The 124,319-nt window shown below is 48.1% G+C and overlaps 29 protein-coding genes across 29 annotated transcripts; 14 read left to right on the top strand and 15 right to left on the bottom strand.

Moving 5' to 3' along the window:
- Window positions 1-3,253: 3,253 nt before the first annotated feature.
- On the top strand, window positions 3,254-4,720 carry N7446_005012 (DUF2841 domain-containing protein; the record flags this gene model as incomplete). Its single annotated transcript, XM_058513760.1, has 4 exons — window positions 3,254-3,458; window positions 3,524-4,033; window positions 4,086-4,271; window positions 4,317-4,720. Coding segments are annotated over 4 exons (1,305 nt in total), but the record flags the coding sequence as incomplete, so codon positions are not given.
- Window positions 4,721-8,240: 3,520 nt separating this feature from the next.
- N7446_005011 (uncharacterized protein) lies at window positions 8,241-9,209 on the bottom strand (the record flags this gene model as incomplete). Its single annotated transcript, XM_058513759.1, has 1 exon — window positions 8,241-9,209. The coding sequence occupies one exon, from the start codon at window positions 9,207-9,209 to the stop codon at window positions 8,241-8,243; it is 969 nt and encodes a 322-aa protein (XP_058375088.1).
- Window positions 9,210-24,852: 15,643 nt separating this feature from the next.
- N7446_005010 (TPR-like protein) lies at window positions 24,853-25,938 on the bottom strand (the record flags this gene model as incomplete). The annotated part of the gene is made up of 1 exon (XM_058513758.1): window positions 24,853-25,938. One exon carries the CDS (start codon window positions 25,936-25,938, stop codon window positions 24,853-24,855), a length of 1,086 nt encoding a protein of 361 aa, XP_058375087.1.
- A 4,090-nt stretch (window positions 25,939-30,028) lies between these two features.
- On the bottom strand, window positions 30,029-30,716 carry N7446_005009 (uncharacterized protein). Its single transcript, XM_058513757.1, has 2 exons — window positions 30,207-30,716; window positions 30,029-30,147 (listed from the first exon to the last, which is right to left on the bottom strand). The coding sequence occupies exon 1, from the start codon at window positions 30,555-30,557 to the stop codon at window positions 30,207-30,209; it is 351 nt and encodes a 116-aa protein (XP_058375086.1). The 5' UTR covers window positions 30,558-30,716; the 3' UTR covers window positions 30,029-30,147.
- A 1,033-nt stretch (window positions 30,717-31,749) lies between these two features.
- Window positions 31,750-32,265, bottom strand: N7446_005008 (glycoside hydrolase family 3 protein; the record flags this gene model as incomplete). Its single annotated transcript, XM_058513756.1, has 1 exon — window positions 31,750-32,265. The coding sequence occupies one exon, from the start codon at window positions 32,263-32,265 to the stop codon at window positions 31,750-31,752; it is 516 nt and encodes a 171-aa protein (XP_058375085.1).
- A 1,214-nt stretch (window positions 32,266-33,479) lies between these two features.
- On the top strand, window positions 33,480-33,998 carry N7446_005007 (DUF1993 domain-containing protein; the record flags this gene model as incomplete). The annotated part of the gene is made up of 1 exon (XM_058513755.1): window positions 33,480-33,998. The coding sequence occupies one exon, from the start codon at window positions 33,480-33,482 to the stop codon at window positions 33,996-33,998; it is 519 nt and encodes a 172-aa protein (XP_058375084.1).
- Window positions 33,999-36,298: 2,300 nt separating this feature from the next.
- On the bottom strand, window positions 36,299-37,118 carry N7446_005006 (bZIP transcription factor; the record flags this gene model as incomplete). Its single annotated transcript, XM_058513754.1, has 2 exons — window positions 36,299-36,894; window positions 36,956-37,118. The coding sequence occupies 2 exons, from the start codon at window positions 37,116-37,118 to the stop codon at window positions 36,299-36,301; spliced, it is 759 nt and encodes a 252-aa protein (XP_058375083.1).
- Window positions 37,119-39,057: 1,939 nt separating this feature from the next.
- N7446_005005 (chaperonin 10-like protein) lies at window positions 39,058-40,107 on the top strand (the record flags this gene model as incomplete). The annotated part of the gene is made up of 5 exons (XM_058513753.1): window positions 39,058-39,256; window positions 39,287-39,354; window positions 39,399-39,745; window positions 39,770-39,824; window positions 39,962-40,107. The coding sequence occupies exons 1-5, from the start codon at window positions 39,138-39,140 to the stop codon at window positions 40,105-40,107; spliced, it is 735 nt and encodes a 244-aa protein (XP_058375082.1). The 5' UTR covers window positions 39,058-39,137.
- A 679-nt stretch (window positions 40,108-40,786) lies between these two features.
- Window positions 40,787-42,064, bottom strand: N7446_005004 (serine hydrolase domain-containing protein; the record flags this gene model as incomplete). Its single annotated transcript, XM_058513752.1, has 4 exons — window positions 40,787-41,332; window positions 41,391-41,471; window positions 41,523-41,692; window positions 41,758-42,064. 4 exons carry the CDS (start codon window positions 42,062-42,064, stop codon window positions 40,787-40,789), a joined length of 1,104 nt encoding a protein of 367 aa, XP_058375081.1.
- Window positions 42,065-45,342: 3,278 nt separating this feature from the next.
- On the top strand, window positions 45,343-45,752 carry N7446_005003 (beta-lactamase-like protein; the record flags this gene model as incomplete). The annotated part of the gene is made up of 2 exons (XM_058513751.1): window positions 45,343-45,513; window positions 45,564-45,752. The coding sequence occupies 2 exons, from the start codon at window positions 45,343-45,345 to the stop codon at window positions 45,750-45,752; spliced, it is 360 nt and encodes a 119-aa protein (XP_058375080.1).
- Window positions 45,753-46,838: 1,086 nt separating this feature from the next.
- On the bottom strand, window positions 46,839-47,734 carry N7446_005002 (uncharacterized protein; the record flags this gene model as incomplete). The annotated part of the gene is made up of 2 exons (XM_058513750.1): window positions 46,839-47,134; window positions 47,419-47,734. 2 exons carry the CDS (start codon window positions 47,732-47,734, stop codon window positions 46,839-46,841), a joined length of 612 nt encoding a protein of 203 aa, XP_058375079.1.
- Window positions 47,735-48,304: 570 nt separating this feature from the next.
- On the bottom strand, window positions 48,305-48,930 carry N7446_005001 (TMEM14 family protein; the record flags this gene model as incomplete). Its single annotated transcript, XM_058513749.1, has 3 exons — window positions 48,305-48,550; window positions 48,600-48,661; window positions 48,729-48,930. 3 exons carry the CDS (start codon window positions 48,928-48,930, stop codon window positions 48,305-48,307), a joined length of 510 nt encoding a protein of 169 aa, XP_058375078.1.
- Window positions 48,931-49,014: 84 nt separating this feature from the next.
- Window positions 49,015-51,036, top strand: N7446_005000 (fungal specific transcription factor domain-containing protein; the record flags this gene model as incomplete). Its single annotated transcript, XM_058513748.1, has 4 exons — window positions 49,015-49,210; window positions 49,300-49,394; window positions 49,594-50,181; window positions 50,239-51,036. Exons 3-4 carry the CDS (start codon window positions 49,954-49,956, stop codon window positions 51,034-51,036), a joined length of 1,026 nt encoding a protein of 341 aa, XP_058375077.1. The 5' UTR covers window positions 49,015-49,210; window positions 49,300-49,394; window positions 49,594-49,953.
- A 1,294-nt stretch (window positions 51,037-52,330) lies between these two features.
- On the bottom strand, window positions 52,331-54,585 carry N7446_004999 (tryptophan synthase; the record flags this gene model as incomplete). The annotated part of the gene is made up of 3 exons (XM_058513747.1): window positions 52,331-54,026; window positions 54,077-54,380; window positions 54,450-54,585. The coding sequence occupies 3 exons, from the start codon at window positions 54,583-54,585 to the stop codon at window positions 52,331-52,333; spliced, it is 2,136 nt and encodes a 711-aa protein (XP_058375076.1).
- Window positions 54,586-55,006: 421 nt separating this feature from the next.
- On the top strand, window positions 55,007-55,505 carry N7446_004998 (Endoribonuclease L-PSP/chorismate mutase-like protein; the record flags this gene model as incomplete). Its single annotated transcript, XM_058513746.1, has 2 exons — window positions 55,007-55,118; window positions 55,174-55,505. 2 exons carry the CDS (start codon window positions 55,007-55,009, stop codon window positions 55,503-55,505), a joined length of 444 nt encoding a protein of 147 aa, XP_058375075.1.
- A 399-nt stretch (window positions 55,506-55,904) lies between these two features.
- N7446_004997 (SDR family oxidoreductase) lies at window positions 55,905-56,835 on the bottom strand (the record flags this gene model as incomplete). Its single annotated transcript, XM_058513745.1, has 4 exons — window positions 55,905-55,976; window positions 56,031-56,130; window positions 56,208-56,742; window positions 56,799-56,835. The coding sequence occupies 4 exons, from the start codon at window positions 56,833-56,835 to the stop codon at window positions 55,905-55,907; spliced, it is 744 nt and encodes a 247-aa protein (XP_058375074.1).
- Window positions 56,836-57,493: 658 nt separating this feature from the next.
- Window positions 57,494-58,676, top strand: N7446_004996 (NmrA/HSCARG family protein; the record flags this gene model as incomplete). The annotated part of the gene is made up of 5 exons (XM_058513744.1): window positions 57,494-57,544; window positions 57,607-58,092; window positions 58,149-58,338; window positions 58,389-58,561; window positions 58,617-58,676. 5 exons carry the CDS (start codon window positions 57,494-57,496, stop codon window positions 58,674-58,676), a joined length of 960 nt encoding a protein of 319 aa, XP_058375073.1.
- Window positions 58,677-63,292: 4,616 nt separating this feature from the next.
- Window positions 63,293-64,989, bottom strand: N7446_004995 (oleate hydratase; the record flags this gene model as incomplete). The annotated part of the gene is made up of 2 exons (XM_058513743.1): window positions 64,415-64,989; window positions 63,293-64,358 (listed from the first exon to the last, which is right to left on the bottom strand). The coding sequence occupies exons 1-2, from the start codon at window positions 64,966-64,968 to the stop codon at window positions 63,293-63,295; spliced, it is 1,620 nt and encodes a 539-aa protein (XP_058375072.1). The 5' UTR covers window positions 64,969-64,989.
- Window positions 64,990-65,718: 729 nt separating this feature from the next.
- N7446_004994 (ankyrin repeat domain-containing protein) lies at window positions 65,719-66,129 on the top strand (the record flags this gene model as incomplete). The annotated part of the gene is made up of 1 exon (XM_058513742.1): window positions 65,719-66,129. One exon carries the CDS (start codon window positions 65,719-65,721, stop codon window positions 66,127-66,129), a length of 411 nt encoding a protein of 136 aa, XP_058375071.1.
- Window positions 66,130-67,632: 1,503 nt separating this feature from the next.
- Window positions 67,633-69,270, top strand: N7446_004993 (putative amino acid permease; the record flags this gene model as incomplete). The annotated part of the gene is made up of 1 exon (XM_058513741.1): window positions 67,633-69,270. The coding sequence occupies one exon, from the start codon at window positions 67,633-67,635 to the stop codon at window positions 69,268-69,270; it is 1,638 nt and encodes a 545-aa protein (XP_058375070.1).
- A 1,083-nt stretch (window positions 69,271-70,353) lies between these two features.
- On the top strand, window positions 70,354-73,360 carry N7446_004992 (uncharacterized protein; the record flags this gene model as incomplete). The annotated part of the gene is made up of 2 exons (XM_058513740.1): window positions 70,354-70,911; window positions 72,431-73,360. 2 exons carry the CDS (start codon window positions 70,354-70,356, stop codon window positions 73,358-73,360), a joined length of 1,488 nt encoding a protein of 495 aa, XP_058375069.1.
- Window positions 73,361-89,537: 16,177 nt separating this feature from the next.
- Window positions 89,538-90,774, top strand: N7446_004991 (uncharacterized protein; the record flags this gene model as incomplete). The annotated part of the gene is made up of 2 exons (XM_058513739.1): window positions 89,538-90,086; window positions 90,193-90,774. The coding sequence occupies exons 1-2, from the start codon at window positions 89,685-89,687 to the stop codon at window positions 90,772-90,774; spliced, it is 984 nt and encodes a 327-aa protein (XP_058375068.1). The 5' UTR covers window positions 89,538-89,684.
- Window positions 90,775-95,302: 4,528 nt separating this feature from the next.
- Window positions 95,303-95,717, bottom strand: N7446_004990 (uncharacterized protein; the record flags this gene model as incomplete). The annotated part of the gene is made up of 2 exons (XM_058513738.1): window positions 95,303-95,410; window positions 95,493-95,717. The coding sequence occupies 2 exons, from the start codon at window positions 95,715-95,717 to the stop codon at window positions 95,303-95,305; spliced, it is 333 nt and encodes a 110-aa protein (XP_058375067.1).
- A 1,353-nt stretch (window positions 95,718-97,070) lies between these two features.
- On the bottom strand, window positions 97,071-97,596 carry N7446_004989 (uncharacterized protein; the record flags this gene model as incomplete). Its single annotated transcript, XM_058513737.1, has 2 exons — window positions 97,071-97,398; window positions 97,454-97,596. The coding sequence occupies 2 exons, from the start codon at window positions 97,594-97,596 to the stop codon at window positions 97,071-97,073; spliced, it is 471 nt and encodes a 156-aa protein (XP_058375066.1).
- A 7,823-nt stretch (window positions 97,597-105,419) lies between these two features.
- On the top strand, window positions 105,420-106,531 carry N7446_004988 (uncharacterized protein; the record flags this gene model as incomplete). Its single annotated transcript, XM_058513736.1, has 5 exons — window positions 105,420-105,580; window positions 105,644-105,734; window positions 105,783-106,162; window positions 106,221-106,285; window positions 106,344-106,531. The coding sequence occupies 5 exons, from the start codon at window positions 105,420-105,422 to the stop codon at window positions 106,529-106,531; spliced, it is 885 nt and encodes a 294-aa protein (XP_058375065.1).
- Window positions 106,532-108,546: 2,015 nt separating this feature from the next.
- N7446_004987 (sugar porter family MFS transporter) lies at window positions 108,547-110,269 on the bottom strand (the record flags this gene model as incomplete). Its single annotated transcript, XM_058513735.1, has 3 exons — window positions 108,547-108,843; window positions 108,898-110,037; window positions 110,087-110,269. 3 exons carry the CDS (start codon window positions 110,267-110,269, stop codon window positions 108,547-108,549), a joined length of 1,620 nt encoding a protein of 539 aa, XP_058375064.1.
- A 2,431-nt stretch (window positions 110,270-112,700) lies between these two features.
- On the top strand, window positions 112,701-116,077 carry N7446_004986 (uncharacterized protein; the record flags this gene model as incomplete). Its single annotated transcript, XM_058513734.1, has 4 exons — window positions 112,701-112,712; window positions 112,776-114,515; window positions 114,563-114,838; window positions 114,890-116,077. 4 exons carry the CDS (start codon window positions 112,701-112,703, stop codon window positions 116,075-116,077), a joined length of 3,216 nt encoding a protein of 1,071 aa, XP_058375063.1.
- Window positions 116,078-118,175: 2,098 nt separating this feature from the next.
- On the top strand, window positions 118,176-119,561 carry N7446_004985 (uncharacterized protein; the record flags this gene model as incomplete). Its single annotated transcript, XM_058513733.1, has 5 exons — window positions 118,176-118,432; window positions 118,488-118,689; window positions 118,744-118,808; window positions 118,862-119,180; window positions 119,253-119,561. The coding sequence occupies 5 exons, from the start codon at window positions 118,176-118,178 to the stop codon at window positions 119,559-119,561; spliced, it is 1,152 nt and encodes a 383-aa protein (XP_058375062.1).
- A 2,778-nt stretch (window positions 119,562-122,339) lies between these two features.
- On the bottom strand, window positions 122,340-123,956 carry N7446_004984 (uncharacterized protein; the record flags this gene model as incomplete). Its single annotated transcript, XM_058513732.1, has 3 exons — window positions 122,340-122,966; window positions 123,049-123,720; window positions 123,783-123,956. 3 exons carry the CDS (start codon window positions 123,954-123,956, stop codon window positions 122,340-122,342), a joined length of 1,473 nt encoding a protein of 490 aa, XP_058375061.1.
- Window positions 123,957-124,319: the final 363 nt, after the last annotated feature.

Genomic DNA, 124,319 nt, shown 5'->3' with positions numbered 1-124,319 from the left:
AGGCACTGAATGCAGAGCTTCACCTACCTCCTATCTCTGTTCACATGAATCGACTGGTGAAGGAAACGGCCCTTCGACTACGAACAGGACCGGAATTTGCGATCCCGCCCACGATGTTACGACGCCGACCGGCGGACGAGAGAGACTGGGCTGGATGGACACCAATGGAGGCGCAGGCCTGGAAGACGGACGGGTGCCTCACGACTCTCCCGGGAACTTTCGCGAGGAACTGGGAGAATCGAAAGGCATTCGTCCAGGCACCATGGCAAGCGCCGCCGGAGGTAATCATCGAGGAAAGAGAGGTTGCGGTCAACCACCACAACCAGATCCTGACCAAAGACCCAAGAGAAAGACCCTTGATACTGTACACCGACGGGAGCGGGATTGATGGAAGGATCGGAGCGGCAGCGGTCGTGGACCTTGAGGATCAACATGCTCATAGCCAGATGGGAGATGATAATACGTCCACCGTATATGCGGCAGAGCTTCGAGCCATTGAGATGGCACTTGAAATGGTTCTGGAAAGCACAGAGCCATGGGCTAAGCAGGCGAAGAACGGGGTAGTCATCTTTGTAGATAGCCAAGCAGCGCTGAAGGCGCTGAGGCGACCGCGGATGCCGTCAGGACAGGTCTATCTAGCAGGATGCCTCAACCTGATCCTACAACTTGCGGGCAGAAGTATTCGGACAGAACTCAGATGGATTCCTGCGCACCAAGGAGTCATTGGCAACGAGATCGTGGACCAACACGCAAAAGAAGCGGCGCAGGAACCGGACGGGCTGCATAACCCTCTCAACCGAGACATACGTCTCGCAGCCGCAGCGAGACGACGAATTCGCAGAGAAGCGAAGCTGGAGTGGGACAGAACGTGGGCCAAGGAAACGACCAGTCGTCCGACGAAACGCTTGATTGAAGCACCAACAAAGAAGACGCTAGAATACTGGACGGGCTTGCGCAAAGCGACGACATCGATTCTGATGCAGCTTAGAACTGGGCGAATAGGCCTAGGGGCTTACCTGAATCGTATCAACCGACGCGAAACAGCGCGGTGTGATTGCGATCTTGGTAGCCAAACAGTGACACACGTCCTGCTGGAATGCCCCTTGCACCAGGACGAGCGAGACTGGATGAGAAGCGCTCTCTCATACCAGGGAGTCGCTCTCCACCGGGACGAACTCCTCACACGACCGGAGGCCCGCACAGTTGTGGCCGAATTCATGGTCAAGACCGGCATTCTAGGCCAATTTCAGACAGTCGATCCCACGGCTCTGGGCGAGGAAGGGAACGACAAAGGAGCGGAGACAATGACCCCTTAGACAGTGTGACGGAAGAAGAAGGATGGCGCCCGTGAGGAATGCAGTGCCAGGTCCTCTGCATTCCCTTGATCTAAGCGAGCGCGCAAGCGGCAGCCGACAAGACTGGACGGTTGGGGAGAAGTGGACATCGGAATGGTGTGGTGAAGTGGGCAGGGCCTCCCACCCGCGATCAGGGGTAAATGACGTTCATTTTGGTTTTTTGTTTATCATGTTTGCATCCGTGCATTTCTTTTGTTCAATTTACATCTTTCCATTCGAGGGCGATTGACCAGAAATTCGTACGAGTTTCCAACGGTCGCCCAGTGGGCTGGCGACCACTTTTTCCAGCTGTCGGCAGGCCTGACAGCACCCCCGCATAGCAGCATATATATAGAGCGAGCTACATCGGGCAAATGAATACATCATCATCATCATCATCATCATCATCATGACAACCATTTTATGTGACCGAACGGGTGGCACCCTGCATGACTCGCGCCGCGGTGAAAATACTGTATGATAGATGCATTCCATTACGGTGGGTTAGTGTATGTTACTAGGAGAGATTCCGTATTAATTCTCGTCGGACCTTCCAGGTAGACTGGCACCTTCCTGTTGAGCTACACTGTCTTGAAAACCCGAGTCGGGATCGCCTCCCAATGATAGGCTTGCATACAGAATCGCTTATAATGCAGCTCACTATCGATCCTGCTTTTCGTTGGCACAACGAGGGCTACGTTGTTGGTGACTTATTATTTGGGCATGGGTGAGTGGCCTTGGGTTTCGCCGAAGGTTGGGTTAACGTGCCAGGGGTAGACCTTCTGTGGGGGCCCAAGCTTGGGGATTTACCTTGGCAGTTATGGGGCAAGCGGGAAGATTGTAGTGCAAGTGAGTAAAATAAAACCATAGGTGTCAGAGCAATATGACGGCCGGAAGCCGATGTCACGGACCTCTCAAATGGGTCGGATCCTTTCAAACGATTGATTTGGCTTAAGCCAGGTGGCCAAGAGCGAAGGTGGGTGGGCCATTGGAGGATAATCCCATGGATACGACGAAGGCTTACACACCACTCAGAAGACAGCAAATGTCAGTAGTGCGCTCCCGTAACGGTCTAACCAGGGGTCGTGCAGACCGCCCTAGAGAGTATGCTAGACTGGCCTTAACGCTTGGCGACTCCACAATCAATTTAAGGGGTCCTTGTCCTGAGAGCAAAGGCTTATTAGAGAGAACTTGGCTCAAGTAGTTTGCTTTCGTTGAAAGTCACCTATAATGCTCTCAAAATGAACGAAACAAGATCGCCAGGGGGTCAACACGACAATGAGACAGTGGTGTTCCGCAATAGGCCTGGTGCAGACACAAACAGCTCTAGATGTGCTCAGACTGGGCCTTGCTTTAGCCCACAGTACGCTAGCTCGAGGTGGCACGAACTACTGTCTAGAAAGCGCTGGGGCCTTTGTGGAGATACGCTGATTGGTTGGGTCCAACGTAGATTCCATAACAATTTTGCCGTTATTGACGTCCCCAGCCTCAGCCGACGATAACAGGAGATTCAAATGCGGCATGTGGCAGGGCGATCTTGTTTGCCTTGCCAAGACCCAAGTTAGGTGGTGTGCTAGAACCAGAGTTTAATTCAGCAGCAAGTTTGGGCTACTATATCAACCATAAGCGTTCGCACCCCAGGAGACTTCACCCGGTGGAAATTAGCCAGTGAAGCAGTCTTGTGCACAATCAACTCGCTTGAGAGCTTCTGAGTGCTCTTATGCCAACCACAGTCACTGATATCGAGTCTTTCTTCTCCTTCATTCCAATTACAGTCAGGCGACATTGGCCCATCATCAGAGCTTGGAGAAGTGACGTTTGGTGGGCCATAGCCAACAATTGTTCGCGCGATAGGATTCTCTATTATCGTCTTCCGCACCGCCGATGACAGACCTGATACCTGAAGACTGCTAGTAAATATGCAAAGACCAGTCTGGCAAGACCAGAGGGCTCATTCACATTATGCCCTCATCTACATTGACCAAGAGGGTACAGTTCGTCATGAGTGGTCCCATTCTATTTCCGACCATTACAAGAGTATCCTTTCTCCAAAAGTGACGTTTGAGTTTTTGAAAGCGGTGGCAGAATCAACTGGAGGTGGCCACTGCCCATCATACGTACCATGTAAGTTGAATGCCCATGGAGTTAGGATCCGTCCGGTATGTGGCTAAGTCCTGGCAGTGGAGCAGCCTTTGGCACAAAAAAGACATCTCGAGGGTCGCCTACGGACCAGCGATGTCTTTCATCGCACATTAACCAGATCACTCACGGCCTAGGCTGTCATGAGGCTGAGGAGAGCGTAAGGTTTCCTATGGCCTTAAGGTCTTCGCGCCAACCCGCATCATGGCCAGCACAGCTATTTTCTGGGCCGTCAAGGACAAGGAGGAGCTTACAACAACGTAGGCGTCCGGCGGAAAACGAGCTCAGCCTAAGCTTGCAAACCATTATCTCGCTTAGTGACACACACTTTCTTCGCTGTTACTACACGAAGGTCTTCGAGAATTTACAACAAACGAATTGCCGACTCATTGCAAAAGCCTACGTGAAACTTGTCGAGCCACGGAAGCAGGTCTTCTATCCCTACAATGGACGGAAGACCGTGGCAGGCAAAACCCACGAGTTGACTCCCGATGAGACCAAGCCGCCATGGTGGCCGTCTGGAGTGCGCCACCGAGAGCCCGACCATCTCCCCAAAGCTGGTAGAGCAATGAGTCTCCTTCTGTGGTCTTACTTAACTGACTTCTTAAACAGAGCGTATCAGGCTTCTCGTCCACATCCTTTGTGAATTGTACACCAGTCACGGAGTCACAGCGCAGAAACTCAAAGCTGCAGAGCAACCTGTACGGCGACAGATATTCCCGACTGGACGAGTACATCTTCTCGACGAGTTATATTATGTCAGGGAAATGGAAGAGAACTTTCTCGCAGCGAGAAATGGTAGGTTGTTTCGACCACCTATAAGACTTTGCTAATCAGGTGCAGAAGGAGAGCCAAGGGTTTGCATCTCGCCAACGAATTTTCCAGACTTCGAAGTTGCGACTAGTCGAGACCAAGCGAACAGAAGAAGCTCCTTAGTGATTGAAGAGCCGGAACCTGAAAGCACGTACATTCCCATGTGGCCTATTCAAGGAAGCAATACCTTAGCCCTATCTCCGGATGCGTATGCTATCGTGGACAGTCCAGCACAGTGTCCCAAGCAAGACGTCGTGATTAATACTTGCTTTGATACTGCATCCTCGTCTATGCCGCCTTCAGGCATTAAACGAAAGCGTACGTATCTGGAGACAGGCGGCCCTCCCACGATCAGTCCTATGCCCATCGTCTGCTATTCCCCTACATATTATGGCTTTTCCTTCCTCTCGCCCCAATCTTTCGTGGAACCATCAGGTATTTAGCAATAATCGGACTGAAAAGTAAGCCAGGTACGCGTGGTTTTGAATGTAGCACATATGCGCATTCGATCGTCTCCTTGTCATTGTGCATGATGACTTCTGCAGCTAGGACCTTTTGATCAAAAATGTGTGGAGCAGTGGAAGAGCACCGAAAGTATCAGTAATATGAAGATCATCAGATTCCAGCCACCTTGACTTAGTAGGAAATTCTTATTGAATGACCTAGCTCTATCAGCAGTACTCGTCCTGTGTGCACTGCCAAGGTACAAGAATGCTGCTGAGCGCAGAGCTTATCCAGCTATAGAGGTTGCGCGTGTCATTGTGTCATGCTGCGATAATATTGATCTGACATGCCTTACCTTCTACGCTTACTTCCTCACGACGAGGCTTCGGCAACTGCTACTGTACTGCTGGTATTTGTTTTAATCCGAGACTGCTCTAAATGAATTTAAAACTCTACAATTTTCTACCCTGCGTGTCGAAGATGGCCTTTCGCGCTCTCCACTTTTGTGCTCACAGTATTGACGCCCCACTCGAGAAACACATCAAACCCCTGGTCGGGATTTTCTTCGTAGAGACCCCAGCTACGTTTGATGAAGCCTTTTAGCTCCGCAAAGGATTCTTCGATGGTGTTGAGGTCGGGCGAGTAGAGCGGCAAAAAGACCAGCTTCACGCCTGCATTCTCACACTACTGTTCAACCTGCTGAGAGCGATGGAAAGATGCGTTGTCTATAACAAGCACGGATCGAGGTTCAGGGCCTCTTCCGCAGTGCTGAAGGAGTTGTGCGATGAAATCCTCGAACATGGAGGTATCGGTTGAACCGCAGAACATATGCGAGAGGATAACGCCATCTTGCGCATACGCTGGTAATATCTGATATCTTTGGTCATGGTGGAACTGCAATATTTGCATGGGGGCTGTGCCACGTAGTGATCAGCCTGTCCGTCTAAACCCAACTCTTTTATTACAGCCAGATTCGTCAACGTAAACCAGGTGGTAAGAGTGGAAGTCCGACGAATTATGCAAATAAATTTATCGCAGATCGGCATTTCGCTCCCTAGCTTGCTGTCGGGCAGTCTTCTTGGACCAACCTTGCGCAATAAGGGCACTTCTGACTTGCAATATCCTCATCAACATTTGCAAAATCTTCCTTCCGCTCAGCCACATCGTGTAGTAAATCGTGGAGCTCGTAGTATACTGGTACTGCAAGACTGATCTGTGGCCTTTTCTCAGAGACGAATAAGGTAAACTCATTAAACTTTGAGATGACGTTGCAGATTTGTGAAAGCCGTGTCCAGTCTTTCGTTGAAAAAGGATGAAAGTTAGTCTCATAGTGGATAAACTTTTCAAGCTGTTCCCCTTCGATAACATCTTCGTATCTGCTCTGTAGCAGTTGGGTGGCAAGGTGCATCGTGGCCGTCTCGCTGGAGGAAATTGTGCCGGAAGATGAGATGTGATCCGATACCGCTTGTAGATATTGAATCGTATCATTTCTCATCTTCGTACTGGTTTCTGCAGCTCTTGGAAACCTCTTTCGATGCATCTTTTGAGTCCCCAGTTTTCGCGGAAGAGTTGAGGATTCAGCTGTTCTCTTTTTCCGTTTCTGTGGGGATGGGTCTTGAGTTTCAGCCTTCATGATGCTTTCCGGCGATGTAGTCTCTTGAGCTAGTAGCAGAGGTAGCAACAGAGGTAGCTACAGAGTCAGGCAGGGACCAGTCAACAGACGGTTGCTAAATCTGGCTTGCGTTGCCGCGATTTCCATGGATGAGTCGGCCGACGACTTGACGAAAGTTTTCACCCGATTCATTGCCTCCATGAAACAGGTTAACCGATGGACTCCTCAAGAAAAGGGATATAGAAGGATGAGACCAGCTTGCCATGTATGTCCGTTTTGACCTTCTATGTCTGGGGTAATGGGCCTGTTTAATACCAGTGACAACTTCTAATTGCTTGGCTCCTCTAGTAAGTGTATTGTACTGAGAGTAGCTTGTAGAATGGCCTGAGAGAATCCACCCTAAGGACAATCATGACCTTTGGAATATTGTGGGTTGAAGCGGTCATGTCGAACTTGAGATTATATTAAACCATCTTTTCGCGCGTTAGCCTTATCAGCAACGGCTCCTGGGAGCACTGTAGATGTCAATATGTTGCCTCAATCGCGGTACCAACGCGACAATCGGATCAAGGATATCCGTATCCACATGGAACCCGAGCCACCAACACGCATCCAACCCAAACCGGGCTCACATGGATGCCGTGGATCGCATTTTTGCGTATCTGAAGAGCGATGCTAGGAAGGGAATTGTCTATTCAGATAAACACGGTCTTCAGCTGAGGGGTTTCGTCGACAGCGACTTTGCCGGATGTGAGGGCTCGCGCAAGTCGACAACTGGATGGGTGTTCACGCTTGCTGGAGGGCCCATATCGTGGTCATACCAGAGACAAAAAACAGTGGCTACATCAACCATGGACGCGGAGTATATTGCATGCGCCGAGGCTGCGAAGGAAGCTATGTGGATCCGCAACTTTATCAATGACCTCCGCATCCCCGGAGTACACATTGACAAAGTTCCCCTTTATATCGACAATAACGCAGACTTGAAGCTCACCAGGAATCCAGAGTTCCACAGCAGGGCCAAACACATTGACGTCAAGCATAACTTCATTCGGGAAAAGGTGGAGGAAGGTCTTATTGATACCCAGCGCGTCAATACAAAGGACAACTTGGCAGATGTTTTCACCAAAGCTTTACCGAGGTCTACACACGAAGACCTTGTAGAACGTCTGAATCTCCATTCAGGGGGAGGTGTTGAGTCTGCGATTTCGTCCAAAGAAACATCAGAAAATGCCAGAGCATATTCTGGGATCCTTGAGGTGCCTCGACCCTTTCGGATCCTCAGCACAGGGGGAGAGTTGGATCCCAGGTCACGTTATGTATATAGATCTATAGGAGTGGCTGCCTGTTAGGCAGACACTCCGCTAGGCAGCAGGAAGATGAGCTGCTGCAACTACAAATAGCTGGATCTCTCAATATAGATCAATTATCACACTTGTACCTTAATCCAGGGTTTCAACTTTGCGAGAGGTCGGGGTAAATGAAATCATCCATCCATCCATCCATCCTGTATCACCCCTCCGGGAAAGTCCTTTGCCCTTCTTACACCTTTCATCATCACCGTCCCTACTTTTGGTACAGTATTGTTCGAATTCAGTTTTACCACTGAAATGAGAGCATTGTAACGCATTTATCTATTAGGCTTATGAGACATCTACCCCAAACGTCAAGGAATTTTATAATAGGTGGCTTCAGTAATGCAATGTAGTTACTGTAACATGTTAGTTGATAACATATGGTGTATCTGTTCCAATTACTGAGAAACGAGATATCCAGCTATGCCTCTGAGAAACGGCATTCTGGACGCTTTTAATAGCACTACACAGACTTTACCAGCAGCTCGTAATCATAGATTGCAGCCTACGTGACGGAGGCTTTGCCAGCTACTTACCCGCCATTCATAGGTTGCGTAAAGACCTGTGCTGTCCGCCCCCCGCATATGAATCTGTTGGCTGATGAGCTAGAGCTTTCATGACGTCCCTGTTCATGGTCTCATTGGAGATTGATCCGTGACGAAACAAATTGTAATGAAACATATGCTTGGAAGAGACCCTCGGCGGATATGGTGTGCTCTTTCTCATCACAATTGAGTTTTCCCTGAACAAGATCCCATCCTTCAAAAGAGCGCTCTGCTCGATATGATTGAGACATGACGCACTTGAATTGGACTTTCTCTTAATCTCAACCAGCGGGTGGTCCAAGTCAGAGCTGATGTACTTTCTATCAACACCGTTCTCCTCGGAGACTAGCTGGCCCAAGAGCTCTCTGATTGGTTGAATAGGCGGCTGTGCGAATTTTTCCGACCATCCAAAGGGTGGCTCCCCCTTCTGTATCAGTTGCAAAAGACAAACTGCATCAGCTTGGCGGTTATTCAGGACATAGGACCATGCTATGGCCCTCCCGAATGGAATAAGTAGCTCCTCTTGATGTCTTTGTCTGAAAACTTCCCATCCGGTTTCAAAGACGTGTCGCACAACGTCTCTGTGAACGATATCTCGTCGAATAATCCGACCGAGCTGGATTAGCACTTGGTAGATCCCTCGATCGGTCTTCAGACGAATATATTTGGCGAAAGTTGACTCGATTAGTAGTCTTTGTGCTTCTTGGAAAATATCGAAAATCCGGCGGCAGGCAAGTATTGTCGAGAAAAGGTCTTGGAGGTCTTGTAAATTGCCGAGAATTTTCAAAAGCAGTTCAGAAGGCAGAGCAAGTAGTGGAGGTATGGTGTTGATTTCATGGACGTCAACTGTTGAGTAAGCAATTGAATCTGCGATTTTCTTGGTGTCCCTCTGAGGCGGTTGCGGAAAGTGGGTGGAGTGTACACGGGCGAAAGTTTGGCGCGAACGAGCACGGATGTTCGTAGGCATTTTGGTTTTAGAAAAATGGGGTGAGATGGATCGAGTCACTCTGGGGGTGGTCGTGGGGTTTAAATAGCAGGATGCGAATATTGCGCCTTGCTCAGCAAAGTGCTTAAGCCCCTCCTGCCTCTCGGTGCTACTGCGCCCCGATACATTGTTTGGTCGCTCTGACCGCTTAGTCAGTATCGAATATTTTGAAGCTCCTGGGAGTCTAAGGAACTTTGTTTTAGATACTAAGTCTAGGTGAATATTCTGTGGATCCAAGTTTAGCATTTGCCAGAATTGTACCCTTCATTAGAATTTGGGGCCGTAACAGTTGCTGTCAAGATTGATAAAAGAGATAATGGCCACCGAGCCAGAATGGATTGTTTTAATCTCGGTGGTTCGCCGTTCGCCCTCTAATTGGTGCCCAGATAGACGCCGTACCATTACAGTATTGCCCCCAGAATCAGGCGAAACCCTATTCTTTCCAGAGCTTCTTCGGTCTGAATTCATTTTTATATACAGCGGATTTCGAAAACAGTTTACCCGCCAGACACACACGCTTTCTTTCCCAGCGCCCCACTCAGAATGCGCTAATCTAACTTTGGCTAGCTGAGGTACCTTCCTTGAGGCGTAACACCGTATTATTGGCTGCGGGGGACTAGACTGTCCTTGTGGGTCTCTAGGAAAGAAAACGTGAGTGTCTGGGGGTAAACTGTTTTCGAAATCCTCCGTAGCCTCCAAGGCCAGAACTTAGGAGAAAGTGAACCTTTCCTTGCTTTATGCGCAATTCTATCTGTCCGTATAAACAGCAGATTGATATCCATAGCAGCATCCAGATACAAACATGCACAAAACGCAGAGTTTCCTCAAATCTCCCGGGTCTTCTAGAGGGGAAAAGTCAAGTGCATGCTTCCACGATACTCAGCGGCTTGAATACCACGGTTTCATCCGCCGAAGCTCACATGCATGTCGCCAAATGCCGTCGCACCACCTCGTTCACGACTTCAACAAGTTAAAAATCGCCTGAGAATGATATATAGCTGGGCTCATTCTGTTCGCATTTTCGACCCCTTTGTTCCCCACTTCTTCGATGGCGTCCGTGACTCTCTGCTGCTGCGAAGATACCGATCTCTTGTCGTTCTGATTTCTGGAAAGCGTCTGGTTAGAATTATGAAAGCAAAATATGGAGACATCAAGGCATACATCAAAGCTGCACCATGCACACATTGAATAGCCAAACTGCTGGCGACAAGACCATCCCATAGCGACGAGATTGCTAGCGGAGTAGGCTCGAGCTCATAGCCATGATACAGCAATATAAGAGTGAAAAGATATTTGGTATAACACCACTATGGAGAGAGCGCCATTGCTTAGCGTTAAGATCTTCTAGGTTTAGAAGTAGGTTACGAAGGCGTTCCGCGACTCCAACAATTTGGGTATTCCGAGATGCTATGTCCTAAATCATGTCTAGACATCTTTGTCTTAGGGGTGAATGACTGGTCTTGGTTCGGTACATAGATAAATGTTACCATGATTGACCCCCCTCTTGGAGATAACGGTTCTCTAAAGTGAAATGGATCGGCATTGTCGGAAGAGATCATAAGCACTTGAATTTTGGGTTAAGCGATAAGGGGCTACTTTGTGGGAGAATATATGGGAGGATATCACGGAGAAGATATGGAGTAGGACGGGAGCAAGTATTTAGGTATTTCTTCACCCACGATGTCACATCCAGGTCAAATGTTCTTCCACGAAGTGCACTAGTGTGGTGCGTGCAGCGACCAGACCTGGGAGTTCAGGGTGATTCCAGGAGCTGTTTCACTCCCAAGAATCGGACGCGTTTTGCGAGGCCGTCGACCAATGATCTCAGATGCTCTATGTTAAAGGCCATCAAAACTGGTGTTGTAAAACTTCAAATCGATGACTCTGGAAATACCATAGCACCAGCAAATCGTACTTAGCTTGTAAGACTATCCACCATCACTACCACGACACCTGCATTCCTATTGACGGCTCTATCAGTAGTAGGGACACCTGCTTTGGCCCTGGGAGTCTTTTTGCTCCCGGGGGCCGTTGACAGGTTTCTGGGAGCAAAGAAGCAGCTTCTAGGAGCCACGTAGCCACTAGGAAACCCGACGTAGCTTCTGGGGTCTAGTATCGTCACCTCAGGAATCAAAACCGCCTGTTGACGATTTCTTCGTTCCTGGGGGCGTAATTGCTGCTCCTGAGAGTGATCGAATGACGCAGAATTGTGCGCAGTTCCGGTAAAGCTTTTTTGTGAGGGCTTTCGGCGATCTCGGAAGGCAAGACAGTGACTCTAGGACCCCAAAGTAAGCTCCCAGGGGCTCCACAGCTCCCAGATCTGGACAATGTATTCCCAGAGCCAGTGTCGTATTCAGTCAGGAACGTAAAGTGAAGATCCCAGGGCTAGATCTCATTTTCCTAGAAATAGAAATAGCCCCAGGATCTCAAGAGTATTTCCTAGGGGATAAACAGCCCCTAGAAATGCTTTTGAGGTTCCCAGGGCCAACATATTGGTTCCCAGAGTAAGTTAACAAGCACGAGAGTTTGTCAGTCTCTTGCCTGTGGCTTTTCTGCCAACAATCCCCGCCTTCACGCGACACGACTCCACTGAGACGAATCCTTCTCTGTTTTTTTGGTCACCGCCGTTAGGTATCATGAAAACAGAACTTTTATCTACCACTACAGTTTCGAGCTCAGACATTTTCGGAATCAGCGAAGCAATCAATAGCTACTGGCTATGGTGTATTGGTGTCCAGCACTTACGAGATGAAACGGTCGCGTTGTACTTCGGAGTTTAACCATCCGTATTTCATTTCTTGCTAATTTGCTTCAAAATTCTATATCACGGCTATAACGGCTGTAACCTCTGTTGCTGATCACGATGCCGAGTGTCTGGTCACGTGTAGTCGCGTGTGATTCACTCGCTTTTCGCATTTTCCGTCAAACTCGGCTGTAACCTGTGATCACCTACGCTGAGTGGAATTGAGTCGTGCCGATCGGCGAAGCGGTGCAGCGGTGGAAGGTTGTCGCGGTAGATGAGTTCCTGCTAGTCTGGCTGAGCGACGGGCCCAACCAGTGGGAGATGGATCGCTTGCCGTGTGGACGGAATATGTCTCGGCATCCGACGAGGGGATTCGTAAGGGGCGAATGATGGCATCTAGGGCTCCTTCGTTTCGGCTGCGGTCATCAGTATCTTGGTCGTCTCAGAAATAAGGTCATCCACACTTACCACACACAACATGACGTGCCAAACCCTGTATCTCGCTTTTCCAACCATTCTTCGGCGCATGACAGATGACAGAGCGATGTGCACTGACCGCAGTGCAAGATCACGCTCTCGTCCGCATGGTCTTCATCCTCGGTCTGGCAGAACACACAGTAGATGCTGTCGACGTGGACGCTGTCGACCTCTTCACTCGAGGTGAGACTCTGGAGCGTCAATTCTTGGAAACCAGCCCGGATATTAGTTGCCAATGAGAGGATGGCTGGTCGGGTCGGCGAAACGCGCCATGGAACATTGTTCGTCCGCAGCGTTGCAGAAGTCACAAATGGATTGAATGGCTGCACTGGCTCGGGGTTGGTTGACAGGGGCACCGGTGGTGGTGATGACCGGGTGTTGTCTGATGCAGGGCGTCGCCTGGAGGCTGACGATGTCTGACGCTGGCCCCGATGTACAATGACTGACGGAGAAGCCATTCTGGAGCCATATGGTACTCGCGCCTGGTTGCGGACGGCGGCTTCATACCACTGCTGGCCAACTTGGTCGGCCTGCCGTTGCCGGTGCCATCTCGCGCAGAGGAAGTCTCTGGCGACGTCACAGAGCTTCGACTGCAACGATAACAAGTCAAACGGCTCTCTGGCGAGAGTGGTCAACTTTTGATGGCCGACCTTGGTGTCTTCAACTTTGATCGAGTTCTTGCATGGCTCGCCTTTTTTCGTCATCCCGCAACAGGAGCCAGGACCGCCATTGGGGCTGGCCTCTATCTCACAAACAAGAAACGGATTCCAAGGGAGCATGGTAGTTATTGAGGTGGTCGTCAAAGGCAGAAAATGCTTCGGATTGTGGTGGTGTTGGCAATCACCGCAGCGTTCCCTCGCCAGCTTTATATGCCATCGCGTGGGCTCCTTACCTACATGGCTGCGTGGCTGGCATGGGACACTTCCTTGAAACAGTCGGTACGTTGGAGAATGCATTCGCACGCAGTATGCGCCACTATACGGCCAATCAGTGGCCTGCAAGAAGGGATATCATTCCAGACCACTGCTGCAATCAGCTGCACGTTTGACTATCCATCGCGGGGACCATACATTGGCGAACAGATTGGCTACTGCGGTTGGCAGCGAAGTCGACAAATGCTGCGTTAGATTCTGGGTTGCCTATGAATTTCGAAGTGCGTGATAGGTTGTTATTTGTTCTTATGGCGCTAGGGGCAAGATGCGGGTACGTAGAGATAGATTCGGTTTCCCAGGCCATCGACACACTACCAGGAACAGTTTTGGCGTTCCCAGGAGCTAGACTCCAGAGATTCTCCAACTCCGCCTGAGCATTGTTGTTAACCCTTTGTGATTGCTACGCACCTCTCAACGGAGTGACAGACTACACTCCTAGCTGACCACGGAATTTGGCTGAGGTGAGTATGTAAAGGCCTCCCATATCCTACCTTCACAACTCTCACCTCACCCCCATCTACATTTCGTTAGCTCAATCCGCTGTCCCGTCATGGTCTGTTCAATTCGTTCTTACGGAGTTGATCGATGAGCTAATACATTACAGCCAAACATCAGAGACCTGCCCAACGAGCTTTTGCTGTGGATTGTGTCGTATTTGGACGGTATTACATTATTTGTCCTCGCAAAATCGTGCAAAGACTTTAATTTTAAACTGCAGCCCAGCATCTGGAAATACAACATCAACTTTCAGAACAGCAATCTGTTGCACTTGGCCGTCAAATACGACAACATTGGTCTTGCGGAGGCTTTGCTCCAGAACAACGCCAACATCAATGCATTTTACCGAGGTAAAACTCCTTTAATGAGGGCGCTGAAATTCTCTTCCGCTGCTGTGCGTGACCTCTTGCTCAATCGTCGAGATCTAGACATCAACATTCAAAATCAAGCGCGGGAGAGCGCCCTGTGGTATGCCATCCACTACGGAACTTTTTCCACCGTCAAGCGCGTTCTAGAACAACCCAACGTCCAGGTGGACATCAAGCACAAACACGGCCGAACGGCGCTCCACCTAGCAGTCTTCGCAGGCCGAATAGGGCTCCTGCATCTGCTACTTTCTAGAGGCAGCGACCCTGATCTACAGGATGATTCGGGACACTCGCCATGGGACTGGGCATGTCGCTTCAATAGACCCGTGATGGAAATGATTTTTTCAAACGATCCGATGGCCGAGGTGTTTCTTGGTACCCAATCATCACAGGAGGCTGAGCTACCTCTTCACCATGCAGTATCCTATGGGTCGGTAGATGTTGTCAAACGGCTTCTCGGACAAAAGGGCCTGAATTTGGACATCCAGAACCGGAATGGCTATACGCCGCTCCATCTCGCCATTCAAAGTGATCGCCTAGAAATGGTCAATTTGCTCCTAAGTCACCCCCGTGCCAACGTGAACTGCAAAGACAAAAATGGCAATACGCCACTTTGGCTGTCGACTTACTCGTCATGCGACGAGATAACCGAAAGGCTGTTGGCCGAGAAAGACATCAACGTCAATTTTGTTGGAGGCCGCGGGAGTTTCGAGACGCTGTCTACATCTCTCCACCACGCCGCGGCCAGGTTGGATACCGTGCTCCTACGACGGCTGCTTGCGGTGCCAGGGATCAGTCTGAATCTCTGTGTTGGAGGCCACTCTCCATTCTCCGTGGCCGCATATCACGGACGCATGAACACGGTTGCTTGTCTGTTAAGTGTGCAGGGCGTGGAGATCAATGGAATGGATGTAATAGATCCGCCCATTTGTCGAGCGGTTGCACATGGCCATCTCGATGTGGTAAGACTCTTGGTGCAGCAAGATGCACGTCTTAACATCAATGAAAGCACGATCGCAACTCACGACACTGCTCTCTGCATTGCCGCCGCTTGTGGTGAATTGGAGATGGTTCAGGCACTACTAAGCCATAATCGGATTGATGTGAACCTCAGGAATCAATGTTCTGAGGATCCATTGATGTTGGCGGTCAGGGGCGGGCATTCCTCGATTGTTAATGCACTTGTGGTCAATCCGAGACTGACATACTTCAGTTTGGCAAAATCCCTGCATCTAACAAGGAACGATTGCATCCAGAGGGCCATTCGAAGCAGAATGGAAGATGCCAACACTCCGCAAAGATTGCTGAAGCGGTCTCCGGGGAGAAGGTTTGGTGGTTCTGGAAGAGCTGGCGACATCTACTTCGGGTAGCTGTCGTGATGCAATACGGGACGGCCAAGTTAATCGACACTTCCCCGCTAGCCACACTGCCCACATTGTCACTGGATCCGTAGTTTTTTGTTTATAATATATTGGGTCAATAAAAGCGACACTAGAACATGCGGGATTATTCGCAGACACATTCCACAAAAGCTGTAATATGAGTTCTCGAAAAGATATAAGCTTCTTTCCCTGCGGTGACTCTTCATTGCAACATCGTTGGATACTGTACATCATTGGATACTCTCCGCATGGTAAAAGACATAGGACAATCAAGAATATAGAATCCTTCAACCTTCTCTTGCTATGCCTGGCAGCCCTGCCAGGTTGAGTCTGCAAGGGTGATCCCAGTCATCGAGGAACCTAGTCAATCGACCCCGAGATGATTCCAGTGCCTGCTCAAAGAAGCGCAGCCGAGACAGCTGCTTGTCGTGGCGCAGCTGAAGTCCGTCCCTTTCTTGAGTCAGGTGTGTGCTAGCTTCCTTCAAGATTTGATTGCTCTGCTCTAGGTTCTGGCCATCGATGTGTTTGGACACGCACGACTCCCATAGGTGTCGATACAGTCCGACAATTCGACCTGCTGGAAAGGCGAACTTGGGATCGTCGCGTTCGAGGTCTGCTAGCGCCTTCAAAATAGGTTGAAAGGGCTCAGTCGCCAAGGCATGTCTTGTTTCTGCTTCCTGTTCCGATGTAGAGGGCTGTAATGGTCAGCAAGAGCATTCGAAGCTGAGTCGTTCCACTTACCAGTGGAGGGACATGATCAGAAGCCTCCTGCGAATTCTCTTTTTCAGAAACGATTGGCAATGCACTGGGCTGTTGTTCTCCTTCTTTTTCCTTGTCTGGCGTGCTATTAGGGGCATCCATCTTAATCGCAGGGGAAAGTCGAGTATCTGGGCAATAGTATGTCTAATTCTTGGAGGTTTTTATAGACTAGAAGACATCGGTGGCTAGGTACTCAGTCTCATTTCACCATGAAAGTTAATCAGCGTAGTCAGCTTTTCAATCTCAGCACTCTGTTAGCAGTCCGTTTAATGATGGAGCTGGTAATCAGACTCGTGGTGTTGATGGTTGGTGAAAGTGCCTCATTTTAGTGGCTTACTGGTGATGAACGGTCCAAAAGATATATATTCAATCACAACGCATTTTCCACAATCGTTTGAGAGCTCAGAAACCCCAAACGTAAATAGAGTAAAATCTAGAGGACAGAAAAAGAAAATCGAAAAAAGGATATCTATCTCAACCATGATCACAGGTTCAAAAGTTGACTCCCGTCAGCAAGGACGGCCAAGCTTCAACGGGTTGACGGGTTGAGTACCCGTGCCCGCGCGACCGCAGCCTGACGCTTTCCGCAGCCTAGAGGGACAGAACCACACAGCGCAGACAATCAACACTCGAGCGAGGCCAGAAAATTTCCATGTTTTTTAGACGAGAATGATTGCCTCAGTATTAGGACCGTAGATTCAACAGTGAGCCAACGTTTCTTAACCGACTCACTTTGACTCATTCTCAACATGACCCTAGCATTTTTTCTCGGTGGGCATCTAACATGACACCAAAAATTTCGCTGCGAATAGTTGCGGTAGAACGAAGGCATGAATTGCAACAGACCTCACTTAGGATAGCGTCGTGTCCTTGAACGTTTGCTCTATAAGAGAGCACGTACGCGACGGGAGCCGAGAAACCTATAAATTCGCCCTCTCCCCCCAGCAATTTGTTCTACAACACTGTCACTTGCTGCGCAAAGTCGAGCAGGCCTTCGGTTCGAGGCACCTGATAAGTACTTCCCTTTCACCTACTGGATTTCCAATGTACTGACATCTATACTGTAATTACGTTGTGGACTGACAAGCTAGAAAGTGCTTGTGAGAATGAGATTCCCACCAGGTCCACTATGCCACCCATGCCAGCCAGTCGAGAAGCAGATCGGGGTTAGCTGGTCAAAGTATCTATGCGAACATCTGTCCACCATAGCAACCGACCACTGTCCCGTCCCTGAATATATCGATGCAAAATAAAGACTTCCATACAGGTATGTAAATTTCAGCGCGCCCCTGTCCGAAACTAGACTTACTTCAGACAGGATGCGAAACAAGGATCTATGCATTCCGTCCAATGCACGCGCAAAGCCACGGAGCCCTTTTCCGTGTCTTCTTTCAGAACATGTGAGTTCTACATGTCTCGCCGGTCGACAAGCTAATGATGGACAGGAGACCGTTGACAGCGCCCTAATGTGAGTCCGAACCAGCGGCGCCGTCAGTGCTCCGGGCAAGGTCATGGCTTACACACCATTTCTAGCCCTGCCACATCAAACCATGCAGCATGTCCTATGTGAAATACTGCAAATCAAAGGCGCGGGCCAACAACAGGACGCATAAGCTCGAGAACCTTGTTCTCTATGGTAAGGTGAGTGGATATCGCGGCTCTTGATGCGCCGGGTCCGATGATTTGTGCCAAGTCTGTGCCCCAGACACGAACACTACTGACATCTTCATGCCGTTGCAGGAGCAGTCCATCGCCAACCGTGCAAGGTCTCGTGGCGAGTTACCTATTCCCGCCGACTCAGACAAGGCCAAGGGGCCGACGCGCCATCGCGTCTTCCCCTCCTCACCGCCTTCACACCATGAAGAGCGGAGTGCCTCAACATCTCGCTGTCTGCACGAAGCTGTCTCCTAATACAACCGTACAATTTTTTGTCATACGTGAGTTCGTCATGCGCCTTTGCCGTGTTATGAACTTGTCGGTTCATCCAGCGCGGCTTCTCGAAGCGACAGCCGGAGAGTGCGACGAACCTGAATACAACATGGCATATTGGTGACTGCATCGCAGAACTGAATTGGCAGTGATCTAGTTGGTATGATGACGATCCCGATTGACCATCTGTCTCCACCGTACACTCGGGGTATTCTTCATGAAAAACGTAAAGCACGACACCTCGTCCAACTGGATCAACAATTGCTGACTCGGATCTCACAACAGGAGGCACCCTCATATTCTCACACTCAAATTCGAAGCGAGCAATTGTCTTGTCTGCTCAACCTCCCCTGCACCATCACCATCGCGTGATCTGTTTCTTCCTCATGACTACCGGTGGCATCGACGAGTCTCTACCTCGACCATCTCCTAGTGGGTTTAGTTCATCAGATCATGCGTTGGTATGCCTACCTGATGCATACCCAATGGAGCGCATAGCAGTGTCTGTCTCCCGGCATTTGGACCCTCTCATAGGATGGCCTACTTGCGGCTTGGATCTCTGGCGTCCAGTGGGTGACCATCGTTGTTCTCTGATGGCGCTTAGCGTCTTTAGAGCCTAAAAATCCGAAGACACCGGGAGGAGCCGATGCTTTGTCTTGCTAGAGCCGTATTTTCGTACACGGCGAGGTGGTTCGTCGAGTCTGCTTGCAAGGAGAATGTGAGGTGAAAGTCCCGTCATCTCTAGCCGAATCAGCTAACAACAGCCATGTCAGCCTCGAATCGAAGGACAAGACCGAGGATGGCCAAACGAAAGAGAGAACTCATGACCCAAGAACCCCGTCTGATAGAGTCCCCCTGATCCCTCTTACTCTCCGCGTTGCCGAGCTTGTCGACATGTACGAGCGAGCGGGAACCACTCGGACATACACGGAGCTGCATGCTATCAGGATTGTTTGCTTTTCCCTGTTAGACAGAAGCTTGGCGATTTCATTCCTAAGCCTGTGCTTTTCTATCCAAGCCCGAGCACTACGTGCAAAGCCCATACACCTTGAATGTCAGAGCAGCTGGAGGTCAGTCAAGTTATCCAGTTCCTTCGTCCATTGAGACCGTCGTCTAACATATCGCAATTGGCGGCGAAAGCGCTCTTGCCAGCATATCACCGACTTCTCTAGCTCCCGAGTTCACTGTCCTTTGAGCATTGATGATGTTTCCGCAAACGATCGCGTCCGGACGATATCTGGCATATCACTGTTCGAGCAACTTACCGTGAAGCTGGGTTCGATGTCTGTAACAGCACCACTAGAGCCATTTGGTTGTAGGACCTCTTGGGCTCTCCCGCAGCCTATACTTTATCTTCTACCCGTAATAAACCCCTTATGCCATATTGACGACGAATTTCAGCGGACGCCCTAGGGCCGGATGTGGATTAGAGCACCCCTGTGCGAATACCACCCGGTCCTGAGCGGCGATCGTGTGTCTTTACCAGTTCTGGTTCTAGATGGCTAGTTGGACTCCGATCGCACTTAAACTATATCAGCAGCAGAGCATGCTGTATCGCATGACTCAGGAATAAGTCCACAAATAGTAATGCCCGTCGCTTTAATCGCCGGACTGGACTTCTTCGAGAGATTGGTTGGACTATGAATCGTAGTTACTGAGGGGATATTCTTCACAAAGATGCGACGGCTCTTACATGTAGAAGGAGCGGATCACATTCCCGAGCGAAAGCAACTCTCACTCTAGAATGTAGGCGTTTTATCATAAGGTACGTTCGAGCGACACGCAATATTCATGCGGAGAAACAGCTCTGACTACACAAGGAATAGAGCCTATCGTACTATAATGTTTGCCCCCGATTCGTGTTTTCGAGCGAGACCTCATCACATGGCTCTACACTCCGTAGTTCTGTTGAGCGTACAGTATATTGCGTGATCATAGTAGAGCAACTTGTAGCTTAAATCATCTCAACTGAGTTGGAGGCTGTACGTCAAGCGTGATCAACAGGGATGGAAACTGCCTTGCGGAATCAAAAAAAGCAATTGAAGTTTCTATGATGTGGGTGACATGGCAAGAAACCGCGCTGCCTCCATGAGACGTTGACCACTCCCTTCACCGCCCGACCGTTCACTACAACAGTGATGTTTCGGCACACACGTTTCACCACATCGACATCAACACTGAGAAACAACACACCAAGACATCAACACATCAACACATCAACACTCTCACCACCAACTCTCACCAACTCTCACCAGCTCTCACCAGCTCTCACCAATTCTCACCGACATGTTTGATCTACGCCTGAATGAAGGGTGCCAATTTCAATACTGCGAAAGGACTATCGGACCGCAAACTATCAGCGCAGAACATTTGGGAGCCTCCCTTTGATAAAAATGACACTTTAGTTGTTATCTTATAATTTTGGCCATTGGATTTAACACGATCTATCTAGGACTCATTCTATCTGTCCAATGATGATCCTTCGGAAAAAGAAACAGACTATGAGGAGGTTGGGCAGGTCTTTGCTTCTTCGAATACTGTTGAAAACTCGAATACTGGTCTCTAACACCACGGAGAGGTGCCTACACATCGCTAGAGGCCTTGTTAACGCAGCAATCTCCTGCAAAGCACGTTTGTTGACGCAGAACTCGTCGTCCTGCGAAGCACAATTTTACGCTCGCGGGGCTCAGGGCAGCGAGGGAGCACATTCGTTGACGCAGAGGCCATCCTGCGAAGCACATTTTTACAATCACAGGGCTCATTGGCTGTGAGGGAGCGCAAGCCTTGCATCGCTGGGCTCAGAGCAGCGACCGTGGCCACGGAAGCTCTCAAGCCCGCAGACAAGTGAGGGACACTATGATGCATCAAAGTGTGAGGACCAAAGTCCTGGATTTTTTGGGCTGGGTAGCTGACTCCTTTTATATCTTTTCGGCTCCGTCTCCTCTCTTCCAAGGAACCAGTTGCGCACATGCTAGCGAGAATTATCGTCTCGTTGATAGGCGTTGAAGTGATTTATGCGACGCTGAAATGATGTTTTGGAGACTTTGTGGCCGACAGATTGAAGCCTCGGGTGTGCTCGCGGAGTCATTCTTCTCGCAATCGTGTGGTGAACCACTTTCACCAATTGTTGAGAATGAAGTAACGCCGCAATGATATGATTCCTACATATCATCGAATATGCAATTAAATCGCTCAACGCGGTGGCACTCTATCTGCCCGTTTTAGTCACGATCACCGTCTCATTTATGAGGGTTGAAGTGCTTCAACAGAAGCCGAAATATTGGTTTAGAGACTTTGTGGCCGACAGTCACACTCGATTGTAACTGCGATTGGCCTGTTGTTCCAAGTACCCTTGGTCTCGCTAGAATAACTCTTTCCATCCCCAGCCCCGCACTGCTGAATGCTATTTCTTTCCTGCGTACTGGCAGCCAACTAATATGTTGCCTTTACTAGAATCTCTACTACCTGGCGGCACAGACACTATTATGTACAGGATGGATCGAAATCAGTTTCACCATTTACCCGCAGAAATTCTTTCTCGAACCCTCCTTTGAAGCTTGCTAGGCTCACTTTGCTTTAGCGCGCTTCAGATTATCGAAATGTATTGTATGGAATATCACATGATAGCCTACAGCGTAATCTAGTCGAACTAGCCATACAGTCGAGTGCTCTCGTAAGCAATTTGCATTATCACCACCGCGATGCGTCCACTGAGTGTCTATCAACATGCTGCGAACACACTCTTTATCGAAGCGTGATCCGTGTTCTAACCCGTGATGCGAGACCTGCCGGATTACTATATATTGGATGGCGGTTTCCCAGTCCCCGTTCTTGCGCCAGATTTTTACCGCATTAGTTTTTCTCCTGACAACGTCCATCTAAAGATGGTGCATCAATTCTATTGGTCCTTGACCAACTATTCTGACAGTAGGTCGGAACTGGTCCGTCAGCAGGAACATAATTTCAATCCGAAAATGCCAGATTTAGATACTAATTACAAGGCAAGAAAGTGTAATTTCACAGCTACCGACTCTCTCACTGGGCCGAGAGGGAACGGCGAGGGTGGGGTATACAAACGACGCGAATAACAAAAGGCTCGATCGGAATGTCAGATAGCATTGGTAATCCGCGCCAAGACATTCAGCGTGACATGTACGGCGCTCCTCGTCGGCTTCATCAAATATGGATGGCAAGATTATCAAAACGGAAATATTCCGTCTCACCCAATGCAGTAGCGTTCGTTCATCGTCACGATCGTAAAGGCAACAATTCTCATTCCGGTCTCCTCACGCTCGAGTCAAACACGGGGAGCCAAGACATGCCCTGGGGACGTCTCACAAAGAGCATCTGTGAAGCGCGAGATTTGGCATGCATATGCAACGCATCTAGCGCAGCGCGAAGAATTCTCTGCTAGAAAGTTCTGTGAGCGGTGGTAACATTTCGACAAGGATAATGGTACCTACCCCGGAGTAGATAAGGTTAGACGGACATAACCGAACGTCGTAAGATAACAGCTGTCGCCCTAGTTCGGAGTAAATTGTGGTAGGGCCCGCTACATAATTGGATTCGATTTTCATGCGCAGATTATCGGCGGGTTCGCATCCGCTGCATTCTAGCTCGGAGGGCATTCAAGCTTCTTTGGTTGTCGCGCGCACTTTGAAAGTCACGCTCACTTCGAGCTAATTCTTGCTCAATTTGATCATGATCACGTTGACTTCGAGAGTCACGCTCACTTCGAGCAAGCACACGCTCAATTTGATCCAGGTCACGCTCACTTAGAGCAGGGACGAGCTTGATGATTATGATACCTTGGGCGGTTTTTCCCTTAAATAACAAATTGTAAGCGTCAGATTGTACTTGAGAAAGTATTCTAACGCATCCCGAGCGGTCCATATCAGGAAAACCAGTGATATGGAGGCATTGTTGCTCGAAATCAAATAATAAAGACATTGCCGGATTGCGATGGCACAATATTTCCGATAGTCGGTCAACTGTTGACTGGCCAGATTCTATTGGAACTGGTCTCTTCATTTTGAATTTATTGTGCTGTGCACTATGTCAATTTGGAACTGATGCGAGGATAGAAGAACAGTCTCTAGCCCCGACGGGAGAAATGCGGCCTTTTTATGCGTCCGAGAAGACGGAAAGAAAGGGCAGAATCCTGGGTGGCCTCGGTAGGATTAACTAATTAACCCGAGTTTAGTACCCAGATTGCGATGACCAGCCTAATCCACCCCCGCTCCCCTTTTTCAAGTGTACTAATGATGCGAGATCGTGTTCTGTTGCTACAGTACGTTCCGAAGCTGGTGCACCCACCTACACTTTGAATTGATCCCTACCCCACCTTCAGAACAACCTCAGAAGTGACGGCGTACCTCTACAATCAATCACGGGTGGTTGAACCGAGATGCCGCCAAACTAGCCCCTTCTAAACATGAGCTTATCTATGGCATGATCCACAGTGGGTAGCTATCTATTTTGCAGATGGCACAGGCTACTGGCTGCAATTGGAGTACCATCCTGAAAATCTCTTCCAATATATGGATGTTCGGCAGCGTCAAATCACTGCCTAACAAAGGCGGACGACGTCGTAGCATCACTCCAGTCATGCCCGAGGCTTTGTGTGATCATTTACTCGAAAACCCACCATGTACCTCGACGAGGTAGCGATGCTCTGTGGGACGAAATCGCTGTCAAAGCAACGAAATCGAGTAGAAGGCCGTAATGCTCCGCGAAAAAGGACAGCCGCGGGGCCATCACCGCTTCCAATGGTCTCCCGAGTGTATTCAGTAGCGAGATCGGGCGGTACGCTCCCGGTAGCGAGTAGTCTGGTTTCCCATGCTTCCACAGAACTACAATTCGCGCTTCTCCATCGCTGTGGGTGGTCCTAGTTCAATCGACGACGTGAAAATCCGAGTGATGATCGTTCCGAGATAATTCCAGAGACGTTTCCAGATCAGCGCGCGCAGACCGTCCTCGCCTGGTGCTGTTGTGCCTTTGGCAGCCTTGAGCGATCGATAGATTTCCGTAGACTCGGAGATTGGATGCCATCGGACCTCGTGGGGGTATGAGCGGTTGCTTCCCTTGCGCAAGCACCATAGATGGGAAAAAGGAGCTCATGAGCACTTGAGCTTTTTCCGCGTTGTCAACTAGCTCCTTGTCACCAACTAATTGCTTTTTTGTCGCCCACAGAAATATTTTCTTTGCGTTAACCTTTAAACTTCTTTCGCTAGAGTACACAAAGGCATTGGACAGACATTTTCATCACATGGTGGGCCCTCCGTTTTGAAGACATTCATTGCAAAATGTTAAGTTTTCATTATCCATTCACGAAGAACTATCTTTATACTCCGGAACTTTCACTGGTCTGCGGGAGCCAATTTGACAATCCTGCCGTTTCTTGTACGCTTGGAGATACTTTGCTATGGTGAATAATGGACTTGACCGAAGGTATAAGCCAGCAGTGACCAAATCTAGCGGAAGGCCTCCAAGTTGTCTCGCCAGAACCTCTGCGTCAGAGCCTTATGAAGAAAAATGTTAGAAAACGATGACCGTAACAATCAATGACATACCGAATTGAGATTTGTTCCTTCCCGATCGGGTTTGGAGGATCTTAAGCCTGTCTTCAACATTTTCCAAAGGGCTGACCTGGACTTTTTGTCCAGCAATGAGACCTGGTCTTCGCGTGGTGACAATAACGGTTCCATGAGAAGCTGGAGGGTAGAATGTCTCAATGTCGAAATGCTCTAAACTGTTGTATCCATCAAACACAAGAAGCCATCGTGTGTTTGTCGCGTCAGATAGCCACTCATGTACACGTACCATGATGTCCCTCTCGTGAAGATCTCGAATGTCTTGATACTGAAATATGAGAGAGGCCAAAGTTCGAAAGCTTTTGTTCATCGTACTCTCTGATGATGCATCGAGCCAAAAGCACGATTCATAATAATTGGAGAAGCGATGACCGTAGGCAATGGCAAGTTGCGTCTTGCCCACTCCACGAATGCCACCAAAGACCAGGCGATGTAGTTTCTGAGACATACGGCCCGATTCCAAGCGCATGATCTCATCAAGCTGTGATTCGCGCCCAACGAAGTGCCCTGATGCTAGATAGGGCGCCCGACCAAAACACAGCCCACGGCGAATCTGAAAGCTGAAAGCCATGAGTGATCTCATCTCATGGATGATCTCGTCAAGATCGGACTTTTGCTTCAAATGATCATCACTAACTGGGTTGTGCATGATAAGAGACTGGATATCTTCAGCAATCAATTTCAGGAGCGATTCAACCGTTGTTATGTCACCGAATGTCCTGATGGCCTCGGCATATCGCTTTTCCCATGTGTCGTCTCCATCAAAGACGAGTTCGAGAATTCTTTTCATCCTCGCAGCATGCCCGCTACAATTAGCAACAATTAGGCTCAAGCAGCAGAATGAATCTGCAGACTCGGAGTGCTCCAATAGTGTCTGAATAATATCAACAATGATAGGAAGTCGGCATCGCACGGTTCGCAGGTTCTTAGGCAACGTGCTAGTGGCAGAAGCATCATCCAAGGACCTAATAGACTCATGAAGGATGGTGGTAGTAGCGGAAATACCGCTGATCACGTCCGAGCACGTCATGTCTTCGTGGAGGAGAGGACGAGGAGTCGCTAGATTATCGAGCGGAATGGAGTAGGTGGTAAAGGCTCAAAAGACACAAAGTTTAAGATGATGAATTCTTTTCCTTGAGTGATGAAGAAGAAACAGCCCTTTATTTAAGCGTTGGTAGTGGCTTCCGATTCAATCACCCTTCAATCAACGAAAAGGTCAAGCGATTCTCCGTCGAAAGGCGCGAGGGGGATTGGAATGCACGTGACCAAAGCCAGTGTCTAGCTCCTAGGAGTAATTGACCCTCTCGATGTTAGAGGTCCCCTCTAAATTGAGTTCACGGGTGTCTTTGACTAGCCAAATTAGGTCTGGCGTCACCAAAAAAAAAAAAAAAAAAAAAAAAAAAAAAAAAAAAAAAAAAAAGAACCTGAAAATCAATGAAAGAGAACAAAGTGATTAAACTGATTAAGATCAGTTTGTACGCCTTACAGGAGCACAGTGGCCGCTTCTCAGGGCCAAATAGCGCCCAGGAAACCAAATGTAGCTTCTGAGGTCATGCATCCTCATATTGGGGAATCAAAATCCTGTTCTTGTTGACAGCTTCATTAATGGAGGCTTAAGTGCGGTTTCTGAGACCATAGCTTGCCCTTCTGGGAATCATCGAATGAAGTAGATTTGTGCGCAGGTGTGGTGAATTTGTCCTTTGAAACTCTTACTCGGTCCTCAGGTGAAATCAGATACAGAAGAGATTGTACAGTAGTACTGTAGTTTTTGATATTGATTTCTTTTTCATTTCCTTTTTCTTTAAATCATTTTGCGCTTGAATAACAACGAATTATCGCTCTTGCTGCCTGCGCTTGCTCCTAGGAATACGACTTCAGCTCTGACGATCCGACGTCCACGAAAATAGTCTACACTTATTGATCATGACTATTGGATTATCTAGCCGCCCGCGACGTAAATTGTGGCCCCTCATTTGCCTAACATACTCTAACTAGCAATCAGAAAATACCTCGTCCTATGAAGTCTGGTATGACTTCCTAGGAGGTCTCAGACCTTTCGTGCCACAAATGTGGTTGGCGAGACAGAAATAGATCCTAGGAGCTCAAGTGCTGGTACCCCATTCGCGAGAACCGGTACCGCTAATGCTGAAAGTCAAAGTATATAAAGAAACACCGATCCCTCCTCAAGGCCTCATGAAATCTGTTCATAAGTTTAGCAACTTCAGTAATCCAGGTCTGTCTCTTTTCAACCCCTCAGCCAGAGTAAAAGCCTAACTATTATGCAGATTGTCTGATGCCGCAAAGAGAACCGACAACTTGATCGAATCCAATATTTCACATCCGATGAGAGTTGCAATGCCGTTTTCTGCATATGCCCGAGCTCCGAGTTCGTTATATATGGTCAAGAGTCAAATGGGAAGATGTACGCGACTTTCATTCTTGTACCCAGGGGGAAGGTGTGAATTTACAGGGGGCCTGTGGCTGACTTATTTTAAGAGCATGGAATCCACCGAATTTTGAGAGAGAACAGATCTTGGCTTAATTCCCTGATCTGAGTACACGTACTAAAACCCATTTTACTTGCGCATGCTCATTTTGTCAGTTACCCCGACGCAAATAGTAAATCTGGTATGGCGTGCTTCCCCCGGTTGAGCTGGACCAACGATAGCAAGTAAGTGTGATGCCCATTCTTCTCGATCTTGCCAGGCACGGACATAGGCCAATGGCTGTGAGACGTCTGAACCTTTCACTAAATTGGCCTAAACTGATACTTATTTAGATGAGATTCATACGGGTACAATAGTACTACTTCGGAAACTCAGAAGGCCCCAGGTGGAGTATTAGAAATGAAAGAGAAAGTTTGAAGATGCCACGAATACGCATCAAAATGAGCCCTTGCCCCTTTTATCGCTAATGAGCACGTGTCTAATCTGACTATCGACCATGCTACAATAATCTGCCTCGCTTGCCAGTATTCAGTCTGTATCATTCCACTCTGACTTATAGGCATCCTTTTGCCTCTGGCCCGTACTTATTCGACCATGCTTCTTCCGGCTGTAGGACTTGAAAACTTTCAGTCGACACATGATATTAGAGAGAACAGGAAGAGCTCGTCTATTAGAGCGAAGATGCGCATCCAGCAAACCCAACATCAACTGAATAGCTTTCTACGCTCAATTCTTGTGCGTACAAAGTGATCCTCAACCTCTTCACGGCAATCCGCTCCATTGGGTCTCCGCTTTCGCTGACATGAAGCGCGCCTGATAATGACCAACAAAAATTGACACTGTAGTTCGCTGGCAATTTCAAGCTGTTCGGACTTGGCAACCAAAAGGCCGTATTCTACCTTATGCCCTCGGCGTTCCAGCTTCATATTGCAGATCTGGACTACAGTTTTTGTTTATCTTATTATACTGTCTATGTTTGCCAGGTCGGTGCTTTTGGATTACATATGACAGGTTTAGAATGGTGTGGCTTGAGGCTCTTGCAGACTAGGACCCAAGCCATATCATCGGAATTAATTTTGCAGTATCCATAGGAATGAACGAGCTCATTGAAAACCAGTTGGACTTCAACTTGTACCCCCTTACGGTGGATATATGGACAAGGCCCGACAACCTACTCCCATATGCTTGGATTATCTCTGAAACACATTAAACCAGAAAATAAAACTTCGCAGAAAGTGCAATTACGCCTTGAGACTCGATTGATAAATAGCCGGCCATTTCGGTCATCAGCTTAGTAGGTGATGTTCTGGGCCCGTATTCGATACAGCCGCTTGTTATTTACCGATGCAAGGTAATTACAGGGGCTTTGTCCAGCCTGCACAGCCACCGCTTTAAGACAGACAAGCCACAATACTTGGATCACCTGTAATCTGAGAGTTACATGAACAGGTATAATCCTGTATGATACTGTTATCGTATGGTGCCGTTGCGGCTTACAGTCCTCTTGGCCTATGATATCTCTTATGAATCATGGGGTTTCGTTTAAGCGCTCCATCAAGGAATACTGAATCATGAAATTGTCTTGGACTAAACCTTGCTTCTGAGGGCTATGGCTTTTCAGAGGTCGATATCTCTTATCAGGGGACCCATGGGAGTATCCTAGGAACAAGCGAGTTTGTTCTTCTTGCTCCTGGGAATTTTAGAACTTCACAAGTACCCCTAGGATCCTGATGCTCACAAAACATGAATTCCTAGGAGCCACTACAGTTGCATTTGAGGGTAAATATTATCTAAATATCGTTAGGGATCACGGTTGCTTGCGTTTCACCACTAGGCTAGCTAAACCGATGAGAAATGCCTTTAACAGACCAGGTCTTTTAAGGTTTATGCACCATTTTACGGTATAGAAATAGCTCCCCCCGGGAATTTTCAATTTCTATTTGAGGGATTCCCACTATAGGAAGATAAAATTCCTCCCAGGTCAGTAGGTAGTATAAAAACGGGAGACGACTTTCCCGTCAACAACTTATGTCATTGGTGTTCCATATTCAGGTAACTGGTCAAGGCAATTGAACAACTCGCATGGTCGACCTACAGCATGGACAGTAAAGCTTTTTAGAAAAGGGGTTTATTGAAGACGGGAATCGCCTCCGTGGGCTACTTACACCGGCAATGAGAGCTGGTGCAATGTATCAACATAATGGGAAGATTGTCTTAAACGGCCAATAGCGTATCTTCCATATTGACAGAACGCGAAGGTGTTGAAATTGAAAGGCGACTTTTCCAGGGTACATAAAAATTCGATCTGGATACCCTATGTCAGACTGGGCTTGGGCCTAAGCGGGGGGACACAGCCATGAAGTGAATTTGACTGGTTTCTTTTCTGTATCTGTGGGGAAAGACTTAGTCAGTCACTGCTTTTCGACGCATCTCGGCACGCCATGAGGCCAAGGCTCTTCCACTCGGACTCCAACGGGAAGTGGAAAATAATCCTCTAGGATCTAGTGAACGAGCCATCTACTATACTATGTAGAATATGAACAGTTTGGTCTTGGATGGGGATCGTTGAATCCAGTTTGCAGGGTAGAAGCCAGGCCCTGAGACAGATGGCTGACACATTGGGGTCAAGTTGCCCTTATTTGTCGATGCATGCCACATGGCTGCATGGACCTACTCGATACTTCTGTCCGTACTTCCTTCGACGAAACCATTTCTGTCACCTTCCCGGCACCTAAAGTCCCCAAATATCCACGTAAATGCGACCTAAGGCACACCAAACCCACCTTCCAATCCTATGGTAAACCCGTCAGAACCGATTGCAGATCCCATTAAAATAAACCTAATCCTACCTTTACCCACGAGCGAGATCCTCGATATGCACCAGCTGAATCACCTCCACAACAACCTGTTCGTAAGGATGCGCCTTTCGTAGCGCCTTCACAGCATCTTGCATAACCCCCACACCGACGCAAAGTGTCTCAACCTGGTACTCCTCAACCTGCACCAACACACCTGGCTGGCCGATATGGGGGGTGGAGTTCGCACTGGGCCGGAACTGATCGATGCCGAGAGTCTCAAAGCTCACCTCGGAGTAGCGGCCGCCCGGATATTTTCCAGCGCCAGCGGAGAACACGGCCTCTTTGCATAACGCCAGGTGGGATGGTGGCACGCGGAAGATCAGCTTGAACTGGGGGGTAGACATTTCTAGGATGGTGACCGATGCGCGTATTGCTAGGATGGAATCAATGCGGAATGGTGCGTGGATACAATAAATTCTGGATATAGTATCGAGGCAGAGATTCTTATAATCTTCGTCTTACAGACGGATGGATGGATGGATGTATGTATGATTTCGTTTGCCCTGAAATGAGGAAAGAGCGAAGGTTTACTACCCCGCACAACCTGTCCGCCTCAATGATTGCAGGTACTGAGCCGCAATTACTAACCACGTCATCTAATGCGGAGAGCTCATAATTCAGCGATAATATCCTGACCTTTCAAAACTCGCTGGATTACTTGCCATCGATAATTACCTTATTGCGATTTTTGGCATGAGACAGGTGGGCTCTAACAGCCAAATCGAGATGTCGTTTCTGAGAAGTCTTCTCCACCGGTTCATGCAGTGTGCGCTCTAGCAGGTACTTATAAAATTAGCGCCCACGACACCAACATCGCACCTATCCTGGCTGCGCTACGCATCCTCGTTCCGGACGAGGACCGCACCTATATTTTATCGAATAACCTTCCCAGACACAGCCACCAGAAATGAGTCATTGATCCCTTCTCTGCCGAAAGAATCCCGCAATGGTGTGGGTAAGCTTCTTGACGACTATGACCGCTTATTGACAAATCGTTCCGGACTTTGAAATTGGACATACTCTCCATCCTTTGACATTCGCGAAACAGACGATACATATTACCTTGAGGGAGAACTCCCTGGAGTCCAGCCTAGTGATACAGTTATACCTTGCAGTCTTCGTCAAACTCATCATCTGCAACTTGCTTATTTTGACAGAGAATTATATAGCATCTGCCTACACCAATTCGATTGCATTTTGTCGAACTAGAGCAAATATAATAAAATAACTCATCCCGCGCTGACACAAGACGCTGATCAGACGCCCCATATCTGGGACGGCATTCGCCAATGCAGGATGTTTACCGCCAAACGAAAATCAGGTATTCCCCAACGCACGCTGCGATTCAATAGAAGGGTGGTGTAAGGTATGTACTACTTCGGAGCCCTCTCAATCTTTGCCCAATCTGCTCAATTCAAAAAGAGCAGCCTACCCGAAAGCTATTGCCTCAGCCCTTGCGCACAAGTCCTTCAAGCTGAACTCTGACACGAAACAAATAGACCCTTCCGTAATTACCCACTGCTTTGTAACACCGTCCTAGTAACTCAAGTCTCTCCTCATGAGTTCAAACCTTACCTCCCGCACTTCGTTCACCTCGAGGAATACTTTTTCAAACCCCCTTAAAACTTTCGCTGATGTGCCTGCAGGAGTAGTGGCCTGAGGAAGCGATACGTACAGCTGCGGCACAGCGAAGCCTGCCCGGTGGCCTGAGTTCGTCACGTTCATCGTTACTACAGCAACGGTGGTCCATAGGTCTACCAGTCCACCCGGTGCAATACCTTTGGACAGGTGATCGTATTCTCGTCTAGTCGGGAAATCAACTGTCGAAACGATATACTGGCTACCACGTTCCGCAGCGCGGACATTTCTTATCACACCCCAGCTTCCTTCGTCGGCAGACGGTGCATGCGATACGCCTAAATCGAGGCACATGACCGCTGTCTCCAGTAGCTGCGCGTTTGGCGTGCCACTGTTATCAGCGATTGATGAGTCTATTAGCGAGGAGCCCGCTGCTACAGAGTGCTGCGAGCAAGTCGAGAAGAACATGTCCATGGGCGTGATAGCATGTGGACATGCGTGAGAAATGAAACAGAGAGTAAGGATAAAGTGCATGATCGAGTGCCATCAGCTAATCGGGAGGGTAGCCAACAATACTTAACGGGCGAAGAATAGTGGCGCTTCAGGATGGTTGATCGAAAAATTCGCTCTGTTTCTAGTGTAATCAGCGATCCAATCTTCCATTCTCTCGCTGATTGTTACCTCGTTGAAACGGGAACCACTCATTTGCAGCGAAGGCATCCCTGCTCGATGCTTTCGAAGCTACTGCTCGTATCCGGCAATTCTATTAGGTTTCTGATTTGTAATCCGGCTTGATCCGTTGTGGAAGCTGATTCATAATGGACTGCATTGGTAATACACTTGAGACTGCATTGGATCACCTGGCTCGGCTTGCGAAGATGCGTGTAGTGTCATTTAAAAGTGATGAAAATAACGCTGGACTACCACTTGAGGTCCCGAGTTTCAACGGGCCCGAAGCAATTTGTAAGCTGGATAATACCGTAAGTTAGAGCCACCATCCTCGGCGGGGCCCTGGCGTACATTGTGACTCAGCCAACCCCAGTCGCCTGGTGAACCCGCCGCCTCTCAATTTTTTATTTCCTCGCCAGGACCGATTGGTAGGAAGAGGCCTACAACACACAAATGCTGTTAAATCGGTCGCGTAGAATTGTATATTCTAGTGTTATTTGTACTGCTTGGCCAATCCAGGACGTAAGAAAGAGACATCTCTAGGCGTAGTGTTTGAGCTAATTAGTAAACATTGTCCCCTAGCGGCCGAAACAGCGTCGGACGTAGGGACCTACATCTTGCCAAATTCGATGGGTTGGGAAGGTGGAGCTTCAAGAAGAGATCGCACACGACAGACGAAAGCTATCGAATCGAGCAGGAGCCACCCAACACCCAACACCCATCGGCCAACTAAAGTGTACGAGGTACGAGACTGCGAAACAGAATGATCAAGGTAAGAGGTACGTAAATAGGGAAGCGCCATCTTCACTAGTTTCACTTTTGCCTCTCTGCCTCCTCTCTCCCTATCCAGTCCAGTCTCACATCGCTATATGTTATTGAGCTCTTCCCACTCACGTCTCCTCCACCTGGTCCTCTTCTCTCATACCATTTCAACTCAAACAACAAGACTCTCTCTCTCTGCAAGACTCTTCAAGTCTCAACTTATCTTCTCCCACAACACTACACAACCACCACCCAACATGTCCTTCACCGTCTACGACGCCGCCATCCCCAGCTCCAATGATGCCCTCAACTCTCTCCTGTCCATCCTCAAGAAGGGCCAGGCCTCTCCCGTCGCCGACAAGCTGCCCTCTGCCAAACTATACGACGACATGCTGCCTCTGACCTTCCAGGTCCACGTTGTCTGCGACACCGTCCAGAAGATGGTTGCCCGCGCCACCGGGGCCGAGCCCCAGAAGTGGGAGAACAACCTGAGTTCCTTTGACGACATGTACGCCCGCATTGCCCAGGCCCAGGAGGTGCTCGAAAGGGCCGACAAGGCCACCATTAACGACAAGGCCTTTGCCACCGTTCCCCTGGGAATGGGCCCCGGCAAGGAGATCCAGATCCCCAGCGTCCGCTACATTGGCGCCTACGGCCTGCCCAACATCTACTTCCACCTTTCCATGACCTATGCCATTATGCGCAATCAGGGCGTGCCTCTGGGCAAGAGTGACTATCTCGGTGCCTTTATGGCCCAGCGTTTGCCGAAGGAGTAAAGATATCACTGAGAAGAGGAACACGAAATAGCCACACGTGTTTTTTGACGATGGGAATGGATGGGGACAGAAATAAACTGGCAGCTGCGACTACCAAATTTTGGAGGGGCTCATGAGAAGCCAGCAAAAAGTAAATCTATAGTATCTTGCTTTAATCGGGTTGTTCCTGTGAATCCAATATGTCGTTGTCTGGACCGGTCGTGTGTGCGTTTGCTGGCTGTTCCCGCTAAAACCTGCAGCGGCCCCTGTAAAAATCCATAGTACCCGATGGCCCGTGCTCCAGCTGCTACACCATCTTCAAATAACCTCCGCGTTTTGATTGCTGATTCTCGCCGCCTCATCATTTCGGCATCGTATCTTCACGTATCACCATTTATACCATCCCTGGCTATCAATAATGGCTTGCACCCGATGCGGCATCGTTTCAGAAAAATGCTTTAGGTGCTCTAGGTTTAATTGGTCCCATGCAATCTCTGCCGTAGCTACTAAAATAGCCTTAGTATGCTCATTATTCTTCATATCAATAATATCAGGCCGAAGCTTACAGATCTCGGCTTTCATCAACGCCCAGAGGTTCTCAATTGGGTTCAAATCAGGCGAATACGGCGGCCAGTCTATAACCTCAATCCCTAAGTCCCGTAAAGCGTCCCGGACGACGTGGGCAGTATGCGTTGGCGCATTATCAAGCTGGAATACCGACCCTTCATTCGATATAAAGATAGGTAGGATTCGGAGGTATAGATCTCGAATAACGATGCTGTTTACACTGCCACGCTCTGATTCCTGATCTCCGAATAGCGGAATTAAGCTAGTTCGACGGGTAGCGCCCGAGAAAGCAGCCCAAAACATCTGCTTAACCTGCTTTCCCCGTTGTGGAAGGCCTTGAACTTGTCCGAGTTTTGGCTGGTCTTTTGGCCGAGTAAAAGTCTATTCTCGACCGACTCCGATTCCACACTCCAGTGTACATTAATCGGACCAAAAGACACGAGCCCATCTTCGGATGGGACCTGCGAGCATTCTGTTTAAGAATAATCGATTACGTCGTATACAGCCTGCTTTTAGGGAACTCTACGTGCCTCCACCATACAAAGAAGATACAGAAAGAGCAAACGCGGTGATCGATCTTCGCAAAGATACCTGGGCACCCACCCTTCCAGTGCCCTCTTTGGTGAAAACATTAGACCATTTGGACAACGTCGACACACACGATTCACAACATGGCTGGAGATTCCCTCTTGGTATATACCTTGTAGCACTCATCGGTTCTGGCACTGCAACAAACAGCCACATGGGGCATGACGGAATATTCTTTGAAAACTTCCGATTCGGGACTTGGGGCGGTAAATAGGAAGCTTGCTTATATGAAGTACTAGTTATATATCTAGTATTTGTAGATATTTCATTGCAGTTCAATCGCAGCGGATGCGACAATTATCGCCTAGCTTAGTAATGGTACAATGTACAAACTTGGAAGGCTCTCTAAAATGCGTTTAAATGCAGTTTATATCAGATGAAAATTGTTGTCAAGACCAATAACGCAGAGCTTAATTGCTGATAAATCTACCAGTAAGCTGCTGGGGCTCTTTATTTAGATGCACAATATGCCAATGCTGCACATCTACAAATTGATGCAGACCTTGCCGATGTGCCGGCCACTAGCAAGATATGAAAGTGCTGGGGGGATAATTGAGGGTTCTAAAGACTACGTGAGATCAAAAGAGGATTGCGCAACTTATCGAGTGTTTTGCTCGATGTTTAGTTGCATCATATTATAACTCTATATATCTCCCTCACGAAAGTTTTGGTCCACAGATAGCCTGATAGCCTACACGCTGTTCTCTCGCCTTGGTGGCATAGATGGTGGATCACAACCTTCCCTTCGAATCCAACTTTTTGAATCAACGATATGGGATCTGGATATAATAAACAAGGCGGAATATAGTGAACGGCTGACCTTGGTGCGCTCGAAGAGCATTTGAGGTCACTGCAAGATGCATTACTCGTACCCTTCACATATGCACTCCATAACTTGACTCTTTTTATACGCTCTGCCTTCAACTTTGCGACGTTATCCGCAATCAATCCGCTGAGCGGGAACATGTCGCAGATGAAGTGGATTCGGGCGTGAGTGGGAATGTGAAAAGAAATGTCTCTGGTGACATCAGAGGTTGTCGCTAGTGATCGTCCGTGTAGTAGTATGCAAGTGATGGCACCTGGAAAAGGGCAGACAGAATAGATGATTAGCTGGCTGATGAGACGGTGGAGTGTGCACATTTGTAGATCCATATGCACTGAGGAACTCAGCGAGAAATATGTACCGGAAGACCATTCGGCAGAGCATTCTGAGAGTGTGCTTCTTGCTGCTGTTGGCATAGTTCGAAGCCTGCTATTGTTGCGTGGCATATGCTGAATGGACTGGTGAAATCCTCGTCGTAGGCGATTTTGCCCGCCGTGTGCAATGAAGGGAGCATAGGCACTACTGAAACAAATGGATCGCTGTATTCTGTCTGGTAGGTGGTAACTTCGTTGTAATTATTCGGGGTAGCACGGTAGAATGGAGACTGGAAGTAGGCTGATTGCCGGTAGGCGTCGTATGGGGACATGGAAGGACGGTAGAGGAGTTGTGGAGGGAATTCCGAGAGCTGGCGAGTGCATTGTTGAGCGAAGACGGTTTGGCGATCATCTGAATTCGTGTAGTGTTCGTAGGACGCAGGTCGGTCCGATGAATGCGAGATGTGAGGCTTGACATCTGCAACAGACTTAGACGCTCGCATCTTTATTCGAGTCTTGGTCGGAGACGACTTTGGTAAAATTGGCTTTGCTTGTGATTGTTCTGGAGAAGCCGAAGACCCAGCTCGTCTCTCCAGATTCTCCAGTCGGCGCTTCAGCTTCTTGCCTGTTAGATCGCGGCAAGTGAGAAACATATATGAGACTGTCAAGTCAACATGGGTACTTACGGTAGTTACGCTGAGCTATGCGGTTCTGAATGCGACGGCGCTCTGCGGGATCGGAAATCTTGGACCAGTCTTCATTGGCGTGGGCGTTCGGGCTAAATGTGCTGATATTACTGTGACTACCAAGAGCGCCTGAACGGTTATCGTACTCGGTGGAGTAATGCATAGTGGAGACAGATGGAAGGGGATCAACAGTATGAGAAGTATAAGAAGGATGAAGAGTACAGAACTGTATAGAGGCCGCCAAATCAGTTGGACCATTTCACCAGTTTATTCTCTCGCATTTTTTTGTGGGCAAACTGTACTCTGAAACAACGCTCTAGCCTTGTTATGGCCTAGCATGTTTACTCGAAATATACCGTAAAGGAAAATCACATGATGAGTGGCTCCGTAATTTTCCGGAGATAATCAAATGCTACCCTTTATCCGCATTAAGAGCATCCCTGTTCAGTGGAGGAATCAACATACTGGGCAAATATAACGGAACGGCCATGTATACAGCAAACATACCAAATAGGTATAAAGACTGGAGGTCAGTGTGAATCAAATGTATGAGGTTTAATGCCGTTGTTCCTTCTAAAGATTGTTGGTAGGTAACTCTATGATTCACAAAATAGCGGGGTACATTCACGATCCTTTCATCATTGAACTCCTCCTTCTGTTACTGGTGGTCGGCCGTCTGTTTGAAGACAGTAGCGTGATATCAGCAAGAAGTAACACAAATGTTCGGGTTTGTCCATTCATTTGGTTGCTTCTAAAAGAGATCTTGTGCGCTAGTGCGAAGCCGGGCAAAATTCCGATCCCCCCGATACGCTAATACGCTAAACCATCAATGGCCCGTGAAAACAATGACATTGGCCCTTCTAGAATTATTGAATAATGTGACGCCTGCTGTGGCCATAGATTCCAAAGAATGAATTTGTGAAACTGCAGAAGCGATCGCCCATCGCTTGATGAGCCGACCGGAGGAGTTCCGGTTTTGGAAACTAGCCAACAATTGGAGGGGCTGAGCGACTGAGACCCGATGCCTTCCCCCGGTTGGTTAGGTTCACATCAATAGTACTAAAGTGGGGGTTCACGCCTGCCAACACTGACGAGACGAATATGTCATACAAGAAATGAGACCACTAATAAAAGTAAACACGAAAAAAGTCAAACACCCTACCCTGCCTGCGCATGCTTCCGAATTTAACTCCGGAGCTAAGCTAAACTGTCGACTCAAAGATTATTGACCTAACGTTGCCGTTGACGCGAGCATCTGACCTTTTTTACGCGCGGGTGGCGCCTTGCAGTCCATCTGATCGTCTAATCCAATCCAGTTCATCACTGCTCACGACTGCGGACACACCTTCGGGATACAGTAACGAACATCTAAGGTCCGCGGACTCTTCAGCCGCAGTGTTCTGCCCTCATCTATGCTGCGAAGGAGAAATTATATTATCACTTTATATCTCCGACGGCACTTCCTTGATGCACATTCAATCGAGAATCCCGGTCAAACTGTGTCAATCGAAAGAGGAAGTGGCAGCTTTAGCCAGAGCCTATAGCAACTACTTTCGAGAGCTTAGGTGATCAAACATTGCCTAGCCAAGAGGATTGGTTTCCTATTACCACTAGACTAGCTAATTTTGAAAATTCCTATCAGCTCTGCAGATGATCTTATGATGGAGTCCACGCGCTATGATGAAAGCGGAGGCGCAGAACACAGCGCACGGTACAGTAGAATTCGAAAACAGTTTACCCCCCAGACACTCACTCTTTGTTTCTCGTCCCGTACCCGGAACGACACTAGACCATATAAGGTTACCTTAAAAATAACCCCTGCCTAACAGTATCGCGGTAAAGAACCGTCTTGGACTGTAGTGTCTAATGAGTTATTGTAAATTACCGTATTTTTCCTTTTAATGTTCTAAGAGGGGGCGGAGAGGAGGGGTTTTGGCGATCTCGCTTCTTCCTTTTCTCTAGGAGTAGTCTTCGTCTTTATCCACCTACCTCTTACATGACGAAAGCTGTACTACTGCTGTAGAAAACGTACCTCAGAAGAGGATCACTAACAATCATGAAGGAGGCATTTGTGGACAAGAATATCTCACTGACGATCCGAGACACCGGTATCCCCGTTCCTGAAGCTGGCCACGTCCTTATTCGCGTGGCCGTATCTGGTACTAATCCTAAGGACTGGAAGATGCCTCTCTGGTGGCCAACAGACGGGACGCCTACCAAGCAAGGAGATGATATCGCCGGATATATCGAGGCATTGGGGGAGAGGGTGATGGGATTCCACAAGGGCGATAGGGTCGCCGCGTTCTATTAAGTGATAAAACCTTATGGCAGCTACGCCGAGTATGCAATCGCGCCCGACTACACGACCTTCCATATTCCCGCCAAAACCGGATTTGAAGGTGAGCCTGTTTCCGATCAAATGTTTTCACTAAAGCTAATATAGGGACGCGGCTAGAGGCGGCCACTATTCCGCTGGCTGCTATGACTACTGCACTCGGTCTTTATCAGCGCTTAAAGCTGCCTCTGCCTTGGAATCCGACCACTAAGCCTCTGCCTCTTATTGTATATGGCGGCGCGACCGTAGTTAGAGCCTTTGCGATTAAATTTGCCCGGCTTTCTAATATCTACCCGCTTATCACGGTAGCTGGCAAAGGCAGCACCTTCGTCGAAACTCTTATCGATCGCGAGAAAGGTAACACGATAATCGACTACCGTGAAGGCGATGAAGTTATTAGGGCAAAGATCAAGGAAGCGGCGGGTGGGCGATCGATACACTACGCATTCGATGCGGTAGGCGCACATAGAAGTCATTAGAATGTCGGCGCGGTTATGACCGCGCCTAGGGAGATCACTACCATGCTGTCGAGCGGTGACTACTAGCCCCCCGACGGAATTATCATGAGCAAACTATAGCGGGGTCGGTTTATATGCCTGTCGCAGCAGGCAAGACAGTCGAGGATAACGAGTTTAGCGCTACTTTCTTCTAATTCATTGGCCGTCGCTTAGCGCAGGGCTGGTTCTCGCGACACCCGTATGAAGTGCGCCCGGGTGGGTTGGCTAGACTTGAAGGGGCGTTGCAGGATCTTAAATCGGGCAAGGCATCTGCTATTAAGTACGTGGTGCGTATTGGCGAGACGAAAGGGTTGATATAGATTCCAGTTTTAACCGCGTTCTCCGGGTGTGGCGGTGGTGAGGACGTATGTCAGGGTGTAGATAGGTACTAATGTAGGAGAGTGTATAGGAGTTTCCTGCAATATACGGCGTCATGCGGTCGTTCTGGAATTAAACATATCTTTTAGAAGAAAATTATTATTTGCGTGTTTTTCTTCCTGAGGACTAGCGTGGTATTGGGTACGGGCCGAGAACAAAGAGTGAGTGTCTGGGGGGGTTAAACTGTTTTCGAATTCTACTGTACGTATTACGACGTAGGATTAGCACCTATCGGCCTAAGGAGTGTTTGAACCCTGCCCCTCCTCTTGCTGGCATAAATTAACTGCTCAAGGAGATTACATATTTTTGATGACTCCTCAAGCGCAAGAATTCATCTAGACTTCGTATTCTATGAGCCAAGTCATATTTAAACTGATTTCCTCGTACCTAAAATGTTGCAGTGCAGCTTATGACACAATATGTCACCATCAAGAGGAATCGTTTTAGTGGCCACCTATACCTCATGGGTCCGTATGGCGTATCTGCCTATACAGCTCCGTTTCAAACTCGTCCCGGAGCGAAATAGCCTGGGAATCCGACGGAGGAAGGTACTGAAAGAAGCTCGTCGCACATACTCCTGTCTTCCGATCGATCCACTGATATTATCTCTTCTATCAATGTTCATGTTTCTGTCGACCAGCACACTAGAAAGTCACTTACCCACTGCGTATTTGTGTGTCCTCCCCACGACACTGTCCCATGTGCACGGCCATTCGGAACATCAGCAATGGTGACTGAGACAGTCAGCCCGAAATCGATTTGATCTCCCGTTGTAAACAGCCACTTCATTCCTCGTGCTCCAGGTGAATTAATCTGCTGGTTCAATGTTATTCTCACAGCATCCGGCAGTTGAGGCCGAAAGATCTCATCCACGCTTTCGGGCTTGATTATTCCCTCACCTCCTGCGAGAAGAGCTGAGAGAATCTTGGTAAATTCGCGAGCCGTGGAGTACAGAGATCCACCCCCAAGGTCATCTGGCGTGGGAATGGGGAATATCTCTTTGGTTGGAGTTAGGGAACCATCTCTGTCTCGGCTGGCTATCTCCACTTTTTTCTTCTCAAAGTCAGGCAGGGTCTCCGGGTGGAATGTAGTAGATTGGAGATCCAATGGGCAACAGATGTTCTCACGAATAAATTCCCCGAGCTTTTTTCCAGAGAGGATCTCAACCTGCATGTACACCTTATTAAATGGGGTGCTGGATTCTATGTTGCAGCCAGAGACCTACCACTCTCCCAGCCCAGTCCACTCCAGGGCCGTAACTCCAATCTTTTCCTGGTTCGAAAATAAGGGGGTAGGTAATCGATTCCTGAAGTCAAATGACAGATTTTTGGTCAGACCCTTTGTCAGTGGAAATTACAGATAGGGAGCGTAGTACATAAGTTCCCTGTGTGTGGTCGATATTTCTCCCATGATACGCCGCCCACTTCTGCAGGTTCTTGCTCATCACGCTATATGTGAAGCCACTTGTATGTGTCAAGAGACTGCGCAACGTGAGCTTCTTCTCCGTCCGATTCACAATGGGTTTCCCTAGGAAAAAATTGTGAGCAGTGGCGATCCTGTCTCACAATAGCAGTTCCAGTGGTGGACACTACCATCTTCATCAAATCCAGACAAGACCTCCGGCGCTGCCAACTCCGGTACAACTTGGCCGACATCATCGTCGAGTGAAATCAAGCCTCGCTCAACTACAATCATCACAGTGACGGCCGTGACGATTTTGGTTAAGGATGAAACCCAAAAGATTGAATCTTCGGTGACTGCGGGGCCAGAACGGTCCACGGTCTGGGTGCCTTTTATATCGGAATAAATTACATCTCCTTGAACATTGCATGCAGTCAGAGCGCCAGCGTGAAATCGTCTAGGCACCTTTTCGTAGTACTTCGAAAGGAGAGTATCCATAGCGGCTGGATGTTTTCGGCAGGGGAGCTTGCTTTTACAAGGAGCCCGACCATCGGTGATGACGACAGTTTATATATGCGTCACATCATTTTCATGAATCTAAATTGGCGTAGTGTTTAAAAATCCAACCCCAGACCAGTCAGTCGGCGTCCGAAAGCGGTTAACTAAACGGACACTCCAGTCGGCGTCCCAAAGCGGTTAACGAAACGCAATTCGGGATACCCACACCCACCGAACTAAGCCAGTAGTACATTGACGACCCACTTCAGGCGACTCAAACGGGGCATTAATTGAACGAAATACGAGCCAAAAGAATCATGGTTTACAGCTATCTGGGAAGACATTTAAAAAGACTTGTTTACAGTCATGAGGAGCACTATGATGGGTCGGAGAATTGGGTTCCCATCGGTCGTGCCGAAGTCCAATCCCAACCACAACCATTCTACGGCCCCCAACGCTCATGTTGTCTTTTACCTGCGCGCACTAGTGTAGGGGTGAAAGCATTCAACGAAGCACATGAACGAGATGCTCTTGTACATTTAATTTTCCTCACGTTTGCTGCTTGGCCAAGGCGAAAGCCTGTTTGGCCTGTATAATCTCCCGTTGGGCCTGTTGGCGAATCCGGCGTACGTTATGGGATATCCATTAGTGCTCGGCGTGCCAATGGTTACGCATAGTTTTAATTGATCGAGAAACAAAGCCATAACCTGATACCCGGCTATGTGAAATGCCATCGGTGTAGATTGGAAGCCCGGGGATAGACCCGGCCACTGAGGTTAGCACTGTCTATTGATAGGAGGCCTATACCTAGACATCGCCAAAACCCAAACCCGGGGCAGCAGGTTCAAACTTAGGACCGGAGCCCAACCCAAAACCCATATGGGTCGGTTACCTATGGGTAGACTGCGCCAAAACCCGCGAATGGGTAAGAGAAGTCAACCCGCAACCCGAACCCGCAACCCGAACCCGCAACCCGAACCCGCAAACGCGATGGGTAGACTCGGCTAACCCGCAACCAGCCCCGAAACCCGCGCGGGTTGCCCACGCGGTGCACCTAGCTCAGCGGGACCTGTGGAAAGTTTAACGGGGCCCGTGAAAATATGACTAATGACCGGTCCTGTTCAGCTCTGGCACCTTATCGGGTCCTGAAATCTTGCCTTATATAATCAATTTTTAGCATAAGCTAGTTAATTTAGTTAATTCTGCCGTTGCAGAGCATCCAGACTATGGGATTGTCCTGACAGGTCATAGTCTTAGGAGCGCAGTTGTTACACTCGGAGCAACTTGAGGTCTGTTGGGCATACTATCACTCTTATAAGTTGCGGATAATAGAAGCTCTGTGACAAAAACGAACATAAGCGTTAACTGGAAATCCAGTATAGTTTTGGAAGCCCACGAGAAGGAAAACGCTCGCTGGCCGAGATCATTACAAGCCAAGTCCACGGTGAAAATTATCGAGTTACCCATTGCTGCGACCTGGTTCCCACTATCCCTCCACGATATTCGTGGGCAGTGGAGCCATACTTCATTGAATACCGGATTGCCTCTGAAAATGGGGGAAATGTTACAACTTCAGGTATGAAGGTCATTAAAGGTATTGACAGTGGCCACGGCAATGCTGATTGTAATCACAAATTTGTACAGGATCACCTCTGGTATATGGGTTGTATGAAAACCTGTGAAAGGAAAGACAAGTATCCCCGCAACATCCTCCCATATTTTGAGGATTGATAAACAATCTGGCAAATAGAGAAGATATTTTAGGAAATCAGCAAGCTTTTTACCTAAACTACAATAAATAACGTGTGTCCCCGCACAACCATTTCCCGCCGCAATCGTGCATGAGCGAGGTACTTTGGGTTCTATCATCTGAATTGTACCTTGTGGTCCAGTCATCTAATATTTTGGAATCATATATTGAGTAATATTATTTCTATACTAGTCTCGTTATAGATCTTGCGAAAGATTCCTTTTCTGGAATACTCGGCCGTGACTTCCTCCACGAATTATACCGTATACGTCGTGTTGATGACAAGTTGTGAGTATCCTGTTCCTACATGCTTTCTGACTTGGGCAGGCTGAGAAGTGATAGGGGCCGCCGGATCTGATCGTGGTTGATTGACTTGTTGCTGGATCATTGTGAGCGCGCGGGGCGAATTATCCGCCGTGAATAAAATTGGTCGTGTCCGAGAAGGACGTGCTTACCGTTGTATATTCGACACCATGATCACTGAGGACAACACACAGTGTACATCATGTGCTGCAATTGTGCCTCTGTAATTGGTTACGGCGATCCTGTATTTATGGCTGTGATATTTCCCCAAAGCCAGAGTGGGTGTACTAATCATGCGAATGAAATGGGCCAGACAGACAAGGAGCAAGCAAATGTAAGCAATCTCCGAGTTAGTCAGCGTATATCTCCCATAACCACCTATGCTCAAGACCCAAACACGAGCGGCTACGACTAACTCGTAATTTCTATACCCCTCGTTATACCCTATCCATCAGATAACAATAACGTGGCCTTACCGCGATAATGACGTCAGCACTTTATAAATTATAAATCAGCAGCTCGTAGCCCACCTACCGAACAGCGGTAGGTTACGAAATCTTTTTATAAGATATGAGTATTAGACTAATATCACTGCTCTTCAAAAATGGTATTTTCAGCTCTAGACCTCTTGATCTGCTCTACTTGTGGCGTTCAGTACGATGTTAGTACAGGATTGAAATCGTGCAAGATCTGTGACGACCCGCGTCAATATGTACCTCCAACCGGGCAACTAAACCTCTCTCTCATTCCCGCTTATTAACTTGCAGCTGATGCGAAGCTTAGCCGGTCGTGGAAATCCCTCAGAAGCTTGCATTCATCAATGGAGAATTATCGTAACGGTTCTAATACCGATCCAAACAACCCTAATTTGATCACTATACATACTGCCCCAAAGCTGGCTATCGGCCAAAGGGCCTTCCTCTGTCTCGGTGATTCCAGTTCTGGTAATTTTCTTTGGGGTCGTATTACCTATCTGGATGAGGATACGATTGAACGGGTGAACTCACTCGGCGGAATCCAGGCCATTGTGATTTCCCATCCGCAGTATTTCTCTACTAGTTTTCAATGGGCCGAGGTTTTTAACTGTGATCTTTTTATTTCTGCGGAAGACCAACAGTGCCTTGAACACAGGGGTGACGGCCACAGACTTAAACTTTGAAAAGGAAAAAAGCTCCCTCTTCTGTGCCCTCACGGCTCCCCCGAACATCGCCCTGCGTCAGATCTGATGGCCATCAAGACGGGAGGTCATTTCCATGGCGGTTCTGTTCTATGGTGGAAGTCGGCTAAGAAGCTTTTCATTGCCGACACGATTGCGATCGTTCCGAGTGGACTGTACCATGTTGATCGCCCTCCTGGTACCTCTTCGTTTTCGTTTATGTGGTCCTATCCAAATTATGTTAGTCATGATTCTTTCCAGCGCTTTATACCCAGCTTATTATGTTACAGATTCCTCTTTCCCCGGACGAGATACATGGCATATGGAACGCCATCAAAGACCTCGATTTTGAGGACACCCATGGGGGCTTCTTGGGACAGGAAATTAGAGGTAATAGCAAAGAGAAGATCCTCCAAAGCCCGAAAATTGTGGTTGGGGCGTCCGGTCAGCTTCAGCATCCATTACTAAACGAATTCTAACCGACAGTTGGCTTCAAGCATCGAAGCTTGCTTTTGTAACTGAGCAACAATCCTACTCGTTCTGGATGTGAATTTGCCAGATCTCTGCTTGATTGACTAGAAGGTGGTGTAGTTTCTCGTAGAGAGATATCAATTTTAGGAAGCACTTGTTCGCCATTAGTGCGGAAGGCTTCCACCTTGCGCGTGGGTAATCTGGTAAATTAAGCAAGCTTATCGATATGATTGTAGTAATTGCGGGCAAGGTCGCTCACGAGGCGATTTTACGTATATCCTAGTACTGCTTAACAAGGATCAATCGTTTGTAGTAGAATCAAAGAATGCGAAGGCAAAAAGGAGTGGCATATTATCGTTTTAAGCGCATATAAGATCAAATGAAGTTGATGATGGCAATCGTGCTCGTCAATAATCGTGGTGGACTCAGGGAGCGAGTGATGATAGAAAATTGCGTTCGATTATTTGGCCTCAAGAGTTCAAGGCCCGCGCAGGGAGCAATAAGGTGCTAGGTGGTCATCGACGGTTAGGATCAGACACGTTGATCTAACCAAAATCAAGCGACCAATTCACGAGACCAGGCCCATTTCACACCATGGGAGGAATGATAGGCCATAAATACAAGGCTTGGACACCCTCGCTTTGTTTATGACCGGAGCTGCATTGCACTGCTTGACTATAGAACCGATCTGTTGTTACAAGCACCCTGTCTACGGCTTTTGAGCATCGGTGGACCAGACTTTATACCATATTGACGCATAGAAGATGCCAATGGGCTCCGCTGTCTGAAATTACCAACGGTCGATCGGCCACATGGACCGGTTGAGATCCTATGTCTTTAAAAAAGCAGTGTCTCATAAGTATGCGTGCATAAAGGATGATCACCCGAAATCTATTCCGTTTCAAACTAGTCCTCACGCCCTTTCACGTCCTGGAAACTCTCGCATGCATCGACGTGACCACGGGGAATCAGGATTCAGACTGTTAAAAGAGGATCAGAGTCGGCATTTGCACAAAAATTGATGTCACTGAAAGAAGAGTCTCGTTGGTGCCGAAAAACAAGAAGCATATCTAACATCCGTGAGCAACTGCCAACTACGCCTTGCAATAGCTCACTCCTCCCTCAACTAACAGTTTGCAGTATTGAAAATGCAGCCACACGATCGGTCGCGGAAACAAGTCTTTACATGTCCGCTCCACTCCATTGTAGAATATATTCTTCAGCCTAAACTCGGCCACGCCTTGGCCGACATCGATATTGGTGGTAACTTCAGCGATGTTCTCCATGTCCCGTCGAACTCCTGGATTATCCGATGGCGCATTTGCTCCCCATAGAACGATCGATTTAGGGTTCTTCCCAATGACGACGAAGTGGTCAGTTACATTAGTCCCTAGATAAGTACATTAGTACAACTCATTTGCAGCGCCAATTATTAATCAGTGTTGAACCAGGCGGGCATTCTACCTTCTTCGTAGGTACTGTTCAATAACTCATGTTTATCCCACAGTATAGAATCGTTCCTTGAGTTCCTTCGTCCTAGTCGAGCTAATATATTTCGTTGGATGGCGTATCCTGTAGGTGGAATAAGATAATTTAATCAGTAACCCTGTCCTAATAGCGGTGCCGGTTACGCTGTCTCGATCCCTTAACATCCTAACCGGTCAAACCACTCACCATAACCACCCCATACGCCAGCACAGAATCTTTCGACAAGCTTAGAACCTCCCTTGAGCGTATCCTCGACCAATTCCGGTGGGATTTGGGACAGTGGCACCTTTCGCACGCACGAGTCTTTCAGTGACGGGTGGTTTTCCGGGTTAAGCCGCTTGTAGTGGTCGCTTTGGAAAATAGGGTCGTTTTCAGGCCCGAATGGCTCAAAATAGCAGTGCCTTGTCCATAACTGCCACCCTCCTGCGCCGGTTAAAGCCACTGAGGCCGTAAACTTGCTGAAGGTTGCTACCCGAGACCTCGAAAATCCGAAGAATGACATAGGCTGAGAAAAGTTCTTTCCACGCAGTAGCAAGATGATGAAAGGACCAATATGAGCAGGTTCTTGTTTTTTATATGCGAGATTTGAATTTACACCAGATCCCTGGTCGCCAAGCTCGCCGGCCGATTACTCAGCGGAGAACACAGTGTAGTACCTGTGTATGACTTCTGACTTGGTTGGATCTGTGACCAAGGTAAGGGGTCAGGTCTGTGGCTTTGAGGGTGGGAGACATCAACTTTATATCATGTGTATCGTTCATTCTTGGCACACATAAGTGACAGTGGAAAACGTCGAGTTCCTAGGAATCTAGGTGATTTTCTGCGAATAAATCGAACATACCTTACAGCGCAGCAGAATTAGGTATAAATTAATTCGAAAACTTTGTAAAAAGTTATTGGATCGAGATACCACCTTTTCATAAATAAATACATTCTTGATCAGCTTCTCCTGACCTCTTTCCCTATTAATTTCCCTGTTAACTCTATCCTCCGGCATGATTCCTGGATAGCGCTGGATACTCCCTACCATATCAATCCGCCAGACTGGTCAGACTTATTCAGCTTTCGTTCATCAGACTCCGAATCGGAACATCCGGACTTTTTTCTGGTAGTAGAAAGTTGCCAAAGACCCGGTGACTCCGAGAATAATGGGTACGGGGGACTTGGCTTGCGTATTGATGATTCTAGGGATTGCGGAAGCCAGCAAGATTACACTGTCTACCAGGGCCAACTCGGTTTCGTAGTCCCTGTTTTCTTTGATCAGATAGCCCAACAATTCGGTTAGCTCGGCGCAAGAAAATGCGCCCCAAATGGTGTGCTGTGCATAAGCACTCGCCTGCATATCCATATGAAAGTCCTAGTCCCACGCCGCTGATCAATGATGGTGCTGAGCGTGTCTTTAAATACCCCAAAACACCCCCAGCAGGAACTATTTTTCAGTTATTAATGTTCAGCGACTCAAGATTTCCGTTTTACGCATCGAATTGAGGACTTACGGAGAGCGGCAAGTGTAAAGGAAGGATGTTCAACCATGTTGATAGAGGCTAGAAATATAGTGACTGAGACTGGTGTCGGACCACGTTCACTTCCGACACCAGGGTTTCGAACGGTCAGAAGATTCCATTTAAGCGCGATCCCGGTCGAGCGGTCAAAGCCGGCCTCGGCCGTTCGAGTACCCCGAACTATGACTGGTTGCATCGGCAATAAATCACCGATTAGTCAGCGGGATGAAACCGACTGGCCTGTGAATGACGATTTTACAAACCAAATTTTCAACCACAACTCTGCAGCCTCACCGAATCTCTGTTACTGAGGGTTCCAGTGCCCTGCTGTTTGTTTGTTTTTTTTATGTGACGGTACTGCTTATTTTTCACTAGACATGAACGAAAACCGCCAACAATACACCTGTCCACCACGATCACGGAAGGGAAACCGGAAACCGAGACGCAGGGCATGCGACTCTTGCTGTATGAAAAAGGTATATCCCTTCTGCCCCGGCACAACACATAAGTCTACGCCATTAGACACCATAGACTCATCGTTGACATCCAATCTCGGGTTCGGTAGATCAAATGTGATGCAGTTCTCCCTCAGTGCAATTGGTGCGAGCATCATAATCTCGCTTGCACCTACAATCGACTCCGAGGACAGATGAACACGAGGTATGGCCATTACCCGAGAATATGCGTCTTTTGGTTCTTGATTGCTTTGTTTCGTTTGATTTTCCTCTTTCTATGTCTTCCTCTTCGGCTCCATCTGCTGCCTAATGTCATGAATCAATCGGCTCGTTTGCTCTTGACTAGATATCGCTGCGGGTAACCAGATTATGTCGCTAACTATCAAACATTTCCGAGGTATCAGGCTTGACAAAAGGCGTAGTGCATCTAAGCCACTTGGTGAACCAATTCTCCAAAGTTCTGATACCATACGGTATCTGAGACCAGGGAATGCATTCTTGAACAATATCACCTCCCTCGGGGGTACCATATATTCTCAGACCAAGGCCGAAGATGGGTAGAATCTCAGCTTGGAGAAAAAGTCAATTTTGATAAAGTATTTTCTCTCGAACTTCACGGACTAAAGCCGTCTGATTCGCATACGAATCCCGATGGCTCTTTTCTTCGGCGCCCTGAACTTCCGGGCAGAGCGAGTGTGGAAAGGTATATCGAGGTCTATAGCTCATCCTTCCCAAGTCGCGTTTTCCCCGTGATTAGCCGGTCAATGTTCGGGAAAACACTGGACCTCGCCTATAATCCCCTGCAAGTCGCAGGTTCCGCTAGTTCCAAAGCGTGCGTGTATGCGTTTCTCTCTCTCATATCATTGTTTGGCTTCGACAATAATACGCATGGAAGTATGGATTGCCAGACCTATGCCTCGATGGTGTACGACTTCACGACGGCAGTAATCCAGGAGTCAACGGTAGATGGCCTCCAGTCATTGATCATGCTGGTGGGTACTGACTCTGCCCTCACATCACTTCGTCTTGGATATTAAGCAATCTACTAGGTGCAACACCAATACTTCATAGGCGATCTCCTTTCCGCAGCTGCAACATTATCGATCGCCACGCGTCTTTTGTATACGCTTGGGGCCCATACGTTGTATGCCGGCGAGCCCTCGAACACTTCTTCATCCACATACAACAAAGGCAACTTGAGATGCCACCTGCGGGATCTATTTTGGCTTTGTTACTCTTTCGATAAAGATTTATGTCTCAGAATTGGTCAACCGCCCTGTATACTTGACACACATTGCGATCTCACTCTGCCTTGCGACTATGTGCGGCTACATAACATCAACTTACGCGGAAATATGTCACAGGTAGATGATGAGACCATTCCACTTTTTCCCTGGGACCTCCGTCTCTCGTTGCTGAAATCGAAGGTGTACGAGAGATTATACAGCGCTCATTCTTTTCGGCAGTCCGAATCAGAATTCTTATCAAGCATCCGCAGCCTTGACGAATCACTAGAGCAATGGAGGCGATCTCTTCCAGAGGAGCTCCGTCCGACCTTATACGTTTCCCAGGAGACATCTGTGGCCGCCAACTTGAACACGTCAGCAGTGATGTTGAGACTTGCGTACTATCATTGCGTGGCAGTAATCCACCAAGCCAGCAGCAAATTTCAAGATCCCACAACCGATATTCCGGGGCCAAGGCTCGACAACATCACTTCCAGTACAAGTCTTTCCACTGCTGCGAGCCGTTCAACACTGTCTTTTCTTCATAAAGTGTTATACGTCGTGCACCCCGAGTGCGTGTGGTATGGGTACCGACCCTTAATATTCAGCGACTATTCATAACTGACAGTTGTCTGACGAACCAGGGTGGCCCTCTTCTACGCGATCACTGCTGTCCTGACTCTTTTCTGCAACATACTTATCAATCCCCATGATCCAGAGGCCATTAATGACATGAAACTGTTGGAACAAGTTCCTGTTTTGATACGCCGCATCCCAGTGCGAAAGCTAACTCTCGGCGACTGGCTTCAATTGCAATATATGGACGATGTTATGACAGAACTTGCGAACATTTGTGCTCAAGTTGTATCGAAATCGCGAAAAAGCTCACGTGACATGGCTTTGTAATCCAAGAAGTCCTAATTCAACATGTACCGCCTTTATGTTCGTTACTCATTACGTCGCAACCATGGGACTCTCCTCATCACCGACGCATCGCGGTCTTCATCACCAATTAGGTAATAAGCAACCTCTCGGAGCGTAAGTATACTTTCCTTCCGAAGAGCATATATTTCAAAGCGCATCCCGGCTCTCAAATCTGCGCGTAATCTTTATATACGAATTTGTGCCTAGGCTTCTCATCCAGGGAGCAAAGATTGCATCATTACAGTAGTTGCCTGTCGATATCCTTTGATAATGTCCACAACGCCCCTTTTCATCACTTTGGGCCAAACCTTGAGAATTGGAATGAGCCGACCCTTTCTGTCAAGCGTCAGGGATTTAGTTGGTCTCAGAGTCACCCGTTGTTGAATGGCTCCATTCCGACCTCTTTGGTATGTAAAGGAGCGACTGATGTGCTTTCGGATAAATAGACTCCATTATAAATAGTATAGATGATATAATTTGATAGGTCAAAGTCCGGTTATATATAGCCTGGTATATCTTTCTGCGGACGACGAAGAATAGGTACCACCTATGGCAGAAGGGATTCTTCATGTTTTCACTACGGAAATATAGAAAAATTCTATCTTCATTCTCAAAGACTGTCGTGACTCTTGCTCTAACAATAAGACCATCAGCTCTGCTACAGCCCTTCACATGGACCGACACATAACTAGAAAGGTGTTCCTTCCGGATTTTAACAAACGAGTAATTAGCTGCCGGCCGTATTTTGGAACCCGAGAATATCTGGAATGAGCAGTCTCCTATAAGTCGTCTCTCGCCGTCCGAAGTTACGGGTGAAAAGGGAGCTGTTTCTGGCGCCGGGGGCTGACATTTTTAGCTTCAGCGTCGAATTTAATTTTTATAAAAAAAAAAAAAAAAAAAAAAAAAAAAAAAAAATGAAGAAGAAAGATCTATCAAAGCCACGTCTAGCTCTACTTAGTACACCCACTAATCCAAAATACAGCACCAAATATCAAAACCGCAAATGCCATCCGATCTCAGGTCCCAGACGAGGCAGGGCCACAGCAACAGTGTTGACATCCTTGTCACCTCGTCCGCTAAGGTTGAGAACAATATTCTGTTCGTCTTTCTTCATCGTCTTGGCGAGTTCAATGGCCCCATATACGGCGTGAGATGACTCAAGCGCAGGAATAATACCTTCATATTCTGCCAGAGCGTGGAATCCAGCCAGGGCTTGGGCATCGGTGGCAGCAATGAATCGGGCCCTCCCACTGTCCTTCCAGGAGCTGAGTTCAGGTCCCACAGCTGGATAGTCCATACCAGCAGAGACAGAGTGCGTCCCCGAAATCTGCCCGTATTCATCTTGTAGTAGGTAGGTGTATACTCCGTGAAGGACACCCTTACTGCCACCGGAGAGGGTCGCTGAATGGCGAGATGTATTGAGCCCATCACCAGCAGCTTCGACGCCCAACATCTGGACACCTGTCTCATCTAGGAAAGGATAAAACATTCCTGATGCATTGCTCCCTCCTCCGACGCAGGCTACAACGGCGTCAGGAAGCTTTCCAATAGCATGTCGCATCTGTTCTTTCGTTTCTTGCCCAATGATGGACTGGAAAGTGCGCACAATCGTAGGGAAAGGGTGAGGGCCAACAACCGAACCGAGAATATAATGAGTGGTTTCGACATCTTTCACCCATGCACGCAACGCTTCATTCACAGCATCACGGAGCGTTCGACTACCAGATGTGGCCGATACCACTTTAGCCCCGAGAAGCTTCATCCGGAACACATTCAGCGCTTGACGACGAACATCTTCAGCGCCCATGTACACAACACATTCCATTCCAAATTTGGCGCAAACTGTAGCAGTGGCCACGCCGTGCTGGCCCGCGCCCGTTTCGGCGATGATTCGTCTCTTTCCTAATCGTCGAGCTAGGAGGATTTGGCCTAGGGCATTGTTGATTTTGTGGCTCCCGGTGTGATTGAGATCTTCCCGTTTGATCCAAATATTTGCCCCGCCAGTCATTTCAGTAAGGCGTGCAGCAAAATATAGACTGCTCGGCCGGCCCATATAAGGGTAGTAAGAGCGGTATTCTTCCCAGAAGGCCCGGTCGTGTCGTGCCGCTTCAAATTCTTGGTCTAATTCAGATAAACAGCCCATCAACGATTCTGACACGTATTGGCCCCCAAATTCACCAAAACGCATGGAAGCAACGGGACCCTGCCCGTCTGTGAGATCTGTGGTATCCAAACGCGCGTCCTCTGAAGTCATTGCAAGACACATTACAGCAGGTACGGGAGATTCTAACACAGTAACCTCGCGTAGAATCGCCCCATTCTCATCCCTCTTGAGCTTGCGCCCGGTGATACCAGATAGGTACTTCTCCACGCATTGAGCAGCTTGACCGGGTGGCGCAGTGCCGATAGTATTGATAATCTGGCTGCCAATGATACAGCCTTCAGTCAAGGCTTGCACGGATAGGAAGTGTTCTCGTGTACTGATGCCAAAGCCGAGAGCAACTGGCGTACCGCGGGCATACTTGTGGATACGGCTAAGAAACTCAGGAAGATTGGCGCTTAGTGACTGGGAGGCACCTGTCACACCCAATCTGGAAACAGCGTAGATGAATGAATCGGCTATGCTGCACAGTGCTTTCATGCGAGGGATGGATGTAGATGGAGCAATGAGGGGGATGTAAGAAAGCCTAATAATCTTTAGCTCATAAATGTAAAAGGAAGACAATCCTAAACGAACCCATTGCTGACACATAGTCTTCTGAACCGAACGGCTTCCTCAATGGGGAGGTCAACCAGGACGAACCCCTGGACACCTGCCTGCTTGCAGTCGTGCAACAGCTTCTCCTCGCCGTAGCGAAGGACTGGATTATAGTTCCCCATCAGCAGGACTGGTATCCGTAATCCCCGTCGTCTTGCTTCTCGCACCATGTCCAATAACTCCGACAAGTTGACACCATTGGCGAGAGCGATAACATTGGCCTCTTGGATAACAGGGCCGTCTGCAATAGGGTCTGAGAACGGCATTCCCAGCTCGATCATATCTATTAATTTATAGAGCGTCAGATGGTATAAAATCACTCATTCGTCATGATATATAGATATATACGCACCTGCACCGCCGCTCTCAAGACTGAGTAAAATATCTGGCGTCTCCTCCACTGTCGGATACCCAGCGGTAACATATGCGCCCAGGGCAGCACGGTTCTGATGCCACGCTCTAGCGAATGATTGCTTGATATGCTCCATGATTGCACGCAGTAGGTTGTTCAACGCAAGGTAAAGCGGGAGCAAAGCTAACAGTTGAAGAGGCTTTTTAACCGAGATAATCGGCTGACGTAGATAAAGTGACCTGAGACCATTAAATTTCCTTTACTCATTTTTTAAGATATTTTTATGCACATCATCAATGACTCATCGCTACAGATTCACTTCTTCTTCGTTTGGCCCGAAAGTGGCAACGGGATGAGACCATGGATTATGCGGGTCCTGGCGCTCCCAGTGGAACTAGGTGATGGAGACATGCTCCGCTTGTGGCAGTATATAACAACCATTTCCGCTGACAAAGCGGGCAACCCGCGTCTTACAGAACAATTACGGTATATTTATACCTGGTATGCCGGTCGCTCATCTTTGAAATGTAGAATTCTACAACTTTGCAACCTGCAACATGGCTTCCTTGAGGTACCACGCGCTTCCTGGCTTTGGAGTAGACTGCCGCGAGAAATACGGGTTTAGCGATGCATGCCTGATCGGCAATCGGCTAGTCGTCACCGGGCAGAGTAAGCAGTTTACCGGCGCCGTGTCTGAGGACCTAGGGCTAATTATATTCCTAAGCGGGCATTAATCCTTTGACTAGGGAAACCTCTCCCAAAATCGAGGAGCAAATTGCGCAGGCCTTCAAAAACATTGATGATCTGATTATCCACACTCTCATCAAAGAAGGTCATGCGATTAAGGAGGTTGATTCTGGATGGGATTACGTGGTCAAGCTACGTGCGTTCTTTGTAGGATTGTCCGAAACGCGTGAAGTGGCACGGGAAAATATGGTTCACTACATCAAGAAGTGGTGTCCCCGCCACCAGCCGTTATTCACCATGGTGGGAATTGAAAGCCTGCCTTTTCCCGAGCATCTCGTGGAGTTTGAAGTTGATGTATGGATCCCTTGAAATGGCGCATGCTATTGTACAACTGGATTTGTTCCCAACTATGTTCCAAGGATAGTGCAACATGGGACAGAAACGTCTTCTATTAAATGATTATAGCGTTCACTTCGTGCCTAATATCTAGTCTAGTGATTCACCTTGTGATCATCCAAGTATGTTGACATGTATTTATATTATGATGCACTGAAGATATGTTTAGACCATTAGAAATGAGAGTCCCAAAGATTCTCCGCCTTGCTGCTTAATCTACCAGTTCAATCTTTCGAGGGGTAGGGTACTGGGGAAAAATCCTCCTCTGTAGGTATGAGATATGAAGAACGAAGTCCATGCCGTGTAATATGTTGCATGAAAGCAATATATAAACTCCAGCTATATAGGGATCTTATGTTCCTAACCCCTCGTTTACCAATAGACCTTCTCCCCGTTATATTTCACAAATTGACCAGACGTAGTCGACTTCGTCGCTACCTCAATCTGCAACGACGTCAGCAACCTGCAGCTAATCCTGGTAGCCAAATTCCTGCATACCTGATGGGTGATCCCCTGAACGGTTTCCTGGAGGGTCATCGGGGCCTTCTCTAGCCCATTGGCTTGTGCCGCACGACTGCCCATGTCTGTTTGTACCATTCTATTCATCGAGAAACGAGAATTTCGTCGTCAGCATTTCTTGTCTCCTTAGAAATGGAAATACGAAGACAAAAATACCCTGGATCAATGGACAAAGTGATCAAGTCCTTATTCTCCGCATCCATCTTCTTTACCAGATAGTTTCCAGCCACTTTTGACATTCCATAAGCAGCGGTCAACGAGGGAATCTGTTCGATCATATGAATGCTCGCCAGGGCCGTAGAGATATAAGCAAACTTGGGAACGCTGGCTTTCCGCAGCAACGGTGCAATAGCTCGGAACAGTCTAAGCGGTCCCAGAGTATTCACTTCAAAGTGAGACAGCACGTCGGAGTCGGTCATTTCTTCTACCGGTCCGTAGTGGTTACAAATACCGGCATTGGCAATGACGATGTCAATATGCCCAACAAGATGCTGCTTCTGGATTTCCAATACAGCTTCTGTCGCACCCATTGGGCTGTCCGCACTCAGCGGCACTAGGATCAGGTGGGAGCCTTCGCCCTTTGACAGCTCATTGAGCTCCTTCGCATTCGCAGAGGACACATCCCGAGCAGCACCAATGACAGTCATGTCTGGCCGAGCAAGATAATGTGCCACGAGTCCTCTTCCGATGCCTACAAGTTGAGTCAGCCACATGGCGTACCACGGTGGGAGGAGAGTTCCCGCTCACCTCGATTAGCCCCGGTGACAAGAACAACACGGCCCATCTTGAAATATGTCAAATACGCAAATTCAGCAATTTCACAATCCTCGAACTCGAGCAGTCATTAGTGTAGTCAACTCTTGCCGTCCGAAATGTCCGAATTTATATTGTAATAGATACCGGTTCCACAGGGGAAGACCCACACTACGTCAATGAGTCTCGGGTTCCGCATCTACCGATCGGGACCGAGGGAAATTAGAACAAAGGTAGAGCTGAACCAAACAAGCCTCGGAACAGAGAGGCGAACATGGTAGCGGCATGATTCGCCGCCAAAGCTCCACCAACGCAGCTCGTCGAAGCTAATCACCGTCACCGTCGGCAGGAGATAAACTGCCGAGATACACCGAGCTCTTCAGCTTGATAATCGACAGGGATCTATTGTCGTTATTCGTTAAAGTCGGCGGGCCGAATCCGCTGGGACCTTTGACCTATTGGCTCCATGGCCCAGTTGGATTCAGGCGAAGAGTCCGGAGCATCGGATTAGCATCAGGTTTATGTCGATCATTTGCACGCCTACCGCTGACTCAGCGGTAACAATTGCATATAGCGTCCCTTGGGGTTCTCATATACTGCCCTATATAAGTCTCCAGCGTCGCGTATCCCGTAGTTGAATTAATCCCCTCACAGCAACCCCTCCAAGGCTAAACTAAATTGCAAAGACAATGACGGTTACCAGGAGAAATGTCGTGGTGATCGGTGCCACTGGCTCTCAGGCAAGTCCTCCCACATCCGCACGTCATTGGGGCGGTGCAGGTCGCTGACCTTGTGTTTATAGGGCGGATCTGTGGTTACGGAGCTCTTGAAGCACCCGCATCTATATCATATCCGGGCCATCACCCGTGATCCTTCCAAGCCCAAGGCTCAGCAGCTCGCTGCTCAGGGAGTTGAACTCTGTCGTGCAGACCTGGAGGGTGACAGAGAAGCTCTGACTGCGGCCTTTGCTGGTGCGGATGTGATCTATGCACTGACTGACTTCTGGCAGAAGCAGTCTGCTGCAGCAGAGATTGAGCAGGGCAAGGCGATTGTGGATGCTGCTGCTGGCATAGCGGCGTTGCAGCACTTCTTCTGGAGCGCTTTGCCAGACCCCGTCGCCTTATCCGACGGCAAATATCTGAATGTGCATCACTGGAAGGGTAAGAGCTTGATTACTGAGTATATCCAGACCCAGAAACCGGACCTCTGGGCAAAGACGACTACCATTCTCTTCCCCAATTACTTTGAGAACACTTTGACCGATCCTCAGCGCTACCTGCCCATCAAAGTGAGCTATCCTGCCGATAAAATATCAATTGAATACTCACCAAAATCGCGATTTAGGACGCCAAAGGCACGTACACTCTCAAGTTCCCGCACAGCCCTCAGACGGTTCTGCCTAATGTGGCAATTCGTGATACGGACAAGCTGGTGCATCTGGTCCTCGAAGCTGGCTCTACCTATTTCGCCATGACCATCGCCTTCTGGGCTCAGGCGTTGTCCGAGGCCGAAAAGCTCGCTGAGATGGGCTCCTGTAAGGTACCCTTGTAGGGTAGTGGTTCATCATGCTAATACCGGTATCAGACTATCACGTTCCCACTCGCTATCAAACCTCCAGCGCCAGTGAATTTCAGCAGCTGCTCATGACTCGTGACGGCATGTCGGAGGATATTGCATTGGACTTCACTGAGCAGTTGCTGATTTTCGAATCCTGCGGAAATGTCTACGCACGCGAAGAGTTTGTGCAAGCCAAGGATGTAGGTCAACCCATCCGTTCTCCTCGACTAACAGTACATCAGCTGACCGTGCCAGATTCCCGGACTGAATCTTCAGTGCTGGTCGGAGTTCATTCGCCAGCACAAGCTGTTTTAAGGATGGCTGGGGGGAGGTGGAAGTGCAGACAAGCCGCTTGCGTATACATGGAAGTGAGAGTCAGGCTAGTCTTTTAGATATAGAACAGAATAGGAATACTTGGTGCTGAACGAAGACACTAAAAAAGCACTTAGCGCGAATTTTTTTTTTTTTTTTTTTTTTTTTCCTTTTTTTCTGGGCCTGGTCGAACTATTTGTAAGGTGCAATCAAAGCGATACGCCGGGAATATAGACTAATTACACCATAACCAATGATTAGCCCATCTCAGACTAACGCATCCGAATACTTGACTGGGTCGGCGCGGCGCTGCCCGTCGCGAGTCATACAAGAAAATCAGAATTATCCATACAGGCTGACAAGAATTAAAGATCAAGAACATTAATCCAGAAAGACGCCCTAGAGCTTAGGTGTATAGCCAAGGCTTGAGCGAAAGTGGGAGAGCGGGTGATCTACGTAATGTCACGTTGCTCTCACCCCGTTCTCACTTCTATCACCTCAGTTTCCAGGCTTCCTGCCCATATATCGCCCGCACTCACCATAAGATCAAATGCGACGCCATTCTAAAGCCCAGGGCGCAATGAGAATCAGGTGTGCACTATCTGTCGCTTAAGTACGGCTGAGCGGACGAGAAGCCCTGTTCTCAACACCCTATGGTCGTATGTACTCAATTTATACCCGCCAAGAAGCCATGAGCCCGTATATTACGGAATAGCAAACGTAATACAGACAGTACTGTAATATGGTATATATTACGTGTATTCAAAGTTCTTGGCGGGTTTTGGGTCAAGGGTCGAAACCCAACCCACGGTTTTGGCGAGGTCCACTGACTGGTGGAGACTGCTTCTCTATGTGGCACTACCAGGGCTTTAGACATCTCTATGGTCAGCTTGAATTCCACCATGTCTCATGCATCTTCCTAGCGAGGCGTGTTCCTTTCCGACCATTGAGCATGGTAATAAAGCCCTATCTTACTGATTACGATATTTGATAGCAGTTTGAACGTATTAGCTTAGGGGATGGCATGAGACTGGTCGACGGTCTGTTTTATAGAGCTGAAAAAGAAAAGATATACTGGTCACGCGAGGCGGATGCTTGATCTGTCTGAGTAACCAGCCTCAAAGTCTTGCCAGGATTAAACGGGAAATATCCAAAGTGGCCGGTAAGCGAAAAAGTAGGATTTCCGGAATGAAAGTGCTCGGGACTGGTAATTGAAGGTCACTAAAGAAATTTCTGGTCGACTCATTTCTGAGAAATGAATTATAATACACATACTCATTCCACCGGACTGACCTGACAATGTGGTCTATATGGTCATATTTGGGATTCTTACTCACCGATGGATTCCACAAGACCGACAGCGCAAGTCGCATTTGATGGCAAATTGTAGCTGGCCACCGCCGTGACGCCTAAACACCCGAATATCCAGGGGCAATGAATCCAGTATTATTATGAAGTTCGAATCTACTGTATCTAGAACCGTGTCCGTATCGCAGACGTTGGCTTAGCCAATAAATACTTGAACAAGAATCAAGCTAGCAGGTGAAGGCAAATGCCTTTTCCAAGGACAGATCTTAGCTTCCTGAAACGATAACTCGTTTTAGTAATGATCCCCAGCACCACGAAAAGGTGTCTATCCTATCGCTGGAGGTAGCGGTAAGCCACTAGATGATTGTGCCAGGTAGCAGCGACAGAGCCGTACAGGTTATCATGCTGGAAGGCAGGATCACCCTGTTATATCCATGTTCCTGTAGAGGAGGGCTTTGGCTTTTATGTCCTTCGGACTGCGAAGATCGACAAAGATCACCTATCAGTGAGGTTGGCACAGCACCGCATTCTTTACCCAGCCGAATCTTCCTGCGGAGGTCTTATTTTTTATTTTTTATTTTTTATATTTTTTTTCCTAATGGAAAATAGCGGGTTGAACTCCGCTGGGGCAGGGGTGTTGATGTTTCCGGGTTAGATTCATCTGTCCTGGACGAGAACAATACCTGGAGCTATGAAAAGGTGGTTAAATGGCTCTCGACTCTCACGACAATCGTGTTCTTATGAGCCAGCAAGTACTTGAGTTTGTCTGTATAGCTCCGCTTGTCGAATGTTGATCATTTAAGCTAACATCAGCCGGGATAAAATAAGGGCGGTGCCATTTCGTGGGTGGTAGGCTCGCCCCATTTACCAGCCCTCCCAAACCTCGCTGGTATTCTGCCCTCAAAAAACCAAGCAGACGAAAAGAACTGTTCTTCCGCTGTGTCCCCTTATATAGCCTGCAGAGCATCTGTTTATTTCTATTTTTAAACTAGGCGTCATTTGGTGAAATTATTATCGCCAGTGACTCCGACCGTGCTTTATCATCCATTACCCTGCCCGTGTCTGTTGAGAATGCTCATCCTCAAGGTTACAGTACATTCCCTGTATGTTCTTACAAACTCTACACTGATTTATTTAGCTCATCATATTCTCTTCAGAAACTGCAATAGCCATTAGCTTCCGCATGACCCTATGGCCTAGTATGGAGCCTCTACCGCATTCCACGACGGCTATTCATGCCCATCTTATTGTAAATACTTGCAAAAGTTATGGAATGCTTTCCATGCGGTAATTCTCTTTCAATTACGACTCTGTCGTATTATCTCCAAGTAAAGTAAGACATAGAACAAATATGAACATGCAATGCTTCACTCTTCTGTTGCGTTGTCCAAGAACCCTGGTAGATTGAGTTTGCAAGGGTGATCCCAGTCATCGAGGATCCTAGTCAGTCGACCCCGAGACGATTCCAGTGCCTGCTCAAAGAAGCGCAGCCGAGACAGCTGCTTGTCGTGGCGCAGCTGAAGTCCATCCCTCTCTTTAGTCAGGTGTCTGCTAGCCTCCTTCAAGATCTGATTGCTCTGCTCTAGGTTCTGACCATCGATGTGTTTGGACACGCACGATTCCCATAGGCGTCGATACAGTCCGACAAGTCGAGCCGCGGGAAAGGCGGACTTGGGATCGTCGCGTTCGAGGTCTGCTAGCACCTTCAGAATAGGTTAGAATGGCTCGGCCGCCAAGGTATGTCTTGTTTCTGCTTCCTGTGGCGAAAGAGAGAGCTGCGATGGTCAGCAACAGCATTGGAAGCTGAGCCGCTTTACTTACCTGTGGAGGGACATGATCAGAAGCCTCCTGCGAATTCTCTTTTTCAGAAACGATTGGCAATGCACTGGGCTGTTGTTCCCCTTCTTTTTCCTGGTCTGGGGTGCTGTTAGGGGCATCCATCTTGATCACAGGGGAAAGTCGAGTATCTGGGCAATAGCAAGTCCACTAATTCTTGGAGGTTTTTATAGACTAGAAGACACCGGTGGCTAGGTACTCAGTCTGATTTTCACCATGAAAGTCAATCAGCGCAGTCAGCTTTCCAATCTCAGCACTCTGTTAGCAGTCCGTTTAATGACGGTGCTGGTGATCAATCTCGTGGTGTTGATGGTTCGTGAATGTGCCTCATATTAGTGGCTTACTGGTGATGAACGGTCCAGGAGATATATATTCAGTCACAACGCATTTTCCACATTCGTTGGAGAGCTCTGAAATACAAACGTAAATAGAGTAAAATCTAGAGGACCGAAAAAGAAAACTGTAAAAACCAGGTATCTATCTCAACCATGATCACAAGTTCAAAAGTTGACTCCCGTCAACCAGGACGACCAAGCCTCAACGGGTTGACCGGTTGAATACCCGCGCCCGCACGACCGCAGCCTGACGCTTCTTGCAGCCTAGACAGACAGAACCACACACAGCTCAGACAACCAACATTTCTTAACCGACTCACTTTGACTCATTCTCAACTAGACTCTAGCATTTTTTTCTCGGTGGGCATCTAACATGACACCAGAAATTTCGTTGTAAATAGTTGCGGTAGAACGAAGGCATGAATTGCAACAGACCTCACGTAGGATAGCGTGGTGTGTCCTTGAACGTTTGCTCCATAAAAGAGCACGTACGCGACAGGAGCCGAGAAACCTATAAATTCGCCCTCTCCCCCCAGCAATTTGTTCCACAACACATGTCACTTGCTTCGCAAAGTCGAGCAGGCCGTCGGTTCGAGGCACCTGATAAGTTCTTCCCTTTGACCTACTGGATTTCCAGGGTACTGAACATCTATACTGTAATTACGTTGTGGACTGACAAGCTAGAAAGTGCATGTGAGAATGAGATTCCCACCAGGACCACTATGTCACCAATGCCAGCCGATCAAAGAAGCAGTTTTGTGTTAGATGGTCAGAAATGCCATGTTAGTCGGTATATTTCCGTGGATTTGGACCGACTTACAATCAAGTGAATTGGAAGTTGATTGCCTCCATGCGGTTGTGAGTCTCCCTGCAAACCTAGAAGAGAAGTTCTACATCTTTATTCTAGTGAGAGTGCCACATGCGAAGACTTGAAAGTCTTACCTTAAAGAAGGTGCGACGACAAGAAATAACCAATCAATCAAATTTTGAAGAAAGTCAAGCACAATATAACCTTGTAGTTTCCCACAACAGGACCTGAACTCTTAGAATGCGTCTGTGCTAAGCATACGGGAATCTTTATAAATCATTTTCCATACATCGATCTCTTGGTATGTCAGTGACGCAGCTGATGCACCAATGCTATCTCCAAAACAGAATTTTCTTGATAACCGAGGTTTTTGATTTCAAAGAATCATTCACGTCTCCTTCCATGCCCATTAACTTATAGACCGCCATTTGGGCAGTGCGGATGCCGTAACTGACGTCTGCGCATGTATAACGCGGAAATTCTGTAAAAGGCCCCACCAAACCAACATTGGAGACCGGCGTAATTGATGGACGGTCGCCTAATGCCCTGGTCAGAAACAATGAACTCATCCGGGGCATCGCACGGGGAATGGTGACAGTGTGTGCTAACGGCGAGTTATAGTGAAGATTGAGGTGTCCCAATACCTCAGTCGTTATATCCGCACCTGAACAGTGGAGCATTGTCCTCTTCACGTAATTGCCTTCGACTCCCGGAAAACGCGCAAAACCCCAAAGAACGCGGACATCTTGCGGCTGCGCAGCAAAAACCGGTTGAGCGGGTATGCAGAGGTTGATCTTCCAATTACTGTCATCGAGAAATAAGAATGCTCCGGCTTCAGATGTGCAATTGGAAAGTGATATGAGATCATCGTAGAACACAACATCTTGTGTCGTGATGGTGAAGGATATCAACATAGATTCTGACTGGCGTGTGCAAAAGTTATACGGATTGCCAAAGCGCGTGTGCTTATTTCCCAGGTCCAACCATACCGACCAATTTTGATCTAACACATCGTCCGCATTGAGTGATTGCCACACTGGCGCAGAATCATTTGTGCCAACGGCTGAACCCGAGATAGTGGATCCAAGATTAATAATGACGATATCGTTCTCCCCTAGTTGCTTGCGCAGTTCCAGGTTGCCTTGGACGAGATTAAATCCAGTAACTCCTTGTTCGGCGTTGTCGTTGGTCACTTCCATATCCTTGACTTCGACACCAAACCGAAAATCAACACCACGGCTTTGAAGATAAAAGTATACCGGCAGGTACAAAGACTCATATTGATAATAGCCTGTGATGTCGAGGCAGCTTAGAATACTTAAACTGTGAAACTGAGGCAGATATTGGCGTAAGGAGCGCCTGAACTCTGCCGCACTGTGCCATGGTTGAAAGCCAAATCTGATGAATGTTAGAAATGGTGTAGGTAAGCAATGCAGGATAGCGTGGATACGTACTGAGCGGACCAAATTGCCCAGAAGGGACATCTGAAAAAGCTTTCTGAGAAAAGCTCCTGGACTTGTCTGTGCAATAAATATTTTTCGCGCTTGAATAGAATGTGTATCAAAGCCATTCGCTGCTTGTGATTCAAATGTAGTGAATCGGTTGGTACGTGACTCACTGAGCCTTTGGCAAGGGCGAGAAAGCAGGTTCGAACATTTTTCTTCGCAGAGATCCGACTTTCTTCAGCTCTTTTTATGTCGTCCAAAAGGGATGGCCCTTGCAACTGGGCTGAGGGAAGCATTGCGAGAAGCCTTTCCATTGGTAAGCCTGCCGGAACGGGCAAGCATTCGGCAAATTGATCGTATCCGCCCGAGGAACTACCAGCGTGGTGTGGGATGCGCTCAGAGAACAGGTGCTTGTCTATAATGTGGATTTTGGACGGATGTATCTTGGCGTCTTTAATCAAATATAGCGCTGACGCTAAGGATTCAGTTCCACTTCCAAAGATCCAAGCCTCGGTATTTTCGGCTGTGCGCTTGGCTCTAACCTGTGATCGATGCTGGGCCATTATATCAACAGACGAGAAAATTCTTCAAACCCGAAAAAAAAAAAAAAAAAAAAACAACTTTTCTTGCGTCGAAACACCCACTATTTAACAGCCGAAACATGAGGCGAAGGCGGAAATTGCCGGGATTGACGTCACCGAACCGTTATCATCAGTCACTCCAACGAAGGAACATCTCCGGTAGTTAACGTCCGTGTCAGAGTCAAATAAACTCCCTGATTGACTTGACACGTCGACGTTGACTGCAGTTATGCTGTGAATCCATGAATCCGTGCTACCATCTTAACAACGTGGGACCATTACGTAGAGATCTTACAGAAAAGGCGACTTGGAGGCATAGCTACCGTTTCGCAACCGTGAAAGCAAACCTTTGCCTGGTTCGCTGCTATTCAACTAATAGGGTCGCACATTCATATAAGGCCTATTCGTGTTTTAAGGCTCGCAATGGGAAGCTATAAAACCAAGTATGGTGGTACTGTACAATAACCTCGACCGCTATCTTTATAGGTATAATGTGAAACACCACGCAAGTTCAACACTTTTGTGGGCTGCAACACGCGGCCAAGAGCCGACAGCCAGAAGATCGCTGGCCGAAGGAGCCAATGTTCAATGTCGGTCAGAAAACAATTGGACACCGCTATCATTGGCAGCATGGAATGAACATGAGGCAGTGGTCAAGCTACTCCTCGCGACAGAGGGCGTCGATCCTGACTCCAAATGCTCTAGAGGATAGACCCAATTGTCATTGGCGGCATGGAGGGGACACGCGATGGTGGTCAAGCTGCTGCTTTCCACCGAGGGCGTCGACTCAATATCAAAGAACTTTTCGGAGAAACGCCGCTATCATTGGCAGCTGGCAACGGACAGGAAGCAGTGGTCACGCTACTATTAGCGATAGATGTCGACCCAGATCCCAGAAACTCTAAAGGGGAGACACCACTATCATGGGCGGCAGGCAACGGACATGATACGGTGGTGAAGCTCTTATTCGCAGCAGATGGTGTTGACCCCGACGCCAAAGATTACGATGGACGGAAACCACTCTCGTTAGCGGCAGGGAAAGGGCATGAAATAGTGACCAAGTTGCTACTTGCGATGGAAGGCGTCGACCCAGAATCTAAGGACCTCAGCGGAGAGACGCCGCTGTCATGGGCGCTAGAGTAAGAGCACATGGGGGTAATTGAGACGCTGCTGTGTCAATCAGAATCCAAAAATTCTGACTGAATGATCCACCGTCGTCCGCACCTGATACGCTGGGAGTAAGATATTGGGATATTGGTCTAGCTATTGGACTGATCTTAGTAATTAGTATTGTGCTTATCCCTGGACAATAATAACACCTAGAGAGCAAAGGTGGACGCTGCATGTTACGTGGCGAGACGTCATAGAACAAGGGTGCGAATAACGGAAAGTGCGTACGTAGCGAGGAAGGCAGTGCGCACGTAGGAAGGCAGTGCGCGGACAGACAACTGTATGATTATTTCGCGTAATTTACAGTGGGCTATCGATTTTTTTTTTGTTACAAAATTACAGTAATAGAAACTCGTCTTGGTTTAACAGGTCATTCTAAGCAAAGGATTAAGTAGGTAGCGAGGCGGCTGCACCGTGCGAAAATTGAGGTAGAGTAGCAGCACTGGCATGGAAGCCAAGCTTTTCCATATATCACTCTAACAGGATAGTCTCAACCTGTGTTTGGATACACGGAAAGCGCCCTAATGACTGGCCGTCTAGTTATTACGGGATTTATGGGATTGGAAGGATCTACAGGAATGGACTGATTCCGCAATCTTTTCGAATCAGGCTCTGTTTCCTCTTTGGGAATATCTTGTGATCTCATCTCGGGCGTTTAGCCTCGAGTTCTTGCTTCAGTTGGAATGAAGCGCCTTCGTAGTCATTACACAGCTAGTTAGACTGCATCAGGTTAATTGAATATTGATTGATTGATTGATCGATTGACAGGTTCCACCCTTCCTGGTACAGTCAGCACGCTGTCGCACCCGTCGTGCCTTTTTCCTTATTACTTCCGTAGTCATTCCTGGGGAGCTATGCGAGCATGTGGCACATTGAATGCCTCACTTTTTGGATGCCGGCATACTGACTATCCCGTGCGACAACGAGTCAAGTTATTCTTTAGGCCAAACTTGTTGTCGGAGCATGCGTAGGAAGGTTCGATTGACTTTTTTGCTTTTCTTCATGACGAGTAACAGCCGAGTCCCGAAGCGCCCGTAGATGGAAGGCAAGAGACTACTACATCCTGAAGATATTTGAGTCGAACGTGTTGGGGTATTGGATGCTTATTTGAAGAGTTCTAACCGCGGCAAGAGCAAACCCAACAACTCCCAGCCCGACAACCTCGAATCGTGAGCGCCACACACCATTCGATTCGATTGTAATTCGAGAAGTGTCTTGGCTCTCGAAAGCTCCTAGACACACTGCCTTTGGCGTTCCGCAAGATGAGCTTGACCGTCGGTGCAGCCCCGGTTCCGAATAGCCTAGACGCCAAGGAAAACCTTAAATGATTGCGAACCACCAAGGCAACCTTGATTGGCCGGCCATATGGTCACACTTCTTTACGTCATCCGAAGAAAACCCTTCTCTTCCATCTTAGCTCACGGAGACGACTTCTTTGGCCCGTATCCACTTTCTGTTGAGCAACTCTCTGCAATTATGCCAACTCAAACAGAATCGGGATTTCCTCTTACAGAAGAAGCAGGCTCTACAGTACCTGATGGTGACATGGAAAGCATTGAGCGCGGCTTCAGAGAAGTATATGCTGTCAGGCAAGGTCTTCACCAGCGGCACATTCAGATGATTGCTTTAGCTGGCACAATTGGCACAGGTCTATTCCTTGGCTCTGGCCAAGCAATTGCAACAGCAGGCCCCTTAGGTGCCTTCCTTGGATATACTATGGTTGGCCTCGCTGTGTCTGGTGTCGTCCTTGTGGTTGGGGAGATGGGTGCTCTAGTGCCTCTCAGTGGAGGTCTCATCCGTTATGCAGAATTCTTCTTCGACCCTGCGATATCTTTTGCGAACGGATGGAATCAAGTGTACTTATACTTGGTGGCTATTCCTGCTGAGATCGTGGCAGCCTCGGTCTTGATTGAATTTTGGATTACCGTTAACAACGCAATATGGATTACTGTCTTCAGCATATTGGTGCTCGCTACTGCGCTAGTATTCGTCAGATTCTACGGGGAGCTCGAGTTTGCATTCGCGACCCTGAAGATTTTGCTGATCATCGGGGTAAACCTTATGGCGCTTGTGATTACATGTGGTGGAGGACCACGTGGTGAATCTATTGGCTTTAGATACTGGAGAAACCCAGGGCCTTTTGTTCAATATCTGGGTATCAAAGGTTCTCTGGGTCGGTTTCTTGGTTTCTGGTCAAGTCTGAATAATGGCATCTATGCATACGCAGGAATACAGAATATCACTATTCCCGGAGCTGAGACGAGATCTCCAAGGCACGCAATACCAAGAGCAACCAAGCGCATCTTGTTCCGCATCCTCCTCTTCTATGTCCTGTCAATCTTCATGGTTGGTTTAGTTGTTCCTTCTGATGATCCCAAACTCCTTTATTTGTCTGGCACAGCTTCTCAATCCCCGTTTGTTATTGCCGCTCACCGTGCAGGGATCAAGTCAGCACCCTCAGTCATTAATGCTGTCATCCTTACTTCGGCGTGGTCTGCTGGCAATTCAAATATCCTTTTTGGGTCTCGGATTCTTTTTGGCATGGCAGTCCATGGACATGCTCCCTCGGTTTTCAAAAGATTAAACCGGTTCAGCGTCCCTTATGTGGCTATTAGCCTCCTCGGGATCTTTATGTGCTTGGGGTATATGTCCCTCTCTAACTCAGCAAGCATGGTCTTTGGATGGCTGCGCGATATTGTAGCGATCTCCACCTTAGTCGACTGGGGAATCACCTGCACCGTATACCTCCGATTCTACTACGGTTGCAAGAAACAAGGGATCGACCGCTACAGAGAGCTTCCATGGGCGGCCCCTTTTCAACCCTACTTCACCTGGGCTTCGCTTACGTTCTTCATCCTTTTACTTCTCACTGGTGGTTTCAGCACATTCATCCACGGCCACTGGGATACTCAAATTTTTATCTCCGCATACATCAATATTCCAATAGTCCTGGCTCTATATCTCGGCTACAAATTGTGGAAGAGAACGCGAATCATCGCCTTAGAGAATATTCCAATTGTCGGTCTGATCCAGTTCTACCTCTGTCAGGAGGACCTCGAGCCAGAAACACCGCCTAAAAAGGGACTCGCTAAACTCAATATTCTTTGGTCGTAGGGTCAGTTAGAATTCACATTTTTGACTAGGCGAGCTCTATAGGAATTTCAAATTGTATTAGAGTATGATTTCTGCCACGGCCCTGAGACAGTGTCGCGGTCGGGTGGCTAACGTGGGATTCGCAAGAACAAGGATCAGCGGCCAATGAACGCGGAAGAGCTGGGACATTACCTTGGCCTTTGGTAATGTTACTAAGTCTCAACGAGTTGTTACCCATCAGATATATCTTTTCAACTTTCGTATAGCACTGCACCACGCCTGCCGACCTACTTTATTTGCCCGTTTATCCATTCCCACTGAAACAGACAAACTCCGAAGATAAATGCTTTTCTGTCATTACAATTTACTGTGTGGTGCCATTGCAATGGCTGAAAGGCAGGGTGCCAGTCTCCCACCAAGGTTTCAATACCACAGACATACAGCTGGCATCCTGGCACAGGTATATATGAACTCACCAACACTCAATTGGTAATCCTAACACATTCTGCTCCTGAATGCTTGTCATCTTGGATGAGACGAATTCGTCCACTGCCTGGGTGACCGAGGAGCTCGCCGTTAGGAACAAGAAAGAGCTTGTGGATATTCTGGTCAAACTTGGTGCACATGGCCAATACGCGGGTACAGCATAGCACCGGATAAAGTCAAGGAAAATTATACAAAGGGACGTGGTAAATGCCAATATGAACGGATTCAAAGCTGACGAAACCTAGTAGAATCGGTCCGAACCTTTCATGCAAACAAGCCAAACAAAAGGGAAAACTGATAACAGGTCGGCAAAATCCATCGCCCCTTCTCTCGCATTTTGGTCGACCCGTTACACGCAGCCTTCGCCTACACTCCTTCAATATTTAATAGAAGGCTGCAGTGGCATCATAAGAGCTACCCGGGTAGGCAAATGCTTCTCTACTCCCTTCAGTTCACGTTGTTATCTATTGCTGTTTTTTTCATTACCGGCGAAAGTTGAGCACTGGTACTCCGTGAAGCTGACATAGTTAGTCCAGAAGCTGCTATTGTTCTCCCCGTGAACCCAAGCTTCACGGAGAAATTGTCAGCCGGTAAACATTATTTGCCTACATCCCTCTCATGGATCCCAACTCAACGTCCTTTGGACAATCGCTCCCAACCTACTCCTATGCGCCAGCCACAAATGCGCCACACACTGGATACATTTCATCACCGGAGTCGCTTCGGGAGAATGAGGACGACAAAGACAATAAGACACCACTACATTCGCTTCCATCTATTCGGGAGGCTTTGGACAACAATAGTCCATTACCATACCCCATGCCAGAATTACTCCCTCGTCTGCATTTCGCGCATACGGCATCGTCGTACTACCAGATCAGGCGACCGAGTGCGGGACGTATGCCAACGCCCCCAAATAATTTCAGTAGATCGTTGGCATGCTCAGCGATATGGGATCATGGCTATCCCCATCTGTCTCAGCTGCAAGTAGAGGTGTCGCGAACGAACCTCACCTCGATCACTACCCAAGAATCAGAAACCGTGTCACTTGACTCGCTAAGCATGGCCAAGTCTCCTATTCAGAGCGCCAAGACAGACATCACCCCTGTCTCCGAGTCACTAAATCCCTCCGAGTTCGCTGACGTTGAACCAGGTGTCTCAGTCACCGCTCAAACGGTGAATTTCAAAAGACGTATCCCGAGATTACACAAAGCGGCGTTGTCGAACAGGAGAGTGTCAAATGCATGTGGCCCTTGCCATTTAACGAAGGCAAGGTGCAGTGGTGAGAGTCCTGAATGTCAGCGCTGTAAGACCTCTCAAAAGAAATGTTGGTATCGGGAAAATAACCAAGAAGACACACAGAAGTAGGTCATATTCCTGCAAGGACTGGTATTACTTGCATTGACAATTTCAACAGAAAGCTTGAACAGCTGTTTTCTCAGGTACAAGATTATAAAGCCGTGCAGCAGCAAATACATTCAAGGGCCAATAGCGAGGATGCCAAGCTTATATCCAACGTGTTGTCAAAGGTACGCCGGAACCAGCGTCCCACAGATGAAACCCAAATTGATAGTTGAGTGGCTTTAGCATCTCTAGTTTCTATACTCACCTGTCTCCGCACCTCAAACTATGTAATTGACGTGGAAGGACAAGTGTAATCACATTTTGGGCCTGCAATATGAAAAGAGATGTAGTACTGAATGCGCTGCATGTCTAGGCTGGCTCGCCGATCGGCTCTATTTCAAGGCATTTGGGTTCTTTCAATTTGCTGTGTCCGACACGGGGTGAGTACAAAATAGGGTTAGAAAAAGAACCTAAGAGAGTAAAGTGACGGAACCAAGTTCGATTCATCCAAAGGCGGTCACCTCCGGAAAATCGATAGCACTCTGCGACCTACGGTGACTGGTCTTACGCTTTTAACACGCCTGGATGACCCACTTTCTCACCGCCTCTACCGCCTGCCTGATACACAAGCTGCTAAACACGCTAAATTGGTTGGTCGTATTTTATACGTGTCTTCAGTGTTAATAGTTTTCTGCCCCTTATGTCTCCATTTTACTGCTACTATTGCTACTGCTACTATTCCTCTATGGCAAGGTCCACAGAACTTACCCCTGCCTTGTGAGAACATATGTGAACTAGGTTCTATTGAATGGGGTTATCAACGTATTCACAATTGCTATCGAGGAGTGGAGGTACAGAACGTCCCGAAACTGATGCAACCACCCACACTAAACTCTTTGATTATTTCTCTGACCCTAATGCCAAGACTCGTTGGTCTATAATAAGAATAGGCCGGGAATACCAATATGCTGTATCAAGGCCATCGGGATACTTTACTCTAACTGAAAACCTTATCACGCGGATTGATGTCATTCAACCGTCATGCCTATCACTGGGCCGAATGAAATACGTCTCACTCTCATTTGTCGGATAGTTTTATCTGAAAACTCGGCTGCTATCGTACTTCACACCTGCCCCTCCTTGCTCAGGCTTTTCTACTCGAGACATCTATCGACGGTGATCACCGTTATAAGCACACAGCAAATAAAGTCATACCGATGGCCGATGACTGCTCTCATTCTTGGGAAATGATTCCTCCATGGGGCTCGCTGCCCATAGAACAATATTTGGTTGTAGGAGATATACAATACACCTGTTTATTTACGATTTATCTTTGCTAACAGCTCAACAGAGAAATTGGAGTCACTCCGCGACCGACGCACCTAGCCAGCAGCGGCGGCGACTACTTAACCGGTTTCTTGAACTTGATGAGATTCCCGAAGAATACGTTTCTTTGGATGAGTCCCTTCCGCGAACGCTAACGCCAGAGGAGATTGATACCATTCTTAAACCCTGGCGATCCGATAACGACCTGCGTCGAAAAGCATACTATATGTCTAAGGATAACGTGCTTGTTTTTCTTAGGACCCATTATAACCCACACGATGATGGCAAGCTTAAGGGCTGGATTCATAAAAACGATCTGTTCGAAGAAAACGCCTGGTGGGCATGTCTCAACGATCCGTACTTATTTAATTTTGGCCCAGACTGGCAGCGGGTATACGAAATCATGCCTGAGGTCGCTGGTCACGTTGATCGCAAGCGACGATCTGATGATCCGAGTAAACTAAAACATTTTCGAGCATCGTCCGCCAGAAGTCTACAAACAAGGGATCAGGAATGCCTCCATGGATGGAGAGAGAGTCTAGTTAAGATGACTGGAGAGTTAGCGAAACCTCCACCGAACGTCACCTTTGCGACGTATATTGTCATCGCGGATCAAGAGGCTTTTCAGACTGGACGTTTACGACTGTTTTGTCTTGACAATGGACGGAAAATTGTCTGGGAGCCTCGCGTTGAGCTGGTCAAGGATCAAGGTGTGCAGTGGCTCAAAAGCGACACTGTTAGACAGTCCGCTACGTGGACTCAGATCGAGAACAGTGACTGTTCCAGTCTTGGTCAGGCTTTGGAGCTGTGCGCATTCCTGGACGAAGGTTTTGGTTGCTTGTTGGCCGTTGGTCACAACAATGGCTATCCGCATGGGAGATGGAATCAATTTACCGCCAATGGTCAGCTGTCGACGTGGTTGCTGCAACAAGTTTCTTGCGGCTTGGATGTCTGAGGTGGAATCGAGGAACAAACACAGGATTTGGCTCCATGGCAAAAGAAACTGTCTCTTGACTTCTTGCTGTAGCTTTGTGGAGGACAACTTCCCTTCTGCACTCGCCACTGAGAAGGTTCGATGTTTTGTCATTGAATGCTTCAGCCATTTTGAATCGCCCAGGCTTTGCTCGAGGCAAAGACTGCTTTCAGCAAATAATATAGGATTCTGTGTATGGGCGGTTTTGGTGCTAAGATGGAGACGGACTAATCCTCCAGGACCTTTTCGTGTGATATTATTGTAGGGAAATAGAGCCCGTAAGGCCTTCATGCGGTTTGAATTTCCAGTAAAGTACAGCAGGGAGGGATATTGACATTTCGGATAGGGCAATTCCTGCACTAGTTGTTCGAGGCGGTTGGTATCAACTAGATTCCATGCTTCATGCTCATTGACGAGGTCAAGCCAGGCAGCCATTAGATATCTTGGGAGATCTAAGAAGAAAGAGTCTACCGGGGACTTTATAGGATGGCTCCACACCCAGATTAAACTTGGCATTTTCTTGTGCCGCCTCAGAATCCGATCTGAACAGAAAACATGTCAAGCTTCAAATTCCTCCTGACAGTGAATTTGTAGATGATGGCCGCTTAAATCAAGTACGCAGCAACTTTCGTGCTCTGGCTGAAGCCATTCGTTTTTGGCTTTGAAATCAGATCACGCATGGCTCACCGCAAGTGAAAAATGCGACTTTTCTCACAGTAGAACCTGTCGAGCTAGCTGTAGCAAGCTTTCACTACCGACCATACAAAGTGCTCACAATTTCCCTGGTCGGACTTGCTCTCTTCATATTAGCCCTTAACTTTCTCGGTCATGGCGTCTGTTGCGGGCAGCCATACATGTATGCCAGCTAAGATAGGATCGAAAACGATTCCCTTTCTTGGATTGAAGCCCGCACTTCTTCCATCGCGCTCAGCGTCGAGTGGAACTACGGGGCTGTGTCGAGTCAACCAGATCCATCACGCCAACGAAACTACGTATGCCAGAATGCTCAGAGAAGAAGCACAAATGGATATGCGTTTCAGCATCACGGTTGGTGTGGCTAACTGGGCGCTGCTTGCTGGCTATCTAGTCGTTCCCGGCACGTTCACATCACTGCAGACTTCGAGCCAGGTTGAAAAGACGTTGCAAACCAACAAGGCCGGCCGTACCGCTCTACATATGATCCAGAACCCCCCGTTACTCGCTATTGCGTGTTTCCTTTTTGCTAGTGGCACTGCAGCTCTCATGTGGCTGATGCACGTCCCAAAGCTCAGGGGAAACTACCCCTGGCTGATTAACAAAGTGTTTGTGTAAGTGAGAAAATCCCACTTGAGAGGTTTGAGAAGCCAAATCCAAATCTAACGCTGAACTAGTCCCCTATGCCTGCATGCTGCTGCCGGACTGCTGACCACTGTCGTCAACGTCTGTACGTCGCAAGGTGGGAATTGGTCGGTAATGGCTATTATAACAACTGCTGTTACTGGAGCAACTCTTCTGATCTGTTCAGCACTTCTCGCGCTTTACAAATTCTACAAATTGGAGCGGATCAGAAAGGAAGATGAGGATATCCGACGTTCGCGAGCCTCGATCACGTCTGATACGTGATATCAGAGCTTTTAGGGCTATGAAGGGCATCTCTATCGCTATGGAAATGGGATTGCTCTTTCCCTTTATCCTTCATTTTAGTCTTAACCCTGACTTTGGTACTGCAGAATCCCTTTTCCTTCTGGAGTCAAGTCGTGAAATCCCAGTCTGAATCTGCATGTGGATTTTTATGTATTTCCTGATATCTCGCTCGTTTACAATGTCACGCAGAATTAAGTCTTGTTTAGCTTTCCAATCTCAATACAGTATTCAGCATATAGTTCTGTCTTGAAGTCAAGGAGCAACATTAGTCTGAGGGCAAATGGCGTAAAATTGCATGTTTAACGTAAAAGAGGGCTTCGTTCAGAAGCTCTGAATGAGCAGAAAATTGAATATCGACTAAATGGCACTCTATGGCGCCACTCTTACTCAGGAACAAAGCGCATTTATGTGAGGTTAGATGAAGTTCCGGGTCAAGTCAGTAATAGTAAAAGAGGTCATTTCAAAAACCAAATGCACACCTGGTTCTGTATGAGTCTAACCACTTGCAGGCCAAAAAAAAAAGCAGGTAAACTTTGCATTTTGCAAACCGTCGTTTTGCTTGATTCAATTGCTCATTTTGAAACCTATCTAACATAATCAATAAATGAGTCCTTGAGGTCAGAACAATTGGGTTCGTCGAGCAACAGCTTACTGAAAGTCACCGCAAATGACATTCACACGAGTAACAAGGATGCTAAAAATTTCATACGTTGATTGCTCAATCTTGCTCACAAAAGTGCTGGCTTGATTCAATGCTTGAAGGAAGGGCGGCTCCAAAAGTGAACTTCGAGGAGGTTGCCTCCAGTTAGACGAAGCGATCATACTTAAAGCCTGAACTTTAGACCTCACCAGAGACGCATAAAGCGTGTGCCATCTAGCCTCTTTATTCCAAGGCAGGGATTGAACGGGCTAGAACGCAACTTCATGCTCAGTTGCGCTTTCCATCATGCCAATAAAATTGAAATCAGAGGCCGACGCATTTACTTGTATTTCACTATCAATATCCCGGCCCTATGTCCTGAGTACGGTTTGACTTGATATCTGAAATGCATAAATATCTGCCATCAACCGCGTAAATGCTTTGCTTTTCACGGAAAGCATCAGGCCTGGTCCCAAAATGGCCTCCAACAGTGGAGTAAAGAAAAGCTCTCTTCCCAAGGACAACCATTCCAAGCTTGTTGAAATGGAAGAACTAGCAAAAAGAAACTCGATATCTTCTGCAAAGACCAAGAGCGCAGCTGAACAGGTGAATCTCTCGAAAGGACCTCGTCCAACAGACAACTCGTCAGACATACACGATAACGATCAGCCTAGCAACATTGGTCCAATTGACCAAGCCAATTCTTCATTGCCATCACATAGCTCAGTGGTAGAGTCTATCGAGAGAGATGACACCCCGATGCATGACGCTGGGTCGGTACATCAGGCTGGAGAGGGGTCAAGCTCGAATATTCATGAACGCCCCTCTATGGCCGGTCATCCACAAAATCGAACCGATCTGTCACCGGAAGCCCGAGGTGCTAGCGAGTCCAGAGACCCAGAGCTTTTAGCCAGCCTCGATCCATCGAACGATGACGAGGAAGGCGACGGGATTGTGGATGGATGGGGAACCCTTCGACGATCAACGTTCGTCATCCTCCAGTACGGACCTCGCCATGGAGCCAGATACAAAGCCAAATACAGAAACGGATATACCAATGACGACATGAACAACATTTCCGATCGAACTTTGCGGATCTCCCAGCTCAAAGATGGTCCAGGGAACAGAAGCTGGCGGTATACAAAACACAATGTTGTTGGAATATACGGGGTTGCGTCGGAGGAAAGAAAAGATCCGAATAAAACATACAAGTCTGATCCATGTGTTTGGCTGAAGATCAAATGGAAGAACTTGAAGTCGGAAGATACCGACAAAATGCAAGGTCTTTGTTCTTGGATTCCCAGATCTGATTTCGTTCGCTTTTGTAATAGCAAGCAGGCGGCAGAAGCAAAAATCAAAGAGGTCTGGGACAAACAAGAAGAACGCTATCTGCGCGTGCTCCAGAGCGACGCTGGAAGAGGCAATGAGGATCGGTCCCCCACCCCTTGCCCACTGGGCTCAGCAGCGAGGCAATCACCTGAGCGACAGCCTACACAACGTCTCAATTCACCTGCAATCCATCTCTCAACTGCAGGCCAACATGAAGCGCCCCCTTCCTCCACTGAGAATTTGCATCCGGGACAGGGGTCGCCAACCGACCCAATCAACCTCGACGTAGACGAGGCGCCTCACAATCCGGCTTCCTCCGGCGCTGCTTTGAGCTTGAACACCAACAACGTGCAGAGCAAATCCAACGTCGCAATTGGCCAAAGAGCCATACGCACGGAAGCGGAATTCATTGCAGAAAGGGAGGAAGCGGAGGGATGGCATGATCTGGATGATATGCAGAGAGAATCACGCCTTACGGTGGCCAAAGCCATGTATGACCTGTACCGGGACACAATTGCCCAGAATATGCAATCCCAAGGCTCGGTCAATACTTCAGTTGGCCAACGACCAGGAGCAGCAGTCGCTGCCCATTAAGGCCCTGTTTTCGTCTTGGCTGTGAACGTTAAATTGGGGGTTTGAATTTGCCAGTCAATAAATTGATAAGTAGATTGATAGATGTTAAACCGATAGATAGCCTTCTTTTGTTCCAAATTGACACTCTTTGTTTTTCCTTTTAATTTCTCTTGGCAGTCCAGAATCAAAACAAAGCGGCCAGGGAGAAATGATCGTGCGTGACTCATGTTTCCTGCCTGAAAGTCTCTAGGCGTCTGATTCTATCTTTACTGTATATCAATACCCCTACTCCATGACGAACTTTACGTAGCCGCTAGTTATGAAAACTACGATGACGAAAATGAGAACCTTGGCCAATGGGAGGTAATACCTTCTTACATTTGATATCAATCTGCTATTCCTATACGGAAAGATTTACCTGATTGTACTCTAGTAGTGGCTAACTCGATTTCCCAAGCTATCGCGCTTTGATGCACAACAGAAGCAAACAAATGGGACGATAAAATCCACCAGGGAGTTAAGAGCCCATACTAGAGCATGGCAACATGAGAAGGTGAGAGTGGTGAGTGGTGAGTGGTGAGAGTGGTGAGAGTGGTGAGAGTGGTGAGAGTGGTGAGAGTGGTGAGAGTGGTGAGAGTGGTGAGAGTGGTGAGAGTGGTGAGGTGACTAGCTTCCAAATACATAGCACACAGCATAGCACACAGTGGGTATAACAAGCTCAACAACTTGAATGCGCCTGAGGAGGTTTGCAGACAAGGTTCATTTTGAGACCTTCTATTTAGCGCAGCGATATAGCCTACTGTTGACGTCCATGCGAAAGGGAAAGCGGTGGCTCAAGCGTTTCTCCTGATTTGGTTTAGAGGTGAAGGCAAATTAACAGAAAGAACAACATAAATATGAGGCCATTTTCCTTCTTGAGTCCCTCACTTTATTCACTTGGAATACCTTTGGTTCCTCGATAATATACACAGATCACGTGAAACGCAGGCCAGTAACCAGGTTTCGCCAGAGGACAAGGTAAGAAATTCCACACAGATTTCGTTCCCCACGATGTCTCTAACAGCTTAGGTAAGGTCTAGGTAACGAAGCCGTACCAGTGTGTAGCTGGATCAATTGAAGCTGGTGCAACTGCCCTGCTGAGCCAAGTCTGAACGCCCATCAGAACTTCTCAGCCAGCATCACATGCACAAACTCAGTAAGTAGCTTGCTGTAAGCCAATCACATTGCTATGTTCCAAAGTTGACAAGTTATAGTATCGAAGACTTTGCAGGCGATAACACTCTGAGCGACCGTACCACTGACGCTTGGGGCGGAAACAAAATGGCGACCGCTCAAAGCACGAACACAACCGGAACGATAGCCTGGAACAATGCCTTCGTGCCATTGACTTTGATAATCCCGACATTCACACTGCCAACGGCTAGTACGGTGGAGGCTGGTACCGTATCTGACTTGCCTGCTCCTACACAACTTGGTCCTACGAGACCTGCGGAAGCGTCTGGAGTTGTGGCATCTTCGGCAGCAACTCGAGGACTAGGCTTATGGTATCTGCTTCTACTCATCGCGATGATTATTTGTGAAAGTCTATGATTCATGTGGGGCCTTTAATCAGTCTGCAGGATAGGACCCTACCGGTGAGGATAAAGATGCCCTGCTTCATTAACTGAGAATCAGAGTGCTATTCTATTTTCCCAACCCTGTAGAAAAAGTGCAACTCTAGGAAACACTTGCTGCGTCTTTCTGAATGGCCAAATGCGAGTTCGTCCTATTCAAATTCCAAGAGCATAGAATTCGTCTTGGTGATGTTCAGACTTTCGAAAAACGTCCACTCTACCGTAGGCAACAGCCCCTTAGCAAGCTCGGCTTTTTGCGAATCCTCCTGGACGTCGAGATACCTCGTGGCCTGCAATTTTAATGGCATCGTTACTCGCCATCGCACCTGCCCTGCTGTTCCATCCTTGTAGTATACTTCAAAGTCCATGCACGGGTCATTCCACGGTATTGAAACAACGTAGCTGCCACAGTATCTGACAAAGTGTTTTATGGACCTGTATGTATTAGAAACTAACAGTAGTGGCTATGGAGGTGGTTAGCAGAACTCGAAGCTGGGGAACGTAAGTGGAAAGTACCTGTGGACGACCATCCAGAACTTCCAGGGCACACTCTGTCTGCTTAGCCAACACCAGTTCCTTGAATTCATTCAGGATAAGCAATTGAGCTCTTTGCTGTAACACCAAGTCTGACAGCTTGCCAACCTCGCTCGAGTACGCATCGACATCTGCCATTAAGCTTTCGTTCTGCTTGATTCGATTGCGACGCCTTTGTGATGCCTGAGCCTGGTTCTTCCGCTTATTTGCTGCGGCGGTTGAACCGGAGTTATCCCATTTGAAGGGAATCCTCTTCGTATTAGCGGGAAGGGCTGGCTTCTCCTCTTCAGGATCCGCGCTCCGAGTCGCAATGGCTGCTTCTATAGATTTTGGGGACTCAGTGGTCCATTGCTGCTGTCCGGCAGTTTCTGGGGGCAGGAGTAGGTCTTTTATCGGTCTACCAAATGTTAGCGGCGGTCAGATATCTTCCAGGTATAAGCTAACAGTGCTCGAGAGATCAAACGCTCAGATGTCATCTTGGAGGGGTCGGATTGCTGCTGAGCGCATGAGATTAGTCGGATCCTACGGAGCAAAAGAGCACTATTTATGTTACAATCTGCAGGACAAACCGCACACTGAGTATAGTTCACAGCCCTCCTTGCAATGCCTGGACTGTGCCCCACAAGTACTCCTAGGAATTGAGGAAGCCTTGTCGTCATCTCACAATTACTTACTACAGCAAGTCTCCATGCTTTTGTGCTAGCCGTGTCACGGGACGACCCCCAACCCTCCGGGTAGGGGGTGTCCCACAGCCATAATGCAATTAACCTCCATAATGCAAATTTCCTACCTTTTCAACTTTTACGCGTATTTCTACCCACCAAAAATGCCTAAAAAAGCTCGTGATGAAGAGGATCTGCTAGCTAAGGCATTACATGCTTATACTACGCGAAAATTTTCATCTCTACGTAAGGCTGCGGACCATTATCGCGTGTCTTATTCGAAGCTTCGCGGTCGCAAAAACGGACAGACATTTCTCTCCGATCGCCCTACCACCAATAATGCATTGAATTCGAATCAGGAAAATGCATTAATTAGCTGGATCGAAGTGCTAAATTCTTGCTATACACCTCCAACTGCAAAAGATATTGAAATTGCCGCAAATCGCCTGTTGAAAATAGCGGGTTCGGAGAGAGTTGTTAGTTCAATGTATAGCTATCGGCTTATACGGCGTCTACCTCCACACATCAAGCTTATTACCCAAAAATCAAAGGAGTCTTTACGAATTCAAGCTGAGGACCCTGGAGTTATTAGCCATTGGTATGATAGGCTTGAGTGTCTCTACCGTGAGCATGGTTTTGAACCTCATGAGATCTATAATTGGGATGAAACCGGCTTCCAAAATGGAGAAGGACTTAACCAACACGTCGTCTCTACGCGCCAAACTGCTAGTATTGCTACTGGAGATCGAGGTGAAACTATTACTGGCATTGAATGTATTGCCGCTGATGGCTGGGTGATGTTTCCGTGGTTTCTAGTCAAAGGTAGCGTCCACATGGAAGACTGGTATAGTAATATGTCAACCTCTTCTTCGGCGTACAAAATTATCCACTTAACGTCTAGTGGCTGGACGGATAGTGAGACTGCTTACCGATGGCTATGCTCATTTCATGAAGCCACAAAAAACCGCGTACGACGTGGGCGACCGAGGCTTTTGCTAATGGATAATCATACGTCTCATACAACTATCGAATTTCTCGATTTTTGTAAGGAAAACCTGATTATTCCTTGGTATTTTGTACCTCACACGACTCATATATGTCAGCCCCTTGATGCTGAGGCTTTTTTAAGCCTAAAACATGAGTTTAAAATGGCGAATACTGAGGTTGTGGCGTGGGGTGGAAGCAACGAAAAACGCGATTTTTTCCGCAATATTGACGCCGTCCGACGCCACGCCTTAAAGTCCAAAACTATCCAAACCTCGTTTAAATCTACTGGTATCTGGCCACTAGATCCGACACAAGTTTTGGGTAATTTAGGGCAGTATTCGGACGAAGAGACCTTACGTATGTACGACGAGCCGTCACCTACCCGCGAATTCCCAAGTTCAGCGACCAATTCTCCGCCCAATTCTTATGCGCGTATTGAAAAATTGGAGAAGACAGTTTTCCCGCTACTTGATAACCCGAATCCTGATTTACATAAAATTCGGAAGCATCTACGGCGCGCAATTGATGCCGGAAAATCGTCTCTATACAATGCGGAACTTGCTGAGATGAGTCTTGCGCGCGCCCTTAGCCATAAAACGCCTGGGAAAAAACCTACAAAAAGCAAGCGATGGGTGAAGGGTGCTACAAAGAGTCCCCTTTCATCGATTTCAGGCAATAGGCTAGTACAGCGAAGGTGTGAGAAAGAAGATGAGTCGAAGCTTCGTGCTTGGCGGAAAGACGCAGAGAAAATGGCGGCCGATTTGGCGGCTAAGGAATTGGAGGAAACACTTGAAAATGAGGAGGTTGATACATTATTGGCTAATGAGGCTATTGATGGGCTTTATTTCTTGGATTCTGGACCTTATACGTCTAAAAAGTGAGCTAGAAGTTGAAGAAATTGAAAATTTGCATTATGGCTGTTAATTGCATTATGGCTGTGGGACACCCCCTACCCGCGAGGGTGGGGGGCGGTCCTGTGACACGGCTATATACATTTATGCCCATGTCATAAGAGCCTGCGCAAATAGTAACGAATGTGGGTAACATCATATGTGACCATGGTATCTGAAGGAGTGATGCTGTTCTTCGCCACAATCATGCCGAGGAGAGTGTTGTTAGCAAGCCAGGAGACCCTATGCCGCGTAGCTCCTAGGATATACCGGGCATTTCATAGGATAGTGATTCCACTTCTTAAGACACTTCGATATACACGCAACTGTATTTGATCTCGTGTAATTGAGGCTCTGGGATTCTTTTCTCTTTGTTGGCAGTAAACATGTTTGGCTTTATTCACCGCTTATATTAGGTACGTACACAAATCCTGGCCTTGCCATCACTTAAAGTAACTTGGACGAAATGCGTAATCTTTCATCTGAAATCAAAGAAGGCCAAGGTTTGAGCGCCATAAGAGACGAATGGTTGATTCGTTGGGGGCAAATACTATTCAAGAGATATTTCTTGATGCAAAGCAAGCAACCCAGCAAAATTGTTAATTGTCAACTGACTTTGACAGATATAGTCCAACAACCATAGGCTACTAATTTGAGGGGTATCACTTTTCAGTCGCACTGACGTGATAATATGATGTCGCGACCAACAGACCTTCGTGACAAGGGCTAAAGAGGTACATGGAAACCAAGCTTTAGAGCTATAAAATCCATCTTCCCCCTAGGTCTCCCACTGTACTTTCCATAATTCGCCAAAGTCACACACAATGATGAAACGCAATCGGGACAAACACAGCCGACCGCCCACCGTTTGGATAGATGAATCGACTTTCCACCAAAGCCAACTAGATTCAAAATCAACTGCCACGGCGGATATGAATGCATCGCCGAGTCAGATGAGGAACGCAACAGCAATCGCCCTCGGATCAAAAAAGCCACGGCCCAATCCCCCGGATGCAAGGATTCCACACCTTAACCAGAACCCATTTGATATTTTCGAACCCGTTGCTGCATTGCAAGATCGGTCTCTAGTATTTGCCCGACATAGGGCAAATAGAGGAACGTTGGTTCATATTCAGCAACTGGAACAACAGATGGCTCCCGCTGCAGCCTTACTAGAACTGATGGGACATATTTGCCATCCCAGCTTTCCAAAACTGCTTCAATATTACCACCATGACACATCATCTATGTTGGTGTGGGAGCCAACTGAAGTGTCAGTTGATCACATTCTAGCCTCCAGCTGCTCGATCACCGCTGATGAGATTGTTAGCATTGTCAGACCGGTATGTCAAGCAATGCTACAATGCTTTGGGATCATTCCCCACTAATCCAGAAAAGGTACTAGAAGGCATCCAATACCTACGCGAGCTCGGAAGAGCACTCGCTACCCTTGGCCCGGAGACGATTCTGCTTACACAGTCTGGTGATGTCAAGATTAGTGAGATACCCCCTGGCCTAGTGGATATCGTTCGATAAGAGACTGACGCTCACTAGGGGGCGCTGAGAGTAGCTGTCAAATCAGTCAATCGGAAATGAATTCCGCTACGATGAAATTATGCGCTCTAGCCGATATCGTCACCAAGTTGATGTTAAAGAATCGGACCTACGAGTGGGAACAGGAGATCCAAAATTTACCTCGGCAGCTGGAAAGTGTCTCCATTGAGGAACTATTGCAGGTAGGTTCATCCCGATGCACATCATGCCATCAGCTAATGTGACAGAATGAGACATTCACCCGAACGTCCAGCGAAGGGGAGTTGAAGTTGTTGGTTAGTATAGCGAACAAGACTGCATATCACGGTATCAAAACTTACTATGCTCGTTGTTGAGCTACAACGCACTGAATCGGGGCTGGCTCTTTGCGTGGAGGCATCACATTTCGAGAAAAGGTCACAATTCTATGTTTCCTGCTGGCTAGTTGATGAAAGATACCAAAGAAAAAGGTGCACACGGTATAGCAGGAGATGGCCTGTTCCGGCATACTGACTTTTGGAATTGTTTCACAGATTCCCACTCAATAATTGTTGTTTTTGTTTTCTGTTCCTCATCAGGTATTTAGTTTGCATTCCTAATCGCTGTCATGCTTCGTTCACTAGAATCAGATTTGATGTAGCACGTGTAGTCTATTCGCTTGATTCAATTTCGAACACAATCGACCCGCTATAATCTGTTTACTGCATGGCGGTAAAAGCCCACCGCTCACCAAGCTCATTTACAGGGCTAAGTGCCATGACAAACACAGCAGCTAGGATGTGGCCCTGTACCGATACAGTGGTATCGTATCTACATATGGCGTCCTGGTCATTGACTCGATAGTGGCCATTTGTACAATTCCCAGTTCATACCGGTTTGTCGTTTTACGGTCAATTTCTGCTGTCGCCGGTAACTTATCGATACTTCCGGGACAAGAAGGCGAATGTCTACATATTGTCTGGCAGCGCTACCATCTACTCTGGCGAGTAACACGGCAGAAAATGCAAGCAACTCTATGGGCGTGTTCTCGGACGACTTTGATGGTGACTCATTCACTTGTGAAGAGCGCGCATTTTACGTGCATCTCACAATTGCCGACACGGTTAAATCAAGCCCAGACCAAGGCGCAATTCCGGGCTGAGGTTCGGACAGCTAACGGCCAATGGAGTGGAACTTCTTTTCTTGTCGCCAATGTGCATTTGAAATCGAGGTTACTTGAACTGTTGAGACCGCTTAGGATTTTTGTCATCACAAAAGTACCGGCCAGCTTAATTCCGTTGTTCCTCCTGCTCAAAATAGTGTTGCGGAAGTTCACGATGCGTTATTTGCCACGGGCCTGTTTGATTGCATTGTTTAAATGAGCGATAAAAACCTTGAAGTTGACGGAAACGAAGTGGAAGACCTCGATCAACATGGTTGCGATGATTCACCGTTCCTTGCATGGTGTGGCATGAGATCAACGACGAAGCGGATAGAAATGGCTTTCTGCGACAAGAACAAAGCTACTAATCTGCTGTTCTTGCCCTACGTTCCCTTAAGAATGCAGAGCTGCTATGCGACCCCATTGATCTTTCAAGTCACTACTACAAAACTCGAAAATCGGATGTCGGTCTGATTTTTCCTCGACTCAACACTGCTCTCGGTAAAAAAGATAACCCCAATTATGGCCACTCAACCAAAACCGAAATCAAACCCAACAGACGCGGTTAATCAAAAAGCGCGCAGGCGAAGAAACACGCTTTTCAAAAAAGTCTCTGAGTACACCACGGAATGCGATGCCGACATTCATCTCATTCTTCGCATGAAGAAATCTGGGAAGATGTATGTTCTGACGTCAAACTCAACAAATTGGCCTCTCTCTGACAACCAGTTAGTAAGTTCCTCTTTATCATCGATGTTGTCGCTATGAAGATATTAACTCGATCTCAAGATATCGTATCACCCTACACCAATCCTGAAGGTTCTAGATGGCCCAAAGTCCAAATCGTGAGACTTTGTCATGTTATCAATAAATTTCACCTTCAATTTGAATGTTCTTCGTCAGGATACCTCGCGAATTATCAGTCGACCATCTTGCAACTATGATTATTCCCGAAATGTTTCTTTTGTTTGATTCTTTCTATTTGCTATGAGAAACGGTTGATCTCCCACGGATTTCTCTTGCACTATGGCTTCACTTCGAAAAAGGGACTGTCTGGGGTACATCCCAAATAAGCACAGGTTTCTCCAAGCAACCGCGTTATTGCTGCTTTGGCCAGATTTTGAAGTTCCATGTAGATGTGGTATAGCAATGTACGATAGAGTTGGTCCATGGATTGCGTGATATGAAAGTACAGGTTGACGAAAGGACGTGCAATAAGTTCCCCGTCTCACATAATAAAAGCTGTGACAATCAGTACTCTTTAGTATTTCGCATTTGCTCTCTCCTACCATATAAGAATGCTGTTCATTGGATCTAGTGCCCATGCACTAGTAGACAGAATAGCATTACAGGGCCATAGCCGGGCAGCTAGGCCAGACTACATCCGGTCGGATGAACCGGAAGGATAATGCCAAATATCGTTTGACGCCAAAACTGGGTGTGAAGAGAACAATTATTGTTTCAAATTTCCTGTCTCCACTTTTTCACAGTCTTGTATATTACTTTTTTATTTCACCCCGTTCTCCATGTCTCTCACTGACCTATCGCTCCGACGTATGGATATCGACCACATTTCACCTATCAAGCGCAGAGTCGCATTGCCTCCAAAATATTCACCAGTTACATCGTCTGGAAAGACTTCAAATCAAGCGTCACGGCCGAGCTGTCGCTAGCTAGCTAGCACGGTTATGTCTGATCATCCATGTCCACCACCAGCCCGCAGCAAGCTGCTCAGTCCTTAGCAAGTTCAACGAGACCCAGCCTGCATTCTTGGCAGGATGCTTAGACATCGAATTTGGGCGAGAATTCAGATAGACTCAGTTCCAGTGACGGCAGAGATTCCGATGATCCAGTCGGACCGGTGCTTGAATGGCTCTCGGGGAATGTTTCTGAGTACGAACTGTCTTTGGAGGGAATGATCTTCTTCCCGGACAAATAGCTCTTCGCCCCGTGGTACCTATGGACCAAGTTTGGCAATTTGAAACGGCGCTGTATCTTTTCATAAGTCGACGCAGATTGCATTGTCCTCTCTGGTTCCGCAGATGACCGTGGAAGGTTTCGATCAAAGTGATTCAGATCACATGATCGGCGCTGCTCCCCGGATCCACTCTGGCAGGTGCAGGGGACGGCCACCGAGCAGAGACGGTTGAGCACAGAAAACTCCAACTTCAGCTTGACGCTGTACACCACAGTCTTGAAGCTCACTTGAATGTAGTGCAGTTTGTATTCCGCCACCAGGAGGAGAATATTCACGAATACCACGATGATATTGATGCAAATTAGATGGATGATGGCATTGCGGCTCTCGCGACCTCGGAACGCACTGATAAGTCTGAAAGCATGAACTGCTTCGTATATGTAAATGCCGCAGATAACGAAATCTTGGATGCAGAAGCCCGTCAATTGGATTCGGTCGAATATCGCGGCAGGTTGAGCAAAGCGTGCGTTGCCGTTGTTGAGGCCAAAGAATAAGACGGTCATTGGAATATGTAGGATGCAAAAGTTCGTGAGTATCATCCACAAGACCCAACGCACCTTTCTCGCATCGGCGAAAACGAGATGCAGGCGCGAGTAGAGGACGAGGGCTTGGCCAGTAACCATAGCGTGCCATCCGACTATGAAGGGGATGGACGTCGCGAGATTGGATGACTGAGACAAGAATCGTGCCATGGCAGGAATGGCGTGCACAAGAATGCCCCAGGATGCGAATTGCATGCTCCAGAAATATAGGCTGCGGTAGTGTTTGAACTTGTCAAATGTGACGATCCCTGTTTCAACGGCATTGTACGCGCCGATCGAGAACATGGATACAATTTGAATGATGGATATATTATCCATAAGAATGGCGCCCACTTTGGGGGGCAGGCTGGTGATGACTGTATCCATGGTCTGATAGGAGTTGGCACGAGCACAAAGATGTCTCTTTTATTTGAGTTGATGGATGGGATCAGTAGCGGTTTTTAAGGGTTGTTTCATTGAACCAGGATGTGAGCGTCCTCACAATGAAATCATGACACAATAGCTAGTGATCTCCTAAGCTCCAAAGTTCTTAGAACACTTATCAACTAGGATTCTAGCCTTGAATGGGTTGGGTGGGTCGACAACAGAGTTATCTATACCGTAGAGCTACGAAGCATATGATTGAACCTCAATCCCAGCCCAGTCATGTTGGTGGGAGGGGTTTTTCCCAGCCAGTCTAATAACGGCATGCTATCACTCAACTGGAACAAAGGTTCCTTTCCATCCAAATCATATTAAAAGTTTCTATCATAACAACCGTGGAACGCAGAGCAGGATCCACGGTCGGTGACCAAGTGTCAAACTATCGTGACAAATTATTTTTTTATGTCACGGAACCGCGTGTTCGGAATACTGCGATGATTCATGGCAATTAGGTTTAAGCTCCGATCTAGATCTCCCGTCTGCTTCTCCACTTACTTTTCAGATCTATCATGCTTACGGCTGCTGCTACAGTGTAACTGATTTACTGGAGCAAATGGACCGCACTCATCACGATTTCGGCCTTTGACATAGAGTATGTGATTAAATGGCTACGATGGTGTTTATGAACATTATTGGTCGCGCGATCCTGAGTATTAGCAACGTTGGAAGAGTGCTAAGAATGTAAGATTCCGGGCCCATAGAAGTTCGGTCCCACAACGCCGACTCCTTTCATTTCCAAAAGCCAGTCGGTTTCTCGGCTTTTAGTACAAACACCGGACAATATGTTTACAAGGGTTTTTCTGTTCCATCCAATATTGGCATAAACACGTATAAGCTCTGTCAGTGATACCGGAGTAGCGCGGAAATTGAAGCAAGGGTAGGGAAGTAAATATCGGAAAGGTAGGGAATACGCTTATTTGGGGATGGCTGATGCAGAATGAAATACATAGCTTCTAGAACGTTCTGTAAATTAGATAGACGAAGAAACAGAAGGGACGGATGACCGAAGGGCTCTAGGAAACCATGACCACACATCTTGTTTGTGTATCATTCTATTCTGGAAAGACTGCGTGATATTCCAAATACCTCACCTGCCCAAAACGTAACTCCTCAGCAACAAAGCCATCCTACCCGCACGACAACAGCCAGTCTGGGCTTGTGGATCGTGTCCGGACCTTTGCAAGTCCTTCAAATTTTTTCTGAGTGCCACAAATAGAACCTCCTTGATCTACTGTCCCATGGGTCATCGCTGGTGTTTCATTGTAGAACTGTACCAGCGTCCGTCCATATTCATGCGCATTACTCGATTGGTCCGACGGGAGTCCCTTGTTTCCAACGTCTCATCAGGATTGTGATAATAGCGTTACAATCTCGCAAACGAGGTGGCGATTGACAAGGGACCAAATCGTGAGCCTTGGTAGCTGAAATGGCTCATATGGTTGTTCTGGAAACCAGGCTTTGGTTCTGTCGACAGTGGAACTGTAGAATTTAGATCTTGCCTCTGCTATAACAGCGTTCATCAATGAGGGCCGTGACGGGGGAAGGTCGCTGCTATTAACAGGATGGCGCCATTTATGCAGAATTGTGCAAGAGACATCAATTGGATTATACCTAAGGGCAAAGAGTCTTTCTCGGGTGTAAGAGCGACACGCATTCTTCAAATGTAGCCTGTATTGAGACACAACTGGTTGCATGGATGTAGTTCTCTGTGCGGGCCGGCCGATCACTTCCTCCACAATGGACCGGCAGGATTTCTTTTTCTCCTTTTTACCTTTTTTTTATCCTTTTCTTGTTTACACTTCGCGCTAGCACCCCATAGGGTCCAGTCCGGTGTGCAGATGGTTACTCAATCTTCTCTGATCAAGGTCCAGATGCCAGCAAACAAAGTCTTGGCAAGGGCACAGCGTTTTCATTTCGTTTCAGATCTCTTGCTTTGGTCTCCACCTAAACCTTTAAAATCGTTGTTCCCCAGGAGGCTACATGTACTGCGATCATTCGTGTTCTACAGTTTGACCGCAATTTGCTTGAACCAACAACCAACAATAATCCCTCGAACGGAAGGATTCAGTATGGCAAATGACTCCAAGCCCTCTCGGAGTGCAGGACGCGGTGCTACCAAAGCAAAGTCTCATACTAGCAGATCGCGTGCTGGTTCGCCTTGTTCTGTTCGGTCGACAGTCTCTACGTCCAAGGCGGACCGTAATACTCTGAATCCAGTGGCGAAGCTACGCAAAGACCTGGTATGTCATTCCCTATCTTGTCTACAGTTATTCGTACCTTTCTGCACCGAAAGACATGATGCGATCTTCCTTCGATAATGTACTCTTGGCTGACGAGCGTTTCCAGGGACATTCTATAACGAAAACCGCCCGGAAGAAAGATTATGAGGCGACACATCGACAATGTTTGGATGTGATGGACCAGATTCAAGAAGAGTTTGAACTAGCTCTTGGGAAAATGGACGACGAGCGAGCCCATGGTTCCCAGTTGGTGCAGCGTCTGCACGTTGAAAAGGCCCAGGAAACTTCGAACCTACAGCAGGCTATCGAAGCAAAAGACAAAGCCTTGGAGGAGAACCGGAGGCTTGAAAGAGAACTCTGCCAAATCAAGCAGCAGCAGGACTCATTTGACGCCACCATGCAGAATCAGGTCTCATGGAACGATATTCAGCCGGTCTTGCGTCAGACGCACTGTGAGCTGGTATCTGCGACCACTCGGCTCTGGAACACGATCGATGCCCTTCAGAATCGTAGACCAGCGTCGTGCCTGCCTGGATCTGAAGTAATTCACGGAACTTGGCCCGACCAGGACGGCCCGCTGGGGAATTTGGGTCACAATGCCCTACCCGGATTCTCCTCATCGAGTAATTACCCACTTGTTACTCAGCAGGTGCCAGCTCCAACCAACCACTATGAATCACTGGTGTGAACCACGACAGACCTAAGAGTTTGGTACAGTACGGCTTTGGCAGTGGCGGAACTTCATAGTCAATTTCATATAACCACCTCGCAGGTATATAGCTCAAGGATTAATCTTTAGCAACACCATCGCCATCCCAGGATAACAGCAGAATAGAAAACAAATGTATCTATTGGATTATCATCCGCTATAGTAGAACGAATTTTCACGTAAGATCGTAGTTAGATTATCAGACTATCGCTCTGCCAGTTGGACGGAAGAGAGATTGCTCCAGGGCCGCTAAATGTGGTTAGAAATAGGGGCCCACAGCCCGGGTGGGCGATGCAGTGTGACTTGAAATGATTGCCAGGCCATTGAACTTCCAAAAATTTTAATCGGATGTTTATCGTATCAGGTTGCGACTTCGAGCCGGTCAGGACAGGAAGTTCATCTCACCGGATTTCCATCGACGCTTTCTCCCCTGCCCCGCAGCGCTGCAGTTATATACAACTTAAGCGAGAGTCTGCCAAGGTGAAATATAATTGTTAGCAAAGCACAACGGCATAATGATAACTTAGCTAACAAGGGCTGGCATCTGGGTCTAGGCTAAAGATATAATTTCATTATATCCATTTCGATATGACTCACTTCCGCGACCGAAGCGATCGTCTAGATGTATCACCCTCAATAGCATTGTTCTCCCCCTCTTTAGCCCTCATTTCCATAGCCGTCTCCACAACCGCCAACCGACTGCGGATGTCCTCCAGATCACTGCGAATATTTCCAATCCAGCTGTTCTGGTTATTCAATGAAGTCTGCATGGACCTGGAAAATAATCAGTGTTTGCTCTTTCCCTGGTGGGTCGCACGACTGACTTCGTTCGGACATCTAGTCTAAATGCTGTAAGCAGACGTACCACAAACATCATTCCTGGGGAGCGGATTGACTCACTCTGCGAGACATTGGAAAATGATCATTTTGCAGTTTTCGGAGAGATCCTGTCCGGGTTCTTCCAGTTCTTCTTCTGGTCTCGGGCCCATACTCCTGGTGCGTGGAGGACTTTCCTGGCCATCATCCGTTGTGATTTCGTGGCGGTGGTTGCCAAAAGAGTCGTCCTCCTGAGAACACTCATCCTCCGTGGTATCACCTGCCGCGGATCTTGGCGGACTCCAGATATCCTCAGACCCGGAGGATGACAGGGACAGTGCACGTTGTAAACGGCTCCGAAAGCTTTGTCGTTGATCAGTAAGCGGAAGTTTTCGAATTCCACCCATTGTTGAATATGAGTCACGCTGAGATAATGAGTTTTGTAGTCAGACGGTAGAGAAGAAGTCGCTCAGGCTTTTATGAAGAGTTTGTTCTCCAAACCGGAGCTTGTGATATATGTTTGCAAGGCCCACTATCTTCCGCACTTAGCACAATTGTCGCTTGATTTGGAATTCATTTTAGCCAATCAGGCACGAAAGTCATTCGACTTTTGTGAAAAAATTCGTACCAGGCAAATCTTTTGCTTTTAAAGTCTGTTTCATGTTACCTCACTCAGTACCCAGTGGGGCACGGTTTGCGAACTCATTACTATGTTCTTTTCCACATAAAGTCATTATATTCAAGATTTTTAGAAGTACGAAACTGAAGGTTGTCGTTCCTGTAGCTATGAATATCTTCGGACGCTGGGAATTCGGGGGATTCTGAAATACGGAGACGATAGTTCACAACTCATAGACTGACCAAATCGACTGTCCAGAGTGGTCCATGGGTCATGTCACAAGCCTTCAGAAACTTTCAGATGAACCAAGGGTACTATCTCAGCTTTTGCTGGGACCTGGAGGGGACTGAGGCTCACCTTTCCTATCCATGCGGAGTTCAAGTCGTGCCATTGCCTGAAAAGGTCTCTCTGGTTCCTGTTAGTTCATGCGAGCGCTATGCCTCCTCGAAGCGAGGTAGGCTGGTCGGAATGGGAGGAGAAGAACCTTCTCTCCTGGCTGGTCGCCCATCGGGCGCTGTCGTGGAAAGCCCGCTCCGACGCATATTATGAACAATATCAGGTGGACCGAAGCGTTGAGTCTCTACGAGGGAAAATGTACCATATCTTGCGCAAGCAACGTCGCACTGGTGCCAGATCGCCTAAGCATTCAGGCAATCGAAACCGAGCAGGAACAGTTCGTCGATCGGTCGGCCGTAGGGCTTCATTGGCAACTCTCCCAAATAAAAGGCCTGCGCAAAGCAACATTGATAAGTCGTTTCAAACAATCTTAACGGCCGAGCCTAGCCATATCGACAACATTGAATCAACCAAGACGAAACGTTGGAGACGAGGTATGAGCTGACCTTCTTCCACCGATTGTTACAAGCTGATCATCAATCACAGGCCGCGCGATGTCATTACTCCGTCCGTCACGGCGTAAAGAAACGCGATCGTCATCGCAGACTTGGGACTACGTACATCGTGTCTCTGCAGCCAGGAACATGAGATACCGATGCGCGGAACGTCCATGCCATCAGCAGTTCGCTGGCATGCGCGCTACATTGTGATCGCCAAGCAACCATAGTAACTATCTCGATGAATTAGTGTTGTTGGATGATGCTACAAACGGAGGATGTGGCAGCTGAACAATCAAGACGCAGCATGATGAATATCTCAGTGATTGTATGTATGAATTCAGCGACTTTCAAAATATAAACAAGCATCATTCTCTGGAATTACAACAATACCGAGAAATTTACAAGGCCATGGTTTGAGAAATGTTATCCCAAAGACCGTGGAACATGACCGGCATCGTCGATCAATCGCTGAACCCTGAAATAGAATTTCGATGAACCATGAAAACGGTCACACGGTGAGAGAATGCGGCTGTCATGAATGATCGACGAGATAAGCTTATCTGCAAATTTCTGCCACACTTGCGGTATATGTTGCTCGTGATTAAGTCCTACGGCGTAAAAGAGAAGTCCAGAGAATTGGCATAGAATTACCAGAGTCTCAACCTGCTCATGTACAGGACATTGGACCAGCGCGGTACTAAAAAGATTCTCTATTGCTGGAGTCTTGAAGATGCGGAGGGCGATTAAATAAAGTTCGGGGCCGCAGGAGGGCCGACCCACAGCGTCAATCCATATCCGGGAGCCAATCGGTTCCTGGTTTTGGTGCAAAAACCGGAGATATTTTTACATAAGCTCATGTGGTGTGTCCATGATTGGCATAGTCTACAAGCTGTCTGCTAGACATACCGGACTGGTAATTGAGTTGGGCTGATGATGGGGTTGTGTCGGATTCCAAGAGAGTACAATATCTAGGAAAGCTTTATGCAGGACAGAAGTCAAAACTTCTAGAACATTCTGCAGTCCAGATAGACAAGGAGCAACTTGCCACTTGACAGGAGAATTATTCTCCTGTGACAGGAACCAGGAAAGCATAACCACGGATCGGGATTTAGGCTACCACTCTGTTGCCAAAATTCCGCCGATATTCCAAATACCTCACCTGCCTGGACCGTACCTCGGCCGTACCCTCTACGCAACAAAGTCCTTTTCCATCAGACACTGACGGCCGTCAAGTTTGGGCTTGTGGATCGGCCTGGGACCTTTGCAAATCCTTCACTTCTTCTCCGGGCCATAAATAGAACCTCCTTGATCTAGTGTCCGGTGGGTCGTCGCTAGGATCTGCATCGCAGAACCGTACCTGCGTCTGTCTAAATTCGCGCATTGTGTTTGATTGGTCTGTCGGGCGCTATTTGTATCCAGAGTCTCATCAATGTGATAGTAGCGTTGCAATCTTGCGAGGGGGTGGCGATCACGCGAACCTAGCTCGTGGGCCTGGTTGCACATTTTACATGGTTGTCCTAGGCTCGGTTTCCTATGGAGGCTTTCCAATAAGCTCTGGACTTTTGGTTATGCCCTCCCGAAGAAGGACAATCCTGATCCTGAGCTTGAGAGTATGTCAATATCTGTGCGGCCAGGGAGTAGAGATTCTAATAAAAGCAACATTAGCTGGCTGCGAGTAGACAGGGAAGAAACAACATTCAGCGGCGCGGGGCCAAGGATGAACAGGATTGATTCGAGCGAGGCCAAAGGATCCTCCAGCCAACCGCAGGTACAGTCCAGCGTTTCTGTCAGCCAGAAATTTTCCAACCAATTATTTTGGCATCTGTTGAAGCACATCAACCCTCATGAAAGAGACGGTTACCGTGGCTAAACGGGCAGATGTAGGGTGCCACCGCTTGAGCGATTTAATTGCAAACTCAACATTATGTACGAATCACATTTTTGCGGCGTTGCTTTCTTCCACAGTTGATGAAAGCGGTTCACCATACTCAACGCAAGATTTGAGAGAAATGATCCCAGGTCGAAACTTGAGTCTGTAGGCCACAAAGTCTCCAAACACCGTTTCAACGTCGTTCAACTTGCTTCAATGCCAACCAAAGGACAGTGATTCTCACTACCTTCGGTGCAATGGTTCCTTGGTAGAGACTTGACCGAAAAATTATAAAAGGGGCCGGATTCCCAGCGCAAAATTCGCAGGACTTCCATCCTCACACTTTGGTCCTCACACTTTGATGCATCATAGTGTCCCTCTCTTGCCCGCGGGCTTGAGAGCTTCCGTGACCACGGCTGTCGCTGCCACGAGCCCAGCGATGTAAGATTTGCGCTCCCTCACAGCCAATGAGCCCTGTGTATGTAAATATGTGCTCCCTCACAGCCAATTCTGGAGGCGTTAGTGGACTTCCCACCAGGTAGCACTGGCGACGTACTAGCTGAGAGCTAAGAAAGGCCCAAAATCCCGAAGCATCCGCCGAAAAAATGTATATTTGGCCCGTCTCACGGAGACGGATGCCCAGACAGACATCTGCATCACACATCTTGCTGTATTCGCATGCCTTTGTCATCAGAGTTGATTTACGACGACACTGTTTCTGGCGATTTGCTGTCTTGCTCGGAACAAGTCGACTCGGTCGGGTGTGTGGTGCAACAGCCATTTCGAAGTAGCCACTTCCACGAATACAAAGATGGCTCAAGCGTCACTTTTAGACAAGTGAAGGAGGGAGGAAATAAAAGAAGGGTGCTAACTAGCTAAGTAGTGTCAATTTTGCTGCACATCGGCAGTTTTTTATACTTGCACTAAGTCACGGTTTCGCTAACCATGCTCAAAGGTGAGGGTAAAAACCACTTCGGTAGAAAATATGGAAAACCCCATCCTTGAGGAATAAAAACTGAATGCAAATAATTCTGTGAAGACTATGTTTAACCAGCAGCTTTCCCCAGATTTTGCAAGCTCTGTTCTACAACTCCTGGATTATTGAATTAAACTGCGGTTTCACGGCCGACTGTTTCCTTCTGTTGACCTTTTGCATTGAAGCCACAGTTAAAACGGTCGTTTATGTCACTTGGCTCAAAAAGAGCGCGACCGAGGGCAGAAAAAAAGGCTGTGGTCAACTATTGAGCCTTAACCGATGCAGAAGCTATTGGTTTTCAACAGCTACGTGCTGGGTCTCCAATTAGAGTACAACTCACCAATATGATGGTTGAATAGACACGGTCTCTCGCACCTCCGGCGGCCCCTCCAGAAGAATATCAAGACCCCTACTCCAGCGGGACTGACGACTCCAGCCAGAGAGGAGACTCCTTGACCCTCCTGAATAAATAATAGATCGACCGGTTTTGTTCAGCCCATAAATGGACTGTGCATGACATAGTTTAATTTGCTATTCACCGCCCTTATTTTCCTCCTGAATTGCTGGCATATTGATTGATTTTCGCTGTACCATTCTTTTTGTTCACCGCCCACTGTTCTCTTCCGTTGACCGTCTCGTTGAAGCCGCAGTTAAAACGGTCCATTGCGTCTCTTGGGTCAAGACGTACAATGCAACCGAGGGCAGGAAAAAGACTGTGGTCAACTAATTGAACATTGACCGTCGCAGAAGATCTTTTTGCCAACAGCTGGGGTGCAAGCAACTCATAAATATTATGGCCCAGTAGGCAAGCTCTGGCTCCCCTTCCCCAGATTACAAAGGCCTGTACCAGCACGACATTCAAGGACGACTAAGGACGATTGAGGACGATTCTCCATTACACACAGAGAAACTATCTCATGCTTTGCCGCTAGTTCAAATATGGTCCTACGTGATCCTGTCCAACATCTGTTCCGATCGTATCCTGGACATGATAATTGCTTCCATAACAAACTATTCCTAGTCACGTGACCCATCTATGTCCTCACTCCTCACTCGTGTCCATGACTGGTTCCAAATTGATTGGCTACTGTACCGGCGCCTCCTCGTAACCCTGCTAGCTGACCGCTGCTCCCGTCCGTAAAACGGATCTAGGGACTTTTACTCTCCACTAACCTCAATAAAGCCGCTCCCGAGAGCCCCAAAGGATCCTTGACCCTCGTTGAATCCGACAATCGCAACAGTATAACCCGGATTCACGGGACCGTTCGTATTAACCTGATTTGAACCTCCTCCCCCCGGACAGTCGAAGTTGATTGTGGCGATCTTTTCGCCGCCTTCAAGTACCAAGTCAAAAGCACCCTCAGTTCCAGTAGCAGTACCCGCACGTCCGGAAGTGCCGAATGTGTAGCCCTCTCCAGCTCCTATTTTAACCATACTAGGACACTGAACCTCCGAGGAACTGTCTTGAATGTCGTAACATTTACCCCTAAACAGTCACGTTAGGAAATTCTGTCATCTATAAGGAGCTGGAATAGTAATACCAAAACAAATCGAAGTTGTCAATATAAATTGGAACCTCTAGGCGATTCTCGATTGTGGGCTGCCACCACTGAGCCTCATTCGCAATAACAGACCCTATCAAATAGAGCACTGAAATGACCGTGGAAAAGATTGTATAACGCATCGTATCCTTATAATGAAATAAGATAAGTTGTCAATATATGCCAAAAGGATGAAAGAATTTAGTAGGTAGATATTGACTAGAGAAGGACGAAATATGGTATTTATACATCAGACAATCCCGTGGCCAGGCCCTTATTTCCGCGTCACAAAGCCTCGATAGAAGAAGGGAGGGTCATTTCGGAATGACGATTGAGCGGGGTTTAGACCCTATCTGTGGATCCCGCTGCTAGTCTCGTCGATCTTGCACGTCTTCAGCCAGCCACTGTTTTGCTAATTCTACCATGAGAATCGCCTCTGCTAGACGGCTATTCCATTCTCGAGTTACAAATGACCAGCGCAAAGAATGTAAGGACAGCAAGGACTTCAAACCCGATACCACGCGATGGATGGGTGAACAGGAGGACTGCTAAGGGTCCGAAGGCTCCTTCGGTCTTTTACATGCGACTCCCATACTCGAAAAAATTCCATACCTCTGCCGATCGGACCGCCCCGACCAACGACCTATACAGTAGATCGGACGATCTCATCAGGAAAAGGAGATAGAGTAATTTCAGAATGTAACCTACGGAGTAGAGTCGATTATGTCACGACGATTGGAGAAGCTTTACGCCGTGTGCTCTTTGCGATTGGCGGGTAAATAAAGGGGCTATAATTCAATATTTCGCTGATCGCCAGGTTGAGATCGCTCATCGAGCTTGAACGATGCCAAATTGATCCGCCTACGATCACGCAGACAGATAGCTGCTGCTAGTCCGTCGATCCCCTGCACGCCCCTTGTTTGGTTCGCTCTTAATATGAAACCCCTTACTGGCCACGATAGGCCTCGGCGAGGCTCTCAGTTCGCTTAGGAAGTAGGGAAGTGGTACGGAGTACACGACACATAATTAACTTGTGGTACGTAAATGAATCACACAAACACCCACACACACATAGTGAGTCGTCCTGATTCCCCTTCCTTTCCTTCTCGACACGGTATCGCCTTGCTGCGCTCTTCTTGCTATCTGGCCGTTCCTTTCCCCTTACCCTATTCGATGCCCGCGCCGTCTGTCCCTTATCCCCTTGCCCGGTAGCGCTAGTCGTCATTAGCGTCCTTTTTCTGCCGCAAATGACACGCTCTCCTCATCTAACACTACGCACTAGTAAATCAGCATGAATATGTATGAATCTTTGAGCTATGCTATCTATGCGCGATTTATATCTTTCTCACCTAATGGCAGTCGTGGTGTATGAAAATCAGCCCAGCATGGCCTTATATCAGGCCTGCATACAGCGATTTTCGAAAATAGTTTACCCCTCGGACACTCTCACTTTGTTTGTCGGCCCGTATCCGAAACACACTTAACCCTTTGTGGGATGCTTGGTAAAATATTGTCCAGTTATAGATCATTTTAAATTACAATCTTGCCCAATTTCGCCTAGCGCCGTCTCGGGTACGGACCGAGAAACGAAGTGTTGGTGTCTTGAGGGGTAAACTGTTTTCGAAAATCGCTGTAAAGGAACCTTGCACTCCTTACAGCAATATACTGTGTGAAATTGCTTTGGAACAGTATGACCTCGAGCCTTTGCTCTTTGGCCGCGTACCACACAGATATGGCACCATTTACGAGGTTGAATCCTTTCAACCTCATGATTACCATTATCTGATGGTTCAACTGAGCAGTGTTTTCGCTTTCTTGATTCCTCTGAGCCCTGTTTGAATAGCTCTCTGTAGAGAGCTTTCCGAAATTCAAGATGAGTAATTCCCTACCTGCCTTGCTGTGTATAAGCTAAGGAGCCCTGTGTATGTAAAAATGTGCTCCCTCACAGCCAATGAGCCCTGTGACTGTAAAAATGTGCTCCCTCACAGCCAATGAGCCCTGTGACTGTAAAATTGTGCTCCCTCGCTGCCCTGAGCCCCGCGACTGTAGAAAGGTGCTTCGCAGGACGAGCTCTGCGTAAACAACGTGCTTTGCAGGGAATTGCTGCGTTAACAAGCCCTCTAGCAACGTGCAGGCACCTCTTCGTAGTGTTAGAGACCAGTATTCGATATTTAATAGTATTCGAAGAAGCAAAGACCTGCCCAACCTCCTCATAGTCTGTTCCTTTTTCCGAAGGATCATCATTGGATAGATAGAATGAGCCCTAGATAGATCGTCCCAAATTCAATGGCCAATATTATATAACAACAAAAGTGTCATTTGTATCAAAGGGGAGGTTCCCAAATGTTCTGCACTGATGGTTTGCGGTCCGATAGTCCTTTCGCGTAGTGAAATTGACACCCTTCATTCAGGCGTAGGGCAAACATGTTGGTGAGAATTGGCGAGAGTGTTGATGTGTTGGTGTTTTGATGTGTTGAGAGTTGAGAGTTGATGTGTTGATGCGCGTTGATGTACTGATGTGTTGATGTGGTGAATGGTCGGGCGGTGAAGGGAGTGCTGGTCACCGTCTCACAGAGGCAACGCGGTCTCTTGCCATGTCCCCCACATCATAGAAACTTCAATTGCCTTTTTTTTTTTCGATCCTGCAAAGCAATTTTGATCCCTGTTGGTGCACCTTGACTATGGCCTCGAAATAATTGTGCAACTCTGATCACGCAATATACAGTACACTCAAGATCAGAACTAGGAAGTGTAGAGCCATGTGATGTATTTCGTAAATCCGAATCACGGATTCAATCCAAGATGATTATGCGATAGGCTCAGTTTCTTGCGTCGCGAAAAAAATTGCTTGAAATGACTATTGCTAGTCACTCGAACCTATGGTACACCAGAATGCCTACAACATAGAGCGATTGCGAGAGTGAGAGTTTCTTTGTCTCGAGGTTAACATGTCATTGGTAGCTTTGGCTCGGGAATATCTGACCCGCTCCTTCTACATGTAGGAGCCGTCGCAACTTTGTGAATAATATCCCGTCAGTAAATCCAACCAATCTCTCGTAGAAGTCCACTACAGCGATGAAGAAACGGTCGTTACCTTCTGTGAGGCTTATTCCCCACTACATGCGATAAATCATGCTCCGCTGCTGATATAGCATGATTGATTTCTGATCGGGGCCAACGAGCCATCTGGAATCAGAACTGGTAAGACACTCTCCCCAATCAGCGCTCGGGACCTGGTGATTTCAAATGTACAGGGGTGTTCTCATCCACGTGTGACCCTAGCAGTCATCCGCTCAAATCCTCCCCAAGCAAATGTAACATGAGCGCTTATTGGGGCAGATAATTCGTATAGGCTGTACGGGACATTCAGAGGTCCTACAACCCGAGGGCTCTCGTGGTGCTGTTACAGACATCAAACCCACCTTCACGGTGAATTGCTCAACAGTGATATGCCAGATATCGTCTTGGGCGCGGAGAAATACATCATAGATGGTCAAAGCACAGTGAGCTCAGAGACGTAGAGGAATCGGTGATTTGCTGGCAAGACGTGCTTGCGCCTCCAATTGCGATATGTTAGACGACGGTCTCAATGGACGAAGGATACTGGATAACTTGACTGACCTCCAGCTGCTCTGACATTCAAGGTGTATGGGTTTTGCACGTAGTGCTCGGGCTTGGATAGAAAAACTCAGGCTTAGGAATGAAATCGCCAAGCTCCTGTCTAACAGGGAAAAGCAAACAATCCTGATAGCATGCAGCTCCGTGTATGTCCGAGTGGTTCCCGCTCGCCCGTACATGTCCAAAAGCTCAGCAACCCGGAGAGGAAGAGGAACCAAGATGACTCTATCAGACGTAGTTCTTGGGTCATGGGTCCTCTCAATCGTTTGGCCATCCGCGGTCTTGTCCATCGATTCGAAGCTGACATGGCTATTGTTAGTTGATTTGGCTAGAAATGACGGGATTTTTGCCTCACCTTCTCCATGCAAGCAGTCTCAACTAACAACCTCGCGAGTACGAAAATATGGCTCTAGCTAGACAAAGCATTGGCTGCGTTGGCTTCTCCCGGTTTCTTAGGGGTTTTAGGCTCAAAAGACGCTAGACGCCATCCAAGAACAACGATGGCCACCCACTGGACGCCGGGGATCCAAGCCGCAAGTAGGCTATCCCATGTAGGTGTTCAAATGCCGAGAGACAGACACTGCTATGCGCTCTGTGGGGTCTTGCATCAGGTAAGCATACCAACGCGTGATCTGATGAACCAAATCGACTAGAACGTCGAGGGAGAGACTCATCGATACCACCGGTAGTCATGAGGAAGAAACAGAGCATGCGATGGTGTTGGTGCAGGAGAGGTTGAGCAGACAAGACAGTTGATCGCTTCGAATTCGAGTGTGGGAATATGAGGGAGCCTCCTGTTGTGAGACCCGAGTCAGCAATTGTTGATCCAGTTGGACGAGGTGTCGTGCTTTACGTTGTTCATGGAGAATTCCCCGAGTGTACGGTTGAGACAGATGGTCAATTAGGATCGTCATCATACCTGCTTACCAACTAGATCACTGTCAAATCAGTTCTGCGATGCAGTCACCAATATGCCATGTTGTATCCAGGTTCGTCACACTCTCCGGCTGTCGCTTCGAGAAGCCGCGCTGGATGAACCGACAAGTTCACAAGACGGCAAATGCGCGTGACGAACCCGCCCATGACAAGAAATTGTACAGTCGTAAAGGGAGACCGCTTCCCATTGGCGGCGAGAGGCTGAGGCACTCAAGTCGTGTGAAAAGGCGGTGAGAAGGGGGAAGACGCGATGGTGTCGCCCGCCCCCTTGGTCTTATCTGAGTCGACGGGAATAGGTAACTCGCCACGAGACCTTGCGCGGTTGGCGATGGGCTGCTCCTGCAACGGCATGAAGATGTCAGTAGTGTTTGTGTTTTCGGGCACAGACTTGGCAAAAATCGAAACCGGCGCAGCAGGAGGCGCGATATTCCACTCATCACATCGTGGGCAACGAACATCTAGAGCTTATGCATCCTGCTATTGGCCCGCGGCCTTGGTCTGCGGTATTTCGCATAGGACATGTTGCATGGTTTGAAGTGACAGGGCCAGAAATGGCGTGTAAGCCATGACCCTGATCGGAGCACTGACGGAGTGCTGGTTTCGACTCACTCTGGTGCGCTGTCAACGATTTCTTGTCCATTATTAGCTTGTACATCGGACAGATGACTCACAGGTACTGAAGGTCAAAGAAGACACGGGAAAGTGTTACATGGTTTCTGCGCTGGTGTATTGGCCAGAATGCACGGTTCGAGTTCTTTCGCATCGTCTGTGAAGTCAGTCCAGTTTCGGACGAGTCGCGCTGAGACCTACGTACCTGTATGAAATCGGTCTTTTGCATCAATTCATTCAGAGGGGGGACAGTGAATCCACTAATTTGGTGGACAAAATGTTCGCATAGATACTTTGACGATCTTGTTGATTGGTCGCCTGGCATGGATGCATAGTAGACTTGGGGGTAATAATTTCTCCTATCTCACAAGAACTTTCCAGCTTGTCGGTCCACATTGTATCTATAGACGTCAGTACAGTGGGCATTCCAGTAAGGTAAAAGGGAAGACTTATCAGGTGCCTCAAACCGAAAACCTGCTCGACTTGCGCGGCAAATGACAGTGTTGTGGAACAAATTGCCGGGGAGAGGGCGGATTTATAGGCTTCTCGGCTCCTGTCGCGTATGTGCTCTGCTAGGGAGCAAACGTTGGACACAATGCCTATCCTAAGTGAGGCCTGTTGCAACCCATGCCCTCGTTCTACCGCAACTATTGCAGCGAACTTTTTTGGGGTGATTTTAGATGCTCACCGAGAAAACATGCTAGAGTCAAGTAGACAATGAGTCAAAGTGAGTCGGTTAAGAAACGTTGGCTCACTGTTGAACCTACGGTCTTGATATTGAGGCAAGAGAGGCTGATCATTCTTTGATTTCACCAAGAGCGCCCAAAATTTCAAGTATCATGGAATGTTTCTGGCCTCGCTCGATTGTTGATTGTCTGAGCTGTGTGTGGTACTGTCCGTCTAGGCTGCGGAAAGCGTCAGGCCGTGGTCGCAGGGGCGCCGGTGCTCGACCCGTCAACCCGTTGAAGCTCGGCCGTCCTTGTTGACTGGAGTCAACTTTTGAATTTATGACCGGTATTGAAATACAGTGTTCTTTGGCTTTCATCTCTAAATTTTACTCTAGGTACGTTTAGGATTTCTGAGCTCCCTAGGAAAGTGGAAGACGTGTTGCGATTGAATATATATATTTTGGACCGATCACCATTATTGAGCCGCTGAATATGAGGCATATTCACCAACCATCAACACCGCTAGATTCACACCAGCACCATCATTGAACGGACTGCTAACAAAACCCCGAAAAATCTTTGGGTTCTAGGCAAAGTTAGACTGTGTTGATTGAGTTTCATGGTGAAAGTGAGAATAAGTAACCACCTACGTCTGCTAGTCTATAAAATCCTCCAAGAATTGATGGACATGCCTTTGCCCAGACACTCGACTTTTCTCTACGATCAAGATGGATGCCCCTAACAGCACGCCAGATTAGGAAGCAAAAGGAGAACAACAGTTTAGTGCATTGCCAATAGTTTGTGAAAAAGACAATTCGCAGGAAACTGCACCAACGGTAAGTGGAACGACTCAGCTTCCAATGCTCTTGCTGACCATCACAGCTCTCTCTTTCGCCACTGGAAGCAGAAACAAGACATACCTTGGCGACCGAGCCCTTTCAACCTATTTTGTAGGTGCTAGCCGACCTCGAACGCAAAGACCCCAAGTCCGCCTTTCCAGCAGGTCGACTTGTCGGACTCTATCGACGCCTATGGGAGTCATGCGTGTCCAAGCACATCGATAGCCAGAAGCTAGAGCAGAGCAATCAGATCTTGAAGGAGGCTAGCACACACCTGACTAAAGAGAGAGACGGACTTCAGCTGCGCCACGACAAGCAGCTGTCTTGGCTGCGCTTCTTTGAGCAGGCACTAGAATCATCTCGGGGTCCACTGACTAGGCTTCTTGGTGTTGTTGATTCAGTTTCAAGCGCTTCTCGTTGCTACATTTAGTCATTGCAGGGTAGCTTTGACAAGAAATTTAGAAAAAGGCTACGCGGGTATTTAGAATATGATTAAAAACTGACCCTTGCGCCAAAAGTGGGCTCAATTTATGATGGATGATTCTTCTTTCTGAAATGGAATGTTGAATTTCTAGAGCATCGGGGCGAATCTGTGGCATGGTGGTTGGTTGAACATAACTAAACGCCAATTCATGGCCGTGTTTCTGGGTAGGGTGGCGGCTCGCTTACCGGCTACGTTAGTGAAGCGGGTACTTTCCGCCTGAAACCAGCCACTTCGGCTGGATACAGTCATCTTTGATGATTATCATCAAAGATCGGTATTTTAAGCCACTCGTGAGTTGGGAATCTAAACCAATAACCATGCCAGCTTCAGCGCCACTATAAATATGAAATCAAAATAGATATTGGACGATAATGCATGTACTGTAGGATAAATGCGCAGGATGATGCCTTGATGCCCACCTCGATGGAGCTGCTTTTCCCTAGCAATTAACTAGTTTAATAGTCCGAGAAAGACAGCCAAACACGCTCCAGAGCTTTCTAGATCTGATTTGCCAAGGTTCATCGCGCACAGATCCTGATACAGTAAAAGGTTGGTAGTCACAACAGTCGGCATGACATCAACACTTGCTCCAGGCTGGCCCTGCTGATCTTGCCACCGAGGTCCCGTATTCGTTCGTGAAAGCTGCTCTGGGCATTCCGGTAGCGCTGGAAATGGAGCGGATATATTGTAATAGTCGCTGAATATGACACTAACTGAAAATGACTGATTTTTTAGCCTGTCAGGGTTGCTGCAGCCTTTTGATCGACTCTACATCTGCTGCCCAAAGCTATAATGATAACGCACCTAGCACTATGGCTGAGATCGGGTACTGGGGTCGGACGCTACTTGGCGTGTCTATCGCCGGTATTTTCGCGGCGACGCTGTCCTTGCTCGTACGTTTGTATGTTCGGCGATGTCTGACTAAGAACTTGGATATCAGTGATTTGTTCATGGGGCTCGGGCTATTTGCAGTGTATGGGTTCACCGCATGTGTAATTGCTGGCAAGTCTCCTACCGTTTACTGGTTCTGAACTAGAACTTATACGACCCGTGAAGCAGCTGCCTTTAGTGGGGTCGGACACGATGTTTCTGACTTGCCGCAACCCATACGTCGTCGAGCGGCTTTAGTAAGTTTATTACTTTCGATTCGAATCAGCTTTTTCTAATACCCGTAGTTGTTTTGGCTTGATCAAATACTCTGGGTCCTCGCCCAAGTGTTTGTCAAGTTGGCAATCACTATTTTGCTCTCCCGCATATTAGGCAGCATGTCAGGCATTCGCGCCACCACCATAGGCCTGATCATATTTACTATAGCGTGGGGTATTAGTTCAGTCCTAGCCGTTATCTTCCAATGCTGGCCGGTTCAACGCTTCTGGATTCAAGGCGACGAGGGAACCTGCATCAGTGGCCAGATCGCCCTGTACACGGCGATGGGGTCTTTGTCCCTAGCGGAGGACATTGCCTTGCTAATTCTTCCAACCGTGGTTGTCTGGCGATTGAGGCTAATATCGAGGCTGAAGATCCAGCTCACTGTGTTATTCTCAGTCGGTACTTTGTTGGTGCTCGCCATCGTTCCCTGGCTAGAAATCTGTCACTAATTACTTCTCTAAAAGAGTCTGCATTTTTAGCTTCCTCCGACTACTAGAATTTGACAACTACGCCACACGAAACCTAACCCGTAAGCATCTCATTGCATTTTTGTCTCTTTCCCTCTGTCTAATACGCAGCTTCTTCAGGAAGCGGCTCGCTCGAAACAATATGGACCCTCCTCGAACTTGTCCTCGCAATATCCTGTGCCTCCGTTATTGCCATGCCGCCACTCTTCCGACTGTGTGTCGGCTCATGCCCGCTCGCATCCTGCCTCCGAAAAAGTTTCTTAGCCTTTTCTTCCCGCTCCTCAGACTTCGTGCGTAGCCTCCGGTAATTGAATACGGTGCCGTTGTGTCTCCTACATCTCTTGATTGACGCCTGGCACAATGGTTGCTCCAAGCAGTGCTGCCTGCTAGTGATGGAGATTGAGCAAAAGGAAAGTTGACAGAAGCCGTGGCGCCATCCATCTGGGAGGGGTCGTTCTCGTACGGTTGCCGGAAATTGATAAGAACACCCCTACTTTTGTTAGGTGACTCCTAATTTTGTAATATTATCGTATTCTTAAGGTGGTTATGATGCCCAACCATCTGCAAATGTTGTCTAACGCCCTTGATAATAAGAAGGCACGTTACAAAGATGCTTCCTGCCAGGCCAAAGCCTTCCGACATCAGATCAAGAATGGGCGTTTAACTACCCGAGAAGTGGAAGAGAAAAGGGAAATTGTCTACGGTCTCTATGCTAATGCTATGAATGAACTCGAGCGTAGGGCTGGTAAGGGGCATACCAGAATCAATGCCACGGCGACGGCGCAGATACTTGACGGCCATCTCGCGGCGCGCGACGCTCCGTCTCAAATGACCCCTAGCTTTCAGCTATGGAAGACTGCGTGAGTAGATGGGCGTTCTGGAGGAACGTAGCCCCCTCAGCAGCTTCGGCATTGACATCATGGCCTGGATGAGAGGAAACAAGGCCGGTCAAGCCAAACAGGACGACGGAGATAATGGATGCAAGGTACGCTATGATTGACGTTCCAATTGAGGATGAGAATCAGAAAGAAGATTTGACTCAGAGTATTCTCAGTGTTATTTGAATGAAGATGGTATCGTTCGTAGTTCATCAGTGGTCATTTATATCTTTCTTGCTACTCGATGGCGCACATTAATAAATGGGGTGCAACTCCATTGAGAATAGCCCGTTGGGCGACACAATCTTCTCCTTTGATGAAGCTGACGACGAAGATTGGGGCCCCATGTCTGCTTCGACAAATAGGACACGGCGCATTTCTCAGAAGGACGCCGCTGCAGAACTGCGTCGGACTTCCATAGTGCATTAATGAAGGCGAGGCAGCCTGAGGTCAAGGATTGTGAGCTTGGCTGCGGTTGATTGGATTGCAATAGCCAAAGGAGAACGTTACAAAACGGCTCTCCGAGCAAACAGATGTTCAACCCTGGTCGACATCCTTCACTAAGGCTGGCCAAGAAATACTCGAACTTTAGTCCTTGGCGAGTCAGCGGAGAAACAGGAAACAATGCCGGACATTGCAGTCGTAGAATAGGAGGTTGAGTGGTTTGGCCATCACCTTGGAAGGTTTCGAAATGATCACGTTTGTGACAGGACTCCCAGTACCAAAGTCTCCAGCACTCGATTGTCGGTGTTCTGCCTTGCGATGTTAAGTAAGTTTTCAACCAGTCGTGCAAATTCGTGAAAAATGGCAGTTATAGACATCAAAGACAAAATCTTCCTGTTCGCATTGGCGAAGATTCTCGGCAGTGCGTCGGTGATCCGTTCCTGACTCCTCACGCATCAGCTCCGAAGTCAAATGCGACAGACATGTTCCCTGTTGATAGGCCAATCAATTACTATGCATAAATAATCTATAATGAAAAACAAGACAGGGTATGCCCCTCAGGGGTCATAGTTGTAACGTGGATGGTAAGCGTACTTTTATCTTGGCACCCCCTTCCTGCGACAGTAGGGGTTGGCTATGTAGAAACTGGGCAAGACTGGTGTTTCGTCAAGACACGGAAACCACATAATCCTTGGCAATTGCTTGCAAGCGACTAGCAGTTCCACTTGCTGCAGTGTGTTGCATTTGTCCAGCGTGGCTGACGTTGGTGATGTTACCCCGCCGGTATGTCGTCAAAGATTTATCAGTAACCACAAGGCTTTAACAGAGAAGAGTTATATCACGTTAATAATAAGTCGATTATAACACAAACAGCTTCGTGGATATTTAAACAATGCACATCAAAACGTCAACGCATGGTAGAGACAGTAAGAGCCTGAGCCGCTAAGGCAAGCATAGAGTAAAACTCAATACGATAAATCAAAAAGACCACCATATCAGAGCTAGTCTGATAGCTTAGACCTCCTGCTGCGTGACAGTAGGTCCCACAGCCAGCTTCCTGTCGACGAGGCCGATCTCGGCGGTGAAGGTGGAGTGGGGCTTCCACTTGGCGGAGGTGCGGGGGTGGTCTCCTCCATCATCTTGTCGACCTGCTCCAGGGTGAGGCCCTTGGTCTCGGGGATCAGGAAGTAGGTGTAGATAAAGGCGCAGGTGCAGAGAGAGCCCCAGATGAAGAAGACTTTGGCGCCGAGGTTACCCTTGTCGGTGTCGACCATGTAGGGGGTGATGACGGCGATGATCTGTTGAGAATGTTAGTACATTATTCGTGTGTGAAGGGATGTGAGGATGCTTACGCAGTTCCAGAGCCAGTTCGACGAGGTCGAGAGGGCAACACCACGGGAACGAATGGGCAGAGGGTAGATTTCACCGATCACAACCCAGGCACCGGGGCCCCATGTGCTGGCGAAGAAGAAGATGTAGATGCAGATGAAGGCGATCATGGCGCTGACAGCCTTGGGGTTGCCGCCGTCGGTGACACCAATGATGGCGACAATGAACTGACAGACGACCATGCCTAGGGCACCCCACAGAAGGAGGGGCCGACGGCCAACTCTCTCAATGGCGTAGAAGGAGAAGGGAGTTGAGACGACGTTGACAATGGTGGTGATCATGCTCAGCAGGAAAGGATCCTGGATTGTGCCTAGCTGCTTGAAGAAGGTGGTGCCGAAGTAGAAGACGAAGTTGACACCAGTCCACTGCTGCATCATCTGCAGCGAGGTACCGAGAACGGTGCGGCGCAGGTTGCTGTTGGGCTCCCAGAGACTGCCGCGGAAGCAGCTGAGCCAGGTGGTGAAGTACCCACCCTGGGGGATGTTCAGCATCTCATATTGATTATTGGCGTCGATCTCATCCAGCTCCAGGGTAACGAACTCGGAGTCAACAGGCTGGCCACGGATACGGGCAAGCACATCACGAGCCATCTCCTTCTGGCCCTTGCGGATGAAGTAGCGAGGAGACTCGGGCAGCACGAAGAGACCGATGGCCAAGATGACAGCCCAGAGCATCTGGAGGGCAATGGGAATGCGGTACGCACCAGTATCCTGACGGTTCTGAGTGCCATAGTCGACGCAGGAGGCCAGCATGAGACCGATTGTGATGCAAAACTGGTAGCCGGAAACGATGGCACCACGGACCGTGCGCGGGGCAATCTCCGACATGTAGAGAACGATAATGGCAGAGACGAAACCGATACCGAATCCAGCAATCAGGCGACCGGCAACGAGCAGACCCAGACTGCTAGCAGCGGTCTGCAGAATGACACCAATAATGAAAATGCCACATCCGGAGATGATGGTAGTCCGACGACCAAACCAATCAGCCAGATCACCAGCAATCAAAGCACCAAAGAATGTTCCAGCTGATAGAATAGAGACAATGAGCGATTTCCTTGAGGCGGGGACAACGAAGAGATCCGCAGGAGTAGTAGCGGGGTCCTATTGATGGTCAGTAGAGGTTTCATGATGCCAGACCAAGTTAACTCACGAGATTCTCATACTGCTGAATGAAGTAGGACATTCCCAGAACGCCCGAGATATAACCAGAGTCATATCCGAAGAAGATACCACCAAAGGCAGCAAAGGCACACATCAAGTAGGCCTTGAACGTGACCGGAGCCTCGACACGCATGGTGTCCGCAGGCGAGGAGATGACTCCACCACCAGGCATGATAATGAGACGTTCTAGACAAAATCAAAAGATGTTGTACAGATCTTGGAAAAGGTTGCGATATGATAATAATAATGAGATGTGAAAGAAATACAGAAAGGTATAGAGACTGGGGTGCAGAACTGAGAGGTTTATACAGGGAGGGGGCCCGCTAAAGCATCAATCCCCGGACCCCATGTGAGGAAAGAAAAAGCGTAAAAAAAGTAAAGAAAGCGTAACTAGTCCAGCTTTGGCCTTGGGGTCGGACTGTCGGCTCACGCCAGCATCGGACACAGGAAGAAGAGGCCGAGTAGGCTGGAAGTATAGAAAACTGGGGAAGTCGATGCTTATTGGCGACAGGCGACTCCGAGCGAAGAAGAATGGGACTCCGACTATGATTGGCCAAGGTGAGGCCTGAACTATTGGACAGAGTCTCGGGCTGGACGCTCGGCTCCGGCGACACTATCCCCCTTATTCGTGACCTAGATTTCACATAGGCTAAAAAAGCTTGACGCTCCCGACAACGTCATAACTCAATCTCCGACCACACTAGGAATCAACCAATTAGTTTTCTTTCGAGTTTAGTAGCTGTGCCGTAAAGAATATCCAAGAGCTGATCAACGATCTGTGATTGCCCAGGCCAAGAAGTATCTCAGGCATTACGTTTAGTTTCTCAACTGAGCAAGCCTCAAATATGGTCCACAGGAGTACCGTGGAACCTTTGATGGCTGTAAGATGAGTTTTTCGTTTCAGATCTGTAAAACTCTCTTACTGCCGGATTCTTGCATTTTCTCTCAATCGGTAAATATGCCGGGGCTTTTCTGATTTTCGCCAGTACAGGCGACGCGACGCAAAAGGGATATTCCGATCGTAGGAACAGATGGAGGAAACGAGAAGCGAAGGTTTCGTGGAAGTTTCCCGGATCCATTGCTGGTCACGTAGAAAGTTGGGGTGGTCTGAACCGGCATCGATGCTGGATAACACTGGGCTGGTGCGGGGAAGTCAAAAACATGTGTCAGCGTTTATAATGCGGTTGAGCTTACCGTGGATCTGGGGCCAACCAATATGGATAGTGTTCGAGGCTCGAACAACCAAACGAAAGTCGGGACACCCCAATTTGCTTAACGACCGATGCAACTCCAAAGTCCGCTGTCGTCTCTGTATCTGCGTGTTTAAGGATGGACTGTGTTTCACATAATGTTTGATTATTATGGCAACGGCTCAAGGTGCCGTCCAGTGTAAACATTATCAATGCTGCAAGTGTGTTAAGCGTTTATAACTCTTTGGCTGGGTTGCCCCTATAACAGTTGTATATAGCTACAAGTGCCATGGTAGGTGACCATCACGACCAGGCGACAGCTGGGGAGAATGAAGCGGATTAGCCTATTAAACTCAGGAAGTTTGTATCAGCTACGTTCCAAGGGAAAGAAAACAAAATTGCTCCGTACAACTAAGGGGCCTTAGCAGTTGCCACGTATGGTTAACATCTACTACTCGTGGAGATGAGTGTCAATCCCCAAACTTAAGACTTTTCAAACCATTGAGAATGACAGCAACTCACGTATTCTACTAAGAAAAGCTTAATTTAGGCAAACTTTAATCGTATATTGATTGTGCCGCTGCGGCCCTGGCCCTACAGTACCAGATCCAAACACATTAACGGATCGGCTAGCTGGGAGGGAGAAATTCGTACTGCCTGGTGTCAACCTCTAGCTGGCTAGCCCGAAGTGAAGTGCAAATCGGCTGAATTTTACAAATAAACCTCGTATTGGCCATCCACGCAACTACCCTTACTACCAGCGCCTGCCTATCATGGCAGGTCGACGGGCTTTTGTCGGACGTTTTGCGGAACCACATCTCACAGATGATGGCGTACCGGTACCAGAAACTTTGGTAGTTGTCTGGTTTCCCCACAATTTCAGCCAAGTCATCGACCGCTGGATGACGAATAATGAGCTATGACAGCATTGTCGCGGCCTCTGCTATGGCAGGTGCTGCAGTCCTCTCTCCGAATTTGCTGCCTTTCCCAGTGAAGCCACAGGCCTGAGAAACAGCCTTGTACGACGTCACATACATATCTGGGTTGAACTACAGTAACTTGAGTGTGCATCTCGTGTCATCCACCACGGCGGGCCTGCTGTAACCCCAAAGACAAGCCAGGATAAGCTTTGACTATTTTCCCACAACCCATGGCACTCCCGGACGTGGTAAGTCTGAGCAATCAGCGCCACGCGGTTCCTGAATAGATGGGGAATATGCTTTTCTACTTTTGGCGAGGAGGATAAAATTTTCCCACCATCCGTGCATCTCCATTTGTGTCATTCATTTAAGACTTTAATATTACCCATTATATCTTCACTACGCTGATATTTGTTTAATTGTTCTTGACGTTCGCTTCTCGGGGCCTACACAACACTCTCACTCATTGGATACTAAAAACGCTGCCTTCAAGATGCAGTTCAAAGTAAGCAATAGACTTCCCTTTTCGCCTTGTGTCCCCCATGACTAAGTAGTAACGTATAAAAAGCCTTTTGCATGGGTCACGTGGCCACTGCTATTGAATCTCAGTGCGCTCGTGGAAGGGGGTTCCTCACAAAGCCGCATCAACAGCAGCGTTGAGAGACACACTGGCCAAAGCCACCAGGCCAAGCCTAGCAGCAATGTATATCAGACAGGCTTTGACGGCGTTACATGGGATGAGGATAACTGGCTCCTTACCACGACCAACCTGGAGCAGGGTCGCTTCCAGTCACGTGGTTCTATGGCCAACGGTTACCTTGGTATCAACGTTGCCAGCGTTGGCCCTTTCTTTGAAATGGATCAGACAGAGGATGGCGGTGATGTGATCAGCGGCTGGCCTCTGTACTCTAGACGCCAGACATTTGCGACTATTGCTGGCTTCTTTGATTCTCAGGCCCATACCGACTCCGACAACTTCGACTGGCTGGCCCAGTATGGCAGCGACAGCGTTATCAGCGGTATACCCCACTGGGGTGGACTGGTCTTGGATATCGGCGACAGTAACTACTTGGATGCCACTGTCGACAAAAGCACCATCTCCAAATTCCAGTCGACTTACGACTTCAAGGCTGGTATCCTGGAGTGGGCCTACCAGTGGACGCCGCAAAGCAACAAGAGCTCCTTCCAAATCACTTACCGCCTTTTCACCAACAAGCTGTATATCAACCAGGCTGTGGTGGACATGGAGGTGGTCTCCTCCGCTGATACCGAGGGAATGATCGTCAATGTCCTTGAAGGTACCGCGGCTGTGCGCACCGACTTTGTTGAGTCCGGCGAGGACAGGGGTGCCATATACACGGCTGTGCGGCCCAATGGAATTGCCAACGTCACTGCTTACATCTATGCCGGTATGAAGGGAAGCTCGGACGTGGACATGTCGTCCGCCAAGCTTGCCATTAACAAGCCGTACGTCAGCACCAACGCCTCGTCTATCGCCCAGTCTGTGGATGTGAAGTTCAAAGCAGGCAAGCCGGTGCGCGTCACCAAGTACGTCGGCGGAGCATCCACCGACGCTTTTGTAGATCCCAAGTCCGTCGCTCAGCAGGAGGCCGCTGCTGCAATGAAGAGTGGCTATGTCAAGTCGCTCCGTTCGCACGTAACGGAGTGGGCCACCGTCATGCCCGACAACTCGGTAGAGAGCTATGCATTCCCTCAAAATGGCACTCTACCCGCGGACATGCACATCATTGATTCTGCTGTGATCGCCGTGACCAACACCTACTACCTGCTACAGAACACTGCAAGCAAGAACGCCATCAAGGAAGCTAGAAACGCTCCCGTGAATGTGGACAGTATCTCTGTGGGTGGCTTGACTTCGGACTCTTACGCTGGACAGATCTTCTGGGATGCTGATGTCTGGATGCAACCTGGGCTGACTGCATCTCACCCCGAGGCCGCCCAGCGCATCACGAACTTCCGAGTGGCAAAGTATGGGCAAGCACAGGAAAACATCAAGACTAAATACACCGGCTCCCAGAACCAAACCGACTTTTCTCCTGCGGCAGCTGTCTACCCCTGGACCAGCGGACGATTTGGCAACTGCACGGCCACCGGTCCCTGCTGGGATTACGAGTACCACATCAACGGTGATATTGGTATGGCCTTGGTCAACCAGTGGGTTACCAGCGGTGACAACGACACCTTCAAGAGAAGCCTTTTCCCCATCTATAACTCTGTTGCCACTCTGTATGCCGACCTGCTGCAGCGTAATGGGTCGTACTGGACTCTGACCAATATGACCGACCCCGTAAGTTTTGCATCCGGATTTGGTCAGCAGAACCTGACACTATATAGGACGAGTATGCGAACAATGTCGATGCGGGAGGCTTCACTATGCCCCTCGTTGCTGAGACTTTGTCGTATGCCAATGCCTTCCGTCAGCAGCTTGGGATAGAGACGAATTCGACCTGGGACGAGATGGCCGCCAATGTCTTGGTTCTCCGTGAGAACGGTGTGACCCTCGAATTCACTACTATGAATGGAAGTGCTGTGGTCAAGCAAGCGGACGTTATTTTGGACACTTACCCTCTCGACTACGCCACTCAGGACCCGTTGAACGATCTAGACTACGTGAGTTGTCCAAAGGTCAGCAAAAGACTACAAGCCTAACAAGTGTAATAGTACGCCAACAAGCAGTCTCCTGATGGACCGGCTATGACCTGGGCTATCTTCTCGATCGTGGCCAACGAGATATCGCCCTCTGGATGCTCGGCTTACACCTACGGTCAATATTCGTACAAACCATATGTCCGAGCTCCTTTCTTCCAGATGTCGGAGCAGTTGATCGACGATGCTGCCATCAACGGAGGCACCCACCCGGCGTTCCCGTTCCTAACTGGTCACGGTGGTGCTAATCAGGTTGCCCTGTTCGGCTACCTAGGACTGCGTCTGCTCCCCGAAAACTACTTGCACGTTTACCCCAACCTGCCGCCCCAGATCCCGTACTTGAAATACCGAACTTTCTACTGGCATGGATGGCCCATTGGTGCCTGGTCCAACTACACCCACACTATCATCAGCCGTGCCACCGATGCCCAGGTTCTTGATACTGCGGACCAGCGCTTTGCCGACCAGACGATCACCGTGCGCTCCGGCCCTAAGACAAATTTTACCGTGTACAGTCTCCCGGCATCGGGCTCGCTCGTCATCCCCAACCTCCAGACCGGCTCCCGCAATACCATCACCGGCAACCTCATCCAGTGCCAGCCTGTTCAGTCTGTGAACACCTTCCAACCGGGTCAGTTCCCTATTTCCGTGGTGGATGGAGCCTCCTCGACCAAGTGGCAGCCCGCCTGGGCGACAAACATGAGCGCTGTGACTGTCTCGTTTGGCTCGAAAGCCGGCTCCATGGTCTCGGGCTTCTACTTCGACTGGGCCCAAGCACCTCCCGTCAACGCGACGATCATCTTCCACAACCAGACTCTCGGTGACCCAACCATGGCCTACTACAGCCAAAGCTCGAACTATCAGGTTGTGGCGTCACTTGACAACGTCGCTCTCTCTGATCCTTACAACCCGCAGACCACCAATCTGGACGTCATTGCCATCCCTTCAGGTAACACCACCAACGTGACGCTTGCCGACCCCGTCCCGGCTACTAAGTACGCATCTCTCCTGATTGTCGGCAATCAAGCTCAAGAGCCTGTTGGCGCAACAGTTGCCGAATGGGCGATCATAGGGCAGGGCCAGAACTTGACTCCGTCTGGTCCTCAGATGGCCAAGCGGAAGTTTGACGTACACGCCGCTGCGGCTCTGTCGGACTCGAGTCCTTTCATACAGCGCCGTCGACAGATTCCCTCCTTGAAGTAGGACCACATCCTTGGGGATCTAGAATCTGTGAGTGTACGACTTGGTTGATGTACGAATTTACAATACCGTGTGTTTTTCAGAACATGCTCTTGATTTAGTACGGTTGGGATTTGTTAATAGAAATCGCACAATGCACTTTAAACACCGAATCCATTAATCACGAGTCACTAAACTCTGAATGCGATTTTGTCAATATTTAAATCAAACATCGCATGTACACAAGACTTCGCTGCTAATTCCCAATCAGCTATTTTAACTCTTTCCAGCAATTGAGGATCTTCTCCATCCCCCATGTCACGTTTATCGCACAAGGCCTCCGATGCGATACCCGTTGGTCCACTTTCATAGCTACAGGTTACTCCATATGAATCAATTCTTTGAATCGGTTATTTGTCGAACAAGACATTCCGTGGATCCGTAGACCTTTCCTTTATGCTGCATATGTAATAACCCTACAATGAAGTCAGCATAGCTCCGTGCCATCGAAAGACCTTGCGACTACTATACAGAAATTAACAGCCATTGCTGACGATTGAGAAGCGTGAGTGCCTTAAAAGGGGTTCGGCGCCGGGTCCATGGCGGCATCAGAGTGGATATACGCGTGAGAAAGCAGCGCCCGGTGCTCATCCGCTCTGGGGCATCCGGTGACGCTGCGATTTGCGGCGTCGCCGGCTTAGGTTGGACCCCATTTTAAGTGATGTCGGTCATGAATGAGCGCATGAATTCGGGTCTAGCGCCAGGGAGAGCGTGCTACAGCGGAAAAAGTGCAAGGGAACTGGCGGGAGGAACAGGATAAAGGAAGAAAGACAGTAGGGGGCCCATCACGCCTCCGAATAGCCGCTACATCGGGCGTCTCTTCCACTATCGCAAACCTCCGGCCAACAGCTGCGGTATACGAGCCCGCAACCCTGCGGAGATACGGGGTATCACCACCTTCTATTCGTCCGAGTCGGCTTCCTTTGCAATGGCCACAAAAGATGGCTGCACTGGGAAATTGGTGGGTGCGACATCTGTCCGGGGAAATATTGACACCTCAAAATCGTCGGCACTGGTTAACCCCTGCTCCATCCGAAGCACCCCCTGAGAGTTTTGCCTGCCGCAACACATCATAGGCGCGGCTTGCCGTGATGCCGTCCGATATCCACACCGCCTGATTCAATTTTCTGCCGTCGGTTGGGGTTGGCTGCCGTCGCCGTCAGCCCAGAAGCTACTTCTGCATCCTTTTGCAGTAGCGTCGTTAGAACGCCCCAGGAATTGCAGTTACAGTCTAGCTCACCCACTCTAGCCCACCCACTCTAGCCCACTCTAGCCCACTCTAGCCCCACTACTCTCTTACCCCATCCCAAGGCTCGAGATCCTCAACTTCGCACCAAGTCTACACAGGTCTACCGCATTGATAATGTTACTGTGGAAGTTCCACCCCTAGTTTATGGCTTAATACATTTTTCGACTACCTTCTTAATCTAGGGTAGCCTAGATTTCAACCAAGCACTTCACACTTAAATTCTCCTTCCCTCTCAAATTTATGCTGCCTTGACCCGGCTTAACCAGTGAAGACACTTGTATGTATTGTTATGTCAGAGATATTTCTTTCCGGTTGCTGTAAATACCTCGAACCTATCGCCTATTTACAATAATTTAAAAGTCTGTGGCGTTCCCGTACTGTCTGTAGTGATCGGTGAAAAGCCTGATCCTAGAATTCTAGACATTCCTCTGCAAATCCACTAATACGTTAGGGACTAGCTTTGAATTTGTTAGATTTTACGCCTCAAGCTTCTTCTAGGTAGCACGGGCATTATGGCAGGTACCCAACTTCTACCTTTGACTTGTAATCGGTAGGCGAACCTAACAATAAACTTTCGGTATGTCTCTGTCCACCCCAGATTTCGGCTTAGTCATGCTTTTTGGTTCATGGTACATTAAGTGCAAGCGGCTGGTTTGGCGAATAATGATTCTTGGGGGCTTTACCTACCTTATCGCCACCACGTGCTTTTCTCAACCCGGTACTACTAGCGTAGACTTTCTTTTGTCACAAACCGAACGACCTATAAGGTTGCGGATCTACCTTGCAGGCAGTTTCAAGAGTTAGACCAACCCCATGGCTTTGACCGACGAGCAACTTCGAGCTATCTCAATAGCAGAAAGAGTAGGAGGTAGCTCTTCTCTGCTGGGCTGTGCGTTTATTATAACGACTTATTGTGCTTCTACCGCCTTTCGCAAGCCAGTCAACAGGTTAATCTTTTATGCATCGTTTGGAAATATTTTCTCCGCCGTCGCGTCACTGATGAGCAGGGATGGAGTTACAGAGGGCCGGAATTCTGCCCTATGTCTAGCACAAGCATTCTTCATCCAATAGTATGTCCCTAACCCTCCATGCCACGTTTGCAGACTCTAATTTTTGTGATTGAAGCTGGATGCCCACGGACTCATTATGGTCCTTTTGTATGGCTGTTAATATATATCTTGCTTTTTACCGGAAATACTCGGCAGAAAACCTCAAAAAACTTGAAAAGTGGTACTTTCTTCTATGCTACGGGTTGCCACTGGTAGTCGCAACGGTACTGAGCCTCGTAAAATCTACTGAAAGGGGAACGGTCTATGGGCCAGCCTTGGTAAGTACTTCCGGCACGCCTTGCCATAACATCATAAAACTGACTCTCCACTAGATATGGTGCTCTATTGCAGAACCGTGGCAATTTCTTCGCCTAGTGTGCTTCTATGGCCCAGTGTGGTAGGGGACAACAATACTATTTCCCAGCAGCTGATCTAATTTTGTCTTTATAGGGTGGTGAGTATCGCAACTTTTGCGATCTATGCCACAGCCGGCCTCCACATTTATCGAAAATTCAAGGCTTTAAGAGTAGCCAAAGAAACTCAGCCTGTTAGCAAAGTAATTAGCATTACTCGATCGGTCACTTCCAACATCACGACTACCGCGACGAAAGCCTTAGCCATTGAGCTAGCTACGCCATATTCAACCTGCATAGAGTCCCAGCAATCCCAAAGTGGAAGCGGTTTTAGCATGCAGATTAATAAGAATGACGCGATGTGGAGTTACTTTAGGTACTCCTTCCTCTTCTTTATAGCCATGATAGCTACCTGGGTATGGATCTTTTCATGGGACATTTACCTAACGTATAAGGCACTCACAAGCTATTACTGACGAGGCTTCTAGACACCATCATTTGTCAATCGAATTTACGGTCTAGTCAATTCTAGGGAACCAAATTTCGGCTTGAATTTGGCTGGAGCGTTTGTCCTCTCTCTGCAGGGGTTTTGGAACGCCATTATTTACACATCCACTCCGCTCCCAATTTTAAAGTCTCAGTGGGCTTCTAAAGTCACATCCAAAACACGCTGGAGGCTCCCTAAGGGAGTCGTTGAGAGAGAGACTGCTGATATCCCGCTCGAGGACGCGGGGTTTGATGGGAGGTCTAATACAGGCAGCACACTATATTTAGCGATCTGTCCGCCAGTTCAGTAACAAAGCCCTTCCTGTTCGAGGCTTACTGTATATGCAGGAGACCCTAGAGTTATCCATAAACCATATATAGAGGCTCATTTTCTAATATGTACTTACAATCCTTCGGATTTCCTACGGGTGAGTAGGCCAACCATTCTGCCTGCAGGCGTAGTGATGTTGCAACTTCGGTAGCAGAAGGCTACGTGTTACAAAACACCGAGCATTCCATTCCAAAACGTAGCAAGGGATACGATAGGAAACACTAGGCCGTTCGACTAAGGCTGGATGTTAATGTGTTGTTCTTTTGGCGGCTATAGTAATTGCAAGATTATTTTCGCTTCCAACCGCTAATCACCACGGGAAACAAACGAGGCGAGTTCTCAGGTATACGATACAAGAAGGAAATACAACATGCACATTTTGTGTCCAGGATAAGTGGCAACGGAAAGCTATCCGTGGTCCCGTCACACCCTCGCCTCAAGAACCATGAGTACGCAACAAACTTGTCTCCAAGTTGAGTTAAATTTGCCGTTTTTGGGTTTGACCTACATCTCATGACAACTGTTGGATCGCTGTGCAAATCCGGTAATTTTAATTATTGTGTAATCTGACGTGATCTGTCTAAGGTAATTTATTATTCCTACATCACACTCGGCGTTAATCCAAAAGATTACAGGGATTCCCGTTTTTTCGACGAGCAGGCTAGAACTGTGGTCTCAAGTTCACCGTTCGCACGTAAGCAGTTCGCGAAGATACCTTGGAACTAATATTCCAATAGCGCGTTCCCTCTCCCCACCCTAACCCCACATGGGCGACCCAAAATACTGTAAGTACCATGTGGAAAGTGGGGAGCTTCGTATTGGCAAAGTCAAATCCTTCGACTCGGAGTGCTCACGTGCGAACCGATACGAGATTGCAGAACCCAACACCAATGCCCGGTGGTTTGCGTACGGCTTAGATCTAGGTAGCAGACGCTTGGCCCTTTAGAGTTATGCGAAAGTGTCTTTTCGGGCCAAAATAGAATGCCTATGCAAAGTAAGGGTCGCCTGTTTTACCCATGCATTGCTTGAGCCCGCTTTGGGAACTTTCTGCACCGTGAATTTTGCAATTAGATATCCATACCCTGTTGTCGGCCCGCTGCCTTGTTTTGCAATATGTCACCTAGGAGATGGTACAAGCCATCGTCGCGGAGCATGAATGGTAGGGCTGGAACCTCAGGGCTCACTATGGTACGCTGTCAACAGTTCCCTGCCATGATTAACTAGTATATCGGAGAAACATTTCGTGACTCAAACGTTCTAGTGGCCAAGACCAGGGATGAAGAGACGGCGAAGAGCTCCATGGTTCTTGACCTCATGTATAGTGGTCGAATGCCCACGGATCTGGTTATTTGGCGCCATCTTTGATGTCAGTGCGATTTCAGACGGATTGGGCTGAAGTTCCCATACCCGCAGCATGAGCAGTTGCGCTTTCGCTTCGGGGGCACATCCCGGGGCGAGACAGGAGAATAGCTCGGTCAGCTGCTATGGCGGAGAGAGGTCTTTCCAAAACACTTGGACAAGCTAACCCAGATCTTGCCTCTTTGATTGACTGGCATGGTTGGAAGAATGGATCGGCTGGGAATCAGATCTCTCACAGGCTGGCTTGCTGGTCTAAGATGCATTCTATAAATGTCAGTATAAAATCCAATACTGGGTTAAAGGGAAGAGTTTATCAGGGGCCTCAAACGCAAGGCCTGTTCGCAGTTTGCGTGGTTAAGAGATTACTCATTTGAAGCAAATGACTGGGGGTTGGAGGAAGATTAATAGACTCCTCGTGCCCTACTACTTACGTGCTCAGCTTGATAAAAGACGTCAAGGGCACAGGGTGCCTACCTTGATTGCGGTCTGTTGAAACCCATATCATCATTTTAGGCCAGAACTGCTGAGGCGTTATTGATTCCATTTTGCATGCCCGCCTAGAGAGATGAGTTAGTTATATGTTGAGAAATACTTATTCTGAGTCGGCTAAGGCACATAGGCTACCGATAGGATCTTTCCCGGTCATCTAAGTTGAGGCCTCGTGATGCGTTGTCACACATATGCAATCATCAATGACATGGCCAGGTTTCGTGTTTTGACAACGTCATCTGTTATAACCCCTAACGATGAATCACCCGAAAGCCTCTATACTTCCATCACTAGGAATATGGTCATTGTTCTCTCAGCTTCGCTGTTTGCGCTGTGGGACTGTCCGCCTAGACTACGGAAAGCGTCACTCCACGGTCTGGTGTGCGGTTACCCGACGCGCCGAACACCATGTGAATGATTGGCCGTCCATTGGCTCGGTATTCTGAATTTTAACTATCAATTATGTTCATGTTAATTGTATCCCTAACTTTTGATGGGCTGTGGCTTTTACAATAATCTGCCTGTTGTATCTCAAAAGCTTCCTTCGAATGTAAGTTCCACCTAAAACCCTCACCAAAAAAAGGGAAAAAGAAAAAGCGTTGATTTTCAAATCGCTAACTCGACCAATATTGCCTTAACAAACGCGAGATAAAATGACGCAAATTCATCTCGTGCTAATACAACCTCCGCATATCTAAAGCGAATCCGACACCAACTTCAAAAAAAGGACGGGATCTAAAAGTCAATGCAAGCGACCCCTGACTCACTGATTGCCTACCACACAGAGCTCAGAAACTTATAAGCTGGCCAGGCAGACTCCCGGCTGCCCATGGGATAGGCATGACATGAACAGGCAAGACAAATCGGCCCTTACTATACCGAGCATCACAGTATCGTGCAAATATGATCATTACAAATGCTCCCTGTGCGTTGCGGCACCTTTCTCGGGATCAAATTGACCAGTCTCAACCAGCTCCTCGTTGTCGTTCGCTAGGTCGAATTGCCTACCGAGCTTCTCAGGTCCGAAGAATGTGACAATTATGACATATGCATAGACGCAGCCCATAAAGATGCATATGACCTTACCATAGTCATAACGTTGACTGCCGTCACTTATCGGAGACAATGGGAAGCGTTGTCCAATGGTTGACTCAATGGTCGAACTCGCCGAGGACACAAGGTTACCCAGCTGGTATGAGGTCCCGACGACGAAGATCCGGATTGATGCAGGAGACAGCTCCATTAGGTGAATTGGTATGATACCCCAAGCGCCCTGCACGCAAAACTGCTCGAAGAATGCTACGGCAGTAACTGCTTCGGTAGTCACGAAGCTATAAGGGTACAGCAGGGCTCCTCCGACAATACTGATGATAATGAGGGTGAAGCGACGGCCAAAGATCTGACTAGACCAGCCGCAAAGTATGCCGCCGGTCAGAGCACCAAGATTCGCGACTACCTGTGTCACGGTTACGGCGTTGGCGGAGAATCCCAATTGTGCCTTGAGCATGGTAGGGTAGAGGTCCTGGGAACCATGGGACTGTAGAGTGGATAATTAGCAGAGGAAGTAACCTGCCAGTGATTTTGCATCCAAGCCCCAAGACAGGTCAAGATAGACTTACCATAAAGTTCATGCCGGCCATAAGTAGTACAAGGTAGACGAGAAGGAGCCAGTGGCGCTTTAGCGCCACTTTACCTTCGGACAAGAAGTTGGCAGTGACGTTGCCATTGCCTTCACGCAGCGCTTTCCGCATGGTAAATGACTGAGTTTCCGGAAGACAGAGGCGGAATATTATCAGGAGGACGGGAGGGCAAGCAGCGAACCAATAGAACGGACGCCATCCATGAGAGGTAGTGTTAACAAGACCACGCGCAAAGGCAGTGGCAAGTAGATAACCGAATGCATAGCCCTGCTGGAGCAATCCGGAAACAATACCACGAGCCTCAATAGGACAATCCTCGAGTGCAGTGGCAGCAACATTGCCGTAGAGACCACCCATAGCAATTCCGTAGAGAGCGCGAGTAGCTAAGAACTGCTTCCACGTTTGAGAGAAACCGGCTCCAAGCTCGAGGACAATGAAGAGTAGCATGTTGATGATGAAGGGCCATTTGCGGTTCCAGCGGTCAGCAGCAATACCGAAAATGATTGCCCCGACCGATCTCAACATTAGAACAAGGGTAATACCCCAAGAAACTTGAGGAATTGTTTTGTGGAATGTCTTAGCCACGTCTGTTGTCGTCAACGAAAGCGTGAAAAAGTCGAAAGCATCCCATGTCCAGCCTAGGAAGGCGATCTAAAAAGGTGAGCGCGTTACTCCCATCGACCTCAAGGATGGAGTAAGCAGGGACAACCTACGATGACAAAAAGCCATTGTTGTTTGTTAAGAAGCGCGAGGGCCGAGAAGGGGTTCGAGACCTTGTTCATGGGAGGTTTCAGGGTAGATAGCCGGGTGGCTAGATATCTTGCGATGCCCATGTGCTCGTCTTGAACCACATGGATCCGATGTGCACCGTCTTGGGTATCAGCCATAGCGGGGACGGAGGTGGAAGAGGGCATAAATCAGGACAACTTGGAAATTGGCCGATACCAGGGAAGTGCAGTTGACCAGGAGAGCGCGTACACTTCGAGATACGATCAAAAGACGGGAAAATGCGGAGATTTATATGTGTGGGATCGAAACCCTTATACCGCCGCCAAGCTCACACAAGCTCTCGGATCGGATCTTGTCGTAGGATTGGCAAATGGGGCACCGAGCGTTTTATTCTGCATAGTTCCAAACCCCACAATCTTGGCATATCAACTTCGGAGAAAGCCTGGCCTGAATAAATGCGGGAGGGCGTGGGAATGGTAGGGTATGTGCACCTATGCTAAGACAGGATGGGGCGGAGACTG

The sequence above is a fragment of the Penicillium canescens genome (genome assembly GCF_028828765.1).
Source record: "Penicillium canescens strain IBT 15451 chromosome Unknown utg000003l_segment0_segment0, whole genome shotgun sequence".
NCBI lineage: Eukaryota > Fungi > Ascomycota > Eurotiomycetes > Eurotiales > Aspergillaceae > Penicillium > Penicillium canescens.
Note: the sequence above shows the minus strand (reverse complement) of the source record. Positions and strands in the feature narration are given on the sequence as shown.

Excerpts from the sequence above, each read along its gene's own strand:
- N7446_005009 (XM_058513757.1), bottom strand. The coding sequence starts at position 30,557 with ATGTCTACCCCCCAGTTCAAGCTGATCTTCCGCGTGCCACCATCCCAC.